This window comes from Dasypus novemcinctus, chromosome 4 (genome assembly GCF_030445035.2).
Source record: "Dasypus novemcinctus isolate mDasNov1 chromosome 4, mDasNov1.1.hap2, whole genome shotgun sequence".
Taxonomy (NCBI): Eukaryota; Metazoa; Chordata; class Mammalia; order Cingulata; family Dasypodidae; genus Dasypus; species Dasypus novemcinctus.
Window position 1 is genome coordinate 159,012,857 of NC_080676.1, and position 144,179 is coordinate 159,157,035.

Below are 144,179 nucleotides of genomic sequence, written 5' to 3' on the forward strand. Positions count from 1 at the left end.
TCTTCAAAAAAATACAATAAAAAATGCTAAAAAAGAGCCTGGCATTATGGACTGCCTTCCTTCATTAGCCACTGCCCTTGTACTCGGGGGATTCTTATCACTCTATTAGAGAATGTCCCAAGGATGGGAATTCAATATTCTTTTGGTTATTGTGTGGGTCTCCACCCACCAAGACAACACCCCATGAACACTTGAACATATTAATACGCCTTAGGGGCATGCTCCAGGTACACACACCCCTTCCTATACATCTCCCCATACTTGACACACCATACTAGTAGTGATCCTCCCCTGCCACACTTGTGGCCCTTCTGTGATCCAAAACCTCTCCAAAAAAGAAGTCAACAAAGTAACCAAATAAAATTAATAATAAAATAAAATAACAGTTTTATAAATAACATAAAACACAAAAAATTTTTTAGGCATTGTGTCTTTCATCACTGTAAGATCTGTATGTTCAGTAACAATTTCTTCCGTATATTTCCCCAGTATCTTATTTTTCCCATTTTATCTTCAAAGAAGCTTTAGGTTACAGAAATGTCACATAGAAAATATAGAGGATTCCCATATACCCCACGTCCTTCCCCTTTTCCACTATCACCTATTAATAACATTTTTCATGCAGATGGTACATTTTTTACAACTGATGTATAAATATTGAAGTGTTGCCACTAACCATGGTTGATTGTATACATGATGATTTACATTTTGGACCATACATTTTTATTGGTCTTAATGAAATTTAAAATGGCCTATATCTGTTATTGTAAGATCATGCAGAACAATTCTAATGCCCTGAAGTATTCTATGTTCCATCTACTCTATTCTTCCCTCCCCTTCCCCTTGGAACCTCTGGTAACCACTATATTTCAGTTTTCGAAGAATAAGATTCATACCTACTTGCAATAATATTGAGGGTTTTACATATTGATCTATTTTCTTTTATCAGGTACTGCCTATGTTCTGCAAAGATTCTTGTTCCTCTAATTGAGAATATTGCAGGACTCCCCAAGATGGGAGTTTAATATTTTCTGGTTTATTGTGTGGGTCTCCACCCACTGAGATAATGCGCTATGACATTCATTTCTAAGAGTTTTCCATTATGACCTCTTCTATGATCCATGCTTATTTAGACTAGTTTTTAAATCTCCAAATGCTTTTAAATATATACATGTTTTAATTAACTTAAAATTATTATGCATATATAAATTAGTATTGCACACAAAAAAAAACATAACCCCAGGATTTCTGACATTTTAAACATTTGCTTTGTAGTTTATTAAGAGGTCAATTTTATAAATGTTCCATGGGTTCCTAAAAACAATATATATACTCTGAGTATGAGATAAGGGTTCCATACATGTTAATTAGGTGAAATTTAATTCAATAAAGTATTTTAATGTTTCACTTAAAATTTCTAAATACATAGATTTCCTGCCTAATCTATTAATTTCTTAGATAGATGTTTTAATTTCCTGGCTGTTAAAACAAATACCATGCAATGGGTTGGCTAAACAGCAGGAAGTGATTGGCTCATAGTTTTGAGGCTAGAAAAAAACAAAATCCAGATGTCAGCCGGGCAATGCTTTCTCCCTGAAGCCTGGTGCTCTGGACCTGGCTGCTGATGGTTCCTGGTCTTTGGCTTTTTTGTCACATAGCAATACATATGGCACTATCTTTTCTCTTGTAGGTTCTATCGACTTCTAGCTTCTGGCTGCTCTGCATGGCTTCTCTCCTGCCTCCAATTTCCTTTGCTTATATGGACCTTAGTCATATTGGATCAAGACCCACCCTCATTTAGGACATCTTCAAATGTCCTATTTACAAACATGCTCACACCCACAGCACCAGGGGTTGGGACAGGTTTGTAAAAATTTTCAATTCTTATTGTAAACTTGTCAGTTTCACCTGGTAATTCTCTCATCTTCTGCTGCATATGCTTTCTTTTTTTCAGGAGATACCAAGGATTGATGGGAGGTAAGTGGGAGGCAGATGCTCAACCACTGAGCTACATCTGCTCCTTGCATATACTTTTAACCTACATCATTAGAAACAAACAATTTCAGAATTGTTAGTTCTTTTGAATTATTCCAAATAATGTGGTTTTTTGTGTAGTTGTTGTTGTTAATTAAAGCCTATTTTGTCTGATACTAATAATAGATGAGTCCCTAAATCAACTGTAGTTATTTTATATAATCTGTGCTTGTTAGATTTACTCAGGTGTTTGTCAGTTATTTACTTACTACTCTTTCTTGTGATTTTTTTTTCCCTCTTGGTTTAATTTAATTTTTTTTTAAATACAACTATAAAAATTTTGTGGTTCTTGTGCTTGCTTCAGCAGCACACATGCCTCTCTATTGGCATGGAAAACACAGGCTCCTACATTTCCGAAATAAAAGTCCATTCCCTTCCCAACTGCCCTCAAGACATACATCTCCATTAAAAATTCAGCAGCACATTTTTAAAAATGCGGCCCAGTATTTCTAAATATTAGCAGCATGAGGCTTTTCTTGTTATCCAAGCTACTATGATGTTAGTCGCATGCACTATTTCAAGAGCAATATTTGAATCTGACCTCGGCAATTACCGAGGCTGATCTCAGAAGATGTTTCCTTAGATTCAACATCAAGGAGAGCCGAGAACACATCTCTCCTGAAAAAATACTTCTGAGAACCAGAATTAACATAATGTGTGTCTACCTTGACTTCTGAACAATGAGTTATATGTTTGTGTTTCTTCAATTCATCCTTCAGTGTTGAGGTCTCTATTTTCTTGGAGTCCCCGGCGCAGAACAATGGGACTGTGACTTACAGCGGCAAACGCAGTTTCACCAGTACCCAGCAGATGGCGCGCATCTGACCAGGCTCCAGGGAAGGACCTCAGATCAGCAGTAAGAGCAGACGAGAGGGGTCGCTGCGCCTTAACACGGGATTTTCATGGAAGGCTGGAGTTGTGCGCAGTTTGAGGATGTCAGGGAAGCTGATGTATTTTAATCTGTCCCAAACAACACGTGAAAAGATCTCCTACCAACCTCTTTTTAATTTTATTCAGTTTTCTCCAAAGGGAAAAAGAAGGGGTTCTCCCACCTAACAGAGCAGGAAGACAAAAGGGGAAAAATGTCCAGAGAACAAAAAGAGTGTGTATTTTATTAAACGTCACCGGGTGATTCCCTCTGTGATGGTAAAGCAACAATTCATTTGTTTAACCACTTTGACTAAAAACGACACCTCCACCGCCACGCCCAAAAATACACACAAAACAAACAGAATAACCGGTGCTCAGCCAGCTTTGCCACAGTACGGGGTTACCACGGACTCCCAGTCCCTTCTGAACAGGCAACCCCAATTTGGAGGGAGTGAGGGCCCCACCCCTAAAGTGCCCAGTCTGCTGAGTTGTGGTGAGACAAAGGCTTGTATAGTTTCTGTTGACTCGAAGGAGGTGGAAGAAGTTCTTAGTAAGGCAAGGAAGTCTGGGGAGAAGAGCAGACTCTAAAACCCATGTTTGGGGAAGCGGACTTGGCCCAGTGGTTAGGGCGTCCGCCTACCACATGGGAGGTCTGCGGTTCAAACCCCGGGCCTCCTTGACCCGTGTGGAGCTGGCCCATGCGCAGCGCTGATGCGCACAAAGAGTGCTGTGCCACGTAGGGGTGTCCCCCGCATAGGGGAGCCCCACATGCAAGGAGTGCACCCCATAAGGAGAGCCGCCCAGTGCGAAAGAAAGTGCAGCCTGCCCAGGAATGGCACCGCACACACGGAGAGTTGACGCAACAAGATGACGCAACAAAAAGAAACACAGATTCCCGTGCCACTGATAACAACAGAAGCAGACAAAGAAGACTCAGCAAATATACACAGAGAACAGACAACCAGGGAGGGAGAAAATAAATAAATCTTGAAAAAAACAACAATCCATATTTGGTGCCTTAATATAGATAAACTGAGGGTCTTGTACTACCTTACACTCTGCAGGTACCAACAGTGACACACACAGTTGTGTGACCTCACATGCGTGCAGGCAACCACACACGCTGCCCCTCCCCAACACTGGAGTCTCAGGATTTCCCAGAGGAATGAAACACAAACCAAATCCGAGCGGTAAGTGTTAAAGCAAAGGCGGCTCAAGAAGGGTTCGGCACAACAGACAGCTGGGCGAATTGGGACCTCCCTGCTCTTTCGCTCACGGCCAAGGTCATCTGAGCTTTTGGAAGGAGAGGCTTTGCAATGCGAGATATGGCAGAACTTCACAATGGAAAAAGTCCTGTGTAGAATTTAGTCACAAGCAGAGAGAGAGGAGAGGGGAAAAATCCTGATAAATAATATTCAGAAACAGTCCTTCTCTCTGGATTGGCTATATCAGGAAAAGAGACAAAGCATTGGATAAAGCAAGAAAGCACCATGAAACAAAACACCTCTTTAAAATGTTGACTGTAGCGTAGGCTGATCTCAGGCAATGTGGGAACTCAGAATGGCAAAACCTGAACCCACCCCTAGCCCGTAGCTGAATGTCCTTTGCGGATGTTTCTGGGAACACGGTGGGGGTATTTCATTAACATAAAATCTCAGCAAATGGACAGGCTATATTATTTTGTTGCAGAAGGAAACTGAGTCAACGTGAGACATCCAAGGATCAGGACTCGAAAGGAGCATATGCCATTGGGTATTACTAGTCAGTGATGAGTAATGTGTGTTTGTGAGTATATGTGTATAACCTGAGTTGTTTTTCCATTACATTAGATCGTAGTTTTCCCTATTTTTTTTTTCCTATTGTTGCAACTCTTTGAGAGAGAAAACGATACTTCTCTTTTTTTCATTGACTGACAAAATACCCTCTTAGATTTCTCACATTTTTCTCATTTCACTCCCAGGATCAGAGTCCTGATTCGGGTTTAGGGTTTCAATGTGTTGATCTTTTCTCTCTTACTGCTTTTTTTACTTTTGTGTTAAGTAGCAGTAGGATAAATCATACGTCCCCTCACTTCATTTGGAAATCAGCTTTCACATTTTTCAATCAATGGAAGTCTTGTTGAACACGTCTTGAATACATATTGAGAAGGTACCAAAACAACTAAAATCAGGTGAGGCATTTTCATTTCAATTTTCATGGAATTCTGCTGGTTTCTTTCTTAACTTTGCATTAGTTTTAATATTATTTATTCTATTATGGGAACCCTACATTGGTAAGAGACAAACATATTTTCACTTTTCTAAATACAGAATATTAAATGTTTTTTGAACACTTGCTAAAGTTACAACAATGAGTATGATAGTTGAAGAGAGATGTAGCTTTATGTGCAAAGAACATTATCCTGAGTTCCTACAGAACTCCAAGATATGATATGAAAACAACAGTAGCTATCTATTCTTTTAAGAAAAATAACAGGCAAATATTTAAGCCTCTAGAAGTAAAAAGTCTTGATAAAAGCTGAAGCCTTCTATTTAATCCAATTACTGCTATTAAGCATTGTGTACAGACGTGGCAAATTTCTAGAGATAGTTTCAGTTGTCACATCTGGGGGAGGGGATGCTAATGGAATCTAGTGGGTAGAGGCCAGGGGTGCAGGTAAATATCCTACAAGGCACAGGGCAGCTGCCACAACAAAGAATGGCTCTGCCCAAAATATCATTAGTGACTACTTTTATAAAAATCATTTACAATTGCAGAATTTCCCAAAGTACTGAGAGCAAAGGTACTACATGACTAATTTACATGGGATAGATTTTAAAAACTCTATTGAGATATAATTCACCCACTTAAAGTATATAATTAACTGGTTTTTAGTGTGTGTCAGAGTTGTGCCACCATCATCACAATCAATTTTAGAAAATTTTCATTATCCCAAAAGAAACCACACACCCTTTACTTATCTATCTTCTCACCCCCAACACCCAGCTAAATCATCTTGAAGATAGTTTCCTGCATTTTCTTCTAGAAGCTTTATGGTTCTTGCTTTAATATTTAGGTCTTTGACACATTTTGAGTTAATTTTTGTATAAGGTATGAGATAAGGGTCCTCTTTCCTTATTTTGTCTAGGGATATCCAGTTGTTAAATAGACTATTCTTCCCGAGCTGGGTGGGTTTGACAGGCTTGTCAAAAATCACTTGACCCTAGATGTGAGGGTCGGTTCTAAACCATCATTTTGGGTCCATTGGTCTATGTTTCTGACTTTATGTCAGTACCATGCTGTTTTACCACTGTAGCTAGGTAATATGATTTAAAGTCTGGAAGTAAGAGTCCTCCAACTTTGCTTATCCTTTTTAAGATGTTTGTGGCTATTGGGGACCCCTTACCCTTCCAAATAAATTTGATAATTGTGTTTTTCATCTGTTTAAAAAATGCTGGTGGAATTTTTATTGGAATTGCATTGAATTTGTATATCAATTTGGGTATATTTAGTCTTCTAATCCATGAGCATGGAATTCTCTTCCAATTATGTAGGTCTTTTAAAAAATTTCTTTTAATAATGCATTGTAGTTTACTGAATACATGTGTTTTACTTGTATTCAGTAAAATAAATAAACTTGGTTAAGTTTATTCCTAAATATTTGATTCTTTTAGTCAATATTGTAAATGGAAATTTTTTCCTGACTTCCTCCTCAGATTTCTCATTACTAGTGTCATTTAAAGTCTATTTCTGATGTAAGTATAGCTAATCTGGTTTTTTTGTTTACTTGTTTTTGTTTGTTTGTTTTGGTTGCTCCATGTGTAGAATATATCTTTTTCCACATCTGTCATTGTCAATCTATTGGTATCCTTGGGCCTAAGGTTAGTCTCTTGCAGACAGCATATAGAAGGCTCGTTTTTTTAAAATATAGTTTATTTTTTTAAAAATCATACTTAGATTACATAAACGCCACATAAAAAATATAGAGATTCCCATATGCCCTGCTCCCAACCCCTCCCACATTTTCCCACATTAACACCATCCATCATTAGTGTGGTACATTTGTTACAGTTACTGAACACATTTTGGAGAATTGTCACTAAGTGTGGATTATAGTTTACATTGTAGTTTACTCTCTCTCCCACACAATTTTGTAAGTTATGACCAGATATACAATGGCTTGTATCTGTCATTGCATTATCATTCAGGACAATTCCCAAGTCCTGAAAATGTTCCCATATTACACCTGTTTTTCCCTCTCCCTGCCCTCAGAACCTCCAGTGGCCACTGCCTTCACATCAGTGGTAGAAGTTGTTCCATTGCTAGAATTATAATAAGTCTGTACTTGAATACCAGTAAGTCTATTCTAGTCCATCATTCATTCCCCAATCCTGAGGATTCTGGGATGGTGAAGTCCGCTCTAATTGAGAGGTGGCTTAGATCCCATGGGGCAGATGGATAGGAGTATCTTGCTTGCAGTTGCAGATTCTCTCTGTTCCTTGGAATGGTTGTTTTCTATCACATCTCTTTGTTAGTTGTCCTGGGTGAGTCCGATGAACTGTAGAGTAGGTGTTGAAACTCTCTTTAGAATCAAGGCTTAGCTGGCACCTGGACAGCTCAAAGATTTGTCTCTTGGACATACACCTATCAATCCTGGCATGAGCTATAGGTTCAAATAGAAGGAGCAGAAGAGCCATATGTAGGGAAACCACACGTGAGTCCAACTGGGGAGCATAAGTCCTCAGGAGGGCCCACTTGCAGGGCACCAAACTCCTGAGCTGTGTGCCCTGCCTGTAATGTCTGGATGTCTCTGCTGTTTGAGGTAATATTTACTTTGGCACTCAATAAGATCCTGCTGAGATGTACATGAGTGTAACCTCTGGAATGACCTCCTGACTCACTTTGAGTCTCTTAGCCATATAAACTCATTTGTCTTTACTCTTTCCCTCTTTTGGTCAACATCTTTTTCCAGTTGCTTTGTAGTTGCTGCTTGGTAGCAATCCCTCATTGTCAAGGAGGCTCATCCCCAGGAGTCATGTCACATGCTGGAGGAAAGGTAATGCATTTACACACTGAGTTTGCCTTAGAGAGAGGCCACATGTGAGCGATAAGGAGGCTCTCAGGAGGTGATTCTTAGGAACCCTAAAATACTAGGCTAAGTTTCAATTTCCAAAGTTCCCCAGGATGGAAATTTTATATTCTTTCAGTTATAGTATGAATCTCCACCCACTGTAACAATGCCCCAGTTCATATTTTCTTATCCATTCCACCAGTCTGTTTATTGACTGGGGAGTTTAATCCGTTAACATTCAATGTTATTACTGTAAAGACACTTCTTATTTCACCCATTTTGACCTTTGGGTTTTATCTGTCATATTTATGTTCACCACTCTTTTGAGACTTTTAGTTACTTTTACTGATATACTCTACATTTCTAGACCCTCTTCCAAGTCTCTCTTTCTTGTCTTTTCTTTTCAGACTGTAGCACACTCTTTGGTATTTCTTGCAAGGCTGGTTTCTTTGTTATAAACTCTCTCATTTTCTGTTTATTTGTAAATAATCTAAACTTGCCCTCATTTTTGAAAGCCAGTCTTGCTGGATATAATAGTCTTGGCTGGGAGTTTTTCTCTTGCAGTATCTTAAATATATCATATCATTGCCTTCTTCCCTCCATGGTTTCTGATGAGAAATTGGCACTTAATCATATTGAGTATCCCTTATATGTTATGCATCTTTTTTCTCTTGCTGCTCTCAGAATTCTCTCTTTGCCTTTGGCATTTGACATTCTGATTAGTATGTTTCTCAGAGTTGGTCTATTCAGGTTTATTTGGATGGGAGTACATTGTGCTTCTTGGACATGGATATCTATGCCCTTCAATAGAGCTGGGAAATTTTCTATTATTATTTCTTCAAATATTCCTTCTTCCCCTTTTCCCTTCTCTTTGCCTTCTGGGACACACATGACATGTATGTTTGCATGTCTCTTGCTCTCATTTAGTTCCCTGAACTATTCAATTTTTTCCATTCTCTTCTTCATCTGTTCTTTTGTATGATCACTTTCCAAGGCCATGTTTTCAAGCTCACCAATCCTTTCTTCTGCTTCCTTAAATCTGCTGTTATATGACTCCAGTGTATTTTTAATTTCATTTATTGCACCTTTCATTTCCATAAGATATGCCATTTTTCTGTATATACTTTCAAATTCTTCTTTGTGCTCATCCAGTCTCTTCTTCATATTCTCAATCTCTTTATCCATCTCATTGAATTTATTAAGGAGATTTGTTTGAATATTTATGATTAGTTGTCTCAACTCCTTTATATTATCTGGAGACTTATCTTGTTCCTTTAACTGGGCCATACCTTCTTGTTTCTTGGTATGGATTATAATTTTTTGTTGGTATTTTGGCATGTGGCTTACTAGGTGTCTTTATTTTGGGCTCTGTTTCTCTTCATAGTTAGAACTTTCTTGCCCTTTCTCCCTTGTTGGTCATGTAGTAGGAGCCAAGGATGTAGTTGGTGCTATAAGCTGTGGAGGATGAAGCTGCCCACATTGCCCCAGGGACCAATGAAGTTTCTCCCACCTTTCTCCTTTGCTAATGGTAGGGACAGATCCACAGCCATCTATAATAAAGCAAGCCATACAGGTCAAGACCATCTGTAGTTGCCCAAAGAGACTGATGAATCTTCATGCCCCTTCCTCCCGTTCCTGGGAAGGAGAGGGATCTATAGGTGTGGGCAGCAATCTATGCCCTGAGGGTCCAAAATTATCACAGTTGCCCAGGTAGACTTCTGACTATTCAGTCTGTGCCAGCTGAATATACCTGCAGTTACCTGAAGAGGCTGGTGCAGGTCCCACCAGCTTCCTCCCTGCCAGAGAGAGGGCTGAAGTCTAGGTTAGGGCTGCAGTTCCATTTGGGTACTGCCAATCCCTACTGTCACTGTGATTTTCAATCAGTCCTGTTTCCCTTCATGCTTGATGCAGAGTCAAAATTGTGGCTACCGGCCTCTTTCCAACTTAGACAGGTTCAAAATTTAGCTGTTCTTAGGATTATACTTTAGCCAGCTGAATTTACTAATCAGTAGCTAAAGTTGGTAGCCAACTATCTCTTCTTCCTAGGATATGGAGCTTCCAATTCCAGCCATGAAATAACACCTGAGGCGGCTTGCTCTACCAGTGAAGTATGGGCACTGGCTTCTGCAGTGTAGAGTGCTTTACTCATGAGTCTTCTCTGTAGATGGGCAGTCTTCTCCTTCCATTCTTTCAAGGATGGTTGTAAGATGTTCTTCTGGTCTTCTGGAGCCTCCAAGCTGGTGCTTTATATAGCTCTGGGTAATTATCTACTGCTCTGTGGCATGAGCTGACTGTTGGAGCTCCTTACTCTGCCACCATCTTCCTGGTTGTCTCTCTAGTTTCCCTTATTTTTAACATTTGTTACAATTGATGAACCAATATTGAAACATTGCTAATAACCAAAGTCTATCATTTACATTATGCTTTATACTCTATAATGTACAGTTTCATAGGTTTTCACAAATATATAATGTCATGTGTCCATCATTGCAGTATCATACAAAACAGTTTCACTGCCCTATAAATGGAGTGTTTCACCTCTTCATCCTTCACCCTCCCTTCTAAATGCCTCGCAACTACTCTCTTTATATTAATGCCACAGTTTTTTCCATTAGCACAAGATAACTATAATAACAATAAATCTCTTTTGGTCTGTGGTTATACTACATCCTTATGTTTGTTCATTCCTCAATCTTGAGGGATTTGGGAAGATGTCTGTTCTGACTGCTTCAAGCTGAGAGGGAACTTGGATATTATGGGACAGATGCAAAGAATTATTTTGCTTGCAGTTGTAGATACTTCTTGTTTTTTGGGGGGTGGAACTTGTCTATCATCATCATTTTGTCAGTTGTCAAAAAAACTGGAGAGTAGGAAAAGCCCAAAAAACTGGAGAGTAGGAGTTGGCCACAATGTGACTGGGATTCAGCGCTTAACCAGTACATGGACAGAACAAAGATAGAGATCTGTAGATCAATTTGAGAAGCACTGCTCTCTTTAAAAAATTACGTCAGCTGATTCATGGACATGAAATATCTTTCCATTTATTTCAATCTTTATTTTCTTACAAAAATGTTTAGTATTTTTCTGTACAAGTCAAGAAGTGCAGTACAAGTCTTGCACTTCTTTTGTTGAAATTATTCCTAAATATTTTTATTCTTTTTGGATGTTACTATAAATGGAATTGTACCCTTGGTTTCATTTTTGGATTGTTCATTGGTAGTGTACAGCAATATAGTTGGTTTTTGTATATTAATCTTATATCCTGTAACTTGCTGAACTCATTTATTCTAATAGGTTTTTAGTGGATTCTTGGAGATTTTCTTTATACATGATCAGATCATCTGTAAATAGAGGTAATTTTACTACTTCCTTTCTAATCTGTATGCTTTTTATTTCTTTTACTTGCCTAATTTTCCTGGTTAGAATCTTTAGTATAATGCTGAATAGAAGTGGCAAGTATTGATAAATTTGTATTGTTTCTGATCTTAGAGGGAAAGGATTCAGTCTTTTTTTTTTAAAGATTTATTTTTATTTATTTCTCTCCCCTTCCCCCCCAACCCAGTTGTCTGTTCTCTGTGTCCATTCGCTGTGTGTTCTTCTGTGACTGCTTCTATCCTTGTCAGAGACATCGGGAATCTGTGTCTCTTTTTGTTGTGTCATCTTGCTGCGTCAGCTCCCCGTGTGTGCAGCCCTACTCCTGAACTTCCTTTCACGCTGGGCAGCTCTCCTTATGGGGTGCTCTCCTTGCATGTGGGGCTCCCCTATGCAGGGGACACCCCTGTGAGGCACGGCACTCCTTGCACACATCAGCACTGCGCATGGGCCAGCTCCACACAGGTCAAGGAGGCCTGGGGTTTGAACCGTGGACCTCCCATGTGGTAGGCGGACGCCCTATTCATTGGGCCAAGTCCGATTACCGATTCAGTCTTTCACCAATAAATATGGTGGGTTTTCTGTAGATGGGCTCTATCAAATTTAATATGCTTCCTTCTATGCCAAGTTTCTTGAGTATTTGTATCACAGAAGAGTATTAAAATTTGTCAAATGCTTTTTCTGAACTACTGGGATCATTATGTGTGCTTAGTCCTTTATTTTGTTGATATGATATATTATATTTGATTTGGTGACATTGAACAAACTTTGCATTATTGGGATAAATTCCACTTGTTCACAATGTATAATTTTTTAAATATATTTCTGGGTTCAGTTTGCTAGTATATTGTTGAAGATCATTGTGCCTTTATATATAAAAGATAGTGGTCTATAGTTTTCCTGTGATGTTTTAGTCAGGTTTTGGAGTCCAGGTACTACTGACCTCTTAGCATGAGTTGGAAATTATTTCCCCCTTCTATTTTTTTGAAGAATTTCTCAATAATTGCTATTAATTGTTTGGTAGAATGTTTAGTAGAATGCATTGGCGAAGCATTCCGGGTCTGGCCTTTTCTTTGTGATGAATTTTTAAATTATTAATTCAATCTTTTCACTTATTCACATTTTCTCTTTCTTCTTGAGTTAATCAATAGTTTGGATAATTCTAGGAATTATTCTATTTCATCTATGTCCATGACATACAGGTAGTCAGAGTGTTCCTTTATAAACTATTTTTATTTCTGTAATTAGGTTGTGACAGCTCCTCAGTCATTCTTGCTTCTAGTAATCTGTGTCTACTCTCTTTTTTTCTTAGCCAATATTTCTAAAGTTTTGTAGTTTTTATGTTTCATGAACCAACTTTTGAGTTATTTTCTCTAGTGTTTTTTTATCTATATATCTTTAATTTCTGCTTTTAGCTCTATTATTTCCTTCCTTGTGCTTATTTTAGGCTTAGTTTTCCCTTCTTTTTCTAGTAACTTAGTATGGAAGGTCAGGTTATTGATTTAAGATTTTTCTTCTTTTGTAATATAGGTGATTACAGCCATAAATTTCCCCTGAAGCATTGCTTTAGCTGTATTCCATAAATTTTGGTGTGTTGTGGTTTTGATTTCATTCATCTCAAATATTTCTAATTTCCCTTATGATTTCTTCTTTTGACCCATTGGTTATTTAGAAGTGTGTTGTTTAATTTCCACATATTTGTGAATTTCACAAATCTCATTCCACTGTGGTCAGAAAACTACTTTGTATGATTTTAAGCCTTTAATATATACTGCATCTTGGTTTATGGCCAGGCATATGGTCTAGCCTGGAGAATGTTCCATGTGCAATTGTGAAGAATGTATACTCTGCTGTTCTTGGGTAGTGTGGTTTATAGAGGGCTGTTAGTTCTAGTTGGTTTATAGTGTTCAACTCTTTTATATCCTTTTTGAACATCTGCCTTGTTCTAGGCATGATTGAAAGTGGGGTATTGAAGACTTCAACTACTATTGTTGAATTGTTTATCTCTTCCTTTAATCCTGTCAGTTTTTGCTTCATGTAATCTTATTTTCCCGGATGGGTTCTCTGCTTTTGTTCCACCACACCAGAGAGCCAAGAGTGTCTACAACTGAAAGCAGGAGAATTGCATCCAGCATCCATGTGGAATCTAAGCCCCCTCTTGATATGGATGTGGAGTAGACACGGCCATTCTAGGGTCCACAGGATAGGGGAATAGAGAATGGATTAGAGTGGACTTACTGATATTCTATTCGTGAACTATTGTGATTAGTCATCGAAGAAAATGTGGCATTGGTGTGGAGAAAGTGGCCATGGTGGCTGCTGCGGGTAGGGAGTGAGAGGAAGAGATGTGATGTGGAGGCATTTTCGGGGCTTGGAGTTGTCCTGGGTGGTACTGCAGGGACAGTTACCAGACTTTGTATGTCCTCCCATGGCCCACTGGGTGGACTGTGGGAGAGTGTAGGCTATGGTGTGGACCATTGACCATGAGGTGCAGCAGTGCTCAGAGATGTATTCATCAAGTGCAATCAATGTCTCATGATGATGAAGGAGGTTGTTGTTAAGGGCAGAGGAGTGGGGTGAGGGGGTGGGGGAGTATATGGGGACCTCATATTTTTTTAATGTAACATTAAAAAAATAAAGAGAAAAAAATTTTTAATTAAAAAGTTAAAATAATTAAAAAATATATAAATAAAAAAGTTATGATATGGTGTCATCTTTTTAGTCCTGCATTGTTTTGCTCCCTCTTACTTCCTTTGTGCTATATTGTCAAAATATATTGCATTTTTATATGTTTTAAGCCCTGGTTAGATTTTTAATAAAAGTGCTACACAATATAGTAAAGTGATTCATTACTGCAGCCCTGGATTCTTAGTAGACCAAAGAGAAGCACCCAAATAAAACAACTGCTTTCTAGCAATTGACAATGTTATTTAAGTGACCTTGCAACACTCTGAACTGTTCAAAGGGCCACCCAAAGTTGGTTATAAATAATTGCCATAGTTTGTTCAGTCTGTTACTTTCCAAGTCATTAAAGAGAGCCTCACACTTGGGAACCCTTTGTGAAAAGGCCACTGAAACTAAAACAACTGCTTCAGTGTCTGATATTTCTGTGCTTGGAGAGTGCCAGCTTCAGTGCCATTATTAGCATTATTAGAGAATTCCTTTTTTGCCCATATAAACCTTCCAATAGAAATCAATGTATGCATAAAGACATCTACTATTTTGGGAAACTGAATAGCAAGTCAATGCTTTTGTAAATAGCTTACATTTCTGAATTCTAAAATTTGTTCAGCATCCCGAGTAAGACAAGTCTAAGAATGAAATCAAATGCAAAACTGGCAACAGAGGTGTTTTCAGACACATGAATACACCAGTCAGGTAGCGGTAATACCTGTCAAGCATGTTAGGTGTGTTACTGGATCACTTTCCCCAGGCTCAAACACAGAGTTTGATGTCCATATGCCCACAAAATGTAGTCTCCTGCTAAAATCAAGAAATGCTGGGAATTCAGCTGAGACCTTAACTCTCACACACACACACAAATCAATATACTTGATGAACGGTTTCAGTAAATTTAAACTGACATGGAAACATTCCACTCAATTCGGGGTCCTTTCTTGAAATGGTATAGGTAGTTTTCTCCCTTTTCTTATTGCTGTTGCTTATTAAATATTTCAACAAAGTGCTTCAGCTCTTGACTAAGCTCTCTTCTTTTACCCAAAAAAGTCAAGCTAGAAGTTGGATTTATTTGTAACTCCTGGGAAAAAGAAGGTGTAGACATACCCACTGCCACCACTTTCTCAGGGAGTGCTGTGGTGAGAGATCAGTGAAGGGAATTCATTCTTACGTTGTCATTGATTATATATTTACTCTATCAGTAATATGTGTTTAACATTCGTCTTTGAAATAATGTAGACTATAAAAATATTAAGCTATTGAGTAATTTTATAAATTCCCCTAAAGATGTAATTTTCTCTTGGTCTGTGAAGCACTCTGGAAGATATTGGCTAACTTCTATTGACAACTCAGTGAAATATGAAAGTAAAATACTTGGATTTTTTAAATACACTTTTTATTATTAAAGTTAATGGATCACAAAGAACATTACATTAAACAGCATTAAAAAAAACATAAAAAACATGAGGTTCCCATATACCCCACTCCACACCCCCCACTCCATCATTTGTAAATTATATTTTTTTAAAGATATATACATCACAAAAAAAAGTTACATTAAAAAATATAAGATGTTCCCCTATACCCCCCATATCCCCACCCCACTCCTTCCACACCAACAACCTCTCCCATCATTGTATCACACTCATCACACTCAGTGAGCACATTTTGGAGCACTACTGCACCACATAGATAATAGTTTACCTTGTAATTCACACTCTCCCCCACTTGGATTTTTGATGAGCTCCAATCAAAGATGATCTTCTCTAGAATGAGTATGTGGTTTTTTTCCCTAAATATAGATTATTAAGATGCATACTATTTCTACTCCACAATTGTATTGTTATTTCTGAGCACTTTCTAATTCATTCTATGAGGCATTCTATGAGCATCACCCTGGCATCGAAGCCTAGTAAAACTATCACAAGAAAAGAAAATTGCAGGTTAATTTTCCTTATGAATGTAGATGCAAAAATCCTTAACAAAATACTAGCAAATCAAACCCAATTAGCATATTTAAAATATCATTTACTATGACAAAGTAGAATTTATCCCAGTGCCCAAGGGTGGTTTGACGCATAAAATTAATCAATTTAATATGCCATATAAATAGAACAAATGGGGGAAAAAACCACTTGATATTAACAATATATACAGAAAAGCAGAAAAAGTATTTGACATACTCCACCAACCTTTCCTGACAAACACCCCTCAGAAAACTAGACATTGAAGGGAACTTTCTTAACATGACAAGGGTCATTAATGAAAAACCCACAGCTAATATCATATTCAACAGAAGAAGACTTAAAGCCTTCCCCTTAAGTTCAGAAAAAAGACAAGAATGTCCACTTTCACCACTGTTATTCATTTTTGTACTAAAATTTCTAACCAGAGCAATTAGTCAGGAAAAAGAAGTAAAAGGTGCCCAAATTTGAGAGGAAGAAGCAAAACTATTTTTATTTTCAGACAACATGATCTTATATATAAAAAATCCAAAGACATCCATAAGAAAACTACTAGAGCTAATGTTATTAGTGTCAGAGGGGTGCTGAGGCAAAGTACCAGAAATCTGTTGGTTTTATAAAGGGTATTTATTCAGGGTAAAAGCTTACAGTTACAAGGCCCTAAAGAGTGCAACTCAAGGTACTGTAAGAGGGACTTTCTCACCCAAGTCAATTGCCACATGCTGAAGCAAGATGGTGACCAGCTTGATCTCTGCAAGGGTCAGCCTTCCTCTTCCTCTTAAGGCTCCATGGGCCGAGCTTCTTCCCATCTCAACTGTAGGCTGGAGGGTTCGTTTCTTTCCTGCCTTCTTAGCTGCTCAGGTCTCTGGTCTCTTCAGCTGAAAACTGTCAGGCTAATGGCTTGGCTCCCCCCAAGGCTTTAGCTGTTTGAGCCTTCTTCTTTCAGTCACATGACAGGACCAACATGACCAAGTTCTCTCCTCTTCCATGTCTTCTTCTGTGTGTCTTCTTGAGTTAGCATCTGTTTATATCAGCCCACCAAGGGGCAGGGACTCAACCTTGAGTCATTCCCTACCGACATGGTGGAATCAAAGCCCTAATCTTGATTATATTAAATTAGGGCTTTGATTAAATCTTTGATTTAATATAATCAAATGGTATCATGCCCAGAGGAGCAGACCAGTTTACAAATATGATCAATATCTTTTTTGGAATTCATAAATAATCTCAAACTGCTATAGCTAATAAACAGTTTCAGCAAAGTGGTAGAGTACAATGTCAACACACGAAAATCGATTGTTTCTAAACAGTGGCAAAGAACAATCTGAAGAAGAAATTAAGAAAACAATTCATTTTACAATAGCATCAAAAAGAATAACATATCTAGGAATAAATTTAACCAAGGATATACAAGTTTTATATACTGAAAACAATAGCACACTGCTGAAAGAAATTAAAGAAGACCTAAATAAAGGGCAAGGTATCCCATGTTAATGGTTTGGAAAACTTAATATTGTAAATATTAAGGATATTAAATATCCTTAATATCCAAAAATGATCTAAAATTTCAATGCATTACTTATCAAAATTCCAGCAGCGTTTTTTTATCCTCAAATTTATATGAAACTAAAGGGGTCCTGAATGGCCAAAGCAATTTCAAAAAAAAGAACAAAGTTGAAGGACTCACACTTCCTGATTTTGAATTGTACTGCAAAACTATAATAATCAAAACAATGTGGGTACCCTGTCAATGGACCTTACCTTGGAATATATAATAAACTATGCACCCAGTGTATCAGGGTTGGACTCATTTATACTTTTCCTATACATGGTTCTTATGATCCTTTTATTTGAATCTATAATTAGCACTATACCATTAAATATGTGTCCCAGAGACTTAAATCTTCTGGTTGTTCATCTGCCAGTTCAGCCTGAATCTCAGCAGAGTTGCAGCCAACACCTACCCTCCAATTCATCAGACTCACCCAGGACAACTAAGAAAAGGATGATGATGGAAATGCCCATCCCCAAAATCAGAGTATCTGCAACTGCAAGCAAGACAGTTCCACCCACATGCCCCACGAGATCTAAGACCTCCCAACTGGAAACAGAGTGGGCATCACCACCCCCAAATCCTCAAGACTGAGGAATGCATAAACATAAGGGGGAATGCAACTATGGACTAATGTAGATTTATTATTATTCTAGTGATGGAAGAACTTGTAACATTGATTTTAAAAAGGCAGTGGTTACCAGAGGTTCTGAGGGGAGGGAGAGGAAAGAATAAGTGTAACATGATGCGTTTTTGGGACATTGGAATTGTTCTGTATGACATTGCAATGATGGATACAAGTCATTACACATTTTGTCAAAACCTATAAAATTGTGTGGTACAAAGTGTAAACCATAATGGAAACTATAGACCTTGGTTAGTAGTAATGCTTCAAGATGTGTTCATCAATTGCAACAAATGTACCACATTAATGAAAGATGTTGTTAAAAGGGGATATTGGGCGTGTATATAAGAATCCCCTAAATATATATATATATTTTTTTTTTTGAGAGAGAGAGAGAAGCAAGACTTTAATAAAGAATGCTGCAAGTTGTGGATGAGAATTAGTTCTCATATTTAAAAAAATATTATAGAAAACACTTTACTGAAACTTTTTGGTAAAAAGATAGTCTTGAGAATCCCTTATTTTTCTGATAAAACATTTATATAACCTAAAGCTTCTTTAAAAATAAAAGTAAAAAAAAGGAAACAAACAGTGTGGTACTGGCATAAAGATAGAGATATAGACTAATGGAACATAATTGAAAGTCCAGAAATAGATCTACACATCCATGGCTAAATGAATTTCAACAAGGGTTCTAGATGCATCCAATGGGGAAAGAATAGTCTCTTCAAAAAATCGTGTTGGGAAAACTGTATATCCACATGCAAAAGAATGATATTATACCTCTACCTCATACCATATACAAACATTAACTCAAAATGAACCAAGGACTTACATATAAGTGCCAAAATTGGGAAGAGGATTTGACTCAACTGATAGAGCATCCACCTACCACATGAGAGGTCCAGGGTTCAAACCCAGGGCCTCCTAACCCATGTGGTGAGCTTGCCCACATGCAGTACTGTTGTGCACAAGGAGTGCTGTGCACGCAGGGTGTCCCTGCATAGGGGAGCCCCACACACAAGGAGTACACCCAGTAAGGAGAGCCACTCTGCACAAAATAAGTGCAGCCTACCCAGGAGTGGTGCCGCACACACGGAGAGCTGACACAGCAAGATGACACAACAAAAAGAGACACAGATTCCCTGTGCCACTGACAAGAATACAAGCAGACACAGAAGAACACACAATGAATGGACACAGACAGCAGACAACAGAAATAAATTACAAAAATAAATAAATCTTAAAAAAAATAGTGCCAAAATTATAAAACTCTTATAAAACAGCATAAGGGCAAGTTTTCATTACCTGGAGTTCAGTAATGAATACTTAGATATGACACTGAAAGCATAAGTAACAAAAGAAACAAGATGTAAACTCAGCTTCATCAAAATTAAAAATTTGTTTATCAGAGGCCATTATCAAGAAAGAGAAAAGACATCCTACAGGATGGGAGAACATAGTTGCAAATGATATCTTGGATAATGGCTTAATATCCTGAATAAACAAAGCAATGACATAAAAGGCAAACAACCCAAGAAATGGGCAAATGACTTGAATAGACAATTTTCCAATGGCCAAGAAACATATGAAAAGATGTTCAACATTATTAGCTATTAGGGAATGGCAATTCAAAACCACAATGAGATATCACTTCACACCCACAATGTGAGATGCTATTATTAAAAAAAAAAAAAAGGAAAGTAAACATTGGAGAAGCTATGGGGAAATTGGAACTCTAGTGCATTGTTGATGGGAATGTAAAATGATGCAATCTCTGTAGAAAGCAATATGGTGGTTCCTCAGAAAGTACAAAATTATCATATGACCTAGCAATTACATTTCTAGGTATATACTTAAAGAAAGTAAAAGCAGGGTCTTAAACAGATACTTGTCCTTCAGTGTATATAGCAGCATTATTCCCAATAGCCAAAAGATGGAAACATCCCAATTGTCCATCAACAAATGAATGGATAAAAATACATGGTGCATACACTCAATGGAATGAATGTTATTCAGTCATTAAAAAAAGAATAAAGTTACAAGACATGCTGCAACATGGAAGACCCTTGAAAATATTATGCATGGTGAAATAAGCAAGACACATAAGAACAAATATTGTATGATGTCATTTATAAGAGATGACAAGAAATAGCAAATCTGCAGAGACGGAAAGTCTTTCTTTTCTATGCACCCATCCTCAGCACAGACTTGTTGCTCAATATTACACGAGGGCTGTCTGGTCCACCACCAGCAAGAAGGTAGAAAACAATGGGCAAAAATGACATGTCCAAATTAGTAAAGTATTTTAAAGAGATTTTCTAGAAACGGGCTGGGTTACACCAAATTTGGCTTAGTGCCTGAGACCGATATCGTAGACACACCTGCCAAAAGGGTATGAAAAGGTTTATTACTCACATAATGAGGCTTTCTGGAGAAAACAGGGAGGCTCCCAAGCAGGTCTGAAAATAGCTTGAGAGGTCTGGGAAAGGAGATTGGTTTAGTCTTTATTGTGGTTAAGGGATAGGTCTGGGACAAGGGTTCCTGCACATGATCAAGGTCTTAGAGCTGGCACCAAAAAAAGGGAGCACCCAGGTTTTCTTATCAACTTGACCATATGTGGGGCAGAAGGGGAAGATGGAGCAGTGAGGCTTAAAAGCCATCGGCATTCAGACATCAAAAAAATGGAGTCAGACTTTTCATTACACTGTCTCATTTACTCTTCTGGCTATATCCATAGATACAAGGTTCTCTCACCAATATAGTGTTTGAGCTGCCAAAATGGATGATTGTTGATGCAAAAATAGTAGAGAATGGAAGTTAGTGAGGCAAGCATCAGTTTCTGCCATGCTAGCCATCAAGACCCTCCTGCTCTCTCATCTTCATGCGGAGATGAAAGGCAACCTTAGCTGTTTCTCATGATCAGTGGAATCAGGTGTGTTGCTCATTTTTGGTGGACAATCAGGTCCTGTGAACTATAGTAATGTGACTTATTGTAAAGCAAAAGGAGCAGCAATGAAACTGTGAGAATGAAGCCAAGAGCCTCCCTTTGGGCTATAGCAGCACCCAGAGCATGTTCAGTTACAAACACTGATATAGAAATTTGGGGATCCTAAAGCTCCATCACAGTGATATGTCCTGTTTGCAATTGCAAAGACAAAACCAACACACATGCACTGTTAAAAACTAGACTATCATGCAAAGGAATTATTTAGTGATTTACAAAAGAGATCTCTCTTTGGAAGCAGATATAGCTCAAGTGGTTGAGTGCCTGCTTCCCATGTATGAGGTCTTAGGTTCAATTCAGGGTACCTCTGGAAAAAAAAAGGTTTCGAGTCACGAGAAGACATGGAGGAATCTTAGATCCATTTTGCTAAGTGAAAGAAGCCAGTCTGAAAAGGCTTCCTGATGCATAAGTCCAACTGTATGACATTCTGGAAAAGGCAATAAAGACAGTACAAAAGATCAGGGGTTGCCAAGAGTGCAGGGGCAGTGGAAGATGGAAGGTGGAGCTCAGGGCATTTTTAGGGCAGTGAAACTGTTCTGTATGATACTGTACTGGTGGATACAAGACATGCATTTGTCAAAACCCATAGAAATGTATACACAAGGAGTGAACTCTAATCTTCACCAGGAACTTTAATACCAATGTATCAATATTGGCTTATCAATTGTAGCAAATGTGCCACAGTAATGCAAGATGTTAATAATAGGGAAACTAAGTGGGCAGGAGGGGGAATATGGGAAGTCTATGTACTTTCCATGTAATATTTCTGTAAACCTAAAACTGCTCTCACAAATAAATTCTACTGAAACACACACACACAAATACAGCTTAATCCTGACTTCCAGGCTAGAAGCTACAATGTTTTAAATCCTAGGAAGAAAGTCTTCTGAAGGACTATTCATAAAAGGAAGAATTTTTTCTCAGTAGCATGACAAAGAAAGGAACTAGAATGACTGTAGGGCTTTCCAACACATTAGTATCTGGAACATTCTGTGGAAAAACAAGAGTGTAGCAGTTTGATATTATTGATGAATTCCAAAAAGAAATATTGGATTATGTTTGTAAACTGATCTTTTCCTCTGGGCATATTAGATTATATTGGATTCATAGATTTACTTGATTAAGTAATTATGTAAACCTCTTGTGCCAGTAGGGTGTTGAGTCCCCACCCTTTGGTGGGTGGGGACTCACTGATAAAAGGCTTGGTAAAGGACAGAGTTAAGGGTTTTTTGATGTTGGAGTTTTGATGTTGGAGTTTGATGCTGAAGCCTTAAGCTGGAGCCCCAGGAAGCAAGCTCACAGAAGAAACAGAAGCAAGCCCCAGGAGGAGAGGAAACCTGAGCCCAGAGAGAAACAAGACCCTGGAAGGGAGGAACTCAGGAAGCCTGAACCCTCACAGACATCAGCAGCCATCTTTCTCCAACACATGAAAATAGACTTTGGGCGTAACTTATGCTTTATGGCCTGGTATCTGTAAGCTCCTACCCCAAATAATATCCTTTATAAAAACCAACCAAGTTCTGGCATTTTGTTTCAGCACCCCTTTGGCTGACTAATACAAAGAGTATAGGAAAAAAAAAAAGTCCTCCTTTTTGGTTCTTTACATCTCTTTACCTTTCTTTAGCTCACAGACATTTTCTTTTTTTACCCAGATGTTGTTACTGATTATAAATGATCCTGTGACTAGGAGACAAGTCACTATGGAAGTTCCACAAGTTAAAGCCTTCCAAGTAGGCTTCAAATGAGAAATGTGACCTTGAATGTTTCCAGATGTTTGTAGGTAAAAGTAAACTGCAGAAACAAGTCACTTTCCATGGACACCTAGAAGCTGTGGCCATTGCCTCTATGTTATAGGACAAAGAAAAGACCTATCTACATAGAGTTGATGGAGAAGAATTCTCAATTGTTTTTGCTTTAGTTTTGTTTACCACTATTTCAGTTAGCCAGATGTTCTTGGAGGCATGGTCACACTTACCAGACAAAAATTCAGCCACTTGGGTTTGACATGCACTTTACAATTTCTATATTTGTAGCTGTTTCTCAGTTCACACAAGGTGACTCTCCGACCAGCCCAAAGTTAACCAGAAAAGGATTAGAGTTGAAGGACTGCTTAGGGCACCTGGCTAAAAGTGTCCTGCCTCCCTGGAGCACCCACCAGGGACCCAGAGGATTCCCTTGACAGAGAATCTGAGCATATGAGTTCTGAAAAGTCAATGTCGGGTTCTGATTTATTTTTATTTTTCCCCTTTTTCCTCATTGTCTTTTTTTAAAGATTTATTTTTTACTTATTTCTCTCCCCTTCCCCACCCCCCCAGTTGTCTGCTCTCTGTGTCCATTCACTGTGTTCTTCTGTGACCGCTTCTATCCTTATCAGCAGCACTGGGAATCTGTGTTTCTTTTTTTGTTGTGTCATCTTGTTGTGTCACCTCTCCATGTGTGCAGAGCCATTCTTGGGTAAGCTGCACTTTCTTTCATGCTGGGCAGCTCTCCTTATGGGGTGCACTCCTTTCGCATGGGGCTCCCCTAAGCAGGGGACACCCCTGTGTGGCACAGCACTCCTTGTGCGCATCAGCACTGAGCATGGGCCAACTCCACACAGGTCAAGGAGATTTGAACCACAAACCTCCCCTGTGGTAGGCAGACGCCCTATCCATTTGGCAAGACTGCTTCCCTCGTTTTCTTTTGAAGAACTTCAAATACAATAATTTCTTTTGGGAGCTGGGAAGGTAGAGAAAGTCCCAACTTCAACCATGTTCTTGGTACTCTATAAAAACTAAATAAAAAAGGGAGTAGCAAGATGGTGGCAGAGTAAGGAGCTCCTAGAGTAAGCTTTCTACAGAGCATTTAGTTATCACCCATAGCTATTGAAAGTACCTGTTTGGGGGGCCCAGGAGACCAAAAGAGCATCCTGCAACATTCTTGAAAAAAACTCAAAGAGGAAATTGCCCCTCTGCAGTGATAATATGTGAGTTGCCCCTCTGCAGTGATTATACATTAGTAGAGCACTTCATGCTGCAGAGGCCAGTGCCCATCCTCCACTGGAGGCACAAGCCACCTCAGGAGCTATCCCATGGCTGGAGTTGGAAGCTCCATTTCCCCAAAATGGGGGAGTCAGTGGGGCACTGACTTTAGCTGCTGATTAGTAAGTTCAGCTGGCTAAAGTATAATCCCAAGAACAGCTGAAGTTTGAAGCTGTCCAAGTCGGAAAGAGGCTGGTAGCAGTCAATTTAACTCCACCCCTGGCTTGACTGTAAGTGGGGCTGATCGATAATCACAGTGAAGTAGTGGCTGCTTTCCACCCAGATCAGATTGCATCCCTAGCCTAGTCCCCCACCTCTGGCAGGGAGGAAGCTGAGGGGAACTGCACCAGGCTCTCTGGGCAACTGCAGGCTCTTTGACCAGGACAGATAGGATAGCTGGACACCTGAGGCTCCCTCCCCATCCCCCAATAGGATAGGTGGGGAGCTGGGTTTTCTTGACCTCCCTGGGCAGCTGAAAGTGTTTTCAGCATGCAAGGACTTGTTTATTGAGCAACTTTAATTCCATCCTCCCCTTCTCCATTCCCTCTCCAACCCCCCCCCCCCCAGCATAGGGTAGGAGGGGGGCTGGTGCTTCTTCAGTCTCTCTAGGCAATTGCAGGTGCTTTTCGCCCACATGGGCTAGTGTGTTGGGCACCTGTGGTTGCATTCCAACCCCATAAAGAGCAGAAGGTTCAGTATTCACTCAGCTTCTCAGGACAACTGCAGACACTTCCAGCCCACATGGATTAGATTATTGGGCACTCCAGAAGGTCCTTCCCCACCCCAGGCAGTGGAGGAAGGAGCTGGAGAACATTTATCTACTTGGTCAACTCAGGTCAGTTTTGACTCACATGTTTAGTTTGTTGCCCACCCTGTCAGGTCCATCCCCATCCAGGCATGGGAGGAAGGGGCCTTAAACTTCCTGAGTATCCCTGGACAACTACGGATGGTCCTAGCCTGAATGGCTTGGATTACTACACACAGCTTCAGCTTCGACCCTATGCCTGGCAGAAGAGAAATGTGGAAGAAGTTTTATCGGTTTCTGGGGCAAAGTGAGCAGCTTCAGACTCTACAGTTTACAATACCAAATACCAATTATACCCTCAGCTTCTATTATACCACCAGCAAGGGAGAAAGGGCAAGAAAGCCCTAAACTAAAGAAAAACTGCACTCAGAATAAAAACATCTAATGAGCAAGATGCCAAGACATCAACCAAAAATAACAATACATACCAAGAAACAGAAAGATATGACACAGTCAAAGGAATAAGAAAAGCCTCCAGGTGACATAAAGGAGGTGAGACAACTAATCATAAATATTCAAACAAATCTCCTTAATAAATTCAAAGAGATAACTAAAGAGATTGAGGATTTTAAGAAGACACTGGGTGACCACAAGAAAGAATTTGAAAGCATACATAGAAAAATAGCAGATCTTATGGGAATGAAAGGTACAATAAATGAAATAAAAAATACATTGGAGGCAAATAATAGCAGATTTAAGGAGGCAAAAGAAAGGATCTGTAAGCTTATAGACAAGGCTTCTAAAATCAAACATACAAAAGAAAAGAACAGAAAAAATTGAACAAGTCTCAGGGAAATAAATCACAGCAAAAGACACACAAACATACATGTCACAGGTGTCTCAAAAGGAGGAGAGAGTTGAAAATGGGTAAAAGGAATAAATGAAGAAATACGGGTAGAAAATTTACCAACTCTATTGAAGGACTAGATATCTGTGTCGAAGTAGCACAACATACTCCCATCTGAATACATTTAAATAAACCTACACTTAGACACATACTAATCAGAATGTCAAATGCCAAAGATAAAGAGAGAAATCCTGAGAGCAGCAAGAGAAGAGATACATCACAAACAAGAGATGTCTAGTATGTTGATACTATGGGTAAATGAGGGCAGTGTGGGAAATGGGGCATATGGGAATCCCCTATATTTTTTATGTAACATTTATGTAATTTAAACATCTTTTTAAAATTTTAAAAATTTTAAAAATTAAGAAAAGGGGGAAAAAAGGGGGATACCTAATAAAAAAGTACTGATTTTGAATCAGAAGCCATGGAGGCAAGAAGGCAGTGGTATGATACACTTAATATATTGCAAAAGAAAAAACTTCCAGCCAAGAATTTTATATCCAGCAAAATTATCTTTCAAAAATGAGGTCGAGTTTAGAATATTCACAGACAAACAGAAACTGAGAGAGTTTGTAATGAAGAAATTGGCTTTGCAGGAAATACTGAAGGGGGTGATACAGCCTGAAGGGAAAAGACAGAAGAGAGGTTTGGAAGGAGTCTAGAAATGAAGACTGTATCAGTAAAAGTACCTAAAAGTACCTAAAAGTGTAAAAAGAATGTTGAAAATAAAATATGACAGATAAAAGCCAAAGGTCTAAATAGGTGAAATATTATAAGAATTGCCTTTACAGTAATAACATTGAATGTTAAAGGATTAAATTCCCCAGTCAAAAGACACAGACTGGTGAAATGGATAAGAAATTATGAGTCATCTGTATGTTGTCTACAAGACTCACTTTAGACCCAAGAATATAAATAGATTGAAAGTGAAAGGCTAGAAAAAGAGAAAAAGATATTCCACACATGCAGTAAGCAAAAAAAAAAAAAAAAAAAAAAAGCTGGCGTAGTTATATTGGATGAAGTAGACTTTAAAAGAAAAACTCTCATTAGAGACAAGGAAGTATATTATATATTAAAAGGGGCAACTCACTAGCTCACTAGGAAGAAATAAAAATCGTAAATGTATATGCACCTAACCAGGATGCCCAAATAACATGAAGCAAACACTGGCAAAAGGGAAAAATAGATGACTCTCCAATAATACTTGGAGACTTCAATACACCACTCCCAGCATTGGATAGAACATCTGGGCAGAGGATCAATAAAGAAACAGGGAGTTTGGATAATATGATAAATGGACTAAACCTAGACATATACAGAACTTTGCACTCCAAAAGAGCAGGATATACATTCTTCTCAAGTGTTTATAAATCTTTTTCCAGGATAGACTATATGTTGCTTACAATGTAGATCTCAATAAATCTAAAAAGATTGAAAATATGCAAAGCACTTTCTCTGATCATAATGGACTATAGTTGGAAATCAGCAACAGGCAGAAAAAGGGAAATTAAACAACACATTCTGAAATGTGAGCTGGCCTGCACCATGAGCTGACACAACAAGATGACACAACAAAAAAGAGACACTGAGGAAAGACAATGAGAGACACAACAAATTAGGGAGCTGAGGTGGCTCAAGTGATTGAATGCCTCTCTCCCATGCTGGAGCTCCCAGGATTGGTTCCTGATGCCTTCTAACAGAAGACAAGAAGAGAAGACAGGCAGACGCAGAAGAACATGCAGTGAATGGATACAGAGAACAGAGAGCTCTAGCACAGGTGGTGGTGAGGGGGATAAATAAAATAAAATAAAAGGATACTATGAACAACGGTATGCCAGCAAACTACACAATGTAGATGAAATGGAAAAATTCCTAGGAACATATGAACAATCAACACTGATGCTAGAAGAAACAGAAGACCTTAACAACCCAATCACAAGAGATTGAAACAGTCATCAAACCACTCTCAAAAATGAAAAGCCCATCACCAGATGTTTTCACTGGTGAGTTCTACCAAGCATTCAAAGAAGATTTAATGACAATTTTACCCAAACTCTTCCAAAATATTGAACAAGATGAAACACAACCAAATTCATTCTATGAAGTCAATATCACCCTAATACCAAAGCCAGATAAAGAAAATTACAGACCCTTTACCCTAATGAATATGGATGCAAAAATCCTCAACAAAATACTTGCTAATTGCATCCAACAACACAAAAGAATTACTAAACATGACCAAGTGGGTTTTATACCAAATGTGCAAGGGCAGTTCAACACAAGAAAATCAATCAGTGTAATACATTACATTAGTAAATCAAAGAAAAATCACATGATCCTACTGATTATATAGGAAAGGCATTTAACAAAATATAGTATACTTTCTTGATAAAAATACTACAAAAGATAGGAATTGAAGGAAATTTTCTCAGCATGATAAAAGCCCTGTATGAAAAACCCACAGCTAACATTGTACTCAATGGTGAAAGACCGAAGCTTTCCTGTTGAGATTGGCAAAAAGACAAGGATGCACACTGTCATCACTGTTGTTCAGTATAGTGCTAGACATTCTAACTAGAACAATCAGGCAAGAAAAAGAAATAAAAGTCATTCAATCAGAGAGGAAGAAGTAAAACTTATGCTATTTGCAGATATGATCCTAGACCTAGAAAGTCCCCCCAAATTTGCAACAAAGTTCTTAGAGCTAATAAACGATTTCAGCGGAGTGGCAGGACACAAGATTAATATGCAAAAATCAGTAGTATTTCTATACACTAGTAATGCACAATCTGAGGATGAAGACAAGAAAAAAAAATCCATTTACAATAAAGACTAATAGAATCAAATATTTAGTAATAGATCTAATCAAGAATATTAAAAAAAACTACAATGCATTGCTAAAAGAAGTAAAAAAGAACTAAATAAATGGAAGAACATTCCATGGTCATGAATTGGAGGACTAAATATTGTTAAGATATGCATTCTACCCAAACTGATATACAGATAAATGCAATCCAAAAAAAAATTCCACCAGCATTTTTTAAACTAATGGAAAACACAACTATCAAATTTATTTGGAAGGGTAAGTGGCCCCGAATAGCCAGAAACTTCTTAAGAAAGAAGAGTAAAGTTGGAGGACATTTACTTCTATACTTTAAATCATATTACCTACCTACAGTAGTGAAAACAGCATGGTACTGGCATAAAGATAGATACATTGATCAATGGAACTGAATTGATGGTTCAGAAATAGACTCTTACATCTGTGATCAAGTGATTTTTGACAAGGCTGTCAAACCCACCCAGCTGAGAGAGAATAGTCTAGTCAACAAATGGTACTGGGAGAACTGGATATCCACATCCAAAAGAAAGAAAGAGGACCCCTATATCATACCTTACCCAAAAATTAACTCAAAATTGATCAAAGACCTAAATATAAAAGTTAGAACAGTAAAGTTCCTAGAAGAAAATACAGGCAAACATCTTCAAAACCTGGTGGTAGCTGATAGATTCTTAAACCTTACACCAAGAGCACAAGCAATGAAAGAAAACATAGATAAATGGGATCTCCTCAAGCTTAAACACTTGTGATTCAAAGGACTTCACCAAGAAGGTAAAAAGGCAGCCCACTCGATGGGAGAAAATATTTGAAAATCATATATCTGATAGGGGTTTTATTTCCATTCTATATACAGAGATCATACAAGTCGACAATAAAAGAGCAAGCAATCCAATTAAAAATTGGGGAAAAGACTTAAATAGACATATCTCCAAAGAGGAAATACAAATCGCCAAAAAGCACATGAAATAATGCTTCATATCACTAGCTATTAGGGAATTTCAAACCAAATGACAATGAGATATCATCTCACACTGCATAGAATGGCCATTATTAAAAAAAAACAAAACAGAAAACAATAAGTGCTGGAGAGGATTGTAGAAATAACACTCCTTCACTGTTGGTGGGGATGTAAAATGGTGCAGCCTTTGAGGAAAACAGATTGGCAGTTCCTCAAGAAGCTAAACATAGAACTGCCATATGATCCAGCAAATCCTCTACTAAGAATATATCCAGAAAACTGAAAACTGTTACATGAACAGACACTTGCACACTGATGTTCATAGGGATATTATTCACAATTGCCAAAAGGTGGAAATAACCCAAGTGTCCATCAACTGATGAATGGATAAACAAAATATGATATATACAGACAATGGAATACTATGCTGTTATAAGAAGAAAATGAAACAGGGACACATATGATAACATGGATGAACCTTAAAGACATTATGCTAAGTGAAATAAGCCATACACAAAGGACAAATATTTCATGGTCTCACTAATATGAACGAATTATGAAAAATAAGTGCCTGGAGTTGAAAACTAGAGTATAGGTTATTAGGAGATAAGAGGAGGGCTGAGAAAGAATACTGATGCTTAATGTATGTAGAAGTTTTAATTAACTTGACTGTAAATGTGTGGAAATGGACAGAGTTAATGCTAACAGTAGAACCAACACAACAGGTCCATAAATGGGATTGTGGCTGAAAAGCATACTCTAAAGAGGCAAATGTCAATTTAAAGAAAGCTAGAGAATAATGTAGTGACTGAATAACAGTGAAATCAGAGTTGGATGAGAATTGTAGTTAACAGTACAAATACAAGAATGCCCTTCTGTGAACTATTACAAATGTACATCACTATTGCAATGAATGATGAGAAGCACTGGAAAAATAAAATTAATGTAACCCATGGACTATATTTAACAGCAATACTGTAATATTCTTTCATCAATGCCAAAGATGTACTAAGTTAATAGTGGGGGGTATGGAAAAAATATACCTAATATACACTGTAGACCATAGTCAGTGGTAATAGTCTGATGATATTCTCTCATAATTTGTAACAAATGCTCTACAACAAAGTAGTGTGTTGATGGAGGGGTGTTGTGTGGGAATTCCACAGACGTGCATGATTGGTTTTCAAGTTCACCCCTTCTCTAATAAAAATATACATTTTTTAAAAAACTAAATAAAAAGCAATAGTTAAGGAACTAGGCAGGGTACACATGTGTGAGCTCTTTGCAGGAGCCTGAGCAGACCAAAGCTATGAGAGAGAGCAGCATCTCCAACCTTATCTTAAAATACAAATTCTGGGTTACAAAGGAAATGCAAGTGCTACTGCTCACAGGGCTGCATGGATTCTCATCAGAGCTTTAAATGAAAGCAGAAAATGTTTCTTGTGTCTCTGCCTCGCTGTGACTGCCCTACAGTGGAAAAAGGACATTTTTTGCCATGGATTTATCATTTGATGCAGATGTTTGGCTCAAATTTCCTGATCTTGTCAGCAAAGTTGATGTTAAAAAATTGGAAAAAGAATCCTGGTTTATTTATGTTTTCTTATGAGGTGTAAATTTGTATCTATGTACATATTTTTACTGCAGCCTTGTAAAGTTTTGAAATGTGTTCCCTATTCTTTCTCCTTCATATCAGTGGTTGAACTTTTAATTTAAACTTATTGGTCTTTTCCTCCTCCCCATTCCTTTAATTTCTCCAAGTGCTGGCATACTTCAGTACAGTTTGCCTTTCCATTGTTTTTCCAAATGGCCATCAAAAAACAAAGACTCTCACCAAAGCATTGTGAATGGCTACCCTCTCTTGACCTCCAGATTCTTCAAAGTCTGAAAAGCATGAAAACAACAGGGAATTTGCAAAGTTCATCAAATCTAGACCTTCCCTTCCAGGGCTAAACGACTGGACTTGATGCACTCTGTCCAGTTTTCCTGATTGAAAATGGTTAAAAAGTAGCTAGGAAGTTCTGAAAAAGCAAAAGTGGTTATGATAACAAGTTAAGCATTAGCAAGGAAGTTTTTCTTGAGCAAGAGTATTAATTCATGGTCTGGATTTTAGGTGTAATCTTACACCGCTTGTCTGTTTTCCGTTTAAAGGTGGATGGAAAGTTGTTCTCAAAATGCATCTGAGTGGTAGAATAGCCATTGTGTTATAGGGAGGCCATTCCATCTTCCAAAATAATTTGAATTTTATGGAGTCTAAGTTAAAACAGGAACATTTATTTTCTTATGGGTAAAATCCTGGAATGTGTTACATATATTTAATATGCTTCCTGACCAAATTATCCTCAACCAGACATTGCTTTCAAGATTGTCTTCTCTTACAGAAGATTTTAAAAATGCAGTTTCTTTTGCTAGTGAGTGTCATGTTTGGCTTTTGTCTGAAAGATTCTGTTTTCCTGTGGCTCCCATTCTTGAAACGCCCATCTCCTGTGAAAGGCTTCCATAGTTGACAGGTGATACCAGACATCGGTGTTCTGCTTATAAGAGAAATTACACATATGTTTTGTTATTGTTGTTGAATTGAACAAACACACCCAAACCTGGCTAATTTGTTCAAATTATAGACAGATTGTCCGTGATTCCCTGGGAATAATGGATACACAAGTACAATAATAAAAAAAAAAAGGCCCGGGATAGAGAACATCATGGAACATATTGTACCTTATTGTAAAATAAAAATAGCCTTGGACAGCCCGTGGAATGTGTTCTAACAGCATAATCAGTTCTTTACTGTGGTTTTCCTGCCAGTCGGGAGCTCTGCGTCACAGGAGGTGGGTGCCAAGTGTCTGGTTTGCGCTTGGGTAAGACATGTTTTTCTTGCTGAGAACGTTCAGGTCTTCAGTTTCCCCCAGCACGAGGGGCAAGAGCACCATCCTCTGCAGTGGGATATTGCTTTTGTTCCAGATGTCTCATCAATGTTTGAGAGATTGGAGTTTTGAATGCACGTGGGCAGGGTGAGCCCACAGCTGTGGCCGTGTGGCTTGCTGGACACCTCCTGTTGGTAAACAGTGGAGGTGAAGTTCATCTTGTACAGCTGACCTTGCTCTCCCAGGTCCAGGCCATCAGCTACAAACAGCACATTCGTTCCGGTGTGAAAAGTTGATGCAACTACAGAAATAAATTGGGTCAAATTATTCTCTTCTTGCCAGGTGGGATTTCCAGCCTTCATGGATCACACCGCTTTTTAGTTGTTTCAAGAATGACTTGCTCTCTAATTTCCCATTTTCCACGTACGTTTCTTGGTCCAGGGAGGAGGCTTCTTAACAGACTGAAGAATACCTGGTGTCCCTGGACACCTCTAGTTCACACTGTGCTCAGTGGTCATTTTGTTTTGTGTGGGCAAGGCTTGGAATGCTATTCTCCTTGCTCTTTCTTGGTTATTTACCCAAACAGAAAATGTAATCTGGGAGCCAGCAATACAACGGTTTTGTGCTACCCAAGTCAGCACAAAAGCCTGTCATTCTTAAACGCACCATCCATCCCATTTGAACGATTTTAAATGCCCTGAGGAGCTTCATTTCAAATTCTTACAATGGCCCATGAAGCCCCCCAAGATCTCCACCCACGGCCTCGCCCCCCCACCCCTCACCAACCATATGGCTTCCTTGTTCTCCTTATACACACCGCAGCCCCTGCTCAAAGGCCTCCCCTAAAAGCTCTTTCTGTACTGTACTGTGTACATTGCTTGGCTCACTTCTCCATCCTCCCAGTCCTCTGTTCAGAAGAAGTCTAATCAGGGACACGCTCCCTGCCTCCCAGCCCATCCCATTACTTCCCACCACCTTCACCTGCTTTGTTTCTGTCTGTTGCCCTTATCCCCATCTGACATGCCAAGTATATATATATATGGGCTTAGTCATAAGCACTAAGCAAAGAGAGAGTAAAGCCTACTGGGTAGGAGCTTTGCTGGCTGTGGTCTCCACAGCATCTACAAGAGCGCCTGGCCCTAGTAGATGCTTAAGAAAAGCTTCAGGAATGTTGAAGAAACAAAGTCACAAAGGCACATGGTGCAGTGTGCAAGAGGAGACGAATGACGGGGGCTGCAAGTCGCAGCTCCTCTCCCTGGCTGTGTAACATCAGCCCTGTCCTTGAACCTCGTTGGCCGGTGTTGGTCTATCGTACAATCGTTGAGATTTGGGATAAATATTTAGAAAGTTTAGATTTTGAATGGTTTTGCAAGTTAAAACCCTTAAAGTGGCTTATCTTCTTTTCTGATTCTTTCTACTGGACTGTATTTTTCTTAAGGGTGGGATGATAAAATGCACATGTTTTATTCCCTGAAATTCCCAGCACAAACCTTACACATAGTAGGTGCTCAATAATCGCTTCTTGGAAATAACCACTTTTTTTTTCTGGTGCCCTCCTCGCTCGTTAGGAGACCTGGATCAAATGGTATATTTTATTATACTGTTCTGCTCTGCTAGATCAAGAGCAGGTAAACTTTTCCTGCAAAGGGCCAGATTGTAAATATTTTCAGCTTTCGGGCCATACTTCCCTGTGACAACTCTTCAAGTCTGTAATGCTGTTGTTTTCATGCAAAAGCAGCCATAGGCCATTTGCAAACTATTGGTGTAGTTGTGTTCCAATAAAACTTTATTTGCTAAAGCAGGTATTGGGGGAAGCGGATTTGGCTCACCTGATAGAGCATCCACCTACCACATGGGAGGTCCAGGGTTCAAACCTAGGGCCTCCTGACCCGTGTGGAGCTGGCCCATGGACAGTGCTGATGTGCGCAAGGAGTGCCCTGCCATGCAGGGGTGTCCCCCGTGTAGGGGAGCCCCATGCTCAAGGAGTGCACCCTGCAAGGAGAGCCACCCAGCGCGAAAAAAGTGCAGCCTGCCCAGGAGTGGCACCATACACATGGAGAACTGACACAGCAAGATGACGCAATGAAAAAGAGACACAGTTTCCCAGCGCCACCGACAAGAGTACAAGTGGACACAGAAGAACACACAGCGAATGGACACACTGAGCAGACAACTGGCAGGGGTGGGGAGAAGAGGTGAGAAATAAATAAAATTTTAAAAAATAAAAAGTAAAAACAGGTATTGGACTGCATTTGGCCTATAGTCTGTAGCTTCGGAGAGGAACCAGGGTGGTCCTCGGCTGGGTTCGTTCTCTGGGCACCGCAGAATAGACAGATAAGCCAAAGTGGGCTAGGAAGGAAAAGAGGATTTATTCACAGCAGAAGCCTGGAGATGTACAATCTCAAATCAGCCTCTCTGAACTGCAGAAATGCTAATATTTTAATACCATCGGGATGCTGATGGATACTTAGAGCAGAGATGAACACAGGTTCCTTCATTAATAAACATTACGGGGTTGGGCATGGTGGGGTGAGTACCAAGCCAGGGTGAGTGACAAGGTCATAATCATTATCAGAGATCAAGGTTCTGGGAGAGGAAAGTCCATAGAGGGCAGTAGACGATTTTCCATAGTGATATCAAACAGGAGGGTGGAGTGGTTGCCATAACCCAAGGTAAGTTCCCTCTAGAATTACCATCACAATGGAAAGTGGACACAAGGGTGAGGCTAAGTCTTGTATAACCATAAACAGGGGTGAAACTTGTTGAGAATGACCGTCCTGATAGCAGGCCTAGGCTATCTCCAGCTAGTTTCGGCAATTCCAGATATTACCTTCTGTTAGGTTTTATAACATAACCCTTGGTTATGAAGGTTCAGTACAATACCTCAGTATTTAAGCTACACTGGGTTTTCTGGTACTCCAGCCGGCTGACCCCTATGCTTTTGACGGCCATCACTATAAAGAAACCATTTCCTAAGTAGGAGCTGCTTGGTTTCCGTGCGTGCTTCTGAATTAGACATGTTAGCAGAATGCTCTGGGTTTCTAGGTTCTTGGCTATGCTGCAGAGGGCAGGCACGGGCGTAAAGAGTTTACTAAGAAACAAGTGAAGAGACAGTAGGCACCCGAGACAGGGCACAGGCATGCTCCAGGGGGAGCAGCACGCGTGGGCCCTGGGTGGCCTTCTAAGGCTTTTCCTCCTCCCCCTTTGCCGTGTTAAGGAGGGCTCTCAGCTCCTTGCTGTCCCGACTGCCTTTCCGCCTTCACCTGTCAGCTTTCTGGGAACTAATGGGGGGGGGGGGGGACTTTCGTTTGTAGTTATCCGGGGCTTCAAAGGGGCCCCAGGGTCTGCTGGCTTTGGGGCTGCAGTGGCAACAGCTTTGTTCTCAGTCAGCTGCCTTCCCTCAGGGGGTTTCTGGGCGGGGTCTCACACTGCGTTCTGACCAGGGGGTCCCAGCAGTTTGGGCTTCTTTCTGACCAGCCCCCTTCCCTGTTCCCTGTACTAAACTACCTCCCTCCACCAGCTGTGCGAGACCATTTTAGCTACGCGACTCTTGAAGGTCATTGGCTACATGAATAAAGGCTATTAAGTGTGAGCCCTAAAATTATTTTATTTCATTTTTAGACTTCCTAAAGATCGATTCACTTAAATGTACTGGGGAATTTGCACTTTTTTGAAATTTAATTTAAAAAAAAAAAGAGTGACCATCTTATTTACACAAACTAAACCTGAGACAAAAGTTCTAGGGCTGGTTCATTAAGCTCTTTGTGGTTAAACTGGTTTCTCACCCAGTGGATTCTGGAGGAGGAAAGATCTGTACCAGATTAGATGTGTTTTGAAGAGGGATCAATATGTCACATAAACCAGACTGTCTCGCCTTTGTTCTCCCAGGCCTTCTAACAAGCAATCCTTTTATACAAGGTAAGACAAAAGGGTGGACATTGTCCCTTGTCCAGGTCCTAAAAATATCAGGGGAGCAGAGATGAGTCCACGTTTCGGGCTCGCTCTAGCACAGAAACCAGCCTGAACTGGACTGTGAGAACTAGATTGCCTTTCGATGTCTGGTTTTTCCAAAGCCAACTTCCGCATAGGTGTGCCCCACATTTCACCCAAATACTGCCTTTATCTGATTTGGAGCGGGGCTGGGAGATTGTCCCTAGGAGAATGTTGACTCACCTGGTGGGAGGAGACACCCAGAGTCCCTCTGGTCTCCAACTCCCCCCTCGGGGCAGAACTGAGTAAATCCCAAACACTCTGGAAAGATCTTTACCTCTGGCTCCACCCGGGGCTCTGCACATCCCAGAGCTGAAAACGTCTCAGGTCAGTGGGGAAAGAAGAGTACCTGAAGTTTGTCCTGCTGCATCGTGGTCCCTGGGGGCAGTTGCACCGGTGGCAGCTTAAAGCAGCAGACATTTACTGTCTCAGTTCTGGAGGCTGGAAGTCAGAAATCAAGGCGTGGAAGGGCGGCTCGCCTTCTGAACGTGGCATTGGCTTGTCGACATATCGCTCCAGTGTCTGCTTCCATCTTCCTGGGTCTGTCTCTGTGTCCATACTTCCTCTTCTTATAAGGACACCAGTTATTGGAACAGGGCCCTCCCTGCTTCAGTTTGACCTCATCTAACCATATCATCAAAACCCTATTTCCAAATTCGGTCGCAGCCACAGGACCAGGGGTGAGGACTTCGACAAGTCTTTTGCAGGCACAGTTCAATCCATAGATAGCAGTGGCGAATGAGACAGTGGTAGTCAGGCTCGGGAAATGTTTAAAGTATTTATTCTGTGGAACTAATAGGTACCAGTAGGCACTCTCAATTAAAATACCCTCCTTTCTTATTCATAAGAGGTCATCAAAGTAGTCCAAGTTAAAGACTAAGAGACCAGAGGGTCAGTTAATGGAATCAGAGCCACCCTGAGCTAAATGGCCACGTTGGCACTGTTGGTCTAAGATGGTCTTTCCTGGGTGGGAGACACACCCTTGAAGCACAGCAAAAAGCCAAGGCACCTCCAAGACCTCGGAAGGATTCTGTGGGATCCTCATCACAGGGTCTCTCTGTCAGGAAGAAAGGCTCAGTGGGAAGAGATGACCACCTGGAGTCCTAGATTCTAAATCCTGGTTCTATTCCCAGCATCTCCTCTGTGTGTCTACCACCTTGGTTTTTAACCCTGGTTACATCTGAATCAATGGAGAATCTTAAATATAATATTGATGCTTAGACCCCAATCCAGGCCAATTAAATCAGAATCTTTTTTTACAATGGTGAAATCTTTTTAAAAAAATTTTTTTTAAATTTAATTGTCTTTTTTTTTTAAAGATACAGAGATCACAAAAAATATTACATAAAAAAAATGAGGTTCCCTTATACCCCACACCCTACCCCACCCCACTTCTCCAACATCAACAACCTCTTTCACATTGTGGCACATTCATTGCATTGGGTGAATACATTTTGGAACACTGTAACACCACATGGATTATAGTTTATGTTGTAGTTTACACTCTCTCCCAGTACATTCAATGGGTTATGGCAGGATATATAATGTCCAGCATCTGCCCCTGCAAGACAACTCAAAGACCCGAAAATGCCCCCACATCACATCTCTTCTTCCCTCTCCCTGCCCTCAGCAACTTCAGCAGCCACTGTCTCCACATCAATGAAACTATTTTTTCCATTGCTAGAGTCACAATAGTTCTAGAGTAGAATACCAATAAGTCCACTCTAATCTATAATTTATTCCTCCATCCTGTGGACTCTGGGATGGTGGTGTCCATCTCTAAATTGAGAGGGGACTTAGATCCCACATGGCTGATGGGTGGGATTCTCCTGCTTGCAGTTGTAGACACTCTCAGATCCCTGCATGGTGGTTGACCATCTTCACCTCCCTGTTAGCTGACCTGGGTAAGTCCAACGAACAAAAGAGTAGGTGTTGCAACTCAGCTGAGGCTCAGGGCCCAGCTGGCACATGGCCAGTCCAGAGATTCAAGTCTCCTGAGTATATACCAACCCCAGTGACAACCACAGGTTCAGTAAAAGTGACAGAAGAAGCATGTGTAGAAAGGTCACATCTGTGTCCAACTCCATCAAACTTAGGAGCACAAATTCCAAAGGAGGCCCACTGACAAGGCACTGAACTCCAGCCTATCTGCCATGACCTTAGAACCTATGTGTCTCTGTAGCCCTCAGGAGCAACAGTACCTGGGACTGTATTTACTTTGGCTGTCTCTAGGATCCTGCACAACCTCTCTGATGAACTCCCAACTCATTTTAAAGTCTTTTAGCCATATAAACTCATTTGTCTTTACCATTTCCACCTTTTATTCAAGGTCTTTTTCTAGCTGTATCACCGGCTGGTGATAGGTAGTAATTCCTCGGCGCCAGGGAGGCTTATACTCAGGAGTCATGGCCCACACCAGGAGGAAGGTAATGCATTTACATGCTGAGTTTGGCTTAGAGAGTGGCCACATTTGAGCAACATGGAGGTTCTCAGGAGGTAAACTCTTAGGTACCCTGCAGCTCTAGGCCTAGTTGAAATTACAAGCACACAGGCTTGTAAGTATAGTCATCAGTATCAAGGGCCCATCATTGGACCATCCTTCTTCAGTGGTTTTTGCCCTTGTACTTGGGGAATTGTTGCTGTTTCACTGGGGAATGTGACAGAGCTCCCCCAGCTAGGAACTCAGCACTCCTTCAGTTGTTGTGTATAACTCTGCCTACTATGACAATACCCAACAAATACTACATACATGCCCTGGAGAACTCTGTCCCAACCATGTGCTCCCCATCAATGACACCCCACACCAGTGCTCATCCCCTGCCAAAGTTGAACCCCTCTGTGATCCAAAACTTCTCCAAAAATGAAGCCTAACATATTGCCAAATTCAATTATAGGAAAATTAAATAGTAATGATAGGTTTAACAATTAGAAATAAAATACTAGTTTATAAAAGCTAAAATAAAGTAAAAAATAAACTGGGGTATTAAAAAATGAAAAATATCATAAAAATTTGTTTTTGAAATTTTGCCTTTCATGACTGTAATAGATGTGGCCCTGTATGTACAGTGGCAAGGCAATCTCTTCCATTCCTTCCTCAGTGTCTACATCCTTTTTTTTAAATTTTTTTTTATTATTTTATTATTTTGAAACTTTGCCTTCGAAAAAGTTTTACATCACAGTAAAGTCACCTATACAGTATAGGGGACTCCCATATACCCAACATCAAACCCTTTTCCCCCTTCTCCAGCAATGATCTTTTTACATGTGGATGTTATATTTGCTACAGCTGATGTACTGATATTAAAAGACCCCTCTGATATGAATTAAGCAAATCAAACTGTTTCAGAGAGCTAGAGACTGGATGATAGGCTTACAGGAAATTGGTGGGGAGAGGAAGGTTGTGAGCTGACGCCTACATGGGCAAAAATCTATGATAAAGTGGAGGTAAGTAGTTGTGCAGGGAAGGGATAATATGGGGGCCCAAGTATACTATTGGGTGGGGCTTTGCAGGCTTGAGGGGGGCTAGGGTTGGGAAGGTCAGTCAGATGGTCCATGGAATTGGGGGGTGGGCTTTGGGGGGAGCAGGTGAACATGGGAGATATGTGGTTGAAACTATAATGTTGAGAAAACGCTTTAGAAAATATAATAAGGAAGGGTTACTTGTTTAAATTGTTTGATGGGCCTATCTGGCACAGTGTGCACCTGGAGCAGGCTTCTAAGGGGTGTGTGAGTGCTCATCTTGTCATAGTGTGTTATATCAGTGGGTGGAGACCCATACAATGAGTGGGGAGATGTTGTACCCCCATCCTGGGGAGGCCTGATATTCTCAAACAGAGTGAAGGGAGTCTCTCAAGAGCATTGGTGCCTCCCAGATGGGGAGGACAGTCTAGGGTGTCAAGACCTCATCATTGTTACAAGTATCTATGAATCTGATCCTTCAAGCAGTGAAGCTTAGTTGTCACTGTGGGCGCTAAGGGGAGGAGGAGAGAGGAATCAGAATCTTTTGGTCATTGAAAAAAATCTCTGCATGTGATTCTAATGGTCATCTCTTCTAATGCTTTACTTAATTATCATTATGATGTGAAAAATAATATTGGACGGAAATAAGGAAGAGGAGATCACCGACTGCCTGCATCTCCACACCTTGGCTCTCTCTTGTGAGAAAGTAGCTGATTTCAGGCTGGGAGATCAACTTATAAGTAATTCCATTTGTACTTAAAAAAATTTTTTTTTCTTTATATTTAAAGGAACTTTAGATTACATAAATACTACATCCATAATATAGGGGATTCTCATATACCTCATCCCCTCCCCCTCCCATAATTTTCCCCATTAACAACATCTTTCATTAGGGTGGTACATTTTTTACATTGATGACCACTTATTGAAGCATTGCTACTAACCATGGTCTATAGTTTACATTATGGTTTAACTTTGCATCCTAAAATTTTTAGGTTTTGACAAAATGTATAATGGTCTGTATCCATCATTGCGATGCCATGCAGAACAATTCCAATGTCCCCAAAATGCCTCACGTTTCATCTATTCGTTCCTCTCCCTCCCCTCAGAACCTTTGGTGACCACTGCCTTTATATCAATGTTATAAGTTCTTCCATTACTAGAATAATAATAAGTCTACTATAATCTATAGTTGCATTTCTCCCTTATGTTTGTTCATTCCTCAGTCTTGAGGTCTTTGGGATGGTGATGCACACCCCATGGAGCAGATGGGTAGAACTGCCTTGCTTGCAGTTATAGAAACTCTCTGTTTTTAGGGATTGGCATTGTCCATCATCATCATCCTTTTGTCAGTTGTCCTGGGTAAGTCTGAGAAACTGGAGAGTAGGCATTGCCCGTTTGTACTTAAAAAGAGTCATGAAAGGTGTCTACAGCAGGAAATCCAGCAGGCCTCTGGGCTGACCTTTGTGCTCATGTTTGGCCATTTTAGACTTCTTGGTGGTCTGAGTCATTACTGCAGCTCAGTTAACTCTGAGGTGACCCACACAGATTGGTGAATTCATGGGGTGCCTCATGATACAGTGATTCAGTGCCTGGGCTTAGAAGCAAGATCGAGGCTTGAATTTCTGCACTTAGATTCACTACGTATTTGACCCTAGACAAGTGGCTTAATCTAAGACTTAATTTTCCTCATCTGTAAAGGACAATAATAATACCTACATCACAGATTCTGATTTATTAATAGGGTAGTAAATAGACTATTAAATAAGTTAATAAATTAATAATTAGCAATAATTAAATGAGGTGGTGGGCATAAAATACTTGTCAAATTCCTGATACGTGATAAGCATGCAACAAATAGTTGTTACTATTAGGGCTGAAATGAAGTGAGTATCTGGGTCCAGGGTCTGGTTTCTTTGTTGGATGGATTAATGGCTCAAAAATAAGAATCCAGCCTGCTAATGAAGTCTTGTTTTGTCTTGAAGCTCTGAGCTCATTTAGAGTTTTCTTGTGTTCTCAGCACAAGTTCAATCAGATGTACGGGATATCAGTACCTGTTGGCATATGATGAAGACAAACTTTTGGAGACAACTTTCTGTATAATGCAGGGATTAGCAATCTGGGGTGGCTGATTTCCTTTGGGTTCAGTGGAACTCATGTGAGGGATGAAGATATTTCCAATTCCCTCTTACCTCTAGGTGTCCGGAGATGAGTTTCAGTGACCCAGATGGAGGATTTTGAAAACCAAGTTAAAATCAGAATTAAGCATATAGTAAGAACCTCTCCAATGCTTCAAATCAGTGAAAAGAAAAAAATTAAAATTGAAAAATGAAAAACTATATTACAAAGCAAACAGAAACTTCAACATAATTTTAGAAGGTAAATTAAAGCTAACTTTATGTTGCCCTATGTTACAATCACAATACTTGCTAACTCTGGCCAGTGAAGAGTAGTCAGAAGTTGCTGGATTTCGCTAGGCTCTTGGCTATGCCACATTAAAGAATTTAAGAACCTGTCAGTTTAATTAGGCCCGTAAAGAGGGGGTTCTCAAGGCCATGTTCTCTCCAGTCCCAGCTGTGACTTGTCGCCCCTCTTTCTCTATACTAACCTGCCTCAATAGTGTGTGTAAATATATGTGTGTGTATGTGAGGTGTGAGTTGTGTGTGTGCACATGTGCGTGTGCTAAGGATCATGTATTTACCTGCGTATCTATCAGATTGGTAATACCAGTTGCACTCTGCAAATTTACTTGAATTTAGCCCTTCCAACAGGAGATTTCAAGTTGAAAGTTATCCTGAGCTTCGCTTTTCTTTAAAAAGGCAAAAAACAAGGTCACATAATCAAACAAGGAAATGAAGGATAGAAGGCTGGATGGAGACAGAGAGAGAAAGATGGATGATTTAATGAAACAGTGCAGTTAAAAGAAACCTCTGCTACTCTGTATCCCTATCTGTTCTTCATGGTCATTTGCAAAATCTGCCTTCTAGCTGCAGCGTATTTTCAGCATGCGCCTGGGTCCCCTGTTTCCCATGCTTCACATAAACACACAGATGGTACAGCAAGTACAACCAGGGAAAGCAGCTTTCCATTACCTGGTCCCCTCCCCCCGCCCCTGCCTCATTCACTGCAGCCTGAGGAAGAAACCTAACACCTAGCAAACACTAAAAAGTGCCTGGCTGACGCAGGCTTCCCTCTTAACTGAAATTCCATCTCTCGGACTCAAAGGACTCAATGAACTGACCAGTGTCATTGCTTCCAAATTCGACTCACGTTGACTCTACACAAGTAAATTTCTCCAGTTCAGGTGGAAGTTTTCATCACCTTCCATGCATTGCTAGTTAGAGCATATTACACCAGAAGGACCAGCAAGCAGCCCCTCCTTTATCTTCACTCCTCTACACTTGCACACATCTGCAAGTTAGTTATCTCTGGTACTAGATTAAGTGTCGAGTGGTGGAAGCACTGGCGAATGTTACTTGAGATTCTATAACCAAGATTGGAGATAGACTCTAAGGCTTGATTGCTGGAAGCACAAACGCCCTGTAAAAGTCAAGAAGCAATACTTAACTAAGGGCCATAAACCGTATAGCTTATCGCTACAATGCAAGGCACTTCAGGAAAACTGGCATGATAAAACTCTGTTCAGGAGCCAGCTAATTCATTTCTGTTTATTCACATAATCGAAACTATTTGACAACTCAAGTGGTTTGACTATAAAAGAAATGGAGTAAGCCTGAGAGAGCAAGGTAGGACACTGCTCTCCTTGGGAGAGGCAGCAGTGCTTTCAGGGAATGCAGATCAGTTAAGGGACTTTCCATGGTTTCGGGGTCTCGCATAAGGACTGGTAAAACACAGCAGAGAGGAGGGAGGGGCACCCAGCCTATCTGCCCCCAAATTCAAGCAAGTGGACGGAACAAGAAGCCAGGTAATAGGACAGAGAATTGCATGTGGTCATCTCCCCAAGATCAGGCAGAACCAGGCGAGCTGCCTCTCCCAGGGCCAAGCACAGCAGGCGGAAGAGTCTTGACTGGTCACCTGCTTCATGGAATTCAGTTGGGCAGTGGCCTCTCCTAAGACCCAAGTCCTCCCAGGCACTTCTCATGCTCCCCTAACTCACTCCTTTAATTCGCTTAAGAACCCTCGAGGAGAATAATAAAATACAACTAACTGTATTTCCCACCAAAAAAAACAAAAACAAAAAACCCTCGAGGTAGTTGTTTTCTTCAGTTCACTTATACAAGGCCTGTCTCAGAGAAATCAGTGAACTTGCCCCGGAGCACACAGCTTATAAATAGCAGTTCTAGAATCTGAATCCACAGCAGAAATTAAACTTTTTTCCCCCACTACACTGTACTCTTTGCCAGAAAGAAATAATTTAACAATTCAGTGTTCTGAGGAAAAGATGATGTTTTTGTTTGATTTCTCCATTGGTCTCCATGGTAAAAAGTTGAGAATTGATTAGTATGATAAGATATACCATTAATAGCAATTTGAAGAACAAAACAAAACATAATGACGTTTTCCCAGGAGACTACAAGATGTCTAAGGTGGTAATCCAATTCTTTTCCTTGGTGTGCATTCTTTGCTGGGTGATAAATATCATTTACTGATAAGCCCTGCGGCTGAGCTTTTGAAGTTGCTGCTGCCTATTAAGTAAACTCAGAGGTCAGAAGAGAAGTGACCTGAGGCAATTTTGAGTGATTTGGAGAAGTTCTACAATGGATTAGAGTGGACTTACTGGTATTCCACATAGAATTATTGTGACTCTAGCAATGGAAGAAATTATATCTTTGATATGGAGACAATGGCCATGAGAGTTGCTGAAGGCAGGGAGAGGGAAAAGGAGGTGTGATATGCGGCATTTTCGGGACTTGGAGTTGGACTGAGAGAGAGTGTAAGCTACAATGTAAACTATAATCCATGCTGTGCAGCAGTGCTCCAAAATGTATTTATCAAATGCAATGAATGTGCCACACTAAGGAAAAAAGTTGTTGATGTGAGAAAAGTAGGGGGTGTGGGGAGTGCGGCATATGGGAACCTCCTATATTTTTTAAAGTAATATTTTGTACGATCTATGTATCTTTAAAAAAAGAAATTTAAGTTACTTTGAAGAAGAGCAAGCTGTTAACTCAACTTCCATTTAGGGGTAGGAAGACCACAAAGGCAAACCCAAGCTAGTGGAGCAGAATGAAGATCTGAGATGGAAACTTTCCCAGGAGGTGCTCAAGAATAAACACATGATGGTGAAGTAACCCCAGGGATAGTTCTTAAAAGGGAAGTTAAGAAAATCCAGTAACTGCAAAGAAGGAAAAACACTCCACTTCCAGCCGGTCAGGGTATCAAATGTCAAGGACCTCGAAGGCCATCTGTCTTTGGTTTCAGGGACCTGACCTTGGGTCATAATTTTTCAGTTTCCTGTCTTGGGGTTGAGCCATCACAAGGAGAACAATCAGGAAAGAAATTCCCCTTTTTATCGAGCAGTTCTTTATCATGGCTTTGTTCTGCTGGTGACTCAAAGGTCTCTACAAGTGTTCTTGATAAGGTGAAGTGCCATGATAAAACAAAAATGACCTTAGCTCTCTTCTGAATTTTGTTTGTGTTTAATAAAGTGGCTGTGGCTTTAGGTAATGCTGGGACTTCTCTAAGCCATGTTTGCTTAATTAGCATCTACCCTTTGCTACGGTGGATAACAAGTGGGTGGGGTTTCTATTTGAGGCTCTCAGAGTGCCTGACACCCTTTTTCTGTATTCCTACCATTTCCTTCACTGTGAGGTCCTTCACAGTTTTGGACAACTCGGCTGGGATCTTGTACTTCATAGAATTTAGCCAATTTGCATTGCTCAGTTTTTCCACAATAACTGGAATAATTGGCAAAAGAAAGGTACAGTTTTACAGTGGGAAGGCGCCCAAAGTAAAAACCAAGTTGTTAGTCCAGATATCCTGCTAATAATAAATACCTAGAATGAGCCCTGAATCTGCTCTCCTGCACTGGTGCCGTGCTGAAATAAGGTTGTTTTTGCAGAATCAGGCTTTCAAAGACAATCCTAAAGGTCTTTATACAGGTAATCAGAATTAGAAATTGAATGGATTCCTGGTGATTCAGGATGCCACACTGAGGGACTGACAGCATGGTAATATCACTAAATTAAATAAAGGGCCTGAAAACCTCCAGTGTTCATGTGATGGGCTATGGCAGAGCTGAGGATTAAACTTGGGAAAGGGGAGAAAAGGTCCGATCTATGGGCAGGAACTGAAGTGACAGGCAAGAAATCTCAGAGCAGTTGAAACCTGGAGAGGTGCTTGGGTAGTTTGATGGGACTTGGCAACGAAGGCCAGTGCCCTCTCCAGCAGGTAGAATCAAATGCATTTCCTGTCCGTTGATGTCACCAGCCCAGGAAGAGAGCTACACCATTCACTCCATGATTTGTTTTTAAACTTAAATATGAAGTTTATCGCCAGTCAAGGACCAACTGCTGAAATATAAAAATGGGGATGAATGTAGAAAGATTTGCTATTTTTGTCTTCTCTAAGAGAGCATGGAAATTATTCATTTTCGGTAATACCCCATTGCAAGTATTCTGCACATTGACTCCTGAGATTGGGACTCAGAATCAACCTGCTCAGTGTAAAATACTATGTTAGACCATCTCCTGGAGATGGGCTGCATGCCCTCAGCTATCTAACAGTCTGGCCTGGGAGAGCATCCATCTGGTTGACTCAGAATTCAACAAGACAGCAATAGAAGAGGTGAGTTAATGCCAGCCAGCACTTTAACACATTGCCAAACAAGCAATCCAGTTAGGCTTTCCAAGGAAGGTGGGATCACTGGTTGCAGTGGCCTGGACACACGTCTACCCTGGAGACATTGCTGCACTGTTCAGTGGCCCTGGCTGTGATCAGAGATCATGGTCATTATCGGGTACCCTTCGTGGAGGGCAATTGCCACAGAGCCTTCCCTGTGTAAAAGTGAACCTTGTGTATTTAACATGTGGTGTAAGGTTGCACCAGCCACAGGGAAAGCAGTGGAGCCCAATTGGAATAAGGTAAGAGGAAACCCTGTCCTATTCAACCACCTGGTTCATCCCTAGTGCTTTGTAACTCACCAACTTCAAAGTCACTCTGCAGGTGGGGACCTAGAATCACCAGCTAACTCGAAGGAGGTTTAAAGGAAGGTGGTCCGGTCCGCATCAACACAGACAGAGCTACAGCATTTACAGCAGTTTGTTTTTTAACAAATCAATTTTATTGTTGCATATTAATAAAGCATGTAATTCATCCACAGTATGTAATCAGTGGTATCTGGTATAATCACAAAGTTGTGCATTCATCACTTCAATAATTAGAGCATTTTCATTCTTTCAATAATAATAATAAACAAAAAATAGTCAGACGAAAAAGAAAATTCCTCACCTCTCAATCTCTCTATGCTTCCCCTGCTGTATATAGCTGCTATTTCTGGCTGGTCTTGAACATTTTTTTTAAGGCAGTTTAATGAGATATAGTCATATACCATATGATCTATCCAAACTGTATAATCAGTGGCTTTTAGTAAAATCATAATGTTGTTCTTTTATAACCACAAAACATTTTAGAATAATTTCATTACTCCAAAAAGAAAAACTCTACCTCCATTAGGATTCACCTCTCAATCCTGCTATCCTTCCAGAGCCTTACATAACCATTAATCTAATTTCATCCTTATAAATTGATGTATATTTACATTTTATGTAAATGGAATCATAAAATATGTAGTACTTTGTGTCTGGTTTCTTTCACTTAGCATAGTGTTTTTTCGTCTGATGTTGACATCTTGTAGTATTAACATATATTAGTTCAGTTTCAAAGACAAAAGGTCTTATATATGCAGTTTTATACATATTCATATTTCACATGCAATTTTACTGTGCTATACAGTCTGGGTGTTCTATTTTTTAGCTTTCCTTTTAGTAATATACATGAACTTAGACTTTCCCTTTCAATCTCGGTCATCCCCCCATAATGGTACTGCTAGTTACAAACATTATGTTGTGCTTTCACTTTTTCTATTCATTTCCAAAGATTAAAACACTTCCTTTTTAGCAATTCTTTTTTTTTTTTTTAAGATTTATTTTATTTATTTATTTCTCCCTACCCCCTTGTGGTTTTTTACTTGCTGTGTGTGTTTGTCTTCCTTGTTTCTTTAGGCACCAGGAGTCAAACCCAGGATGTGGAAGGGATGTGGAAGGGAGGTGCTTAATCTCTTGAGTCACCTCTGTTCCCTGCTTTCTTGTGACTTTCATTATGTTTTTTCTTCTTGTGTCTCTTGTCGCATTAGCTTGCCACACCTGCCTGTCACGCCAGCTCACTGTCTTCTTTAGGAGGCACCAGGATAGCAACCAGTGACCTCCCATGTGATAGGCAGGAGCCCAGTCACCTGAGCCACATTTGTTTCCCATTTAGCAATTTTGTACAAGTTAATCCCCAGCTTTCCATTCTCTAACTTCATTCTATTTTCTGGTAACCCACATTCAAGTTACTAACTCCATGAGATTACACAATATATTTAGTCCACAATAGTGCAATCATATAGTGTTTGCCCTTTTATGTCTGGCTTGTGTCATTCAATATAATGTCCTCCAGGTCCATCCATGTTGTCATATGCTTCATGACTTCATTTCTTCCTACAACTGAATAATATTTCATCGTGTATATAACACAGTTTGTTTATTCATTCTTCGTTTGATGGACACTGGGTTGTTTTCATCTTTTGACAATTGTGAATAACTCCACTATGAACACCTGTGGGATGATGTCTCTTCATTTCACTGCTATTAGTTCTTCTGAGTATATACCCAGTAGTAGTATTACCAGATCACATGACAAATCTATATTCAACTTCTTCAGGAACTGCCAAACAGTCCTCCACAGTAGCTATACCAATCTGCATTCTCTCCAAAAGTGAGTAAGTGTTCCTATCCATATCCTCTCCAACACTTGTAGTTCTTTTTAATAGTGGCCATTCTAATAGATGTTAAATGATATCTCATTGTAGCTTTGATTTGCATTTTCCTAATCACTAGTGATGTTGAACATTTTTCATGTGTTTTTTGCTATTTATATTTCTTCTTTGGACAAATGTCTACTCAAGTCTTTCACTCATTTTTTAATCAGGCCATTTGTCTTTTTATTGTTGAGTTGTAGCATCTCTTTATATATCATGGATATTAAATCCTTATAGGGTATGTAATTTCCAAAGGTTTTCTCCCATTGAGTTGGCTGCCTTTTCACCCTTTTGACAAAGCATTGAATTTTGAGGAGATCCCATTTATCTATTTTTTCTTTAGTCACTTGTGCTTCGGGTGTAATGTCCAAGAAACCACCACCTATCACAAGGTCTCTAAAGATGTTTCCCTACGTTTTCTTAAAGTAGTTTCATGGTCCTGGCTTTTATATTTAGGTCTTTAATCCATTTTGAATTCATTCTCATATAGGGAGGGAGGGAAATTAGTGGTCCTCTTTCCTTCTTTTGGTTAAGAATATCAGTTTTCCCAGTACAATTTTCTGAAGAAACTGTTTTGTCCCATTAACATGGCTTTGGTAGGTTTGTTGAAAACCAGCTGGCCAAAGAGGTGAGGGTTTCTTTCTGGATTCTCAATTCTATTCCATGTTCAATGTGTCTATATTTATGCCAGTACCATGCTGTCTTGACCACTATAGCTTTGCAATATGTTTCAAGGTTAGTCAGTGAAATTCCTACCATGCCACTCTTCTTTTTAAGAATGCTTTTGGCTATTTGGGTGCACTTTCCCTTTCAAATGAATTTGGTAATTGCCTTTTCTAATTCTGTAAAGTAGGCTGTTGGAATTTTGAGTGGTATTGCATTGAATCTATAAATCAGTTTTGGTAGGATTGACATCCTTATGATATTCAGTATTCCAATGTATGAACACAAAATGTCTTTCCATTTGTTTAGGTCTTCATTGATTTCTTTTAGCATTGTTTTGTAGTTTTCTTCATGTAGGTCCTGTACTTCTTTGGTTAAGCTGATTCCTAGGTATTTGAGTTTTTTGTTGCTTTGTAAACAGAATTTTTTCTCTAATTTCCTACTCAGATTGTTCAATACTAGTGTACAAAAATATTACTGATTTTTGCATGTTGATCTTGTATCCTGCCAGTTGTTGAACTCATTTATTAGCTCAAGTAGCTTTGTTGTAGACAGTTCAGAATTTTCTAAATACAGGATCATGATATCTGTAAATAGTGAGATTTTACTTTCTCTTTTCCTATTTGGATACTCTTTTTTTTTTCTTGTCTAATTGCTCTAGCTAGAACTTCTAGCACAATGATGAATAACAATGCTGATAGTGGGCATTCTTGTCTTGTTCTCAATCTTAGTGGGAAAGCCTTCACCCTTCCCCATAGAGTATGATGTTGGCCTTGGTTTTTCATATATACCCTTTATGATATTAAGGAATTGTCCTTCTATTCCTATCTCACAAAATGTTTTTATCTAGAAAAAATGATGGATTTTGCCAAATGTCTTTTCTGCATCAATTGAGATGACTATGTGTTTTTTTGCTTCAATTCGTTAATGCGGTATATTATGTTCATTGATTTTCTTATGTTGAAACACCCTTGCATACCAGGAATAAATCCCACTTGGTCTTGGTGTATAAATCTTTTGATATGCTGTTGGATTCTATTTGAAAGTATTTTGTTGAGACTTTTTGCATCTATGTTCATTAAAGAGATTGGACTGTAATTTTCTTTTATTAGAGTGTCTTTACCTGGCACTGGTATTGGGTGATTTGGGATTCATAAAACAATTTGGGTAATTTTCCCTCTTCTTCAACTTTTTGGAAGACTTTAGACAAGATTGGAGTTCATTCCTTTCAAAATGTTTGATAGAATTCACCTGTGAAGCTATCTGGTTCTGGACTTTTCTTTGTTGGGAGATTTTGATTACTGATTCAATATCTTTAAATGTGATTGGTTTGTTAAGTTATTGTATTTCTTTAACATGAGTGTAGGTTGTTTGTGCATTTCTAGGAATTTGTCCATTTCATCTAGGTTGTCTAGTTTGTTGGCATATAGATTCTCAAAATATCCTCATATAATCCTTTTAATTTCTGGGAGGCCAGTCATAACTCCCCCCCCCCCTCCTTCATTTCTGATTTTATTTATTTGTATCTTCTCTCTCTTTTTCTTTGTTAGTCTAGCTAATGGTCTATTTTATTGATCTTCTCAAAGAACCAACTTTTGGTTTTGTTGATTTTCTCTTTTATCTGTTGTTCTCAATTTCATTTATTTCTGCTCTAAACTTTATTATTTCATTCCTTCTGCTTGCTTTAGGAATGTTTTGATGTTCTTTTTCTAGTTTCTCTAGTTGTTCAGTTAGATCTTTGTGGGGTTTTTTTCTCCTTTCCTTTATTAATATAAGCTTTTAGGACTATAAATTTCCCTCTCAGCATTGTTTTTGCTGTATCCCATAGGTTTTGATAAGTTGTGTTCTCATTTTCATTCATGTCAATATATTTCCTAATTTCACTTACAATTTTTTCTTTGACCCAGGAAATAAATTTCTTCTTTATTTAGAAGGGTGTTGTCCATCCTGTGCACATTTGTGATTTTACCTCTTTCCATTCTATTGTTGATTTCCAGTTTCATTCCATTATGATATAAGAAGGTGCTCTGCAAAATTTCCATCTTTTTATTTTTATTGAGACCTGCCTTGTGTGCAGTCTGTCCTCAAAAAAAGTCGTGAACACTTCAGCAGAATGTATAACCCAACGTTCCATATATGTCTATTAGGTCTAGCTCATTTATCATGTTGTTCAAGTTCTCTGTTTCCTGGTTGATTTTCTGTCTAGTTGTTCTACCTAATGATGTGACTGGTGTGTTGAAATCTCCCACTATTATTGTAGAGAGGTCTATTTCTCCCTTCAATCTTGCCAGTTTGCCTCATGATTTTGGAGCACCCTGGGTAGGTGCACAGATATTTATGATTATTATTTCTTCCGTGGATTGTCCCTTTTCTTAATATATAATGGTCTTTTGTATCTCATAACTTATTTGCATTTAACGTCTGTTTTGTCTAATATTACTATAGTTACCCCTGCTCTTTTTGGTTACTGTTTGCATGGAGACTCTTCTAACCTTTCACTTTCAGCTGCTTTGTATCCCTGGGTCTAAGTGAACCTCTTGTAGACAACATATTGATGGCTCATGTTTTTTAATCCATTCTGTCACCCTATATATTTTGATTGGGGAGTTTAATTCTTTCACATTCAATGATATTACTGTAAATGCTTTATTTACTTCCACCATTTTATTATTTCATTTTCACATGTCATATCTTATTTTTGTCTGTCTTTTACTCTTTTGGTTATCCTTTCTGCTATACTTGTCTTCTATACTCTCTTCCAAGCCTCTCTCTTCTGTCTTTTTCTTTCAGGTTGTAAGGCTCCCTTTAATATTTCCTGCAATGGTGGATTCTTTTTACAAATGCTCTTAGTTTATATTTGTTTGTGAATGTTTTAAACTCACCTTATATTTGAAGGACCATTCTGCTGGATAAAGAATTCTCAGCTGGCAGTTTTTCTCTTTCTGTGTCCTAATTTTATCATGCCACTGTCTTCTCCCCTTCATGGTTTCTGGTGAGAAATCCACACTAAATCTTACTGGGCTTCCCTGCTATGCAATGGTTGGCTTCTCCCTTGCTGCTCTAAGAATTTTCTTTTTAGTTTTGACATCTGACACTCTGAGTAGTATGTGTCTTAGAGCAGGTCTATTCACATTTATTCTGATTGGGGTACACTGTGCTTCCTGGACATGTAAATTCATTTCTTTCATGAAATTAGTAAATTTTAAGCCATTATTTCCTCAAATACTCTTTCTGCTCCCTTTCCCTTCTCTTCTCCTTCTGGAATGCCCCTGACATGTATGTTTTTGTGTTTGTGTAATCATTCAACTCCCAGAACCCCTGCTCAATTTTTTCCATTGTTTTCTCTCCTTTTCTCTCTTCAATCGCAGCTGTTCTGTCTTCTCTATCACGTATTCTTCGAGTATGCTGTTGCATGCCTCTAACATGTTTTTGATCTCACCTATCAAATCTTTCATTACCATGAGCTCTGTTACTTTACTATTCAGGTTTTCAAATTCTTCTTTGTGCTCACCCAGTGTCTTCTTGATATCCTTTATCTCCTTAGCCATATTGTCTTTCAACTCATTAACCTGATTTTGGAAATTTGCATGAATCTCATTGATTAGTTGTCTCAAATCCTGTGTCTCTTCTTGGGCTTTGATATATTCCTTTGCTTGGGTCATTTCTTTCATTTTCTTAGCATGCCTTGTAATTTTTTGCTGATGTCTAAGCATCTGATTAGGATAGTGAGTTTACTTAAATTCTCGATTTCTCTCTCTTTCATAGGAATTTAGTGGTGGGAGGCTGTGTGTTATTGTTGTTCTCTGATTCTTGGTTCAACCTTGTCTGGGTCTTTAGGATTGTCCCTGTGAGTTTCTCAAATCTGGGCCCTGGACACAGTAACGGATTGCAGACCCATCTTCCAAGGGCCCTGGGGAGGGAGGCTATAAGGCCATAAAATCCTGTTACTTATTTACTGATAATTTCCTCACATACACTTCCTTGGTCTGCCAGCAGAGAGCACTCTTTGGCAACCCTCTCAGTTCAATGCCTGGTCACAATGTGTTTGCTGAAACAGGGACTGGATCATTTTGATAGAGGACAGGAGGCTAAGAGCCTCATAATTCAAACCTTCTCAGAGGCAGTTCTCCAACCTTTGCTGGCAATGACCTCCCTTTCCTCAGGTAGGAAATAATTCCATTCCTCTCTGCATCCTCAACAACCAGTCCTAGTCAGTAGAGAGGGAGATTGAGAAAGCTGGATCTCTTTAGTCTTTGCCTGCTCCCAACACGAACAAGGCATAGCTCCACCTAGCCAGGAAGGGCTAGTGGAACACTGCAGAACAAATTTGTGGGTCAAAAGCTGAGTCAGCCATAGACTTGGTCCTCTCTCTCCCCTTTCCTGGGGAGGTGGACCCCTATGACCCCCTCTGTTTGTAGTCACCAGCTCCAAGGCCTGAGAATTCAAGTGTCTATAGGGTAGGGAAGGATGCCGGCAGTTGCAGCTGCAGCTTTTAACTCACACTTTTGTCACTGCGATTCTTTTCCTTTGCGCCTCTCTCTTCTGGGCAGTATCCAGCCTTCACCTGGTGTTCTAAGCCCTAGAAGATTGTTTCCAGGCTGTTTCTGCCTGTCTTCTAGCTGTTTTCCTGGGAGAGAAGAGAATCCTGTGTTTTTCTAGCCCACCATCTTCCTGGAAGTCAACTTTTTTTTTAAGAACACTTTTTCCCATCTGACAAATTAATTTTTACATATACCTTAGCAAATTGTCCTTGGAACACTAGCATATGAGGATACAATACCCACATTTATACTTTTATTTTCAAATTACATATTTATTGTTTTACATTTTACTGCTGAACCCAAAATGGCCTACATGGGAGAAAAGGGTGTGGAAAGATTCCAGTTTTCCTGGCACTGAGGGATTTCCCAGGACAGGAGACTTTGGTTTCTAAAACCAGGACAGTAACAGGAAAACAGGGACAGTCAACCTGTAGAGGAATAATTTAGAGGTGACATTTCTAGGAAATAACTTTTGCATTTTAAAATAATTTTTGTACTTTTGGATAAAAGAAGAATGTGATCAGGCCTAAAATAGCCTCCAAGTTTTTCTGAGGAAGGCACTCTTTTTGTTGGGGCTAGTAATGGGGAGAGATGCCTCTGATGGGAGGTTGCTATGAGTCCCATTTGCTTTTCACCTTGGAATCCAAGGAACGAGAATGGACAGGCATGGCCCCAAGAGTCCACTTGTAGGTGTACTAAAAGAGCCCACAGGGCAGGTGGATCAGCTAGCTAGAAGTTATCCAATGGGAGCTGGTTTAAAAACTGGGGGATAAAGACAGCTCCAAGAACATATGCAATTAATTAATTCAGGAAAGACTTTTAACCTTTTTTTGTAGCTGTCCTCCTTCTGTCAAATAAGGGTAATTGCCTTTGTTACAAAGATGAGAAAAATTTTAAGAGCCAGCGAATCCACAAGACCAACATTTCTATTAGGTTCCTGGGAAGACCTTTTCTTGGCCTATCAAAAATATCTTTGGTTTTATTTGATATGTGCTGTCCCCTATACTTTGAGATACTGACTTCTTAAGCTTTTCAGGATTTTTATTTATTGATCATTTCAAAATCTCTCAAATCTTTCATGGAATATAAAACAATCATGTTGCTCACCAAAATAATGCCCTACAACTTGGCATGTATGGTCACTATTCTGTATTTGAGAGAAGAGAACCACACACTTATTTATCTACGTCTTTACCTGCCTGAAACTTCAGTTAGTAAAGACAAAAATTAAGTGGCTATGAATTCTGGGTTGAGGGAAACCAAAAATAGGAAGGATTAATGTGACATGATGTCACACAAATCCTTGTTTTGTTCTTATAGCATGCTATGGGAAGAGGGGCAAAGAAAGAAATGCTAGAACTTGCCACCATCCCCCAGAATGCAAAATGAAATGATTCTGGCACTGAGTTCTTGTCTTCATAGAAGCATCAATTATCTTCAATAATCAGCCATGTCACCAAGAGCAAATGGTGGGCTCTAGCAATAACAGTTGGCTCCTGCTTCCTTCCTCCTTGAGTGGAACTCTTCTTTTCCCAGCCTAACCTCATATACTATCCACTAGAAGAGCCTCTCATGCCTGCATCTTTGGAATAATTATTGTTATCATTCTAATAAAACTTCATCAACTTGAGACTCCAAGACCACCAACCAGATGTGTGGGAGAGAATACATTAAGCTGCTTGTTGCCACATTCTGACAGCCACAAACTTGATGTCAGTGGTCTTTCTGACAGCAATGTAAATTTAACTTAGGTATCTGTAACTTGAGCAAAATATATGGCCACACATGCATATAAATATTTGACCCATGATAGCAGAGTGCATAGGGGTCTTCAGTGGGGAGCTGGTGTAGATCGTGGGCCCCACACACTGGGGACTTGGCAAAAGTTACCCTTCTAGACTTTATTGTCTTAATGGCAAAATCAACCAACTGGGCCGGATGATCTCTAATTCCTTCAAACTCTGACTAAGCCTCTGTGATCACCCTCTTTGCTTCTTTTCTGGAACATAACCATTAGTGAAAGTTCTCCTGTCCTCAAAGAGACATAGAATGGAGCTAAGCTGGTGGGTGGAAGAGGCAAGAGGCTGGACTGCCAAAGGGAGACAAGAATCATTTAAATTTTATGAGAATAGCATGGAGAGCTGGTGGGTTTCCTAGGTAAAATGGGGTTTGTAAGATCAACTTGGTGATTTAAAAGTCTGAATGGAAGCTAGAAATGGCACAGAAACTAATCTAAACTCTGATTTACTTCTTCATCTAAAAAATCAATATTAATAAAATGTTAATTTTAAATAAAATGTGGCTTTATAGTCTTCTCTTGCTAGTGAAGAAAACTGTAACTTTCCACCTCATGAGGTCCTCTGAAGGCAAATTGACCTATATTCTTTCATTCTTAATGAAACACACTCAGTGATTCTATGACCAAAGCCTTTTCTTTTGTGATTCTTGCTAATAGGCTAAGGTTAGGACTACATTGTTAAACTGTCCCAGAGGTCAGATCACTTGGTCCTTTTTATCTTTATCACTATTTGTTCAGTTTCTTTTCCTGGAATGTCTACAATCCTTCCTTGTCTACAACTATGAAAATCTCGCAGGTTGAACTCAATGGTCCCCTCTTCTGGAAAACTTCCTTCAAACTCCCATGCAGCGCTGGTTGTCCTTCCTGTGTTCTTTCAGAATATTTTAATTATATGGCACTTATCATACTGTGTTATGGTTAGCTAATTATCCATCCTTCTGCCAACCTCTAATTTCTTGGAATGCAGGGACTGCAGGGTCTTTATAACCCAGGAAAAAAGAGAAAGCACCCAATTTGCTTACTAATCTAAGTAAATTGTTGTGATGTCAATCACAAAGGATTCTGTGAGCAGTAGAAGGCTCCTTTGCGTTCTGCCTGGCATTTAGAGTAACTGATCCTGCGCACGATAAAAAACATGTGCGCGTGATATCGAATTCCAAATTTTAGTTCTGGCATTCCCAATTTTATTTTGGTGGGAAAATTGATGGAGTGGAGGAGGAGGGGTAGGATGCTGAGGAAATAAAGGGGCCACAATAAAGGGAAAGGAAGGAAGATCATTGAAACAAATGACAGGATTAGCAGCTGTAGCTGATGATCTCGGTGGTCTGTCCAGATTCTACAGATTCCTATTCCTGCGCTGCTGCGCTGATGCGCTGATGCGCGTTACTTCTAATGGCTCGCAGCTCCTACAACCATCCTCGCAAGCTGACCTTTGGTCTATGGAAGCCACTTCTGTTGCAGACACAGGGAGCCGGAGGGCCTGGGAGATCGCATGTCCCCACCAGCCTTCCAGCCTTACTGACATCTGATTGGGGCAGGAGCAGGAAAGCCCAGCTCCCTTCCATAAGTTGCTATTTTCACTCCAGAGCTCCCAGCAGCACCAGGCTTGAAATCACATCCTTGCTTGGCTTCTCCTACCTCTGATCTGACTCCCTCCCCCTCCTCGCCTTTTCCTACAGGTCCTTCCCAGGAGCATTTCCTTAATAAATTACATATGCATGCTTGTCGCAAAATCTGCTTCTGGAGAACCCACCCTAAGAGAAGATTTAAACTTTGTGGCTTCCTAAGACAAATTTCCTACCAGGCAGACCAAAGCAGAGTCTTGAAAGCATTGAAATGGGCATCTTCATTCTTTATGACTCACCTGTATTTCAAGGGTGCGTTTTAAATGCCCCTGGGATAGGGATGGTGGGAGCACGCTGGAGGCGATTGGCCAAACCATGCCCAACCTGTGGAGGACTATTTAAGCTGGCAGGGTCGTGAGCAGCTCGGATGAAGTTTTTAGTACTGACATAACCCTCCATAAATAGTTCCATATCTAACCCAGCTTAAATAGAATCTATTCAAAGGTACAAATGTATTTTTTCCCTCTCATCACACTTCAAGGTTTTTTTATGTCTCAGTTCAAGCCAAGATGAGAATTGGAAGCACTACAGCATTTTTTTTTTCTTCTTTGGAAATTATTCTTGGGAAATGGTTCTCTTGAAAAAGCCAACTCTTATGAACTTTGCTGCCCAGCTTTTCAGAACTTTGGATAAAAATCCAGACTTTAGGAGTATATTCTTTTCGTATTTGACACATGCAATGCTCTTGCTTTCAATTAACTGAGAGGAAATTTAAACACACACACAATTTACTTAATAGTCATCCATGTTTGATTTTTTTTAAGATAAAAGATTAATAACATTGACCAACTTCAATTGAAAAATCCTTAGCTGTGTTATTTTATGTAATCTTGTATAATAGATAAGCCCTGCCCCTTAGCCCCAGGTTGCAAAGCAGATTTCACTCACTATATGGGAGGGAAAATTGGGTGATTCAAAATGTTTTTGCCCACATTAATAGTTTTCTTTACTAACTTTGCTTAATCTCAGAAGTTTCCAGAAATACTTAAACAAATCATTCAAGTTTTAAAACATGTGAAACAAAGTCTGACCCCTGTGACAGAATTCTTAGATGCATAATCTAGAGTTTTCATGCATACTTCTCAAATCATGCATTTATAATGCCTCATCTCTGTTGGTGAATTATGTCAGATCTGCAACCTCAAGACCTGACTGTTAATATATTTTAAAAAATGAAAAAGAACAAAAGCAAATAAATACCACCAAAGTGAAGAATATGGTCTTAAGAGTCAAATTTTTAATATATTCAGATATCCTTGACTCATTTTATTCTTTGATCATACCAAAGACTGTTATGAATGAATATGAGCTCATCTATGTATGGTCCTACAAGAACTTGCCAGAGTATTAAACTATGATTATAATTCATGTAGTGTATTACTTGATACTCAAAGGAATCTATGCATGCATATGTATGCTCACAATAGACTAATTTGAAAAAAATGTAGCATAATGAAAAATGCATGGACTGAGAGTGAGAAGAATTGCTTTGAACCTCAATCCATCACTTACTAGCTCTGTGACTTTGTCCAAATCGCATCTCATCTCTGGCTTCAGTTTCCTCATCCTAAAATGCAATTAATCATGCCTATATTTTGGTCTGAGCATCAAATTTATAATGTTTCTGAGACAGCTGTATACACTGAGAAATTGTAGTCAAATGTTAGTTTATTAGTTAAAACTGAGGCTGGAAATATTCATTCAAAAATAAGAGGATATGAATTCAAGTTCAATTGTAACAAATCATAATGTCCATTGATATTCTTTCATTAATCTACTTGACAAATATTTTTGAGGAACTGCAATGCTCCAGGGAAAGTCCGTGAAGAGGCAAGGGCCACCTCGAAAGGACAAGGAGATAAAGAAATAGGACGATTTCAACAGAGTTGAATGGCATACAGAATAAAAGGCAGTATTGAAATACAGAACAGAGGTGGAGCCCTTTCAGTTAAGATCTGGCCAGAAAATCTTCAGGATAGTTGAATGAAGAGAAGAGGGCGAGCATGGGAGACAGAGGAAAACATCTGGGTGGAATATGATCAGATCTTTAAACCTTGGTTTTTCTTTAGGTTTTTCTTCACCTCTGTGTTTACCCATTTCATATTGGACTTTTCCAGTACCCTTATGGGAGCTGTATTAGTCAGGGTTCTTTAGGGAAACAACAGGAGATATCTGTAAATAGTAAGAGATTTGTAAGAGTCTCTCACGTAACCGTGGGGATGCTCAAGTCCAGATTCTGCAGGCTAGGCTGCAAACCAGGGGCTCCAACGGAAGTCCAGTGAAGGTCCTTGATGAGTTTCCAGGAGATGCGGGCTGTCCAAAGACCAGCTGGGAAATTCTCCCTGAATACTGCAATCAATTCCCCTTTTAAGGTATTCAACTGATTGGATAAAGCATCACTCATTGCTGACGGCAATCTCCCCGGTGGATGTAGATGTAATCAGCCATCTATGCAGTAAACTCATTGGTGATTAACGTCCATAAATGTCCTTGTATTACAATCAGCCCAGTGCTTGCTTGACCAAAACCTGGGCACAAGTACCTGGCCAAGTTGACACATTAGCCTAACTATCACAGAGGCCTATCCCATTCTGAAGTTTGGACAGCTCTAAGAAATCCAAACCCTGTGTGGTTGCTTCATTCTCCTTAGTCCCAAGCCCTTGGAAGCCCAAGTGCCCTGTCCCAGAGGACATCACTAACATGCCCAGGTTGAAGAGGAATCCCTCACTTCCAGGGAAAGAAATGGACAAGAGAAAATGGAGTCAGGTTCATCATCTCCACCGGGGAAACGTGGCAGTGGAATGATTTATGCCAGGGCTTTGAGTCAGGGGAGGGGGGAGAGGAAAAAATGAGGTCTCAGGCCCTCCCCTAAAGAAGCAGAATGACCCCAACCCCTTCCTTTCCCATGCAGTTCAAGTCTCTGGAAGAGCAGCTGCTGCTCACAGAGCGAAGTGGAGGGGAGGCCCAGGAGGGTGGAGCCCAGGATTCAGGGGAGAGGAAGGATCATTAGTTTCCAACAAAAACAAGTCACTCCTCTCTCCGTCCCCTCCAATTTAAACCAGACACAGTGCCCAGCCCATGCAGAGGATGTGTGAGTTTGCCATCCTCTCCTTTGCAACAAAGTGAGCCTTGCTTCATTTGGCATTGGCTTTGTACCATTGTGGGGGGTCTTGTTAGCAAGAGCCCCTGTGGGAAGCTCATCCCATCTCTGAGGACTTACCAGGGTCTTCATGAACTCTGGCCATGAGAAGGCCAGTCAACCTGATGAGCTTCAGACTGAAAGAAACAGCTCAGGCTTGGGGAGGACACTCGACTGCTGTCCAGAAAGAAACTTGAGTTCCATTTCCCAAGACCCACTTTGATATCTCCTTCAAGGACGAATTTTGACCATTTCTCAGAGAAGTCCCAGCCTCTTTGCAAGAAAGTTAGAAACCAGATTCCAACATACGTCCCTAATCCCAATTTTCCTGATCTAAAAGAACCCATTTTCATCCCTATCTATCCAACTTCTACACTTTTCTTTTTTAAATCAGGGAAAACAGATGCTGTAGGAAAATTCACCTTTGAGCTAAAAACATACTAGTCTCCCTCTTGATGTTTTGCTATGATCATATATATATATATATATCATATATCATATCAATTGATCTGAGTATCACAGGAGCCTGGGATTTTTGTTAATATTCATTTGGAATGGAGAGAGGCAAGAGGAGGAGGAAACACGGGGTAAAGGAGAGTTTCTTAGAAAAGATAATATGGTTATTTCTTTATAGCTTATTTAGGCAAAGGGACCTTAAAAAAGCATTGATAAGAGTGGCCAAAGTTTCTTCAAAGATTGACCGGCATTCTTGAAAAGAGCATCAGTTTCCTTTTTCTACAGGTGATTGCGGGGCACAGGACTGGTGTCATTAGAACGCTTTGCTGGTCTGGAGATTTCCTTAAGACGCACTGCTGACATCATGAACTCCTTTCTCAGATTCCTTTTTTTTTTTTCCTCTCTCCCTTTCCCTCCTTCCCTCCCTCCTTCTCTTTCCCTTCCTCCGCCCAATCCCTCCCAATCTCTTTCTTTCTCTCTTCAGTTCCTTCAGGTAATTCCTACTCAAACTTGTACCAACTTGTTTTTGACTGACAGTGAGCAGCAGGAGAGTGCTGTCTTCGTTTTGAGAAAGCCTATCTCTCCAAGGCAACCTGCATCGACAGATGATTATTTTTTTGTCTTGTCATAACTTCACATCTTGTCTGGACGCTGCATTCATCGGTCTTTGCAGGTAAAAGGTATGTGCTTATCTCAACGCTGGAGCAGACAGCACGCGAGAGAGATTTTGGAAAAGAACACTTTATAATTCCAAAGGTAATGAAAGAGTTATGATTCTTTTAAAACTTACTTAAATCATTCAAGACGTCTAAGCTTATCTGGGGGAATTTACAAGTGCTGTTTGCATGTGGAAAACGGGTTTTTACTTAATGATGGGGCACAAAAAAAGTGCTTTATTCTTGCCTGAGAAACAATATCCAGATGTTGTCTTGTTTGCTGTGGGTGCAAGTGATCGAGATTGCGAGAGAAGAATTATTCCCACTTCACTTTGCAAGTGTTTTTCTCTCATAGTCTCGGTCAGAGCAAGTTTGTTATCGATTTTCAGCCATAATATAGTTCTTTGGGTAATTCTCTGTCAGTTATTTTCCTTTGTCAGTGGAGAAATCAGTTGAGGTTGCCGTAAGGCGAAACCTCATGGGGATATTTTAAAATCTGTTACCTATCCCCCTGAGGAAAAAAAAGTTATGTAAGTTTTCTGTCGTAGGTATGAGGAATGTAAACATTCTGACTCTGGAAACGTTATGAACTTTGCTCACGACCCTTGGATAATGCTTTTGATAACCTGTGTAATTTTATGGGAGTTCAGGCTCTTCTCAGCAAATACATTTCATACTGGGTGAAACTTCCACACTGCTACAAAGCGAGCCTGAACTGCTCTCTGCACTTCCGCATCAGTTGCCAGAAGGAAATAAGAATTTGTGTTCACCTCACAATTTGTTTGTTGACCTCACGGTTTCTTTAAGTCCCTGGTTCTGAAACTTAAAAAACAAAGGCACAGTGTAACTTTGGAAAATTAAAGACTCAACGTTTTCCTACTGAATCCGTATTTTTAGATTTATCTGAAAATATCTTAATCCTTTTATCTGAAAGTATCTTAATCTTTTTTTTTTTATCTACTGGAAGAATTTCTTTTTAAAAATTAGAAATGTTTCTTATAGTTTTTTTTAAAACCTCAAAATCATATAGTCACACATGCCCAATATCAACTGTTACCTCCCTTTTTGTCCTATTCCAACTCTGACCTCTTGCGTAAATGTTTAAACAGTTATGTAACAATTGGTAATAGCCTCAGGTGATATAGTCTCCCCAATTTAATATTTTCCTAAGCATCAAAAGAAAAGAGTAGAATAGAAATTCACGGCATTTTTAAAGACCATCGTTTTGTGAAAAATACCAGGGCAACTTCCAGCTGCACAATTAATCACTTACCTCACCTGCAGTTTCCACCAGGTTTGCTCTTTCCATACTTTCCCCAAGTCTTGTTTTTTTAGCAGTTTCCTCCCTTCCTAGCTGTAAATATAATAAATGACCAGCTTGGGGATGACCCAGAGGTCAGGGGACGAGGCTTCCCAATGGCTTATGAAATGCTGGAAGAGTTTAACCGAATCTCCAATCGCTGCATCTCCAAAGTGCTCATCAAATGACAGAGCTGGCATTTCTGCACTGAATTAAATAAACACATAAGGGGTCCGGGGGATCAATAGAAAGGGACGTAGCTGAATTTTGTGATTCTGGTTGCTTAAGGAAAACACATTTTTAAAAAGACCTCCCTCCCTCTCACCACTCCTTCCTCCCACCAACCGTTGTGGTCATTTTACAGAAAGTGCTATTTCCCCAATTTCCTCTCCTCACACTTACAACCGACACAGACAGCCTATATTTGGGGGGAACAGGGAGGGAGAAAGACCCCACACTTCACACTCCAGCAGCCCTGGGAAGCCAAGAAAAGCAGGTTTGCTGGCCCGTTCACACAAGGCTGGGCACACACACCCTCACTCTGCCTTTGCACTGAGGACATTTTGGAAGGGCTGCACTTTCATGTTGTGGCTGTGTGTCATTATATACCTGAACGGCAGTAACAAACCTGGTGCACCGAATAGAGAGTCAGACTTTTTAGGACTTAATCCGTAAGTGTCAAGTGCTTGAAATATCCTTTCCTGCTGACCCCTCCCATCTGTCAGAGATGTGGAGCAGTCACTGGCTTCCTTGCAGGCATTGCTTCAGGGGCCAGCGTTGCAGCGTATTGGCATGGTGGATGCAACCAGAGAAAGAGCTGTAGGCACGGCAGAGCTGCAAATGACGAGGCTCTGGGAAGGCTTAACTTAAGGCATGTAAACCTCACTGATCACTTCCATCCGTCTTTTAATATATACATGATACAGCTACTGGTTTTTTCCACTGGAACAATTTAAGCACTTCACACTGGACTAAAACAGGTATCTCCAAATGTGTAGCCTGATTCTTCTTGCAAATAAAAATACCTCTGCTCCAAAAATAGAAAACTCTTGGAAGAGTTAAAGTCCGCTTTTATATTTGCAAAGAAGAGTTTGCCACTTTTTAATGTGCAGATGCAAGAGGAAGGGCACAGGTTATTGTTCATGCTTTTCTTGTCCTTGATCCCATAGGAGTTCCCTTGGGAGCGGAGCTTGTGGTGCAATTGGAGGGAGGGGTATGGCTGGGAAAGGGCTGGGGACTTGGAAAACAGGGAGACAAAGTGACCAAGGGTGGGCAAATTGTTCCATGCCTTGGGAGGAGGCAGCTCTGCCCCACACACCTGCTCTCCACGCCAGGCAGGCAGCTTTCTGGTGCCAGTTTCATAAAGAAGCTGCAAGGCTGGGTGGTGCCTTCCAAGGTAAGCAGTCCGGAAGTGCCCAAGCTTCCATCCAGCCACACTCTAAACTGTTTAAAGGAAGAAAGATGAGACTGCTTCCCCATATTTAAAGGGAGAGTTGAGGGCAGTAAGGGGGAGAAATATATATATAATCTAAAAATAAACGTTCTGCAAAAAAAGTTTTATTTGTTAAATTTCACTTCGTTGAGATGAAAAGCGAAAAAAATAGGCATTCTTCATAGAAGATGAGGTAAAAAAGTTTAATCTGACCAATATTGCTGCCTCTACAAATTGCTCTATGGCACGGTTCAGATAACCGTACAGGGATCTCCATTTAATGTAATGGTGTTGGAATTCACACGAATTCTATCACGTTGCCAGAGCGTTTTAGCCAATAATATTTCTGCTCTTCTACAAAAAATAAGGTCAAAGCTGTATCAGGTATGTACCTGCATCTGTTTCCATGGGCTTCATACCCTTGCAGTAGATAGATCAATAAGCCAATAGTCACCACAATCTGCCTTAGTTCTAGAATATGTTCTGTGCTTCTAGGCCTAAAATTTTCTAAAGCAAAATCTGAAATATTTTAGTTATTATATGAAGATGCATCAGGTTACCTATTGATGCTCACCACATCAGAAGCTATACAAGAAGGAAGATGAGCTTTTGATTCTGGATACAGAAACACACAGATGCCAACAATCTGATTCATTTTCCGTAGGAGGCAACTGGGGGGAAGCATGTCAATGCTACCTTGAGACTGAAGACATAAAGAGGAAACATTTGTTTCAAAAGATTAGCAATAGAATGGGCAAACTTTTGTTTTGCTTTGTTTTCCATGCTCCTGTAGCTTTAATTCAGAGTGATCTAGATATTAAATGAGGCACATTAAACAAAGCAAGCACTCCCTTCCACAGTGGGGTGGGCAGATGCCACAGTGGCTGCACTGGTTTCCCATATCCTGGGTGATGGAGTTGGAGTAAAATAAATTCTGAGTGTGGCCATGACCCTGGGGTTACTGATCACCTTAAAAGTCAGTGTCCCCACTGAGCTATTTGAGAATCAAGTGGGCAAAGCAGATTTGGAACCCTGCAGCAGTGAACCAGTCTCAGGTATTCTGGGGATGCAGGAGGTCCTGGTTTGTGTTTCTAATCCACATCCTATTTCAGTCGGATGTACCCTGATGTTGGGCTGGTGGCTATGAAACTTGACTGTTTTCTCTAGAGCTGATGAAGGTGTTACAGACCCTGAAGATTATATAGTTCAGAGGCCTTTTTTGAAGAAAAAAATACAAAATTATGAATACAAAATAAGGTACAAGACTTTGGAAAGAGTCAGTGAAAGTGAGGAGCCCTGAAGCTCGAATTTTGATGGCTATTAACTTTGTGGTAAATCTACTCTATGTATACATAACAAAAGCCAATACTTATTTCTCGAATGAATGCTTGGATTCATTTATGTAAATTTTTGCGGCTTGCTGTCCTCTAAGTAAATTTGAGAAATGATAAGCAAAATTATCAGATACATTGCTAACAATCAGTGATAAATGGGAAAAACATCGGGATGATATATAGACTGCTATTCATTTTGTTGGCCTGTGGCCCTGATGTGTAGACTTGTGCACTGTGATGGAACTTGGGGTCGTATTTAAACCCAAGGGTCATATGCTATCAAAGCTCTGTTTTTATAAACAGGCAGAGTACGTGGATACTGTGTATGCTGAAATTAATGATGCCATTTTTCCACTTAAAAAGCCCCCAACTTAAAACAAAACAGAAAGAACTTCATGCTAGCCATAAACTTAAGAATGTAGAATTACCTTGAATGCGTCAAAAATATGCTTCTCATTTAAAGAACTTGAGGGTCTCCAATGAAATACCTGTGCCTGGTAAAGGATTACCTCTTCTTCACTCTGTCCATTAAAACTGTTTCAGTCTTTGATAGTTACCGTTTCATTTCTCAGTATGAGTGTTTGCTAAACCCATGCTTACCAGGACAAACAATGCTCCCACTCAAAGATATTCACATTTTCAAATATTTGCAGATTGATACCTTGCTCCGTCTTAGTCCTCTTTGTCAAAGAAGGCAAGCTCAACTCCCTGAATCTTGCTTTCTTATTTCCTTTGTTGTCCTTTGTGTCTATTCCTATCTTTCAAGAACAAATTTGAAAAGTTTACCATCTGCTTTGAAATGCCATGAAATTTGAACTCTTCCTCAAAACTCCATCCCCACATACCTACTAGGAGTTAAAGAAAATATGCAAGCACCAAAGACCTTGCAGCTGTGTCTAGCATTCTCTAAATACTAAAGAATGGGAAACTCCCCCTGTCTTCTTTGTATCTTCAGAAGTCCATAAAAAAGAATTTATAAGAAGTGTGCTGCATCACATGCATATTTTACATATATATATATATACACACATATATACACACACACACGGGAAAAAATTGAGTGGGTGTGTATTTATCTATAACATTAACAATGAAACTGAATATATAAGTATAGAGAGACTATTCCAATGGAAACAAAGTTGAAACACGATAGTACTTTATTTCAAACATCTTGTTTAATTTCATAAATTCCAAATTCATATTGTCCATGTAAGGTGAAGATTCAAGATTTAAGTATCCAAAAAAGAAAAAAAAAAAAAGCCCCCTAAAAAGCATAAAAAAGTTTTGCCACAGTGATGTTGATAGTCACTACTTAACAAAGGAATTGGCTATTACATCACATGACTCTATTCTTATCACAGGAATTCTGTGATAATCCAGTCAGGGCTCCAGCTCCTGTCACTACAACAGACTTGGCCATCACAGGCTTGGAGAGGTTAGCAGCCCAGGGGCTGGAGTGAGAGAGCAGAAAGTGGACTGGCACTTCCCAGGGCCAGGCATGCCTTGGGGAAGGGAGGAGAGGAGAAGGCTCCACTCCATGCCTTCCTGATTCAGTTTCTTGGGAGCTGGGGAGAGACCATGTATGCTTCCTGTCCTTAGGTTTTGGGCAGGAGCTACTCCCATAGCCAGAAGGCAGGAAAGAGTGTCCCCAAGCACAATTAAATTTGACACCAAAACATCTTCTACCCTGGAAGATTCTGCTGGTGAGGTGCAAGTTCTGAAGAGGGTTCTGTATAACCCTAGCTCCATAAGAAATAAAAAGTTCTGCTCTCAGAGAGATTTGGAGAATATTTTGACTTCTATAATTCCCTCTTGGAACTTTACAATGATCACTGATACATTAAAAATGCTAATAAGTCCTGCAGCAAGGACATTCTTTAACTTTGAATCTCAAATTATACCACCGTGTTAGAACTCTCTCATCTCCCCCAACCCCCTTAAACTGTTTCTCACTTCTCTGACTAATCATGTGACCCCACTGGGGACACTCACATAGACCATACTTGGTGTGGGAGGAGATGTAGCATGTGCACCAGTAAAGAATGTGTTGACAATGTTCATGCTGCTACTGAGCTTTAAGTTAGACCTCTGGGAGCTGACCTACTCCTGCAGGTCACAGGAAGGCCTTTGGGATTGCAAAGTGGTAGCTTGCAGGTAGCTCCAAATAATTTATTGACATTTTCTCCCCTTTATTTCTTCCCTTCCCTTTAGAGCTATCGTTTTCCCCCAAAAAATTAAATATGCAAAGACACTCTCATGGACCCACACAAAAATATAGCATGAATTAAAAGTAAATAGAGGGGCAAGATATCAGCTAAGTAAGGTGTTCCAAGAGTCAGCATGTCCTACAGGGACCTGTTTGGGGGCCCAAGAGACCAGAAGCACATTGTACAACAGCCTTGAAAGAACCAAAGGAGGAGACTGCCCAGCTGCAGTGAAGATTCATGAAAAGAGCACTCCATTCTGTGGAGGTCAGTGCCCATCCTCCACTGGCAGCGCAAGCCACATTGGGAGCTATTCTTTGGCTGGAGTTTGAAGCTCCATTTCCCAGAAATGGGGGAGGAAGAGGTAGTCAGGCACTGATTTCAGCTATGGATTAGTAAATTTGGCTGGCTAAAATACAATGCTAAGAATGGCTAAAGTTTTACCCTGTCCAAGCTGGGAAGATCCCAGTAGCTGCTATTAAACTATGGATAAGGGGAAGCGGGTTGATTGAAAATCACAGCAATGGTAGGGACTGGCTTTTTTCTGCCCATATCAGATTGCAGCACTAGCCTAGGTTCCAGACCCACCTCTGGCAGGGAGGAAACTGGTGGGACCTGCACCAAGCTCTCTGGGCAACTGCAGGTGCTTTCAGCCAGCACAGAATAGTTTGTTGGGCACCTGTGGTTTCACCCATATCCTATAAATGGCAGAAGGGACTACTCCCCCAGCCTTTCAGGGCAGCTGCGGGCACTTTTGACCCATGCGGATTTGATTATTTGGCACTCTGGAGGGTCCATCTCCTCCCCTGGGAAGTTGGGGGGGGGGGATTGGATATACATTAATCTACTTGGTCCACTGCAGTCAATTTTGATCCATGTGGCTTAGTTTTCTACCTACACATGCAGCTCCATCCCTGCCCAGGCAGAGGAAGATGGGTCATAAAGCTTCATCAGTCACCCCAGGCAACTCCAGGAGGTCTTGACTTGCACAGCTTGGATTACTACACATGACTGCAACACCATCCCTATCCCTGGCAGAGGAGAAAGTTGGAGAAGAGTCATTGTTTCCTGGAGCAACATTGGCAGCTTCAGTCTCCACAGCTTACAGTACCATCTACGTCCTCGGCTCCTACTACACAACCAACAAGGGAGAAAGGGCAAGAAACATCTAAACTGAAGAAAGAAACTGGACCCAGAAAAAATTCCAGTTGCCAAGACACCAACAAAAAAATTACAATCCATACCAACAAATAGGAAGATATGCCCCAGTCAAAGAAACAAGGTAAGCCTTCAGATTTTATAAAAGATGTGGGTCAACCAATCACAGATGTCCAAACAAATCTCCTTAATAAATTCAATGTGATGGCTAAAGAGATTGAGTATGTTAAGAAGGCACTGGGTGAACACAAAGAATTTGAAAGCATGTATAGAAAAATAGCAGATCTTATGGGAATGAAGGGCAAAATAAATGAAATTAAAAATACACTGGAAGCACATAACAGCAGATTTGAGGAAGCAGAAGACAGGAGCTTGAAAACATGGTCTCCAAAATCAAACATATAAAAGAACAGATAAAGAAAAGAATGGAAAAAATTGAACTGGGTCTCAGGAAACTGAGTGATGGCAAGAAAAGTGGAAACATACTTGTCATGGGTGCCCCAGAAGAAAAAGAAAAAGGGATAGAAGTAATATTTGAAGAAATAATGGTAAAAAATTTCCCAACCCTATTGAAGGACAAAGATATCCATGTCCAACAAACACAATATATTCCCATCTAAATAAATTAGAATAGACCAACTCCAAGACACATTCTAATCAGAATGTCAAATGCCAAAGACAAAGGCAGAATTCTGAAAGCAGCAAGAAAAAAGTGATGAATCACATATAAGGAACACACAGTAAGATTAAGTGCTAATTTCTCATCAGAAACCAGGGAGGCAATAGGCACTGGTAGGATATATTAAAGATAATGCAAGAGAAAAACTGCCAGCCAAGAATCTTATATATGGCAAAATTGTCTTCCAAGCTTGAGGGCAAGTTTAGAATATTCACAGATAAACAGAAACAGAGAGTTTGCAACAAAGAAACTAGCTTTGCAGGAAATGCTAAAGAGAGTACTACAGTCTGATAAGAAAAGACAAGAGAGAAAGGCTTGGAAGAGAGTCTAGAAACAAAGATTATATCAGTAAAAGTAACTTAAAGTATAAAAACAGTGGTGCAAATAAAATATGACAGATAAAAGTGAAAAGTTAAAAAGGTAAAGTAAGAACTGCTTTTACAGTAATAACATTGAATGTTAATGGATTAAACTTCTCAATAAAAGACACAGATTGGTGGAATGGATAAGAAATTATGAGCCATTTATATGTTGTCTACAAGAGCTTCACCTTAGACCCCAGGATACCAATAGATTGAAAGTGAAAGAATGGGAAAAAATATTCTATGAACACAGTAACAACAACAACAAAAAAGCTAGAGTAACTATAGTTATATCAGATGCAATAGACTTTAAAAGCAAAACTATTATTAGAGACAAGGAGGACATTATATATTAATAAATGGGGCGACTCACTAGGAAGAAATAACAATCATAAATATACATGCACCTAACCAGGATGCCCCAAATTACATAAGACAAACACTAGCAAAACTGAAATGAGATATAGATGTCTCTACAATAACGGTTGGAGATTTCAATACACCACTCAGCATTGGACTGAACATCTGGACAGAGGATCAATAAAGAAACATCATATTATCATGAATAATGTGATAAATGAACTAAACTTAATAGACATATATAGAACATTACACCCCCAAACAGCAGGATATCCATTCTTCTCAAGTGCTCATGCATCTTTCTCCAAGATAGATGATGTTTTGGGTCATAAAGCAGATCTCAATAAATTCAACAAGACTTAAATTATACAAAGCACTTTCTTGATTATAATGTACTAAAGCTTGAAATCAACAACAGGTGGAAAAAGGGAAAATTCACAAATATATTGAGATTAAACAGCACTCTCCAAAATAATAAGTGGGTCAAAGAAGAAACTGAGGAAATAGATAAATAAATATCTTGAGATGAATGAAAACAAGAACACAACATATCAGAACCTATGGGATACAGCAAAGGAAGTGCTGAGAGGGGAAAAAAATAGCCTTCAATGCTTACATTTAAAAAAAAAGAGCTAAATCCATGAAATAACTACATGGCTAACTATTCTCAAAGGAAGTGGAAGGAATGAAATGACAAAGATCAGGGCAGAAATAATTTGAGAACAACAACAAGAAAAAACAGTAGAAAGAACTAACAAAAGCAAAAGATGGTTCTTTGAGAAGATTAACAAAATGAAAATCCCTTAGCTAGACTGACAGAGAAAGACAGAGAAAATGCAAATAAGAAAGAAAAAAATGAAAATGGTGACATTATTCCTGACCCCACAGAAATAAAAGAGATTATAAAAGGACACTGTGGACAAATGTATGCCAACAGACTAGACAGTGTAGATGAAATGGAAATTTTCCTAGGAATCTATGAACAACCTACACTGACCCTAGAAAAAATAGAAAACCTTATCATACCAATCACAAGTAAAGAAATTGAAACTGTCATCAAACAACTCTCCAAAATGAACAGATTGTTTCACTGGTGAGTTCTATAAAGCATTAAAAAAGATTTAACACCAATCTTACTCAAATTTTTCCAAAAGTTGAATAAGAAGGAACATTATCAATTCATTTTATGAAGCTTGTATCCCCCAATACCAAAGCCAGATAAAGATATTATGAAAAAAGGAAATTACAGACTCATTTCCCTAATGAATATGGATGCAAAAATCCTCAACAAAATACTTTCTATTCGAATCCAACAACACATTAAAAGAATTATTCATCATGATCAAGTGGGTTTTATACCAAATGTTCAAGAGCGGTGCAACACAAAAAAATCAATCAGCATAATACACCACATTAATAAATCAAAGAAGAAAAATCACATGATCTTACTGATCGATGCAGAAAAGGCATTTGGCAAATACAGCATTCTTTCTTCATAAAAATACTACAAAAGATAGGAATTGAAGGAAATTTTCTCAACATGATTAAGACCATATATGAAAAACTCACAGCTAACATTGTACTCTATGGTGAAAGATTGAAAGCTTTCTGTTGAGATTGGGAACAAGACAAGCATGCCCCACTGTCACCATTGTTGTTTAATATAGTGCTAGAGGTTCTAGCTAGAGTAATCTGGCAAGAAAAAGAAATAAAGGGGGGAAGTGGATGTGGTTCAACTGATGGAGCATCTGCCTACCATATAGGAGGTCCAGGGTTCAAACCCAGGGCCTCCTGGCCCATGTGGTGAGCTGGCCCATGGGTGGCGCTGCCGCACACAAGAAGTGCTGTGCCATGCAAGGGTGTCCGCCATGTATGGGAGCCCCACACGCAAGTAGTGCACCCCACATTGAGCTGCCCCACATAAAAACAGCACAGCTTGCTTAGGAGTGGTGCCACACACGCGGAGAGCTGATGCAGCAAGACGACAGAATCAAAAGAGACACAGAATCCTGATGCTGCTGAGAATGCAAGCAGGCATAGAAGAACACACAGTGAATGGACACAGAGAGCAGATGCGGGTAGGGGGAGGGGAAAGAAATAAATAATAAAATCTTTTTAAAAAGGGAATTAAAGGGCATCCAAATCAGAAAGGAAGAAGTAAAACTTTTGCTATTTTGCAGATAATATGATCCTATACCTAGAAAGTCCTGAAAAATCTACAACAAAGTTGCTAGAGCTAATAAACAATTTGAGCAGAATGACAGAATACAAGATTAATATGCAAAAATCAGTAATGTTTCTATACACAAATAATGTGAAATCTGAGAAGGAAGTCAGGGAGAAAATTCTATTTATAATAGCAACCAAAATAATCAAATATTTAGGAATAAACCTAACCAAGGATGTTAAGAACTTGTATTCAGAAAACTATAATGCATTGCTAAAAGAAAAAAAAAAGAACTAAATAAATGGAAGAACTTTCTGCGCTCATGGATTGGAAGACTAAATATCATTAAGATGTCAATTCTACCCAAACTGATATACAGATTCAAGGCAATCCAAAAAAAATTTCACCAGCATTTTTCAAAGAAATGGAAACACAATTATCAAATTTATTTGGAAGGGTAAGGGGTCCTGAGTAGCCAGAAACAGCTTAAAAAGGAAAAGCAAAAACGGAGGGCTCTCATATCCAGATTTTAAATCATATTACCTAGCTACATTGGTAAAAACAGCATGGTACTGGCATGATGATAGACAAATTGACAAATGGAACTGAATTGATGGTTCAGAAACAGACCCTCATTTCCATGGTCAAGTGATTTTTGACAAGGCTGTCAAACCCACTCAGCTGAGGCAGAACTGTCTATTCAATAAATGGTACTAGGAGAACTAGATATTCAAATCCAAAAGAAAGAAAAAGGACCCCTATTTCATACTTTACCTAAAAATTAACTCAAAGTGGATCAAAGATCTAAATATAAAAGCTAGATCCATAAAGTTCCTAGAAAAAAATATAGGGGAATGTCTTCAAGAACTGGTGGTAAGTGGTGGATTCTTAAACCTTATACCAAAAGCAGAGGCAAAGAAAGAAAACATGAATAAACGGGATCTCCTCAAACTTAAACACTTTTTGTGATTCAAAGGACTTCATCAAGAAGGTAAAAAGGCAGCCCACTCAATGGGAGAAAATATTTAGAAATCAGATATCCAATAAGGGTTTTATTTCCATTCTATACACAGAAATCATACAACTCAACAGTAAAAAAGCAAGCAATCCAATTGAAAGATGGGGGAAAGATTTATATATTTCTCCAAAGAGGAAATACAAATGACCAAGAAGTACATGAACGAATGTTCAATATCACTAGCTATTAGGGGAATGCTAATCAAAACGATAGTGAGATATCATCTCACACCACCTATGCCATTATTTAAAAAAAACAAAAAACAGAAAACAAAAAGTGCTAGAGAGGATGTAGAAAATAGCAACACTCCCTCACTGTTGGTGGGAATGTAAACTGCTAAGTCCTATGAGGAAGACAGTTTGGTGGTTCTTCAGAAAGCTAAATATAGAACTGCCATATGATTCAGCAATCCCTCTACTAGGAAACTATCCTGACAAACTAAAAACTGATTCGAACAGACTTTTGCACATCATTGTTCATAGTGTCATTATTCACAATTGCCAAAGATGGAAACAATCCAGGTATCCATCAACTGATGAATGAATAAACATAATGTGCTATATACATACGATGGAATACTATGCTGCTGTAAGAAGAATTGAAACTGGAACACATGATAACATGGATGAACCTTGAAGACATTATGCTAAGTGAAATAAGCCATGCACAAAAGGACAAAGATTGCATGGTCTCACTAATATGAACTAAATACGAAGAATAAAAGCATGGAGTTAAAACCTAGGGCATAGGTTATTAGAAGATAAAAGGAAGGCTGAGAAGGGGTAGTGATGCTTAATGTATGTAGAAGTTTTAATAAATTTGACTGTAAAAGTGTAGAAATAGAGTTGATGGTAACACATTATAGTGGAATAGAACTAATGCAGCTGTTTTATAAATGGGATTGTGGCTGAAAATAGTAGTCTAGGGATATAAATGCCAATTGAAAGAAAGCTAGAGAATAATCTAGGGACTAAATAACATAGTGCACCCAAATATGGATGAGAATTGTGGTTAATAGTACAAATACAAGAATGTTCTTCTATGAACTAGAACAAATATACATCACTATTACAAGGTACTAAGCACAGGAAGAAGCATGGGAAAAAAATACAATGAATGTATCCTATGGACTATTGCCAACAACAATACTATAATAGTCTTGCATCAATGCCAAAGATGTACTGTGTTAATAACAGAGAGTTATGGAAAAAACATACCAAATATACCCTATGGATCATAGTTTGTGGTAGTAGTCTAAAGATATTATCTCATAATTTGTAACAAATGTTCCACAACAATGGAGTGTGTCGGTGGAGGTGTGTTATATGAGAATTCCAGACATGAGCATGATTGCTTTGTAAGTTGACAACTTCTCTAATAAAAAAAAAGTATTTTTTAAAAAGTAGATGAAAAGAAAAATAAGGGTATCTCTCAAAGGAAGAATTTGATTAATTCACTTACTTATGTAATTTTTATCTTGAAAAACATGACTAAATGTACACAGGTACACAGTGACAGAATCTTACTTGTGACTCCAATCTAAATACAGATTTTAAATAAGCTTTGTGTTTGAACCTGGGAATCACTTCGATAATAAGTTGCTTGTAGTGCTCTGTGCAATATGTTTTGTAATTCTTTTGAAAGACTGTCCAACTGCTTCTGCTTCTCAGGGTTTATTTTTGTTTTTGTTTTTAACATCACTACAGCTCTAATTCAATTGTCTGTAACTGAAGTGATAAACTTTCCCCATGGGCTTACACTGAGGTCCAGGATTGGCATCAGGGAATGATCTTGGCCACAACCCCTGGGCCAGGAGTCACCCTCTTTAGAATTCCCTCAACTTTTGGGACATAACCAGTTCATCCCACTGCGACCTACTTTATAATGGCCTCTTTACATATCTGTCTCCCCTACTGGGATGCAAGTTCCTTGACAATATCAACTCTACCTGATTCTTCTTCCCTGGTCCCAGTGCCAGACCCAAGTAATTTCCTCAGGCAGTATTTGTTGAAATAACATGCATTGACACGAAGACATAATTTTTGCTATCATTACATCTTCAACTACACCTTGAACCTACATCTATCCTTTCCTGTGAACACACAACCCAGAGCTTTTTATCTGAAGTGCTTTGAAAATACATGTATAAGAAAACTATTTGCTGGTGTACTTTCTCCCTTGGAGAACATGACAAAGTGATAGGCTGACTGCTGTGATTGTTTAAATAGAGTTATTAAGGAGGGAGGCAGATTTTATGAGTGAGATGAAACAGGGAACCATATAGTTGTGTATAATAGTGGTGTGAACCCAATAAGGGAAAAATAGGGAACACGTAGAGCATTTTGGAGAAAAGAAAATGAAGAAAATAGAAGTAAAACAAAAAAGTAAATACAGACCCGGCAGGGTTCAGTGTGGGACGTGGGCTGGCAGTTGGAATGATGGGGAAGCAAACAAGGAGAGGAAGAATTTACTGCAATCCTGGGGTAGAAGAGAGTCATTTGATCCATGGCACGGCAAATCCAGGAGACAACAAAATTAGCACCGTTTCTGTTGCTCTCAAATGCTCTATTTAGATATGGCCTGTGTTAGCATACCCGTGGCAGTAAAGGTATTTGGCTCTCATAATGTGTTTTAAATTTTAAGTTAAAGAGAATGTCCTAAGTTTGCCCATTTTAAAGATGAAATATTACAGGAATCAAATGTATAAGAGCCACTTTCTATAATTATAATCAAATGCATTTCATTCCAACTGGGAGCAGCATATGGCAATAAATGGTGTTTCAGAGTCTAAGTCTGCAAGAGGATTTGTATATTTAAATGTAAATTTTATAATTATGGATATTAACTTGTCTACTCCAATATCCTGGAATGTTCCCTAAACTATCCTTTCTATACAGCGCTTTGTTTAGTTTTCAATATACGAAGAAATGGTTTCTGGCTTATAAACCGTATAGTTGGTAGGAGTATAAATTGAATGGGGACTTTAGATAGCAAGGCCCTAACTCTTAGACATCGCGCACATGCCTGCTGACCACTTGCTCTAGACGGTGGTGCTTCCAAAGGTGGAAGTGGAGAAGACTTAGTTTTGATCTCAAAGAACATACAGTCCGCAGCTGGGAGGAAGTTTGGTGGGAATGGAGGTGGGAAACAGTAAAAAATACACAAATCACAGAACAGATATGGTGCATAAGAGACTTGATGAAAATTATTTGAGGGGCCCTAACAAAGGGCTGTGGGAAATCCAAGAGGGAAAGGAAATATATTTTCGTGTCATTCAGAAACAGCTTTGGGGTATCAGTGATGAGCCTTGAAGGATAAATAGAATGGGGAGCTCAAGCCATCAGAGGCCGAGAACACAACTTGCGCAAATGTGCAAGGGACGAAGAAAAGAATGTAGAAGCCCACAGAGAGGGAAGATATGAGTTACTGTAAGGAACGAATATGGAGAGTGGTAATGATAAATGAAGATATGGACAATACTGCCAGTGATCTCTGGCTGGGCACAGTTCTAAATACTTCTTCATCCTCACAACAGCTGATGACATAGTCTTTATTATTATTAATAATAATAATAAACTTTATTTTTAGAAAAGTTTTAGCTGTCCACAAAAAATATACTGTAAGTATAGGATGCTCCCATATAACCTCCCACAAAGACACAGTTTCCCCTATTATTAACATCTTACATTGGTGTGGTATATTTGTTACCATTGATAAACCAATAATATTATCACTGTTATAGAGATGAGGTAATCTGGAGTCAGAGGTCAAGGGACTCAGTTGCAGGCTTCAAGCTGAGCTTTGAAAGGAGGTTGGTGGGTCCCTCAAAGCTGCTAAGTGCCCCGCTGCGGGAGACAAGATTCAGGGTGCAAAGACCTGGTTTGAGCTCAGTTTGGTAGACAATGGGGAATCATGGAGGGTTTTGTGTTTTTTTAACCAGCAAGCTAATGGATTCTGAGCTGCACTTTACAAATACCAGTTGGGCAGTGTAGCAGTTTGATATTATTCATGAATTCCAAAAAAATATTGGATTATGTTGTAAACTGATTTTTTCCTCTGGGCATATAGATTATATTGGATTCAGAGGTTTACTTGTTTTGTAATTTTGTAAACCTCTTGTGCCAATAGGGTGCTGAGTCCCCACCCACCAAAGGGTGGGGACTCACAGATAAAAGGTATGGCAAAGGACAGAGTTAAGGGTTTTAATGTTGAAGTTTTGATATTGGAGTTTGATGCTGAAGTCTTAAGCTGGCACCCCGGGAAGTCAGCATGCAGAGGAAAGAGAAACTAGCCCCAGGAAGAAAGGAACCTTGAATCCAGAGAGAAGCAAGACCCTGGAAGGGAGGAACCCAGGAAACCTGAACCCTTGCAGATGTTGGCAGCCATCTTGCTCCAACACTTGAAAATAGACTTTGGTGAGGGAAGTAACTTATGCTTTTTGGCCTGGTATCTGTAAGCTCCTACCCCAAATAAATACCCTTTATAAAAACGAACCAATTCCTGGCATTTTGCATCAGCACCACTTTGGCTGACTAATACAGGTAGCAGTATGGGAAGAGAAGGAAGTCCAAATAACTTGTCAGAAGGCATCTTGAGAGTCTAAGTAAGAAGTAATGAAGACCTGGCCCAGGACTGTGACAACAGAAAAGGGAAAGGAAGGCACATGTGTGAGATGCATTAAGAAGGGAGACACTGTGGTTTCATGCAGGGTTGGATACAGAGAGTGAAAGAATATAAAGATAGTTGGGGGCAGGGGGTGGGGCATAAAGAGGATCCCATTGTTAGGAAACAAAAATCAGGAGACATAACTGGATTGAGGGAGAATAATACATGTTCAGTTTGGGAAAGGTAGGTTCTGAGACCTGAGCAGTTTTTCTAGGAGACATACCCTGGAAGATGTAGTAAATACAGATTGTATCTCAGAGGAGATGGTGTTGGTGAGCCGGGAGTGGTTGGTCAATAGGATAAGGTGGACAATGCCAAGAGAGAGTAAAGAGAAAATAAAAGAGTGGATGTGTGCAAGAGATTGGGAAACATAATATGGGAGTTGGAGAAGAAGAATGTCTGTGAAGCTGAGAAGGAATGAATCATTGGAGAAGCAGTAGCAATAGTAGGGATTTTTTTGAAAAAGACACAGTTGATTGTACCACCCTGGACCCATTTAACAGAGAAGCAGAGAAGGAGGGAGTCTTAAGTGTGGTTGGGATTAAAAAGAAAAAAGCAGAAGAGAGAGACGCACAAAGAAGCAGAAGAAGTAGAGAAGTGCCATCAGAAAAGATGGAGGTGGAAGGTTTGGCAGCCTCCCTCCCAACACACACCCCAGGCTAAAGTCAGAGAATTTGAGAGATTATCCATTGTTTGGCAAACCAGAATCTTCAGAGGCCTGGAAGAGGCTGCTTCTAAGCCAGTTGGTAATGAAAGTTTCTTGTTCTCCTTTTACAGTTGGATGTGTGGCTAACCAATTCCAAAGTCAATCAAGTTACCCAACAAATTAACATGTAGAATGATTTTTTAAATACATGCTTAGCTTGGAGGGGTGGTTTCATATTCTCCTGTAGCCTGATAATTTATATGATAATCACCCGAGACTAGAAGATTCAAATGACTCAGGTTGAGCTGGCTGCATACCTGGCTTTTTTGAGTTAAGTGCTTTCAGTTATTCAGAAACTCTGAATAAACTACAAGCCCATTCTTGAATGTGTTTCCAATAAAAAGGGGAAGATAATACGGTATCCAAATTTGCTAATTACTGCAATGATTAAAGCAAGACTTTTCAAGTTTATTCTTTTATAAGATTGGCAGCCTTTTGAACACAAACAGGATCTGACGAAGATAGTAATAGCGATGGAGAGAGAGTAGGTAAGCTCTGCCAGCTCCCTTCAGAACAATTACTTGCTGGCTTTGAACCTACGTACAGTTGAAAGTTTGTTTAGCTGGGACTACCTTCTGGTTTTTTAGAGCTGCACTGAGATTAAGCAAAACTTTAGTGAAATATACAGTACCATATTAGAGCAGTTTAGAAAAACAAGTAGATTTTAAAAATCACAGTCTTAATTTTCTTACCAAAAACCAATTAAACCACACAGGAACTTTTGGATAAGAGTATAAAAGTATCTGATAAGAATGCCTGAATTATCTGATAAGAATACCTGAAACCCTGTAAACAAGCAGTTGAGAAAAAGCCCCTGGCAGGTAATCTGGAACAGGACTTCTGATAAGAGAAGCATTTCTACCTGGAGGAACAAAGGCTTTGGAATCAGAAATACCTGGATGAAAATCCCAGGTGTGCAATCTCCCAGCACCCCTGAACCCCAGTTCCTTAGCACACTGCAGGCCTTATGGGAAGACACGAACAATTGAACAATTGCTGGTTCCTACTCTCCCCACTTTGCGTCCCCAGCCTCCCCACTGCTTCCCACCGTCCTCCTTCTCCACCCTAAGGGCAATGTCAGTCTCGGCGGAAGGCAGCTGGGAAAAAGGTTAAACTTGGAGATGGGAGCCCAGGATTGGAGTCCCTAAAGGGCCTTGTGATCTCCTGCAAGTGAGTAAAGTTGTAAAGTTGGGAGAAATATCTCCTCCCATTATGGAGGCTAGGAGAGAAAAATGAGATGACTTTTGCGAATGTGTTAGGAAAACCACTTCTGCCTTCTGTTTTATGAATTACTAGGGAACAAGAATCCTCAAAATGACCAAAAATGATTCCTATTTTTCTGCCGGAGGACCTGATTTCCTTTGATACACTTCTGATTTTTGATCCCTGATTCCAGAGTCTAGTTCACCACTCTCCCACACAACCCTCAAGCAGCTTTTCCTTTGCCCCTTACTGAGGGACTAAAGCCCATAGCCTCTCAAAACCTGATCGAGGCTTCTGATCACAGAACTAGTGTACTGGAGTCCCTCTAGAAACAACTATTGCTCTCGCTGTAAATTGAATCAGAAATTAGCATTCCAATGATTATTAATCTTAATTTCTTGAGGTCCGTGCTTTTCTGTTAAAAATAACTTGAAACGTTAAAAAGGTAGCTTTCTCCTAGGTTTTGTAAAGAGAGGAGAGCAACAAAGAAAGAATAGGAACTTGGCTCACAAGTGAACCATGCTCTGGAATTCGGGCGGGTCTAGGAAAAAGTACAGACCTCAGTGGAAAACATATACGGGTGTGTGAGAAATCGCTGTAAACTATAAATTGACTACACGCTGCAGGAGCCGGTATGGGGAGAAACCGCAAGGCTCTCAGAAATCAGAGATGGGGCAGAGTAAGTTTTGTGCTAAGGGAGCGCCAGGTGTGCCTGGGAGTTGGGGATGGTTGTAATTATCAGCAGTCTTAATGGAGCTCTGGGAGGTGACCTCCTCCTCCTCAAAGTTCTCTGTCACCTGATCTCCAGTGTACCCAAACTCCTTTCCCACCTGCCCCTACCAAGCCCCTGGTCAGTTCAGCTGCCGGACTCATTCGTGATTCCCCTTTCCTGGGAAGCATAATTCCTCTCATTCTTCCTCAGGATCTCATTCGCCATCCTTGCATGCCCCTCGTGCTCAGCTTTTCCTTCCCCGTGGAACCTGACCGCTTCGGCACTTCCTGACTTTCTTTTCCTCTAAGCGGAACAAACTCCAGAATCGGTCTATGCTGAGCAGACCCTAATCATAGACTGTGTTCCAAATGGGGCATTCGCTTCGGGTAGGTGCTTCCTGTTTCCCCAATCAGATGACTGGTGCCCCGAAGGCCAAGAGCACCTGAGCTAGACCTGATGCCTTTTGCTAAGTCCTGCTTTGCATCCTGGACTGGGGACAGCTGGCTCGCTTTTGATAAACCTGGCCCAATGCTAGGTGAGGCTCATTGCCTCCCTTTTGCAAAATGAGGAGACTGAAAATCAGGAAGAGGAAGCCACTGGTCCAAAGTGGCCTGGTCCATTCCAAGACATCTCACCTACCTTCTGTAGCCTTGTCCCCATTTACAGATGCTGCTGCATGTGGCCAGACTTCAGTGACACGCCCCTCAAGGCTGTAACTAGAAGACCTGGGGTTTTAGCCCTAGTCATCCTGGCTGGCTCCACCCCCATACCTCTCTCACTCTTTTCACCCTGCTTCCTTCTTGCCAGAATGCCGGGCACAGGTTTGAGCGTGGAGTAGTATAAGTGAATATATGATGACTGATCCCTTTCTGTCAAAACCAAGGGAAGATTGAAAAAATCTGCAAGCTGACCAGAGCAGTATTCTCCTCATGTCTTTAGGGCAAGGCCAAGACAAAACGTTTTGCCTCATTCTTTGCTTTATGGCAACCCACTAAAAAGAATTATCAGCAAGCATGTTAAATTTTCAGGTAGTGTGTAACTTCTTGGCAAAAAGAAAAGAAAAAGACCCATATATGCCACCTGAACCATTAAGGAAATTTCAGTGGAGCAGCTATGTTGTTTAGTGCCCCGTTTCTCCAATGTCTGTAGCCAAAAACATCAGAGCTGAGTGGCAGGAGAGTTCCGCTCCCACATTGCCAAGACTGTCTGCACACCAGGAAGTCCCCAAAGGAGTGGGGTTCTTTCCTGAATGAACCCTCATCTTTCCAAATCCTCTCAGTACTGAAACCCAGGTCAGCACCTTCCAAAAAAGATGTTCTTATAAATTGTTGCACCTGCTTAAATAAGCCCAGATTTGAAGTGAAATCTCTCTCGGCTTTTTCTTACATTTTGCTTCATAGACAATTAAAGCTTAATGGAGCTTCAGAGAAGTTACAATTGAGGAAACAGAGGGCCATAGGAGATGTGTGACTTGCCCAAGATTTTGCAGCTCTTAGAAGAGCTGCCACCAGAATCTGGGTCTTCCAACTGTGCTTGAGAATCCTCACTCTGCTTCTTCCTACCCACGTGGTACCTACAGACTAAAAGATGAACCCAAACTCAGGTGGAAGCAAACTAAATAAACAGTCTTACAGTTTGAAGACAGAGTTAAGACGAGTGAGGGGAAATAAAGAAAAATGTGTTAAACCTGTGCAAGTTTTAAAAAAGCTATATAATTCTACTTTTCCTAAACTGCCGAAATCCATTGATAATTCCTTCCTTGAATGCTCTCATTCCTAAAGTTAGTCCTATAAGGAAAATTCCTGGAGGCTGAGCTGAATGGCATGCTAGTATTTTTCTAATTGGAAAGTTGTGAGCCTGTGTGCTCTACAGCTTCCAGCATCTTCCAGCTGAGTCCTGGTTGCTGGGCTTGGTCATTATTATTCCATGCAGATCTTCCATATCTTGTCCAGAAGTTCATTACAGGAACAGATTGCACAGAAGAAGTTGTCTGTAGAAAAGCATGTGGAGGTAATCTAAAATGAATGTGCATGAGATTAATCCAAAAGCATTATGAGCTGCTAATATGTTCCTGTTTGTTTATAGTAATTGTCTATAACACGTGACTGCTTATTAGCCTGATGTTTTAAAAACAAACTGCAAAACCGGTGGCCTAGCCCCTCAATTGGGCCTGTGACAGAAAGCCTGAGGCCCATGACAATTTTGAAAGATACTAATATATGAAGGTTGACCAGATAACTTTCCAAGATTCCAGAGCATTTTGGAAAGAAGTCAAGACAGAGAAAGAATTTCTGGTGTCTCCCAGCACTTCTGAAAAATAAGAAAAACACTTGGGCTGCCTCCTAAGCCTGTGTGGTCATTCTGCTTGGCAGGTTTTTGCTGTCAGGTAGCTTAAAAAAGACCCAGAGCTCTGTCACCTACAAATACCTTACGATGGAAGGGGCCCGACTTTCACCCATAAAAACTGAAGTCCTGTGTGGGAGACCCAGCTGGCCCAGGGAAGTAGCTGTGCCCTTGGGGGAGGGTACAGGCTGCTTGGTGGAGGCGGCTGGAGGTCCCTGCTCAAATGACAGCTTCCACTTCCCCTAGATGGAGGGGTAGTACCTCCTCCATGCTCAATCAGCCCAGTGTTTGGCCTGCTGCTCTCAGTGCACATAGACACTCCCAGTGGCCAAGGCTTTCTTGCTGCCGGGCCAGGCCCCTGAAGTGCTTCCCCAAGTCTCTGGGGTTTTCCGCTGAGCTCAGGCCCAGCATCAGGACTTAAGGTGAGGCCTCCAGGGTGCTTCCAGCTGCTCAACCTGGGTGGGACAGAAGGAAGCAAGAAAGAGACGCCCAAACCTCACATGACCAGGGAATTGCGGGAAGATGCAACCAAAGTGATTCTTCTTTTTAAAAAATTCTTATTTCTTTTATTATCTTTTTTTTTTAAAGATACATAGATCACACAAAATGTTACATTAAAAAATATAGGAGGTTCCCATCTACCCCCCACCCCCCACTCCTCCCACATTGACAAATTCTTTCATTGATGTGGTACATTCATTGCAATTGATGACACCTTTTGGAGCACTGCTGCACCGCATGGATTATAGTTTACATTGTAGTTTACGCTCTCCCCCAGTCCATTCAGTGGGTTATGGCAGGATATATAATGTCCTGCATCTGTCCCTGCAGTATCATTCAGGACAACTCCAAGTCCCAGAAATGCCCAAGTATCACATTTCTTTTTCCCTCTCCCTGCCCACAGCCACTCCCATGGCCACTGTCTCCGCATTAATGATATAATTTCTTCCATTGCTAGAGTCACACCCAAACCTCACATGACCAGGGAATTGCTGGAAGATGCAACCGAAGTGAGTCTTCTTGACTTCAGGCATGGTTTTTTCCCACTATCTGCTTTTCCTTTTAAATTTCAACTAGTATATACCTTACAGACTTGAAGAAAAATCCCCCCTTTGAACCTCCCAGTACTTAAAAAATGCTTAAGCAATACTCTATGAGATTGCAAATTTAAAACATAGCAATAACTTTGTCAGGAAAACAACTGGTTAATATTATTCCCTTGACATAAAAACTAAAACCTCAGTATATCTGAATAAACAAATACTTTGGGTATAACACTGAAATGAAGTTAGTTAAACAAAAGACTCCTTTGAATAGTAATGCATCAAATATACTTTTAAAAAGAGCTAGTGGCTTTTAATTCAGACTAAATTTTCAAATACATAACTTGGAGAATTAGTGCTGTTTCCCTTGAGCCTTGAAGAACTTGATTTCAATTACAAGACGTACATCAAATGTAGCTGTTGGAAACAGCATGCACACTTAGCTTCCTTTATTTAAAGACTATGTACTTAGTTTTATTCAAAAATCATATTGCATTTGAAAAAAATGATAAGAATTTTAAAATATCAAATAAAGTCTCTAGCATGTACCCCATATTGTAGTTACCCTTACTGCAGTTGATAACATTTTAGCTTAGGCTTTCTTGATCTAGCCCATGCCTGGCTAACTTGTTTTCACAATTTATGAGAGGGATATTAGAGATCCCACATTTATTGATCTGACTTAATCTTATCTCTGAGAGATGAGACACATTTGCATAACTTTATTTAGTACCTCCAGCTCCTCCAGCTCTGGACCAGCCTAATATTTGAAGCTTCTTTACTGCTAATATTCGCAAATCAGTTTTACAAGCTTGGAAATCTCAGAACCTATTCATCTCTGATAATTTTCTAGTAGGTCTGTTTCAATGTCCTATTAACTACCCTCTCCAATCACCTATGGCACTGGAGATTTCTCCCACCACATTTTAGGTTTGTATATTTTCACAGTTAAAAACCAAAACGGTCACTAAAACTAAGGGCCTTTGTGTGCACAGACCTTCTGTTCCAGTAGCTCAGAGGCTGCATTTTTGAGCATCAATAGTTAAACATTGAATACAAATGTCAAAGAAGCAAATCAGCTTTCAGAATTTCACGTGTGCTCTAGCATTCATCACTGACCGTGCAGGAGGAGAATGTTGAGATCAATTAGTCCGACTCTCTCATTTTACAGATGAAGAAAACAAGACTAATTGATGGCTAGCAATACTAAATTACAGCTCTCCTCAAACTAGATAGCAGAGTTGGGAGGCTTCTTAATGTGCTCAATTACTGCATAGATTCCATGAGTTGAAAAGCGTGCTGTGACCCTGGATACTTACATTCTGTGGTTTTCTGATGTTTATGTTTCTAATGTGGTGCTCGTAATCCCAAGCCCTGCTAACCTTCTACCGCCGAGAATTCGCCAACCCCCTACTCTGAGCAGCCCACCTCTTCCCGTTCTCAGCCAGGTCTCCCGGGCTGCTCAGCATCGCTGGAGCCTGGTGTATGTAACCTCAGACACCAGTTCATAGTTGGGAACCTCACAGGGCCCTCGCTCCTGGCCGAAATCCTTTATTTCTCTTGTGTTGCCTCTCCTACATGTTACTCAGGAACTTGTCCAGGTTTGTTCCACATTCTTCATCCCTGTTCCTTGTGCACCCAAAGGATCATACCATCATTCCCTTTATTTTCATCTTCTACTCCTCAAAATTATACTGTAACTTTGCTTGTCTTTCTTTCCTTCCCCACAGCAAGACCATAAGCTTCATGAGAGCCAACGTCTTGTTTCGGCTGTTCACTATTGTATCCCCAATGCCTAGAACAGTCTAAAAGATAGTAGATGCTCAGCAAATAATTTTAGAATGAATGTATCCTTCTTCTTTCTCTCCTATCTTAGGGAAGACCTGTCCTTTCCAACACTTAGTCCCCACTGAGACTACTAGTGCCTCTTTGCCCACCCTCAAAATTTGCTCTCCGGATCTTGTCCCCTCTCTTGGTGTCTTGCCTCCCTCGTTGTCCACTCTGATGAATTTACATACCTGCTGATCTTTCTTAAGCCCTTTCACTGGAAAATCTCCTCTCCTACTCTTAAAAATAGCCAGTCCCCAAGGTTCTGCTCTCAGCTGTCTTCTCTTGGTATTCTTTCTTGCTCGTAGATACTGACAGAGGTGTTGTAGTTAACTTTCACTTCTACGTGCAGTGGTTCCCAAATCTCCATCTCCAGCCCCAGATTTATTTCCAACCTCATCCCGTTGCCTTTAACACTCTCTGTTTCTCTTCCAAAGGCTTCTCTTCTTTCAGGCACCAAACCCCAGAGTTCTCTTCAGTTCTGTTCTCCCATTACTTCAATCTACTACATATGTGACTTTTACCTGATGGTAAATCAAGATGATCCACCCAGTTCATGTTTTGTTTAGACCAATTCAATAGCCCCCTAAATAATGTCTCCATTGCTATTTTCACCCTCTTAATCTATCTTGCTAGATGAGACTGGCTTCTTTTTGCTTTGAAGGAAGAAGAAACTTGCTAGTTTTACCTCCATGGGCTTTTAAAATGTATGGCCAGACTAACTTCCCAATCAGACCTCATATTAACTCTCTTTATGGACCCCAATGGTTCTCAACCATGGATACACATTAGAAACAAGTAAGGAGCTTTTTAAAAGTATCAAAGCCGCTCCAGTTTAATTGGCCTGGGGTGGGGCCAAGCCATTAGCACCTTTTAAAATGACTTGGTGCATTTTAAAAGCTCCCCAAGTGATTCCAGTTTGCAGCCATGGCTGAGAATCATTGATGTAGCCAAGCAGATGAGAGTACTCAGGAAATGGACTTTACCACCCCATGCTTTTGCCTGGAAATTCCCCTTGCCAGCAATCCCTTTTCTCCTATTTCCCCTTCTTACTCCTATTTCCAGTTGGAAGGAAATCAGTGCTTCTTCCGGACGTCCTTCGTCCTGCATTACACCTGGACAACCTACGAGGAATATGGCAAGGTCCCTGCCTTTAAGTAGCTTATTTTGTGGTGTGAAGTACATGAACAAATGAACATTTTAAGATTTGTGATAGGAGAATCCAGGGATACTGTTTGGGTGTGAAGGAGGATTCCATTCTTCACAGTGAAATGACTATGTATACATCCTCTTCTCTGTTTGACGGTACACTTTTGAGGGCAGGGATCATGCATCATTCATCATTATGTATTTAAGGACCACATCTTACTTATAACAATGCTAGATGTTTTTCACCACTGGGGAATGATAACTCCAAAGTTGAAAGGAAATAGCACCATAGTTCAGCACTTAGGATGCCTCACTGGATTTTTTTTTTAATTTATTGAAATATATCACTCATACATAAACATACATAAACAATAAATGTATGATAGTTGTGAACTTACAAAACAAACATATATAACATCAAACAAACATATATAACATCTCACCCTACCACCAATAACTTGCATCGTTTTTTAACCTTTTTTAGCTAATGATTGAAGAGCATTGTCAAAATATCACTACTAAACAAAGTAGTTTTCCCCTAACCAATCCAATTATTATTATCTTTGTATCATTTATATGAACATACATAAACAATTAAGTGCATACTAAAAGATGTGAACTTACAAAGCAAACATGCATAACATCATACAGGGGTGCCATACATCCCCTCCACCGACACCTTGCATTGTCATGAGACATTTGTTACAAACTATGAAAGAACACTGTCAAAATCTTACTACTAATCATAGTTCTTTTCTTACATTTGGTGTGTTTTCCCCCCAACCCACCCAATTATTATTTTTTAAATGTATTTTTTATGACAGAATTTGAAAACTTATAAAACAACCTTGCACATGTGCAGAATTCCCAGACAACACCCCTCCATCAACACACCACAATGTGGTATGTCATTTGCTACAGATAAAATAATATTATCTGATTATTGCCACATCCATAGTGTACATTTGGCTCACATTTTCCATACTGCCTCAGTATCAACAAGTACATCTTTTGCATAGATACAAGAATATTCTATTATTACTGCTAACCATAGTCCATGGGTCACTCCAGCTGTATTTTTCTCATGCTTCTCCACATTCCCAACACCCTGCAGTAGTGATATACATTTGTTCTAGCTAAAAGAGGACACTCTTGCATCTACCATCAACCACAATTCTCACCCACCTCTTGGTTTACTGTGCTATCCAGTTCCTAGATTATTCTCAAGCATTCTGTCAATTGGCATTTACATAACTAGACTACCATTTTCAGTCACATCCCCATTTATAAACTAGCTGCTACTCACTGTGTATTACCATCCACTCTATACATTTCCACAATTTTATAGTAAAGCTAATTAAAACTTCTGCATACATTAAATATCAGTGGTTCACTCTTACCTCCTTTAAGAATCCACCACCTGCCACCAGGTCTTGAAGATATTTTCCAATCATTTCTTCTAGAAGTTTTATGGTTTTTGCTTTTATTTTGAGTTAGTTTTTTGATAAGGTGTGAGATAGGGATCCTCTTTCCTTCTTTCGGCTATGGATGTCCAATTCTTTCAGCACCATTTTTTGAATTGTTCTGCCTGACCTGTGTGAGTTTGACAGGCTAGTCAAAAATCACTTGACCATACTTGTGAGGGTCAGTTTCTGAACCAAAAATTTGGTTCCATTGGTCTATTGTGTCTGTCTTTTGGCCAGTACCATGTTGTTTTTGCCACTATAGGTAGGTATTATGATTTAAAGTCTGGAGATGAGGGTTCACTTTTCCTTTTCTGATGTTTGTGGTTATTCAGGACTCCTTACCCTTCCAAATAAATTTAATGATTGTGTTTTCAATTTTTTCTTTAATGCTGGTGGAATTTTTATTGGGATTGCATTAAATCTGTATATCAATTTGAGTAGAATTGACATCTTAATGATATTTAGTCTTCCAGTCCATGAATGTGGAATGTTTTCCCAGTTATTTAGGGCTTTTTTGATTTGTTTTAACACTGAGTTGCAGTTTTCTGAATACAAGTGCTTTACATCTTTGGCTAAGTTTATTCCTGACATTTGAGTTTTATCTGTCATATTTTACTTTCACCACTCTTTTGACACTTCTAGTTACTTTTATTGATATAATTGTCATTTCTAGACTCTCTTCCAGGCCCCTCTCTCTTGTCTTTTCTTTTCAGGCTCTAGCACACCCTTCAGTATTTCCTGAAAATCTGGTCTCTTGCTTAGAAATTCTCTCAGTTTCTGTTTATCTGTGAATATTCTAATTTTACCCTCATTTTTGGAAGACAGTATTGCTGGATATAAGATTCTTGGCTGGAAGTTTTTCTCTTGTAGTATCTTAAATAAATCAGACCACTGTCTTCTTGCCTCCATGGTTTCTGGTGAGAAATCAGCACTCAGTCTTTTTGGATATCCCTTATATGTTATGCATTGCTTTTCTCTTACTGCTCTCAGAATTCTCTCTTTGTCTTTGGCCTTTGACATTCTGATGAGTACGTGTCTTGGAGTTGGTCTATTTGGATTTTTTCAGATGGGAGTATGTTGTTGCTTTTTGGACAGGGAATATCTATGTCCTTCAATAGGGTTGGGGAATTTTCCACCATTATTTCTTTACATATTCCTTCTGCCCCTTTTCCCTTCTCTTCTCCTTCTGGGGCACCATGACATGTCTGTTTGCATGCCTTTTGTTGTCATTTAGTTCCCTGAGGCCTTGTTCAATTTTTTCCATTCTTTTCCTCATCTCTTCTTTTGTATGCTCACTTTCAAAGACCATTTCTTCAAGCGCACCAATCCTTTCTTCTGCTTCCTCAAATCTGCTATTATATGATTCCAGTGTTTTTTTAAAATTTCATTGATTGCACTTTTCATTCCCATAAGATCTGCTATTTTTCTATGTATGCTTTCAAATACTTCTTTGTACTCATCCAGTGTCTTCTTAATATTCTTAATCTCTTTAGCCATCTCATTGAACTTATTAAGGAGATTTGTTTGAACATCTATAATTAGGCGTCTCAACTCCTTTATGTCATCTAGAGGCTTATCTTGTTCCTTTAACTGGGTCATAGCTTCCTGTTTCTTGGTGTGGATTGTAATTTTTTGCTGGTGTCTTCCCATCTGGCTTACTAGACTATTTTTTCTGGGTGCAGTTTTTCTCTCTAGTTTAGGGCTTCCTATTGTTTCTCCCTTGCTGGTTATACAGTAGGAGCCAAGCATGTAGCTTGTGCTATAAGCTGTGGAGGCTCAAGCTGCCCTCATTGCACCAGAGACCAGTGAAGCTTCTTCCAACTTGCTCCTTTGCCAGACGTAAGGACAGAGTCACAGCTATGGGGAATAATCCATGTGCAGGCCTAGACTGTAGTTGCCCATAAAGACTGATGAAGCTTCACATCCCTTTCTTCCCTACCTGGGGCAGGGATGGAGCTGCAGGTGTGGGCAGCAATCTGTGCAGACTTCTGATTTTCAGTCTATGCCAGCCAAAGTTCCCTGCATTTACCTGTGTAGGCTGCTGCAGGGCTCCTCAGCCTCCTCCCTGCCAGAGGCAGGGCTGAAGCCTAGGGGGCTGCAGGCTGATCTTCAGGAAAGAAACTGTCAGCCCCGCTTCCCCTCAGGCTGGGGGCGGAGTCAGAATGGCGGCTCCTGGCCTCTTTCTGACTTGGGTTGGTTCTCATCCCAGCTGTTATCTCTTAGCCAGCCAAGTCTCTCTATCAGTAGGTGAAATCGACACCAACCTTCTCCTCCTCCCCTGTTTCTGGGAAATGGAGCTTCCAATTCCCGTCACAGAGCAGCTCCTGGGGTGGCTGGTGTTGCCAGAGTAGGTGATCACCTGCCTCGCAGCTCAGCCAGTAATTTTCCGGAGAGGCTGGCGCAGGTCCCTGCAGCTTCTTCCTTGCTGGAGGTGGCCCTGAACCTAAGCTAGAGCTGCCATCTGACCTGGATAGAAAGAAGCCCATCCCCACAAGCACTGGGATCCTCAGTCTGCCCCGCTTCCCCTTGTGCCAGGCACGAAGTTCAGATGGTGGCTCCCGGCCTCCTTCTGACATGGACAGGCTCAAACCTTAGCTGTACTCAGGATCATACTGTAGCCCACTGGATTTCCTCATCAGTAGCTGAAATTGGTGCCCAACCGTCTCTTCCTCCCCCATTTTGGGGAAGTGAAGAGCTTCCAATTCCAGCCTTGGAACAGCTCCTGAGGCGGCTTGTGCCTCCAGTGGAGGATGGGCACCGGCCTCCGTGGTGTGGAGCCTCTACTTGCAAGTCCTCTGCAGACGGGCAGTCTCCTCCTTCCATTCCTTCAAGGACATTGCAGGGTGCTCTTCTGGCCTCCTGGAGCCCCCAAACAGGTGCTTCAGCTAGCTCCAGAGAGCTCTGGGTGATCACTAACTGCCCTGTAGCAGGAGCTGACTCTAGGAGCTCCTTACTCCACCGCCATCTTGCTGGTTCTCTACCTCACTGGATTGTAAGGACCCATGACATCATTTTCAAACCCAAGTGACATGTGAATTTAAAATGATAATAGGAATAACATATAAGAAACTAGGCTCATTTCCATGACTGAGAATGTGCTCATGGTCTGTCCAAAATATACTCAGCCCCTTAGATTTTAATAAGCAAATCCTGGAGATCAAATGTGATGGCGTTCTCTTTCCACTACTGCGGGCAGGTGGGAAGGGGAAGGGAGCTGATGAGGAGAAATCCCTGTCCACCCAACAAATCCATGAGCCTTTTTTCCTTCCTCCTGGGCCTTGCTGTGATCTTCAGGTTAAACCCTTGGGCTTCTTAAACATGTTGAGGACAGCTGCAAAAATGTTCATTAAATGACTGTAGACCAATTGAAGGCTGAACTACTTCAGTGCTAATTTGATATATGTGTGTGTGGGGTGTGGTGGGATTAAATGAATGATTAACTGATGTAAATGTGAAAGTAATTGTATTTCTTGAGACAAAACCTCTAACCCTTCAAGTAACTAAAGGTATGATTCATCATGCTCCAAGATGTAAACTGCTCTCCGGGAGGAAGGACATATCTGAACTTTCATGTGCTCTTCGAGAACACTGATGAGTCACAGCACAAGTCAGCTACATGAGCTCAAAGGGTTAGTCCAGCTTCTAAGAGTGTCTGACTCAAGGTAGAAGAAAGGACGTGCTTATTAACCCAGAGGATTTCAACATTATGGAAACTCATTTCTCATAGAAATAGAACAATACATAAATATAAATCACTTCAAAAAAGCAGTTTGGAAAATTCTGATGTGATGATGAATGCATAAAAATTATTCACCTGATTTGGTTTATGTCTTTTTTTTTTTAAGATTTATTGTTATTCATTTCTCTCCCCTTTCTCCACCCCCCTCCCCACCACCAGTTGTCTGCTCTCTGTGTCCATTCACTGTGTGTTCTTCTGTGACCGTTTCTATCCTTATCAGCGGCACCGGGAATCTGTGTTTCTTTTTGTTACGTCATCTTGTTGTGTCAGCTCTCCGTGTGTGCAGCGCCATTCTTGGGCAGGCTGTGCTTCTTTTGTGCTGGGCAACTCTCCTTATGGGATGCACTCCTTGTGCATGAGGCTCCCCTACATGGGGGACACCATTGCGTGGCAGGGCACTCCTTGCACGCATCGGCACTTGCACGTGGGCCAGCTCCACACGGGTCAAGGAGGCCCAGGTTTGAACTGCAGACCTCCCATGAGGTAGGCAAACACCCTATTCACTGAGCCAAGTCCGCTTCCCTGGTTTGTGTCTTTGAGATTTATTCATTCCTTAATTTATGGATTGATTATTAATTCATTTATGTATTCATTCACTGACTCATATATAGAGGTATTAGAAGGTTTTTGAGCACCTGCTCTGTGCCAGGCACTGTGTTACTCTGGGTACAAAGATTAATATGGCCCACTCTCTACCCTTGAAGAACTCACCATTTGGATAGGGATACAGATCCATAATGAGAAAGTTGTGATGCTCTGAGCTAAGTTTAGTGATAAGTACAGAATATTTTAATGAAGAAGAGGTTCACTGAAGTGAACCTGTGTGGGGAGGAGTTAGGCGGGTAGAGTACTTCTGGGGCAGAGGGAGGCATCCAGTACTAGGATGGATTTCCATGAAGGTTCTGAACCAGGGTAAGCATGAAAGCTGAGAGGATAAGGAGATGGAAACAAGGACTATTTAGGAGGTAGAAGTGATGGTAATGCTGTAAATCGTAGGGGAGAGGGAAATTGTGGCAGAAATTAGTGAGGGTGTGCCTGGGGTAACTGGTGAGGCCACACACAAAATTAGTTAACACAGAAAAAGGAGAAAATTTAGGGTGAAAATTGGAGACATAACCTTTGCAATGACTGAAAGATAGGACACCATCTCTGCTTTAGACAATATGGCGCTCCCATCAATAAGCTTATAAATCATCCAGTTTGTGGGGACATTCTTGTTAATGTCCAAGGCTGCTTTTCCAAGCTCCATTTGCTTCCATTCATTCATTCAACTAACATTAAGTCCCTGTTAAAACCTAGACTTCGGTATATACAAGGTAAGATTTGGTAGTTTACATTCCAGTGAGAAGCAATGGGGTGTGATGAATTAAGTCCTGAATTTTGAGTCAGATAGACCAGCATCTAAATACTGTTGCTACCAGTACCAAAACTCTGTTGGCTTCTACAAAGGGTATTTATTTGAGATAAAAGCTTACAGTCACAAGGCCCTAAAGAGCCCAACTTAAGGTACCATAAGAGGTACTTTCTCACCCAAAGTCATTGGCCACATTTTGGAACAAGATGGTAGGCAATGTCTGTGAGAATTCAACCTTCCTTCTTCCTCTTAAGGCTCCATGGTCTCAGCTTCTTCCAAACTCAGCGATAGGCAGATATAATGTTCCTTTCCTCTCTCTCATGGGCTTATTTCTCTCTGGGCTTAGTTGCAACTGTAGGTTATTAGGCTCATCTTTCTCCTGTGTCTATGGAGCTGTCTTGATTCCTCTGTGTTCTGCTGTGTATTTACTTCCTGGGGCTCCAGCATCAAAAACTCCAACTCTCTCTTCTGCCATGTTGCTTTCAGGGGGCAGGGATTCAATGGCCTACTGATGTGACCCAATCAAAGCCCTAATCATAATTTAACCAAGTAAAAGTGAAAGCGTTGAAGTTAATACAGTCTAATACACCCAGAGGAAAAGACCAGTTTACAAACATAATCCAATATCTATTTTTGGAATTCATAAACAATATCAAACTGTTATACCACCACTGACTAATTGTGGGACCTTAAGCAAGCTCTTTAACTTATCTGAGCCTCAGTTTCCTTGTTTTTACCAGCGTTTTACTGGAGTTCTCCTGGAATTTGGAGTTAAAATATATGAATGCCAACACAATGCTGGTCACCATGTATGTTTTCTTTTTTTTTTTTTTTTTTTAATTAAAATTATTTATTTTTACGAATTACTGTATGTTTTCAATTAGTGACAGTTATTAGTTTGATTATTATTATTGTAACTAGATATACACAAGTATGCACACAATTCCACTAAACTGAGAAAAAATATTGTGGGAGGTAGAAGCCCAGAAGAACACATAGAGAAAGCACCTAACCAAGGATAACAGGTACAGAAGACATGTTCCTAGAATAAGTAAGATCTCAAAAGATAGATGGAGACAGCAGGTGAAGAAAGGGGGAGAGGTTTCCAATAGGTGGGATGATATTTACATATATATATGATATTGATGTGTGTGTGTGTGTGTGTTTTAAGGAGGTACAGGGAATTGAACCTGGGACCTCGTACATGGGAAGCAGGCACTCAACCACATCTGCTCCCTGCCCCCCTTTTTTTTGGCATAGTATTTTTTAAAGACATCAAATCCATAAGTGGAGGATGAACACATTTGGGCAACTGTGAGTCATGCAGCATGACTGAGCAGGTAGCAGACTGAGGAGTGGTAGCAATTGAGGCTGGACAGTAGACAGTAGACAGGGCCAGTTTTTGAAGGGTCTTAGGTATCCCCTTCATATAGTGAAAGCCAAGGAGCTGACCAGCTGAGGAGTGCCTTAGGGGATCACTGGGGCTACATCTGGAGAATGCTTTAGAGGGAGGATCACTTGAGACAGGGATCCCATCATGAGCTTGCTGTAGTCACCATAGAAAGAAAGTATGTAGATGTGAACCCAAGCAGTGGCAATGGGATAGGACATGGAGAGAGTATCAAGGAATATTGTGGTAAAAATCTATAGAACCTACTAATTGATTATGGGAGCAATAAAAGAGGTTTCTGATTGGGGATCGAGGAGTTTTCAGTAAATACCATTGCCTGAAGGTCTAAAGAGGAGGGCAAACAGAACTGGGGGATTGGGTAATGAAGGTAGGCAGGGTTTTATTTGGCATGCCCAAGGACAATCACATGGAGAAGCCATAGATAATTGGTTGACTGTTGGTCTGACAATGATGAGAAAGAGCTGTGATGTAGAAACCAGTCCAGGTCTGATGATTGGTAAAGGTGGCATCTGAGGCTGTGCAAGTGGAAGTAATAGTATACCTCAAGTGAGAAGAAAATGGTTTGGAGCATGGGCATTCTGGAAAACACCATTTAAAGCATGAGCAAAAGCAGAGGAGCCTATGAATGCAACTGAGAAGGTTCCAGAAAAGTAGGGGGGACATCAGGAGAAGATGTGGAAACGTTCTAAAGTGTGTTACAGAAGTGTCAAGTAAGACATGGAATAAATGTGTCCATTAGCTGAGCTGTTAGTGTTTCTGACCAAGGGAAGTAGTGGGAAGAGGATTTATTGCCAGGGGTTGAAGAGTGATGACCTGGCCGTGGTGGAAATAGAGACAAAGGGCTATTTTCTTTCCTCTTTAAAGCTCTTCTCCACATCCTTTGGTTCTGCTCCTCAAAACTAGGCTCTATGATGTGGGACATTCTCCTTAGCTAAAATCCTCATTGCTCAGCACAACCCCATGGCAAGCACTCTGGCTCTTTTCATCCCATGAGTTTTATTACCAATGACCTGGAGGAAGTGGATCAGCAGTGGTACTCATCAGTGAAGACAATGCCAAGGTCTTTCAGCCAGAGCCCCATTGCTGAGTTCACCCCCTGAGAGTTGGGGCTCTTGGTTCAAATTAGGCCTAAAGATAGAGCCAAGGAAGAACATTAGGAATTGAGCAACTAGGTTGAATTTAGGGGCAAACTCACTTCTACTGGCAAATTTAATGGTCCATTGGTGTTCCCTCTCCCATCCTCCACATTGTCTCTAGCCAGTCTTGCACATATACTTTTACATGTCCAGGTGAGTTAGAGGGTTTAGTCCTGTCATGCTGTACTTTGTTTCTTTGGGCGGTAGACCTAGTTTCAGAATAAGGATGTTGATAATTCAACTATGCATCATACTCTATTGACATTGACACCAACTACACAATATAGAAGATGCAGATATTTGAAAACTCACTTGAAATGACTTACTGCATAGTACATAGTGCAACCACTATTACAGAGTGTAAACTGACTCAGAAATTAAACTAAGGTACATAGTTCAAATTTGATTATAGTAGTCTTTTGAAAGTTTTAATAGGACACACAAACACAAATTGCTGGGTAGATCCAGTGAAAATCAAGGGAATAATGTTTTCAGTCAACAATATGTGTGTGTACTCAGTTCAACAAATATTTATTGAGGACTGCGTGTGTGTGATTGTTTCCCCTCTTTGGATAGAGAGCATTTGTAACCCATTCACTCCTAGCACAAGGGTCCCATCAGTGTAATATGGAATTAGCTGTTATTAATCAGAATGGAAGAGACTCCTGATTTAACACTCTTGCATTTGCTGTTTGCAACATGGGAGCTTTAATGACTAGGAGTGGTCAAAACCTTGGTTTCCAACTATGCTTCCCATAAAGAATGTTTCCAGATATAAACACTGGTAAAGAATTCCTGACAACAGGAAGAGTCCCTGACTATGACTATTTTGTAATGCTTTATGGTGATTTGTAAACAGTGTTTTTTTTTTAAGGGCTCAACTAGTGACCTTGAGCTTTCTTCCAGAGGTAAATCCATGTGCCCCACAAGTTCCTCCTAGGCCCCTTTCTCAACAATGTTCTCTGAGAGAAGTCAGCTTTAATGCTTCCACAGCATCCATTTTATGGAATGAATGCCCCTCTTCTATCCATCTAGCATTGTGCTAGCTGTGGCCACACAAGGGAGAAATGAGAAAATAGGCACTCAAACAGTTTGTTTCCGGTTCTGTGGCTCAGATAAGAATCCATGATTTTGAAAGGCTGATTGCTCCTCAAAGTATGGTCCTTGGACCCTCAGCCTCAGTATCACCTCAGAACTTGTAAGAAATGCAAATTTCAAACCATGCCCAATCCCAGACCTAATGAATCTGAATCTGCATCTTTACAGGATCCCTAGGAGATTTGTATTCACATTTTAGTTTAAGAAACCCTGGTATAAGGAATGAATTCATGGCGGCGAACTTGGCCCGGTGGTTAGGGCGTCCGTCTACCAAATGGGAGGTCCACGGTTCAAACCCCGGGCCTCCTCCACCCGTGTGGAGCTGGCCCATGCGCAGTGCTGATGCAAGGAGTGCCCTGCCACGCAAGGGTGACCCCCGTGTAGGGGTGTCCCCCGTGTAGGGGAGCCCCACGTGCAAGGTGCAAGGAGTGCGCCCCGTAAGGAGAACCGCCCAGCACGAAACAAAGCGCAGTCTGCGCAGGAATGGCCCGCTCACACGGAGAGCTGATACAAGATGACGCAGTGAAAAGAAACATAGATTCCCCTCTGGACTGACAATGTGATAGCCAGATCCTGAGCCTCAACAGACTCCAGCACCTACAATCTGACTTATTGGACTTACCACACTCAGCTAAGATGGAGTTGAAGAAGGACAACCACCACACCATGGAGCCTAGAGTGATTACAACTGAAAATGGGAGGATTGCATCCAGCATCCAGGTGGAATCTGACCCTCCTCTTGACATAGAGGTGCAATGGACACAACCAATCCAATGTCCACATAGAAGAGGTGGCATTGGATTGGGAAAAGTGGACATAATGGACAAAGGGTATGGGGAAAGGCAGGAAGAGATGAGAGGTGGAGGCGTCTTTGGGACATGGAGCTGCCCTGGATGGTGCTTCAGAGGTAATCACCGGACATTGTAAATCCTCACAGGGCCCACTTGATGGAATAGAGGAGAGTATGGGCCATGATGTGAACCAATGTATATGAGGTGCAGAGGTGCCCAAAGATGTACTTACCAAATCCAATGGATGTGTCATGATGATGGGAACGAGTGTTGTTGGGGGGGGGGGGAGAGGGGGGGGTGGGGGAGTGGGGTTGAATGGGACCTCACATATATATTTTTAATGTAATATTATTACAAAGTCAATAAAAAATAAAAAAATTAAAAAAAAGAAAAAAGAAACATAGATTCCCGTGCCGCGGACAAAGAACATGCAGCAATAGACACAGAGAACAGACAGCTGGGGTGAGGGGGAAGGGAAGAGAAAGAAATACATACATAAATAAATAAATCTAAAAAAAAAAAGGAATGAATTCAGAACTTCATAATCACATTTTAGGTTTCTGTTAAGAAACCCTGGTATAAGGAATGGATTCAAAACTTCATAATCACTTCCCTCCACTACCACCCCCCCACACGTATATAAGAACATTTGGGGGAATACACATATAATATAGAAGGTTTTGTTCTGTACTAATATATCATGTTCGTTTTTAACTATTCACAAGCAACAAAATTTGAAAAAAGACAAAGTTAAATCTAAATATGAACAGTTCTATTATTTTATTGCTGTACCCAGATGGATTGCTGGTATACCTCCACATTAGCAACCCTTGGACCAAAGAGACAGAAAGAGAACTGAAGGGACTTTTGGAATATTTTATATACAATGTACAGTGGACTTAAGTCCTCAGAGAACACAAAACACAAATGGGAAGTAATTTAGGGGACTTATTGAATATATTTATATCCACAGTATTTATTATTTTCATAACTTTGTGAAAAGCACAATCCATTTTCTCTTCAAGGTAAGAATTGTAGGCTTCCCTGTGTGCTAGGAATCAACATTGGAAGTCTAAATCTATTTCCAGCTCCATCATTCAAGTCCATCATTTGCTGTCCTGTCCACGAGCCTAGTTTTGGACTCGCTTCCTCTATGTACATCATCTTCACATGAGATAAACCAGTACTGAGTCTGGGTGACTCCAAGTCCATTTGAACACATTGTTCCTTCTTCAAACATTAAGTCCATACCATGTGCCAGGTATTGTGTTTAATACTAAGGATAAAAGGATGAGTTTAAACACCCACCCCCTGAATCTGTTCCAGAGGGAAAGACAGGTTCAAAACCAGATCATTAGAGCAAGACAGTGTTATCATAAGGTGTGGCCAACTTGCAAGAGACAGAAGAGAGAAGCAAGATGAACTGTGCCTGGAAATGGAGGAGGTGACATTTGATCTGGGTCTTGAGAGATGAGTAGGAGTTTTCCAGGCACGCAGCAGAGAAGGAATTTGAAGTAAAGGGACTTGCCCGAGCAAAGGCTTAGGGCAAGAAACATGCTTTATCAGCACTCCCTTTGGTGAAGTGCTAACTCCTCTAATCCACTCAATTAAATGAAGCATTAACTTGACATGAAATGATAACCCTGAATACTTACAGAACACTAGGTTCTTGGATTTTCACAATCAAAAAGTCTGAGAATAAATTATTTCATAAGGTTTGGCCATGACAGTAGGTGGAAAGTTTCTCAGTAGAACACAGTAAGTACTGCTCATTTACAGTAAAATCTGTAATGCTTGGGAAAGGTCTGTGCTAAGGAAATTGAATTTTCAGATTAACTGCATAAAAATGGAAAGTCTGCTTTAAAAATCTTTAACTTTTGTTTTCCTTTAAAAAGATAACTGCTGCTAAAATGTTAGAGCCTTTTTATCTTAATCTTACCTAGAGAGAGAAAAATAGAGGGATTACACTGTTTATTGAGCTATTGGACTGTTTTTTGGTTATTCAACATATTATCAACATTTTGCCATGATTTTTAAAAAATGACATACTATTTCAGGTTATAAATATTTTATAATTTTAAAATCATTTATGTATTATTGCATATTCAGGTTATTTTGAATGCTTTAACATTCCAATTAATGTAGCAAACACTCTTGAACTTAATCCTGATGTACATTTCTTATGCATTTTTAGAAGCAAATTTACTTGCTTAAAGGTATAAATAAATAGTTTAAAACTTAAAAAAAAAAAACTATACTAAATCAATCAGAAGTCCGGTACAAACCTGTTCATCTCTGCATACTTGTCATTATGGAATGTTTTTTTAAGGTAAACTTTAACTTTATTTTGGAATGTTGACATGTATTTATAATCTTGGGTAATCTGATAAGTGAAAATTGGGTCTCTTGTGGTTTTGTGTTTCTTGGCCTGGTGGCTCCCCTTAGTCCTCTTTGCGGGGGCCACCTCCTCGGTCTACCCTGAGCCTGCTTAGGACTTAGCCTGGCATCACTTTGCCCATGCTCTGCTGTCTCTTAGAGAAGCACATCCTCAGACTTGGTTCACTTTCCATTTGTAGACCTAACAGCCAAAGACGTCCCTCCTGCCAGCCTCTTTTGAATGCCTGGCACATAAGCACTGTCCCCAGACTTTCTCTGTTTGGGTCACTCCCAGGCAGATTTAACCTCATCCTCAAACCCAAACCCAGGATCTCACCCCAAGAATATATACATGAGTGCACTCCATGCTAATATAATATCAAAACACTCAAACAACCTGGATACCAATTAAGATATGAACAATTAAAAAATCATGGGAGAGGACCTAGTATCCTCTGAATCAGTAAAATATCCCCAACCATCTAAATTTCATGCCAGGAAGCCAGAAGTCATCTTTGATACCTCCTGTCCCTCACCACCATCTCCAATATGGCACCTCTGAGAGATTCCCGTTGACTCTATCTAGAAGATGTAACTTGGACCTCCTCACTTCTGTCAACCCACTGATATTATTCTCGTCCAAGCATCAGTATTTTTAGCTTGGATTACTGAAAAGTCCTCTTAACAGGACTCTCAGCCTCTGTGCTTGCCTCTCTCCAAGCTATTCTCCATGTTATGTCAAAAATGATTTTACAAGGCAAGTCCAATCCTGTCTCCTCCCTGATTAAAACCTGGAGTCTCTCGCCATGCTCCCAGGATGAAGGCCCTCGATGGTGTGGCTGCCCTCTGCTCCTGCCTGAACTTGTTCTCTTCCCCCCTGACTCCATGCCCTCTCTCACCTCCTGGAAGTGACCAGGCTCTGTGCCACCTCCCCACCTCGGGCCTTTGCAAATGCTATTGTGTCTCTCTGCCCAGAACCCTCCCCTCTCTCCTCACTTATTGCCTTGCCTGCCTCCTGACATGGCTCCCAACCTACCCAAATGCTCCTCATTCTTCATGTCCCAACCTGCATACCGCCTCCTCCAGGAAGCCTTAGGGCAGCCTAGACAGGACATGTGACGTGCTCCACGTTCCATATTCCCATCTGTTGTTGATTTTTTCTCCTTGGTCCTTCCCACCGATGTCTTTAGCTAACTTGTCTAATGATTGATGTATTGCCTATCTCCCCAGCTCCATTGCAAATTATATGAGAGCAAGAACCAAATCTGTCTTCTCCACTGCTGGATATGCAGCACTCTGCAAAGACCTCAGCACCCAGTAGGTGCTCAGTAAATTTGGGTATATAAATGAAAGAATAAATGTAGTTCAAGGGCCTTCATGTTTATATACCTTTTAAATTGTTTTGAATAATATATCTATAAACGTTGACTGTTTTTGGGGGGAGGGTTGTTATTAATTTACCAGGACTTTCTATAGTAAGAATTTTAACCCTCTGCTGTTCATGTGTATAAATACGATTTCCTTTCAGTAAGTCCTACTTTGTGTGTTTTGCTTATATGTAAGCATACATTGATAAAAGCCAACCCTTATATATCCAGTCACATGAGCAGACAGTTTTATGGTGCTTCCTATAATTTTAATCTCATACAATTCTGTGAGGTATGGGAATTATTATTATTGCCTTTCTGCAGATGAAGAAGCTGAAGCTCAGAGGAATTAAGAAACTTGTCCAATATCACATAGCTAGTACACCCCAAAAGCAGGATCCACTGCCCCTAACCTTTATACTCTTCTGCCTCTAAAGAAGTGCTTAATTTTATTTCTAAGTACGGAAGAGGCAATGTTCAACGTGACTCTTGAAAGACAGGAGGGAGTTAACCTAGAAGGGGAGAGAATAAAGGAGCTTCATGAAGGAATTGCCTGTTCACAGATGTGGAGCTATGAGGGGTTGGACTGTTCAGGAAAGGGCAAGTACAGACCAAGACCAAATACTGAAGGGAACACAGTGGAAGAAGGGAGCAAAGTCCATGCTTAGGAGATTCTCTTTTTGATTGCAAAGGCGTTCAGGATTTATCCTGCCACAACGGAAGCCACCAAGGAAATGTGTGAAGGGAAGTATTGCCTGGATTAGTACTCTGTGGATGAGTAAACGCTCTTGTTTTTCCTGGTAAGAGTTATGATGAAATCATAGTAATGTAACATTGCATGTAACTGAATGGTATATTCACTGGAAAAATCCAGTTGACATAATTCTGAGAAATGCTCCATGTGAGGCAGTAAAGTGCAAGCTTTTCCTCTCTGTCTCTGCTGTTTTCTTCCATTTCCTCCTCTGTATCAGTACAGAAAGAAATTGTGCCATTTCTTTCAGAGTAGAGGGTGTTGGAATATCTCCCCATTGACATTGTTGTTCCAGTTCCGTGAGCACCAGCTTAACATGTTCTCTACCAACCACGGTGCATAGAGTAAGGTCCTGTTGGAAAGGGAATTGACTGTGATTCCAATTGTTAAGCATTTAGGCCATTTGTATATAAAAGAAACAGTATCTGCAAAGACGAATTGTTTAAAATTAGAAAGCGTCTGTGGGGAGATAGATAAAGAGAATTCTTTGGATGGTCCTGGTTTTGGTGGCACCCCCACTCCAACAATGTTCAACTTGTTTTCAGAGTTGATGGTACTAGGAAAATCTGGTTTTCTCTTCTTCAGAGGATGTTGTCTGAACATTAAACATTGTCTTTAAATTCTTTGGCCTTCTGAATCGTTCTTGAGCATAAATCTGCTCAATCTGTAGGGTTGCCAGATTTAGCACATATAAATATTAGGTGTTCAGTTAAATCTGAACTTCAGATAAAGAACAAATAGTTTTTAATAGCAATTAAAAATAAAGATTTAATTATTAATCCTGTATGGGACATGCTTATACTAGAACATTATCCATTGTTCATCTGAAATTCAAATTTAACTGCACATCTTGTATTTTACCTGGCAATCCTAAAACACCAAAATGGAGCCAATAGTCCTTCGCTAATTACCTACAGATGGTTAGACTGTATTTTCTTACAGTGTTTACCAAAGGAGATTAGTAGATCTCAGACTTTGATTGAACGTGAAGGCATTTTGAGGTTTGAAATTTTCTTATCATCACTCGAATATCACAAGCGTCTGTTTTCAACTTTGGGACAAGCAGGCAACTCAGAAATATAACCGGTCCTTAAAGTAAATTGACCACAATCCAAGAATTTTAGTATTAACCATGTTCCCCTGGGATCTGGTGGGATCCAGTTTCTTTATCAGCAAAATGTGGTCAAAGTTTAGAATGGCAGTGAGATTAACCCTTTTGACATTTATCCCATTGTTAAATAACTTGCTCCCAAATCTGGGATATGATTTCAATCGTGATAATAATCAGCATGGAAATCAACAAAAAAAATTCTAATTGAGTATCCAGGTGATTCACACCAACATCCATTAATCACCAATGTGTATAGATAACAATTTCAAATTTATTTTAAGCAAAAGAAAACGTAATCAGTATGAAGCCAGAAACACAAGCCAGTCTTAAATCTGTACATATATTTATAACACACTTTCTGTATTTCTATGCCTTCATCATAGCAAACATAGTATACAGGTGAGGCAAAGAAAGATGAATGTGAGTGGTTAAAGGTGGTAGACTCAATGTCTTAGTAAGTGAAAGATTTCTTTAGGAAAAATCTGTTTGGAAAGTTGCAGAATTATTCACTGCTACACCATAAAAAAATGCAGTGGTCCTGTGTGGAGCAGCTTCTCCAGTCACACGGTGATAGGGGTTAGAGAAGATGATCACCACTCTTGCTTGCTTCTGTTTTCTTCGTCTTTTAGTGTGCTAAATGTCTCAGCTACGCCCAGTTTGAAGTTTCATGAAATAAAAACAAGAGAAACAAGTACTGTCCACAAATACATTCCTTCTGTCACATTCCAGGTGACATCCTCAGACAAACCCAACCACTCGATTTTTCCTGTTCCTTAACTAAATGGTATTGTTTTGAACCATCTTCTCCTCTGCGTTACATCTAAACTAATCCAGGCAAGAATAGTAAGTGAGATTCCATGAGCTAGTTGAAGAAATATCTTCCCTAAAGAGAAATTTTGGGCAGTGCATTAAGGAGGCTAATGCAATACAATTTGCCTTGCCAGACATAAATGTTCCTGTTTTTCCAGTCATCTCACAACAATGCATGTCTAAGCCATGCTGTGATTAGAGGGGAGAATATGCCAATTACCCGAGTTCTTCACATGTTGGAGCAGGGAGAGAAACCAAGGGTGGTAAACCAAAGGAAATTTCCATTTGCTCTTAGCTGTTGCACATTCTTACTCTATAGGAAAGTTAGCTGTTATTAAGTAATAATGTTCAGCTGAAGTTGGTCACTTGTAACAACAGACAGATGTATAATGTTTTATTTGGGTTAGCCAGCCCTCTTACAAATAAAGGGCCTGAAATTAAACTGTCTTTACAAAAATACTCAGCAAATGATACCTCTTACTTATTCCAGTGCTTGGATTCTTTGCCATGGAAAACGAGTCTCCTGTCGAACCCAGGATCTGTTTAAACTTGTCTCTGCTGAGTAGAGAAAGGTTGATGTTCTATGGAATGAAAAAAAAAAAATCCCCCTGAGGAGCAAAGGGTATAACTATGCAAACCGCATTTAGAAATGGAAAAGGAATTTATTTTAGTACTTATGGAATTCGAAACAATAATAATGGACTGGAAACATAGGGAAAATGCTAAATATTTGCCCATAGAGGCAAATTGGACCTTTGGAGGTTCACATGCAATGCAAAGTGTGGAACTTGTCTTTAAAGGAGTTCTTGTTGCACTGTCAAGGCATTAAAGGGCAAAGGGAGACCTCTGCAATTCACCTCACTAACAGGTTCTAGCTGCACAGTCCTTTGGGAAATTGAGTTTGCAATAGTAGTTCTCAAATGTTAGTGAATCTGTCAGAGAGCTTTTTAAAAACACAGATTCTTGGGAGGCTTCTGCAGAGATCTAGTATCTCATGGGTGCAACCCAAGAATTTGCATTCCTTCTGAGCTCCCAAGTGATGTGGGCGCTGCCACCTTCAGTACAGTGAGATGGACAGTTCATCTCAAGATAGTCCATGGCAACATGGAGAGAGATTTGCCCATAAAGTGGATTAAGAGTCACAAAAGCTTGCTCCCAGACCTAACTCTGTCACTGGCTCAGGGCCCTGAAAAAATTTCTCAATCTTTTTGATCCTCTTTTTCCCCAGATTTCAAGGGAGAGGTTCAGAATGGATCAGCAGTCCTCAAATTGTCCCCAAATGTCAGATAAATGCCAAACAACGTCCTTTGCTCAGCACCTCTAATGTACAAATGTGCAGTGAGCATCTCCAAAAGGTGGGGGCAGGGCCAATGTGTGGGTGTTCAGTAGGAAAAGCTCTCCAAAATTATTTGACCATGAATCCCTCTAATCCTGGAACACCTGTGCACATACCTAGGGAAGGTCGCGTGAGAGAACTGCCAAGGTCCATCACCCCAGCTTTAGCCCTTGAGCCCCAGAATCTCAGCGCTCACTGCCATGCTCCGTTACTCCCAGCCAGCACGACATTGAAAGCTACTCTATGACGAGTCCCATCATCCAAGAAAGAAACTGCAGAGCGATTTGTGTTCAGTTTCTTTCCTCTTCCAGAAATTCTCATATTATCCCCCAAAAGGACACAGCGCAGTGACAGAGAGAAGCCTCTAGAAGTTGAAATCAATAAACCCAAGAGAGAAAAGCCCTAGACAGAGCAGCCTGAAGCAGAACTAGCAACAGGGACAGGGGAGAGACAGGCAGACCCTGCCGTGTGCCTGGTCGCCCACAGCTCAACTCGAGGAGACAGAGAGCCTGGAGGAGAAGGCAGAGACCAGCAGAGCTGCCATTGTGCCATGCCACGTGGCAGGAGTCCATGATCGCCAGCAGCTAAGCTTTGGGGAGAGAGCTTTGCTTGATGCCTTAATTTGGACATTTTTCCCAGTCTCAGAACAGTAAGCTTTTAACCTAATAAATTCCCATTATAAAAGCAACCCATTTCTGGTATATTGCTCCCAGCAGCTTGCAGCAAAATAAAACAACTCATCACGTGGTGAAAACTGTGTATCAGTGGTCCTCAAAGTGTGGTCCCCACCGCAGCGGAATCAGCATTATCTGGGAACGTGTTAGAAATGCAGATTCTCCTTCCAGACCTACTGGATTGGAAACTCTGGGGTAGGCCCAGCCGTTTGTGTTTTAGAAAGTCTCCCAGGTCATTCTGACATTCTCTGAGGAACTCCTGTTACAGAGATAGATGCTTAGATTGTATGTTCAAACAGTACTTGCCTGTATCAGTTTCCTCATCTGAAAAATGAGATGAGTAGTTGTTCCTATTTCAGAGTCTGTGTGAGAATTAAATGAGTAGCTAGCACCATATATAAGGCCTGGCACCAGGCAAGCAATCGGTCAAGTGTAGCTATTAATTCTGTGAGTGCCTGCTATTTCAAATGAAGGCCAAGGGCTTGGTGAGAGGAGCTTATTTTAGCCCGGATGGCACATGCAAGAGTGGTCCCCTGTGAGCAAATTTTGATGGTAGAGTATCACAGTGGTTAGGTAGGAGCACAGCCATGGGACAGGCAGATCTGGTTTGCTAATTGGGTCCTACATACATGTGCGTTTATGAACATGGGTAAACTGATCTCTCTAAGTTTAGTTTCCTCACTTAGCAAATGGAGAGATGAATCCATTCTTCACAAGGTAAAGAGAATGATTAAATAAAATAATGTTGTAATTACTTCAAAAAGTATCTGTTCCCTTTCAAGTACCTCTTTCCCCATGAAAGTTATAAACAATATTATGATAACGGCCTCTGGGCAGCTCAGTGTACCTATAGCATCACAGATCATGAGGCGCCAAATCCTTAAACTGGGATTTCTTTCTTTTTTTTTATTTATTTCTCTCCCCTTCCTCTTCCCCTCTACCCCCCCCCCCCCCCCCCAGTTGTCCACTCTCTGTGTCCATTCGCTGTGTGTTCTTCTGTGACCGCTTCGATCCTTATCAGCAGGACTGGGAATCTGTGTTTCTTTTTGTTGCATCATCTTGTTGTGTCAGCTCTCCATGTGTGTGGCGCCATTCCTGGGCAGGCTGCACTTTCTTTCGCACTGGGCGGCTCTCCTTATGGGACGCACTCCTTGCACGTGGGGCTCCCCTACGTGGGGGACACCCCTGCGTGGCAGGGCACTCCTTGCGCGCATCAGCATTGTGTATGGGCCAGCTCCACACGAGTCAAGGAGGCCCGGAGTTTGAACCGTGGACACCCTATCCATTGGGCCAAGTCCACTTCCCAAACTGGGATTTCTTGCTGGACAGAAGTTGAGAGTGATAGGGTATGATGTCCTTATAACTTGCTTTGAAAAGTTGTCTCTTCATGATCAATTTAAATCTTTTCACAATTTTGGAGTAATTTAATGGGAGGAATCACTCACTCTCTCTCTATTGTCCTTAAGAATCAGGAAAATCTCTCTTCTTGCTGGAATCTTCTTTGGTTTGGGTTTCCTTCTCCTGTTCAGCATGTAGTCGCAGACCAACAGTTGGAGTTGGCATTGGGATATTTCAGGACTTTTGTGGGCTTTCCTTCAAATGCAGTCACTTTTAGGTCAGACATTTAATCCTAAAATACAGAAACCTGTTGTAGTACCTCCCAGTTGCCAGGCTTCCGCTAGGTTTGACTATCAAACAGCTGCAAGAGTGCAGCGGCTTGCAGGGAGGGAGTTACCAGGTAGCTGTGGTGGAGCTGGAGCCCTGCTCCAAGTGACGGAGTGCCCCGCCCCCCCAAGAAGCACCCCCAGCAATGGCGCAACTGTGCGGTGGGTCTCGGGCTCCTGCTCAGCTGTGCTGTGAGCCGGCCAGGGTAGAGCACCTGGTCTACCCTGCCACAAAGTGGTAGGAAACGAAATGCGTCTTCCCACAGGGGCGGCCCAGTGCAGGGTCCTTTAGGGACGAGGCCTGCTGTGAGTAACCAGGAGCAACGTACAACCCACCACAACAACCAAAATTTACCACGGCTCTACCTAAAGGCTCCCGGCTCATGTCTTCAACAGAGGCCATTTTGAGGGAGGAAACCAAGGCACAAATTTGCTATAACCCCAACGTATACCTCCCTGAGATGCTTAGGATTTTCATGGAGAATAAATGACCTCTTCCGTAGCTCCAAGAAGCTGTCGTTCCTGCCAGCCATCCTCATTCCTCAATGGCTTAGAGGCAGGGGGGTTAAAAAAAAATGGGTCTCAGAAGGAAAGGAAAATTTACCCAGCAGATAAGAACCGAAGGAGTGGCCTTTGGAATCAGCTGGCAAACAGCCTTGTTGTTTGTCAGTGAACCCGGCCATTTCTGAGGCCACCTGGGCAAAACTATCTGTGCCCTCAACTGGCATTAAGAAGTGAAAAAAAAACTAGATTCGCATCAGTGGGACCCGCAGTGAAGTGAATCCAAGGCTGCTTTGAAGGACAAGGGGAATATGGCCCAAAGCCAAAAGCAGGTTCCCAGTGCATCTGTTGGAGTGGCCAAACGCACAGGATCCAAAGAAAGGCTAGCTAAGCCTGACTGGTTTTATTTTCAATTATTTTAAGTCTTTTGAGTTCAGTGAACCCCAAATGTATTCTTGTCAAGCACTTTTTTCTACTTAATATTTAAACCTGGGTATGCTTAAACTGAAATTTAATCCAGATTTCTGATACTTAGCCAAAGAGGTCATCAAAAATGGTTTTGTTAGAAATGTTTGACACCCAAGAAACCTTTTAAAACAACTTTTCTTACCAACAGGAAGTCATGTTTTGTCAAAGTAGAAAAGCCAGATCCCCCAAATTCTGGAAATCCGAAGTTGTGATTTGAGCCAGATTTCATTCGTCCACACACCACCATCCCTTCGGGTGGTACTTGGAAATGGTTCAGTTGAGGGTTGGACGAGAAGCCCCAGGTTTGAGAAACTGTTGCTCTCCCATTTTTTGTGTAAGCTCTTTTTTAGCAGATGCATGTATTCTTTTGTCCCCTATCCCGCCACACAGGCTGAAGTTTTTCCCAGGATGGGCAGATTGAAAGCGTCCAAAGTTTGACTCAACAGAGCTCTAAGTTTTTTGACGTGCTCAATTTGTACTAACTAGAAGGAAAAAAATATTCTCAAGCTGATTTTTCCCCTAACAAAGCATCCACTTGAAGTTAAAAGTAGGAACCATTTTGGAGAGTTAGAAAATGGGGTATCATGGGATGACAGGTTAGCAGCAGAAGTGGTGGGCGGAAGTCTATTGTGGAAATTAATGATTTCTCTGTAGTTAATTCTGGCTAAATATTTTTAACTAAAAGTATTTAAATTTTTATTAGATTCATCATATCCTTGTTTTCAGGAAATTGATACTCAGTCTTGGGCCTTTGGGTAGCTGGGTATTCATGGACAAGTGTGGTAGAAATGAGAAATTCCTGAAAATTAATAAATATGTGTTCTCAATGTGTTTGTGTGACAGTGTTATTTTAGAATGCTCAGGGAAAGTGGGGGATATGGATCTTCTGCAAGGGGAGAAAGCTTTTGGTCCTGTTCGACCTATGTATCATAGCGTGGTGGTTCACAAAGTGTGCTCCCCGATGATTAGTATAAACATCACCGAGGAATGTGTTAGAAATGCAAATTCTTAAGCTCTACCCCAGATCTACTGAATCAGAAACTTGTAGCCTTGTAGGTGATTCTGATACAGCTAATGTTTGTGCTCCTTTGTCTTGGTGGTTAACAGCCTGGCTGTGTAGGTGAATTCCTTGTCACCAGCTGCTGGGAACTTGGGCAAGTCCTAACCTCTCTCTGCCTCAGTTTCCTCATATGGGAATAAGGATGGTACTTACTGCACAGGGTTAGTATGAGGGTTAATTGAGTTCATATTTGGAAAGCACTTAGAACCGTCCCAAGCACATGGCACTTTGATAGTGTTATCTATTTTTTAATTATTACTGTTGTTATTTATCCAAATATTTCCTACTTTGGACCCTTCTGGCTTTATTGTTGCTTATTATTTGCGTGTGTATTTCTTCATATATATAATACATTTATGAGTCATTTTCTCTCTGCCAGAATAGTCTGTTCCAGCTTACCATGGTGGGTTTCTTTGGTCATTCTCTCTTACAAGAGTCATTTTCTTTCCTCTCTGAGGATGGTGACAGGAACTTCCTTTCCCTTCTCCCCATCTTCATTGTTTTGTCCATGACACTGGAGGTATAGTTGTTCATGTAGCTAAGTTCCTTTTAAAATGTTTCTACTGGTTAGTTCTGTTTCAAAATTGTGTTTCTTTCTTTTGTCTCCAGAAAACAAATGCTGTGCAGCATAAACTCTAGGTGACTTCATGTTGTGTATCTTTTATTAGCTGGACTTAGGAGAGGGTAAGATTGGCCTCTCTATTCCATATTTGTAAGGACTTCACTCAGGGAGATATCTCCATTTAAGGATTACAATCTCCACCTAGAAGTTTAAGCACTATAATGAAAACTGGAGAAACAAATAGTCTTTCTAGAGACTATAGAAAACTACTAATGGTCTGTCTGGAATGGAGATAGGAAAAAGTGGGGGGGGGGGCATTAGAAGAAAATATCCTTTTGACATTCTTTTCATTGTCAGCTTTTGTGAAAATGTTAATGTCCCATATCATTTTAGAAGTTAAACCAAGTGGGATGCCGAATCACTAAGAAAAAAATCCAAGGCAGTAACTAAAAATTATATGAAATATGTGTGTGAACCAACAATGAAGTAAATCTCATGAATGAAGAATAAAATACTAGGAATGTTGTATTTACACAATAAAGCATCAAGAGTATTGCAAATGGGTAAGGCTGATGGGTGCCAAGAAGGAGAAGCTGGTTTAACAGCAGTAAGGAGCGGGTCGAGGGCCAAATGAGCAGTGAACGCCCTGGGAGAAACCAGCCCAGAAGAGGCTATGTAGTTTGACACTTGGAGCCCTTTAGCTATAAAAGTATTTATTAGAAATAACTGGCAGATCAGGAAAGAAGTGTGAAGTGGGTGTATGTGTAAGAGAGAAATTAAAAATGTGTGTGTGTACCTCCAACTCGGGGAGAAGTATTGCAGAAAATAAGATGCAGAAGAAACTCTCCAAGGGATGGCAGTTTTCACGACCCTTTGGAGGTTTCAGGGGGATTTGGTGACGTACTGACAAGAGCACTGGCATAGCTTTCAAAGCCTTCAGACCTCATTCTCTCTGCCATGACGCAGCTGGGTGACCAAGACAGCTCACGCCAGACAGTGGTAAAGCGCGTGTCCCAGGAGATCGCTCTGACCGGCCCTTCCACTCTAACACTCTATGACTCAACACCAGGAATGCATTTCCACAGGCGGTAAAAATACTCTCGACTGTCCCCTTCCAGGCCCCGCTGTTTACTTCCTCTGCGCTTCCCCTTCCTGCCTCCCTGTTTGTGGCTCCATTCACAGCCTCCGGCCTCAACGGGGGTGGGGGCCCTACCCTTCCCAGCGTGTTTTGCCAGGGAGCTGCCTCCAGGGTGGGGATTCTCCAGTGAGGGCCGCGGGCAGCGCTTCAGCTGGAGTCTGAAGGCACTCCTTGGGCCTTTGCCCTCCTCTTGGCACCACCCAGCTTCTCAGGGATGGGAAGGTGAAGGCCTCGTCCTGGCCCCAGGGGACCACTGAGGGTCCTGTGGCCCTGGATGGGCTGGTAGTAAACACCTGTGAACACCCCGCACCCTCTCTCTTTCAGGCAGGAGCTGAACCCCATGGTAGCCAGGTGGGTGAAGGCAGCGCGGACGTTGCACCTGCCTCGAGGAAGACAGCCAAGCTTTGGAGCTGCTGAGTGCTGACCAGGTAGTGAATGGTCCTGAGGGCGTAGGGCATCGCGAGGGCGGGAGAAGGACAGAGCAGGGTAGCGGCGCCCCTGGAGCCTCGTCCACCACAGACAGCATGGGACTCAGACCCCAGAGGCCCTTCGGCTGGTTCCCCCATTTATGAGTACCAACCCCTCACAGAAGGCGTCATTCAAGTGAAGCGCTCCAAAGCCAGGCAGGCAGAAATGCAGCCAAAGAGCTTTCAGCAGAGAGAGAAAAGGAGCCGTTCGTCCCCAGCCTGGCCTGTGCCCCCGTGGAAGGAGAGGTTAAAGCAGAAGTTTCATGGCGCTGCCTTCCTCTCACAGGGCCAAGTTTCCAGTCCCTGGTGGAGGGCTGAGTTGGGAGCTCTGCTGGTGCCCAGAGAGGATCACTCACCCTCGAAAACTTCAGCCGCTGTTTTTATTTCAGTGGATTAAATGGCATGCACTTTCCCCTAGAAGTTTCCTCTTTTAAAAAAAAAATAATAAGTGCATGCAGTCACTCGTGTCTTAGCTGAGTGTGTCTCTGGCAGGGTGAGTGTCCTGGGCTTGTTGATGCAGCTGGGTGTGCCAGCGTGGCGTTTGGTTTCCAAACGCCCATTGCGGTCACTTTTCTCTGGTTACTGAGGGGTGCTGCGGAGGACAGGCTGACCCATGTTCATCACTTAGAGCCTGTATTTTTCTTCTGCATTTCCTACCAGTGTGAGTGGAATTAGGCTTCTCTGAGGAAAAGCAATTCTCAATAACTTATGGGCCCTCTCTGCAACGAAAGCAAAAAAAAAATGACTTTCCTTTCCAAGAAAAAAAAAAGTATTTCAAGGGGGCATTTGGTAAATGACAGGCTCTTAAGGATATAGCAGGACAAATAAAATGCCCAACAGCTCACTACATCCTGAGCAGGTGTTCTCCAATGGAGGCACTGTGTTTCCTCTGTACCTTGAAGGCATTTGCTCAGGGGATTACGTTCAAAACTTCTGTTGAGCTGCTGCTGCTCAAACAGCAGAGATTATTCCCTGAATCACAGGCCACTGTATACCAGTCCCTTTAGGAAATGGGAATTTTTTTCAACCCTTAAAAAGCCACGGAGGTGGGGGAAGAAAAAGCCAACCAGATAGAGTTATCCCATATTCAGTCACATTAGCTTTTTCAAGGACTGTAGGGGAATTTACCAGACAGGTGCTCATAGATGCTGTGTAGCCGCTTGTTCCCCTCTGCTAATGTTACAGAAGGTTCCCAGAGGCTGAGCACATCTCCTAGGTAGGTCTTTGCTACTACAACTTCTATGTCTTGGTTTTTCATTTGTTCATTCAAATAGATTTTCTAATGCTGGTTATCCTAGTTCTAAAGAAGTAAGACTGAAATTTGTACATGAAATGTCATACTGAAAATGATATATTGGTGGCAGTTTTCTAAGAATAACGTAACTATCGAGTAATTAATAAAGCTTAATTACTCCCTATAAACATGGGTGCTTTTTTTTGCTTGTTTGTTTATTTGATAACTTAGTTTTATTTCCAATGTCATGGAGAACTAAGAGAGGCCATGGATTCTAAATTATTCATTGGGCTAGGGGGAGGAGGAAGAATGCATTATTATTCTAGAGAATGTGATATAAAAATCTGCTTTAAAAAAGCTTATTAATATTACCTGAGTTTTCAAAGTATCATTGTATTAATATTGTCCATTGTTATATCAAGAATTATCTTATGGATGGTAGACTTTGATTATATCAGTACTGATCCCATACTCTGTTAAATTCCTTTTTTACTTTTCTATAATTGGAAATCCAAGATAGGTCCTTGAATATGAGTAAATACTCATAATATTATAGTGTAGCATATACGTAATATAGAGAGCATGTTATCACAAAGAGATAGATAGTATTGTTTGAGTATAAAACATTATTTTGATACTTTATATCCATTATTTCATTTAATCATAAAAAAAAAAAAACAACCCTGAGAAGTCATGTGTGTTCCCATTTTACAGATTAGAGAGCTGAGGTTCAGAGCAATGAAATAGCTTACCCCACATCACACAGCTAATAAATTTCAGAGTCAGCATTTGAGCCCCATCCTAAACTGCCTTCCTCAAGTACAAACCAATTAACCTCGCATTCAGAGTTCTGTGACTTAAGTCTCTTCTTTCACCTAGAATATTCTATCACCCCTTTCTGGACGGTTCACCAACACATGGCCATAATGAAGCCTCTTTTTTTGTCATCTCCTTAGGTGGTTCCAAGAGCATGGCGATGGATGCCATCCATATCAACATGGCCAGTGCCCCCCTGGTGAAGCACACTGCTGGGGCTGAGCTCAAGGCCAGCAGACCCCGGGTCATGTCCAAAAGTGGACACAGCAATGTGAGAATCGACAAAGTGGACGGCATCTACTTACTCTATCTGCAAGACTTGTGGACGACGGTTATCGACATGAAGTGGAGATACAAACTCACCCTGTTTGCTGCCACTTTTGTGATGACCTGGTTCCTTTTTGGAGTGATCTACTATGCCATCGCCTTTATTCATGGGGATTTAGAACCAAGTGGGCACACTTCAAATCACACTCCCTGCATCATGAAGGTGGACTCTCTAACGGGGGCCTTTCTCTTTTCCCTGGAGTCCCAGACCACCATTGGCTATGGAGTCCGCTCCATCACCGAGGAATGCCCCCATGCCATCTTCTTGTTGGTTGCTCAGCTGGTTATCACGACCTTGATTGAAATCTTCATCACAGGCACCTTTCTGGCCAAAATCGCAAGACCTAAAAAGCGTGCGGAGACCATCAAGTTCAGCCACTGTGCGGTCATCACCAAGCAGAATGGGAAGCTGTGCTTGGTGATCCAGGTGGCCAACATGCGGAAGAGTCTTCTGATTCAGTGCCAGCTCTCGGGCAAGCTCCTGCAGACCCACGTCACCAAGGAGGGGGAGCGCATCCTCCTCAACCAAGCCACTGTCAAGTTCCACGTGGACTCGTCTTCGGAGAGCCCCTTCCTCATTCTGCCCATGACGTTCTACCACGTGCTGGATGAGACAAGCCCCCTGAGAGATCTCACGCCCCAGAACCTGAAGGAGAAGGAGTTCGAGCTGGTGGTCCTCCTCAATGCCACCGTCGAGTCCACCAGCGCTGTGTGCCAGAGCCGAACATCTTATATCCCAGAGGAGATCTACTGGGGCTTTGAGTTTGTGCCTGTGGTTTCTCTCTCCAAAAATGGAAAGTATGTGGCTGATTTCAGTCAGTTTGAACAGATCCGGAAGAGTCCAGACTGCACCTTTTACTGTGCAGATTCTGAGAAGCAGAAACTCGAGGAGAAGTACAGGCAAGAGGACCAGAGAGAAAGAGAGCTGAGGACACTCCTGTTACAACAGAGCAACGTCTGACCACAGTGGGCTGACTCTGGGAGCAGCTTCTGCACCAGTTCCACAAACCCACAGGCTGCTGTGTGGCTGTACTCTGAGACAGAGACCTGCAGAGTCAATCTTTTCCTTTGACCTGGTGGCTAACCAAGCATTTCTGTGTTTGAGGGGGTTCCTTTAAAATGCTCCATCTGAAGTGAACCCTCAAAATTCAGTTTTTCTAAAATGGGGGTACATTTAGAAGAACTGTGTCCAATGAGATGGACAGACATTCAGCACAGCCGATACAGAAAGGAAATTCATTTCTGTACAAGACTAACAACTATAATAGAAGGTATTTATTTAATCCAAGACTCAAAGACATTATGACCAAGGGTTGAAATGTGATTCAGTATTCACTTATATCATTACAGGAATCATAATTTTTTTTCTTTTTTCAAGCAGAGAAAATGTTATGTATAATGATGGCTACCTGGTAATACCTAAAAAGGGGCAGGGAGACTCTATACTCACAAAAATGAATAATTCCACGTTACTCCATGCTCACACAAAAAATAATTCTTCACTGGACTGAATCGCACAGTTGATCAAATCAGGAATTGACAGCTGTGGAAACATATATCCATGACGCTGATGCTATTCCTCACACTATTTTTTTTCTTTAGGAATGTTCTAGCCCCTTTCTATTCAAAATGTGGTTCATAGATCACCAACATCACCATCATCTTGGAACATCAAATGCAGAATCTCCAGCTCCACCCAGACCTACCAATTCAGAGTCTGCATTTTAACAAGAACCTCAGTGATTCACATGCCCATCAAACTTGGAGAAGCTCTGCTGTGGACAGTGTTTTCAAATGTACTTTCTGAGGCCATGCGGAAGCCTGACTTCCAGCGGTCCTTTCTCTTCAGGTCTTTACTATGGGCCAATATTCCATTCAGCCATTTCATTCCCAGTCTATTATAACATCATGTCCAGAAAGGAGCTTCGTGGAATTATTCACTGAAGTCCCGAAGGTCAACTAAATCTCTCGAGAGTAATGGGCGTCTCAGGCATGATAAATACGTGGCTCATTGATTATAGTTAGTACAAACGAAATCATAAATCAACTAACAAAAGTAAGCTGTGTAACCAAAAAGAAATTTGCTCAGACGTTGAAGTCAAGGTTGGCGTGAACCAACGAGGTAGACGAGGAACTGAGGGCAATGAATACATAAGAAAGATGATTCCTTGAAACAGGATCAAAATGTGATCATGTGATAGGGCGTAAGGAACATTCTGAACATTTCCGGACATCTCATGCACCTCAGTGTTACAGAGGTAACACTTTGCAGCTAGCTGAATTTGGGTGTTTGGAACCTTGTATGGGGTGGGAGGGGAGAGAATAAATGTGCTGGTATTGACTGAATGTGCAAAAAGTGAATCTCCTTTCATTCGAACCAGGGCAACCTGCATGTTCACTCAAGGAGTGTGTGCCTGAGACTGCAGTTGTCACATACACACACACACACACACATGCATATATGTGAGCCCCCGCCCCCCACAGATACGCATACCCTGCCTTTTCAAGCTGAATTGTGGGAGTTACCCATGAAAGACATTTGCAATTAAAGAGCAAGACCTTGAAAAATGTGCTCATGTATACTTGGTTCTATAAGAGTATGAGTGTGGGAAGCTTAGACAATGGGGAAAGTAAACTGGATTCAGATTATCAGTGAAATGATGAATTAGAGTATAGCAAATCTGGTCATATTTGCTATAAATGTCACCATATTTCCAAATGTCCTTCCATTAAACAGAAAAAGTGGTTAAAATCTCCGGCCCAGAACTAAACTGACTGAATGCAGATGTAAGAATAATGGGGGGTAAAGTTTGTAAAGGTTTAAAGAATTATCTCAATGCATGAGAGTAGGATTTTGTCTTTAATTATTCAGGAGTTTTTTTTTTTTTCCTTTTTCTGTTGATAGTTTAATGACAGTTTGCTTTACATCTTCATCCTTTAAAAAATATGTCTATGTAGTTAGTTACTAGTCCTTTTAGGTTATTTTACTTGTTTTTTTGTTTTATCATGTATTATGGTATAATTGACAGGAAAATAATACCACAGGCAGGTTTACAGCTCTTCTGTTGCACTATTAAATTATTTTCACAGCATTTAAATTGATGCTAATTTTAATGTGATGAAGATTACACATCTTACTTACTTATATCATCTATGGTACAATGATGTTGCAAAATGTTCATAATTTTTTTGTATGTTCATTTGGTATATTACAGTTTCAGCCAAATTTAGAAAACTTGATTATCTGATCTTTTGCACTACACAAAAAACAAATGTGTAGAATGTCTTTAAAACTAATATGTATACAATTTAATAAACCATATTATAATGTAATATTCAATAAATAGCTCCAAAGTTGTGTCTGGTTTAAATTTTACCATTTTCCAGGCAGGCTTAATTAGTATTACTTTGCACAAAATACTCTGTTAATATGCTAACGAAGGATTCAGGAAGCAAACTTCTATCTGGCCAGTCTTCTGATTTAAATAGATTCCTTCTCAATAACCAACTCCACACTCAACCAAGGCGTAGCCAAACTAATGAAGTATTTTGACCTAAAAGGTCTTTTGTATTTTGAAACATTGCCAGTGCATTAGGCCTTCTCAGCGAGACCATTCAAAAATGCTGTGTTCCATTTGAAAACCCACAAAGTAAATAGAAGCAAATCAGTGTAATCTACAAGTCCCATCCTATTTCGGTAAAAAAAAGAGACTGTACTTATATGGTGCCTTGTTGTGAAGGGTCCCAGCCAGCTTTACTAAGATTCACTCATTGATACATTGTATCGAGGGTATACCTTGGCTCCTTTTTCAATCCTGAGGAACTTACAGCATGGAATTGAGTCTCCCAAAATCTAAAATAACTGGTTAAAAGTAAAAGTAAATAAATACATAAATAAATAAATAAAAAGTCATGCAATAGTGGCTCATATATTTAATGATTTTATTTGATTTTTCTTTGAGTTAAAGGTTCAATTTTAATTGGCTGTGATTTTGGTATCAAGGAAATGTAAGGAAGATATATAAAAAGGTGGCACTTCTGTTATTCTTTTCCCCTTGCTGGGATCCTTAGTTCACACGAATCATCTAGGAGGAGAAAAAAAGGAAAAGAAAATATGGCACCAGTCCTTTGCATTGGTAACCCAATAGAAGACCAACGTAGGGCTTGGCTCCAAATTCATCAGTTCAGCCAAGGGGTCAGACATTTGACCACTTGGGGTGATGAAATCTCCCAGTCCCTCAACTTAAGCTTTTGTTCTTGCAAGACTTTTCTTTGCCTGTTAAACTTTTGAAAATAACTGATTTTGAGTAGAATTTATACATAGATATACATGATTTTCTGTGATGGGATTTCATTTTCATTTTTGGTGAAAGATATTAGCATTGCAAGCCTTCATTTCCAAGGTCTGTGGTGTCCATTCCAAATCTGGCATTTGACTATTCGACTCTGGATAAGTCCAAGATGTGTTTCATTTTCTTCCTGTGGCAAGGCTTACATTTGAGGGTCTAAAGCTTAACTTTTCACTTTGGTTCACTACATATGTTTCACCCTTCAAGCACATCAGTTTATCTTTAATCAGAATGACCTGCCAACGGGTCTTTCAACCCATGGAAAATATTGAGTGGTTTTCCGCTTTCAGAGTGAGCATGCCTTCTAAGCACTGTTGGAGTCTCCAGAATTTGACTTTGCAATGAAATGGTGTGATTATAACTTAGCTGGTATTTTAAAGAGTAAAGGAGTTGCCTAACTTGTTGAGGCATTAGTGCTTATCAGTAAACTCAGATCGTTGTTGTTAATGTCATTGTTTTGTGCACATTTTTCAGAAAGGAATCTGAAACAAATCTCTTTTTCCAGAGGAAGGAAGGCAGTGAGTAGGGTTTTGTTTTGTTTAGTTTTGTTGTTGTTGTTGTTGTTGTTGTTTAAAGCTGGCTAATATTTAATCTCCTAGGTTCTTGTGTAAAAGGACTTCTACCAGTGAAAAAGAACTTCTTTGTAGTGGAACAATTGGTTATTTGGTCGTCTGTTACAACAGACTGTAACATTATATCCTTCAAGTTTCCCAGGAGAAACAACTTTCCTAGCCTTTTAAGAAAGATGGACTGGTTAACTTCAACTTTTTCCCAAAGTTTTCCTACCAAATACTTAAATAAAACAGAAATATGAGGCAGAAACAAACCTTCAGCCACTCCATGTCAGCTTCATCCTCAGTTTTTCTGTTGCCTTCAGTATGTGCTTGGCTGCCTGTTTCTTCATATTTGCTAAACGTTCTATCAAGTCAAATAATTTAGTGGGTTAAGAATCAAATAATTTAGTGGGTTAAGAATTAATCAGCCCAAATGAGTGATTTATGAACACTGATTCTCAAAAAATGATGGTAGTAATTTTCATCTTTCAACTGGCATTTTGGTAGTGTTATAAATAAACGAAGAAGAATAAGAGAAGAGAGTTGATAGTTATTTTTTATTTTTTATTTTTCAGGAGGTAGCAGGAATAGAACCTCAGACCTTGTAGATGGGAAGCAGGAGCTCAACCACTGAGCTATACCTGCTCCCCTGATACTTAATTTTTAATAAAATTCTGGGAAGAGATTGTGGAAGTCAAATGACATAATTGATATAAGATTATCAAAGTCCAAAACGTCACATATGTAAGTCAAAGCCAGGTAACTCTGAGTACCAGAGAATAGAGGTTGACAGGGATTCTGTGTAAGCGGGACCCATCCTGAATTTGATTTTGTCCTGCATCCTGAGTGGACTTTGTTAGGACACCTTAAACGTCCTGTATTCTTTTTGTTTTCCAAAAACCTACAAAATTAGATCGGCAATTAGAAATAATTCCAATTTAACGGGGTTTCCTAAACCTGTTAAATTTGACAGATAGCTAAATTTGCTCAATCTGACAACTCTACAAGAGCATATTCAGATCATCTCAAACCAACTGTGACTGTCTCTAGTGGAAAAACCAACAAATGCCCTTTCATTTGGAAGTTAGTGTATTCCTGTATCTAGTAGAAGAAAAGGGGGTATTCCAGAAAGTTATTTCCCTGGCTTTCCCAGTGAGCAGAAGTCAGTTTCAGCTACAGGGTCCCAGTCTTTGAAACCCTCCGTGCAGCACAGGGCAGCATGCTCCCTGACCCCAATTCAGGAAGAAGGTCCTTCCTGAGGCATCACCCTACCGTGAGAAGGCTCAGCGTTACCCGCCTCCCTTCATGGATGTGCGGGAGTCCAGCCTCCTGCTCCTGGGTTGGAGAATTTGGCCAATGGTTGTATTCTTCACCCCCGGGGGAGGGGCAAAATCAAAGTTGAAAGAGTCATGTGAAAACTCTATCACCAAGGTTTCTTTGTTCAGCATCTCCTACCACATGATCTAGTATTCAACTAAAATTTACCTTTATTCAAGTACAAATCTTATCTAATTGCCATGCTATTCTACCCCCCAGAAAATAGCCAATTTCACCACTCAAAAACATTTAAGTAAAAATAAAAGACAGAACCCGCTCAAAATTAGACTGCTATAATTGATTACTGAACACCCATTTCTTAAATAATAATCTTCAGAAGTTGTTGACTCTGAGCGAAGAAATGAAACCTCTTAGGTTATTGTTTTTGTTATTGTATGTAGTATTGCAAATGGGCTTAAACGACGGAAAAAGTAAAGTGCTTCCAAGAAGGTGAATGGAGGGGAGTTCAAAGGGAAGGTGTTTTTCATTCACCGTAGCGCAGCTATACTCTTTCATCTGCAATCAAGCCTCATGATGAAGGATGTTGTATTAAATCAAATCAGTACAGGAAACATGACTGTATGAGGGACTTTTTACAAAAACAAACTTTCAGATCACAAGAGGAAACTGTGTTGGTGTGCTGACACGGAGCATTCAACAGCAGTCAGGAGAGAGAGGCAGGATAACAGCCAACTTGGATCTGATTTTGAGGAATTATTTCTGCGGGGTGTCATGGAATTGAAAGTTATGAAAAGAATGTTTTGGTAAACAGTCACATCTATTCCAAAAGGAACCACTCCAAAGTACCACCTAATGAAATCCATGGAAATGACATGCAGATTTCACCAGCAAACAGTCACACTGTTTGTAAAGCCTGGCAGTGTGCCCTTAAAACAAAATCTCCATCATGTCGTAGGCTCTTACTGTATACAGCACTACCTCTGAGCTCTTACTTTCCAATGATTTTTAAACTAGATTTCAGCCTTGACTCAGCTTCACAGAATAGACTCTGAGTTCCTCAATGTTGAGCTGCTATTTGGTGCATTTAGACATCTCACACTAACTGGCTGAAGATATGGATATCCTCTGTTAGCCCTGTGCCTAATCATATGCTATGAGCACTCAGCTTTAAATACTGACTTTAAAGTTATATGATGACATATCCCTATTTGTCAAACCAATTCTTATTTTTCAACTGTATCTCCATCATCTTTTCTCTTTTTATATATGGAATCACTGTAACCCATGAAACAATAGCATAGACAATAAAGCTAATTTTATGATCTTTAGTTTCTTTTCATTTCGTTGGAAATGTAATGATGTTAGAGAGGAACCTGATGGAGAGGGACCCAATATTTCCCTAGAAAGCTCAGAGATAAACTTTTTAAGTGACCTTTCCTTGTGATGGAAAATTAGGGAGTAACTATGTCCTAAAAACATGTTAAGCTATTACTTTATGTCAGTAAGTGAATGCAATGAATTTTTCTTCCTTTCTAATTACAGAATAGTAAATGAAAGTGCAGCCTCAACCCTTTCTTTTGCCTGGAGGCTCTCCTGCTTCCAAAGTCACCATTTCATTTTAGTGAGGTCAAAGATCCATAACTATTTAACAACATCCTTCCAGCACCTCATCCCTCATCAAAAGCCTCCTACATTCCATTGCTCTTTTACTTTGATGAATGAAAAGGAAGAAAACACTTTCTTATATAAATAACAGAGGCTTAGGGGGTGTGACTGTCATGCAGCACACCTTTTGAAGCCCATGTTTCCAAGGGAAAGCTGTTGTACTGGAAGCTATTTCCTAGGGAGACCATACACACATACAACAAGGTGGAGCCGCGGCTCAAAACACTCTCCAAGTTGACTCTCGGAAACTTCTCTTTGAGTCTTGGCCCATTTGCTTCAATACTCTTTGCAGGGGCATGGCTCTGTCCTCTGAGTGAGAACATGACCACTGGAATCGCTGGAATTAAACAAGGCATATAACAGAAGATTAAATTGGAGGATGCTGTGTCTGGGCAAAATTCAAAATGTTTTCTGGAGCAACATAATGATGTTAGTCAGTAGGGCACCGTTTATTAATTTTGATTTGCTCAGAATTTCTCCGACATATTATTTCTACCCCATTATCTAAAGTGTCTGCTTGCCCTTTTGGGGTGAACTTGATTGGAAATAGAGCTCTCCAAGTCCAAGGTATCATAAGACAGTGTTGCCTTTACCATGCCATGTCCCCAAGGTGGTGGGTATGTGAATTGGCCACTGTAGTAGATTGACCCTGGTTGGAAACATAGCATCCTGGCAGCCATGTTTCCTCCAAAATCCTTGAGTTGGTTTACCTATCCTGGAAAACATCGACAAAAACTTTATGCAAAAGTCCATATTCTTCCCAGAAACTCTTACCATGGTCCAGTTCTTTTTCACAACTCAGACTATTCCTATATTTGATATATATTCCTATATATATCCTCATAAGTCTTAGCTATATTTGATATATATTCCGATATATATCCTCATAAGTCTTAGCTTGTAGTAATTTAAGTGATCCCAATGTGTTTTTGTCAGGCCCAAAGGCCCCTTTCCACATCTTTCTTGGTTAGCCTATTCTGAGTCTGCCAAAATATCTTGCTCTCACAGTTCACTTCCCTTTAACTGTGTTTAACATGCCCGGTATGTGATTTAAAGATCTGTTTTTTTCTTGCAATGTGGTACTCACTCTTTGCCACCAACAGCCAACTCACAGTTTTCTACTACTACAAAATGTGCTCATCTCTTTATTCCCATCCCCGGGATGTGCCTGGCTGAACTGCTAGATGTTGAAAGGCATCACAGCATGTTCTATTGCCAGCATGCCGCTTCTGCTCACACACGTGCACACACACTTGGGCACACACATGCATATACATGCATGCACACCCACGCTTACCAGTCTCAAAACATCTGGCCACACCTTAGATTTGCAGAAAGCATAATGACACCCACACTTGTAGAGTTCTGAATGCTTCAAACAACTGCCGATTTTCAATAGTGCGTTTTATACCCAGTGAAGGAGGTAGGGTGAATCTACTTATGTTCACTTTACAGAAGACCCTGTAGCTCCCTGCAGTCTAGTGCTTCTCCGGTGTGGCTCAGAAGGCCAATCAGAGCCTTCGGGTCTTTCTCTTCTGGTCTAGTGTTGTCTTCCCTACATTTGTAAAACAGGGATCTTATTGTAGGGCAGATTTTCATGTGAGATGGATCAAATCCAGGGCTAATGTGTTGGTAGAATGGATCATCCAGGGAAAGCAGGAGGCTGGGAGTCTGAATGAATTTCAGGAAGACCTAGCATGTGGCAAGGGGCTTGTTATTCAGGGCCTGAGCACATGGTTTCCAGTAGAGACGATATAAAGTGATCAGTCTAGAAAGGACTTCACCAAGTCAGAAACAGAGTCCACAACCAACCCTGCTGTCTATCTACGTAGGGGCCAATGGCTGGCAAAGGCTAGACACAAAGGTGACTATGATTGAGAAAAACCAGAGGAAAGTCAGGGTGACAAAACTTAAGTGTTTGTGATTGCCTCACATCACAAATAGATAGGCAACATTAGGATCTTGATTTTACAGATATGAAACTGTGACATAGTGAAGTTAAGCAACTTGTCCATAGCTAGTAAGTGACAGAGCCAAGAATAAAGTCCAGAATTGACAGAAATCCCATCCTCTTCCCCAGGGTTCTTTCTTGCCAACCAAATGAACCATTACAGAGTACATCCAAAGAAGCCTAAGAGATTTTGTGGCTGGTTTTCTTGGAACAAATGAGCATTAGCTTGGCATTCAACTCTACTTATCAAATAAAAACAAAACCATGGTTGAGTTGCTATGTCACCACAGACCTGACCTATGGGTACTGAATTCATAGTAAAGAGCAGGAATGCAAATAATAAAGTGTTTTGCTAAAGGGCTGCCATCCTCTGATGGAGCAGTTAAGTTTCCAGGTGATTGCTCTACTGAGTTCTAAATGCCTGATTCATAAGGAATAATGCTAGGCTCTTCAAAGAAACTCTCCAAGTCCTGTCCCAAGGAGCAATTAGCAAAGACAAGAAACAAAGCAAAAACTCTCTCTAGGGCAAAAAAAAATGTGTAAGACTGGAACCTAAGTGCGAAGAGGCTGGCCAAGAAAAGAATGAAGCTGGGTGAAATATTGGGGCATCACTGAAAAGAAGGACTTGAGGTGAGCAGGACCTGGAACAAGGTGAGGAGGACCTGGGAAAAGGTGGACTTGGTGAAGATGGCCCAGGACAAGGTGGACTTGGTGAGGGAGACCCGGGAAAAGGTGAACTTGCTGAGGAGGTCCTGGGAAAAGGTGGATTTGGTGAGAAGAACCTGGGAAAATGTGGACTTGATGAGAAGGCAATGACCCATAGCATCCTCATTTACCCAGTGCAAAGATCAGAGTCCAAGACACAAGCACATCATTACAGACATGGGCATGTAGCCCTCCATTGTCCAGTAAAGCATTTAGTTGCTTCACTTAATATTTAACCAGGCACACAAGATACTTTCACAATCACCTGATTATAAAGACAAGTTCACATTAATATTGATCTGGATCATGGATTTTACTAAGGAGGTAAAAGCAGATTCCTGAAAAAGCCATGCTATTCTTTCTTATCCAGTTTGTCATCAGCTTGTCTATATTCAAACTTACCCCTAAGTAGACTCATATGAGGAAACCAGCAGAAGAGTCTTCTCTTTGGATAATATGAAGTCTTTCAGTTACTGTAACTGACATGGGTTTCCTAATCCTGCAGAATGGACAAAGCAGACTGCTATCAGGTGTTCCATCATGGATGGTTGAGATGCACAGAAGTCAGTAGAAGAAGACTCTTAGACACTCTTTTTTGTGATTGTTTCTGATTCCCAGTATGGAAAACAAAGAGTTCTTTCCCTTGGAAATAGTCTCCACTGTTTCTTAAACTAGAAGATTCCTTAAACAGAGTTTTAGAATTGTCAGAGGTTAGTTGTCCTCTCTATAAGGTAAACATATACTAGGCTTCCTCTCCCAACTGCTATTGCAGAGAGCTTGATGACTTCCCAATAGCATTGGAAGACTTGGAAGTAGTTGACTTCTAGATGTAAATGTACTACATAAGTCTGCCTTTTTTGTTGTTGTTGTTGTTGCAGTTTGTATCTCCTTATAAATCTTAGAAGAAAGCTCTTTCTTTGGCATGTCAACAAGTAAAATATGCTTCATCCAGGAGGAGACTGCATTTGTCACCATTCCTAAAGTAAAACTGGTGTGTCCTTGCACTTCATCATTTTGCTGAATCAAGTAGCCCCACATTGCTCCTGAGGACAATGCCCTTATACCTTGTTTTACTCCCCAAACCATCTCACCCTCCAGTGCATCCCTTCCCAGCTGAAAACCTGAGAGCCTTGTCTTCTCCTAGCCCTCACCCCAGTATCTAATCGATCACCAGCCCCTGTTCATATTATCACTGAAATTGTTCTGAGGTCTAATTTCTCCTCTTCCATCCCAATTTCCCCTTCTTTTCCTCAGGCCAGTCTATTTCTCACCTGCTTTCCTGGGAAAGCATTTAAGTCAGTGGCTTTTAAACCAGCTCCCTTACTCCTAGTGTTTCTCCCCTCAAGTCCATCCAATCCACTCTCCACAGACACCCAGAGTGGTGGATCTTAAAGTTGAAATCTGAACATATCATTCCCTCACTCAAAACCTGCCACTTTCATAAGAAGGCCAAGTGTCCTACATGGAATGAACAAGTCTCCTTAATCTCTTGCCATCCCTTTCACTCCTACTTTATTTTTAAACACTCTGACCTCCTTGCAATTTTATGCAGTTTCCCTCTGCTCTCCAGGCTTTGGGCCCTTGTTTCATGTTTTTCCCTTTGTCAGGGATGCCTTCACCCCACCCTGGCCAAACCCAGCTTGGTCTGCTGCCTGCTTTGTGTGAAAGGATCTTCTGACTAGTCTACCTCCCCTCTGGTGGCAGGATACTGGCCATGCCGTTGACTCCCTTGGGTGCTCAGCACCCACCTCTGGGAAGACTGCCCTGACCGCTGCCACTCATCAGTACACAGCTCACCACGCCTCTGCATGACATGCTCTGGAGCCCACCCTGCAATTGGGCTGCTCCCCAGCTCTGGTCCACCTTGTAAGTGACACCTGGACTCTTACGAGAAGACTAAGATGAGGTGAGACAGTGAGATACTCACCTAAGTGCTAAACGCAAGGGGAGACCAAAAATTCCAGTCACTGAGATAACATCTTAATGCAATACTTTTAAAAATAAAAATTAATTTTACAAAGTCCATCAAAATTTTAAATAGACAGGATCAGTAACAATGCTTAAAGGGAAATGTATAATCTCAGATATTTATTTTAGAGAAGAAAGGTCTAAAGACAATGATCTATGCTCCTACCTTAAGAAGTTAGAAAAAGAAGAGTAAGTTGAACCCAAAATGAATAGAATGAAGGAAATATTAAAAATAAGGCAGAAACCAATGAAATAGAAAGCACATGAATAATAGTTCCACTATGGAACCTCCCACAGATAACTATAAATACAGGGAAAAAATACTAAAAACAAAAAATGAAAAAAAAAAAACCTGTCCAAAGAATCTAGAAAGTGAAAAAAAGCAAGTAAACTTTGGAGGGGAGTTAAAACTCAGAGTTAGCAACCAGCATTGGGGGATTTCCCATTTTTTTCAGCTTCCCTCCCCGCTCACACCCTCCCCATCGCAAGGACAGTTATAGTTTTGGTGCATCACAGGTCAAATGAAAGTCCAATAAAAGCCCATTATTTTCTAGTCAAGGAAGAAAGGGAAGACACCAAGGACAAGCAGATGTACTAGAGAGTGGGAAGAATCCAGAAAAGGAAAGAGCTGCCAGGGGAATCCCCAAAGTTCTACGCACAAACTGTACAATTCTGTGAGTGAACACTGAGCAACACACATATGGGGCGGATCGCAGGAGTCCAAACTGAGACCGTGAGTGCCGCAGCAGGTGAGAAAAAGTTTGAAGTTTCACTTTAACCAGGTTAATTGCCTGTTAAAAGAAAGACATCAGCATACTTTCTAAGTAAATAAAAAATGTAAAGTCTCTACAACATATGTTTGGCAACGTCCAGGATAAAATTCAAAATTAAATGACCTATGAAGAACCAGGAAAATGTGACTCAAGCCTAAGAGCAAAGACAATGAACAGAGCAAAATGCTTGGAAAACGCAGATGTTGGAATTATTAGACAAAGATTTTAAAGCAACTATTAAAACTCTGCTCAATGAGCTAAAGACATTACAATGATAATAAATGAAAAATAATACTTCTCATTGAAGAGAATATATTAAAAAGAAACAAATCTAAGTTTTAGAACTGAAAAATAAAATATCTGATAAAAATGTTACTGGATGGATTGAATGGCAGAGAAGTGAAAGAGGAAAGTTGAGTATAAATCAGTACAATTTTCCAAATTGAAGAGAGAGAAGAAAGATTGAAAAACAATTAGCAAAGTCTTGGGACCTGTGGGATAATGTCACATCATAGGTAAGTGTAGTCCCAGAAATAGAGGAGACAGAGAAAAATAATGGAATATTAAAAAATATAAAAACAATGCAGAAAACACTTCTTGTTTAGAGAAAGGTATAAACTACAGATGCCAAAAGCTCAGAGAGTCCCAAAAATGAGTGTATGGAGAAAACCATGCTTAGAAATATTCAAGTCAAACTGCTAAAAAAAACAAAAAACAAAAAGAAAACTGTGAAAGGAGTCAGAGAAAACTATGGTAGATATACTGAACGGTGATTCTAATGACTGCAGACTTCTGCTCAGAAATCATGGAGTTCAGAAAACTGAAACAATATCACAAAGTGTTTAAAGGAAAACAAACAAACAAACATGTCAACCCAGGATTCTACTTTCAGTGAAAATATCCTTCAAGAATGAAGACAAAATAAGGACACTTCCAAAAACGGAACACTGAGAGAATTTGCCTCCACCAGTCCCAGAGTTCAAAGAATATTGAAGGAAGTTTTTCAGGCTAAAGAGAAATGACATCAGGTAGAAACTCAGGACTTCAGGAAGGAATGAAGGTACCATGAATGGTAAATAACTGGGGATATAGTCTTTCATCTTAATTTCTTTTAAATATGTTTGGCTATATTTATAATTATAAAAGGGTCTTAAGAGGGTTGTAATGGATATGGATGCTACGTGCATGCACACCCACATTATAGCACAGAGGATGTTGAGGTAGTAAATAGTACAATCTTAACTCTAGGTAGACTATAAAAATTTAAGGATGGAAATTAAATTCCTAGAACAAACTACTAGAGTGAATAAATTTAATTTAATAAGGCTACATGACATAAGAAAATATACAAAATCAATTGTATTTCTAAACAGCAGCAAAAATTCGGAAAATAATACTTAAATATTTATCTACAATAGCTTCAAAAAAATAAAATAGTTATTTGTAAAAGCTTCAAATATACTTATGATACATAACAAAATATGTGTAAGACCCATAATGGAAAACCACAAAATATTGCAGAGAGAAATTAAAGAACTAAATATATGGAGAGATTCACCAGGTCATAGCATGAAACATTCAATATGGTTAAGAAGTCAATTTCCCCTAATTGATGATACCTTTATTACAATGCCAATAAAAAGTCCAGCAGACTGTCTTGGAGAAATTTTCAAGTAGATTCTAATACTGACATGGAAGTGCAAAAGACCAAAAATAGCCAAATCTTTTTTAAAAAGAACAAACTTGGAGGATTTACATTATCTGATTTCAGTACTTACTATAAAGGTAGAATAATCAAGATAGTGTGATAATTGAAAAGTTTCCGTCAGTAGATAATTAATTGCTAAGTCTTATCCTATTGTATGGATAAAGCATGCTCCATTTACCTTTTCATCTGTTGATGAACATTTAAACTGTTTCCAAATTTGGGGGTTATTAGAAATATATATTATATGAGCAATCATGTACAAGTCTTTGAATGAACACATGTTTTTGTTTCACTTGGGATTATGTTTAAGAGTAGAAAGCATGAGTTTAATGATAAGTGTATGTTTAACTTTTCGAGAAAGTGCCAAATAGTTTTTCATGGTGATCGTACCATTTTATATTTCCTCTGCTAGTATATACTAGCAGAGTTCCATTTGCTCCACATAATCACAAACAATTGATGTAGTGTGTTGTTTTAATTTTAATCACTCTATTGGGTTTGTAGTGGTATCGTATTGTGGCTTCAATTTTTCATTTCTCCAATGAATAGTGATGTTGATCAGATCTTCATATATTTGTTTGCCTTTCATATATATTTTTTTGTGAAGGGTTTGTTCAAGTCTTCTGCTTATATTTTAAAAGGGTTTTTGTCTTATTATTGAGTTGGAGGGGTTCTTTATATAATCTGGATCCAAGTGTTTTCTGAGATATTTTCTCCAGGTCTGTGGTATGCATTTTCATTTATTTTTATTATTATTTATTTTTTTTTTTTTTAAATTGTATTTACTTATCTGGGTAAGTCCAATGAACCAGAGAGTAGGATTTGCAGCTCTGCTGTTTTGATCAATACTTAGTGCTCATTCCCCAAATTCTACAAATTTTGCTGCTAGATGCTACCACCTGGGGCCCCTAGAGACTCAACCTTGGGCCCCAGAGCTGTCATATGTTCAGAAAGGAATCAGAGGTCTTCCTGAAGGATGGATGATGAGCCCAGGGTTTTGGCTTTCTTTGTGAAGACCAACTGGATGGAAATGTCTGACAGGCCTGCAAGAAGGAACACCAGAGGGATCTTCTCATACCTTATGTAGATCCATGTGCCTTAGTTTAAATTAATTTTCTCAAGTTGCAGGGAGATTTGAATGATCTTCCATTCCCCTGATAGCCAGAGATCAAACAGCAATCCAAGTTTCCAGAAGCCCATAGCATGGCTCTTTCATAGCCGTGGATTCTCTGATAAGAGGAGACATTAGGGTAAAACATGGGGCTAGTTCTGCTCAAACATGTCACCACTAGTAAGAGAAGGGAGGGGAATGGAAAGATAGCCAATGTTCTTGGCAAACAGCTCAAAGAGTAGACACTGCTGATGCTTGGTCAGTTGGCAAAGGGTAGCATGTTTTCAGGGAAGTGTACAAATAGCCAGACACCAATTCCTGGATAAAGCCTAGCACATGGCAAAGACTCAGTCAATATTTCATGCTGAAACAATAAAGTTCTCCATAAAGCATGGCAAAGTGCGTGATTTTTAGCATCAATAGGTCTGAGTTTTGTGCCTGGATCTCTCAGGTGGTAATAATCCCTCTGAGGGACAGCCATAGAGCACAGTGGTTAAGAGTGTGGGATACATTATCAGTCTGTCATCTCCTATATGTTATGGTGTAATATTATATGTTTTATATCCATCCTTGTGTACTCTCAAGAAACTCCTCTCTTACCCCCCATTTACTTTGGTTCCACACATTTAACGTCCATTTTCCCTTCCACCTTGGTGCCCACAGTGACAGTCAACCTCCGTTTCCCGAGGAGCCACTTCCAGAGATAGATGGAATAGTGTTCAGGGCCTAACTTGCTCAACTGCCCCAATGCCCTGGGAGCCACCCTTTCTCTCGAGGGATACAGTTCCCTCTATTTGATGGCATTAGTCCTCCCCAGGATGTGGGTCACCCCCACTCTCACTACTTGGGTTTCTACCCCATGGTGTCACCCACTCTGGCAGAATGAGCACAGATGTCACCTTGTTTGAAAGCTATTGTCTCAGACTCTGTACATCACGTTAAGTGAATATGATGTGAATAGGGTGTAAGAGTATCGCTGTGGAAGGGAAAAGGTTTTGTGGTGGATGTATGGGAGTGCTGTATATTATATATATGCATTGCTGTGGTCTAGGGCTCCTGTGAAGAGAAGTTCAATAATTAGGGGAAAAAAAAAAAAAAAGAAAAAGATAGGATGTAGAATTTTTTCCAAGTCAACACGTATTCTTTATCTAACCTTTAAACCCATCGCTATATGCCATTTCCTAGTAAGGGACCCTGACATTATATTGGGCTTCAAATTTCAGGGAGTTCTGGATCACAGAGTGGTTCAACAATGGCAATGGAGGAATACTGGTATAGGATACCATTGACAGGTGATATATGGCTGACAGGGAGCTGTACAGAACATATGTCCAGGGTGCATGGTAATGTTTGGATATACTCATGGTGGCAACAATTAAAAACCACAGCAGGGGGGGTACTGGGTTCCTGGCCAGTGGTGCTCTGTCGTGGTCCCTAGGGGAGCAGTGACAGTCTCCCAGGTGCAGCGGCGGGGACCGGGAGGGAGTGAGGGTTCAACAGTGAGCCCCTGACGCTAATGACTATGCTTGTGAGCTCATAAGCCTAAAATAAGAACAAGGCCTAGAGCAGCATTGTGCCTGGGAATTTCCTCCTGTCAGCCTTCATGTTACTCAAATGTGGCCAGTCTCGAAGCCAAACTCAGCATGTAAATGCAATGCCTTCCCCCCAGCGTGGGACATGACACCCAGGGATGAGCCGCCCTGGCACCGGGGGACCACTATCAACTACCAACTGATGATGCAACTGGAAAATGACCCTATATGGAAGGTTCAATGTGGATCAGCAGAATATCCCTGTCTACATAAAATAACATGACTTTAAAATGCGGTTTGACCTAATGTAAGGGGGAAATGGAAAGGAGAAATGAGTTTATATGGCTACGAGTCTCTAAAAAAGAGTCTGGAGGCTGTCAGAAGGATTGCCCTTATGCACAACTGAGCAGAGTCTGAGAGACAGATAAAGCAGATACAATCCCCAGGTATTGGTTCCTTTGAGGGCTAAAGAGACCCATGGGAGTTATGGTTATGGCAGATGGGGTTAACTACCAGGTCAGATGGCCCCTCTTTGGAACTGGTGTTTATGTGTGATGAATCTGGACTCAGATGGGATCTCTCTTCATAAGACTTTCATGCTAATGTGCTGGAATTGCAGTTAGTGTTGGGGTTTAAGATATATTTAGGGGATTTGAATCTCTGGACTGACAATGTGATAGCCAGGTCCTGAGCCTCAACAGACTCCAGCACCTACAATCTGATTTATTGGACTCACCACACTCAGCTAAGATGGAGTTGAAGAAGGACAACCACCACACCATGGAGCCTAGAGGGATTACAACTGAAAGTGGGAGGATTGCATCCAGCATCCATGTGGAATCTGAGCCTCCTCTTTACATAGAGGTGCAATGGACACAACCAATCCAATGTCCACATAGAAAAGGTGGCATTGGATTGGGACAAGTGGACATGGTGGCTGATGGGTATGGGGAAAGGCAGGAAGAGATGAGAGGTGGAGGCCTCTTTGGGAATGGAGCTGCCCTGGATGGTGCTTCAGGGGCAATCACCGGACATTGTAAATCCTCACAGGGCCCACTGGATGGAATGGGGGAGAGTATGGGCCATGATGTGGACCATTGACCATGAGGTGCAGAGGTGCCCAAAGATGTACTTACCGAATGCAATGGATGTGTCATGATGATGGGAATGAGTGTTGCTGGGGGGGGAGAGGTGAGGTGGGGGTGGTGGGGTTGAATGGGACCTCATATATATATATATATTTTAATGTAATATTATTACAAAGTCAATAAAAAAAAAAGAGTGTGGGATACTTAAATTTGAATCCACCCTTTCTGATTATCAGCTGGGCAATCTTGGGCAACTCCCTTAAACTTTCTGTGAAAAAACTTAAAAATTTGCTCTTAAAAAGAAACGATTAAGAAAATGACGTACAATGAAAATGCATACATTGGTAAAGGCATACAATGGTAAAGACAAATGAGTTTATAAGGCTAGGAGTCTTCAAAATGAGTCGGGAGGTCATCAGAGGGGTCACACTTACACACGCCTCAGCAGGATCCCAGAGACAGCCAAAGCAGATACAACCCCAGGTACTGGAGCTCCTGAGGGCTATGGAGACACACAGGTTCTACAATCATGGTGGTTGGCTCTGGAGTTCAGTGCCCTGTCAGTGGGCCCTACTTTGGAATTTGTGTTCCTGATGGAGTTGGACTCAGATGTGACCTTTCTACACATGCCTCTTCTGTCATTTTTACTGAACCTGTGGTTGGCACTGGGGTTTGTGTATGCTCCCGAGACTTGAATCTCTGGACTGGCCATGTGCAAGCTGGGCCCTGAGCCTCAGCAGAGTTGCAATTCTTACTCTCTGGTTTCTTAGTCTTACCCAGACTAACTAATAGGGAGGTCAGCTAACAGGGAGGTGAAGATGGTCAACCACCACAGCAGGGGACCAAGAGTGCCGACAACTGCAAGCAGGAGAATCCCATCCATCAGTCATGTGGGATCTAAGCCCCCTCTCGATTTAGAGGTGGTGTGGACATCAGCATCCCATGGTCCACAGGATGGAGGAATAAAATATGGATTAAAGTGGACTTACTGGTAATTCTACTAAAAAATTATTATGACTCTAGCAATGGAAGAAATTTTATCAATGATGTGAAGAAAGTGGCCATGGTACTTGCTGAGGGCAGGGAGAGGGAAGAAGAGATGTGATGTGGGGGCATTTTCAGGACTTGGAGTTGTCCTAAATGATATTGCAGGGTCAGATGCTGGACATTATATATCCTGCCATAACCCACTGAGTGGATTGAGGGAGAGTGTAAACTATAATGCAAACTATAATCTATGCGGAGCAGCAGTGCTCCAAAATAGATTCACCAAATGCAATGAATGTGCCACGATGATGAAAGAGGCTGTTGATGTGGAAGGAATGGGGTGGGATGGGGTGTGGGATATGTGGGAACCTTTTATATTTTTTAATGTAACATTTTTTGCGATCTATGTATCCTTAAAAAAAAAAGACAATTAAAAAATAAATTAAAAACAAACAAAACACAATCCCAGGAGAACTGAGTAATGTTTTAACAGTGTCCATTAGAATACATGAGCCTTTCAGGTAGCAATGAGGAAGAATTTCCTGAAGGGATGGGTTGTTTATCATAAGATCAGAGCTGCAATAAAGACAGAAATAAATTGTAGTAACAAGGAATCTAAATATGATTTTGCCCTGAGGCAGACGACTGGACCGATTGACCTCTGAAAGCCCTCACATATCTACAAGTCTACCTCAGCAAGTTGAGAATCTATTAGGACTTTGTGGGTTGATCCAAGAGCACGTTGACCAAGCCTACTTCCCAGCTGAGAACAACATGGCTTAAAAAACAGCCTGTGTAACTTCCTGGACGTCCCATTGCTCTTTCAGAATAACATTTTGGTGAGCAGAGTGTAAATGAATGAGAAACAGATGTATTTAATTTCCCTTGAAATTAGGGATGGAGAGCCCAGCCACAGTTTGAAATGGCTGAATGTCTCAAACTATTTTTTTTCCAAGTGCTTTTGATTCAGAAAAACCAAAACCATGGTTTTGCAAAGCATGTTTCCCCTCATTTGTATGAGGCTTCTTTTGTTTTCAAGGAAATTTGATCCGCATATCTCAACTTCTTTACACTTTGTTTATCAAAATGTTTGATAAAATTTCCTGGAATTATTAGAAATATCATAAATTTTTTCAAACTTTTTATTTAGGAAAAGGAAACAATGTGGAAGTTTGGAAAATGTGTATCCTGGAATGTGGGTTATGTGTATCCAGAATGTGGGTTCAGATGAAAGTTCACACTTTTGGGGAGTTGTATGCCCCAGAAGTCAACACAGCTTTAGTGCACAGTTACATTGAGCTAAATGAATGCATTTGAAAATCTCTTGAAAATTGAGTGAAAACGTGGGTAAGTGAAATAAGGATAGGCTCAGGGAAGGCTGGAAAAATCCAAAATACTGTTAAAAGTTTCCAGGTTTTCTCATCTCTAATCATTAGTCAGTGTATTCTTAGAGTGGTATCAATAAATAGAGTGTAGCAGAACTATAGCATCCTTGTACCATCTACCACCATTTTCCATGTATCTCTTTTCCTAATAAGACATAATAAAGGAGATGCTTCTAGAATGCTAGGAGGGGATGCAAGACCAAAGAGAAAGAAACTGAGGAGAAGGTGGAAAGAAATGTACCATGGGTGGGGGTGGGGAGGTAGGGGAGGAGAGAAAGAGAGAGGGGCATCCAGGGCTCTCTTTGTCTCAGACAACGAAGGCTCATACCACAGATTCATGCATGAGTCTTAAAAACTCAACTCTAGGTTCCAGGGGACCAAGAAAGCCACAAAGAAGATAAAGGAGTCCTCTCCCCGCCTCATGCAACAAAGTGTTTTTCATTGTGCTGTAAACACAGTATCTGCTAAGCACCTAACAGGTTGTCTTCTGCTTATAATGGCATTGATGAAGAGTGGAGTAGTGGATTCTGCCCAGCAGGAGAATAGAAGGAAGTGGAACTCTTTTGTCATATCTGATAAAGTTTGTCTCAGGTTCCTTTGAGACCTTCCCTGGGGGTTCCCAGAAAAATAATTTGTGGTGGGCACTTTCTACAGAGTTCGATAGCAGTTATGGATGAAATCCAGAGAAAGAAAGATTATTATAGTTACTATATCCCCATTTTAATATCCAGGCCAGTGTAGGAAGAATAAACACAGATTGCATATCTCTTTAAAACCGTGTATATTCTGGCTTTGAGATTAGAAACAGCCCACATATGGTTGTATGGTGGTGACAGTAGCATCATCACCTATCCCTTGGACCTCCCTGCATTTCCCAGCCTCCTTTGTAGCTTCTTTCATGACAATTGGTTGGTTCTGGCCAAAGGACTGTGAGCAAAAGTGATGAGTGCCACCTTCCAACCAAGTCAGATGCTTCTTCCATTCCTTCCCTTCCCTCAGTGATCTTGGATACTACTCTGTTCAGATGGCTCACCTACATTGCACTCCTCACACAGGAGAACCTTTGTTCTATTTAGACACTGAGATTTGGGGCAGGGGGAGTGTCTGTTAGAGTAGCTGGTGCTAATTAGCCTGACTAACACAAGTTCTTCACTTTGAGTTGCTGACTTAGCGCCTGCCGCTATGATGCCCAGGCAGTGATAAAACATGTTTTTAGATAAGCTTCTTAGAAGTTTTTGAGAATATAATGGTGCCTTGTATTAGTTATCTATTTCAGTGCTGTGTAAGAAATTACCCCCAAGGGTAGATTAAAAATAGTGAGCATTTATTAACTCACAGATTTTAGGGCCAGGAATTTGGAAGAGGCTTAGGTAGGAATTTCTGACTCAGCATATCTCATGAATTGCAATCAAGGGTTTGGCTGGGGCTGCGTTATCTGAAGGCTGGACAGAGGCTGGAAGATATCCTGCAGATAAGAGGCCTCAATTTCTCACTGGCTGATGGCCCAAGAACTCATTTCCTCACTGTGGAGCCCTCTCCTCAAGACTGCCCACAGGATGGCATCTAGTATCTTCCAGAGAGAGCAATCCAAAAAAGAAACCAAATAGGAAGCCATGGTGCCTTTTATTACCTAGTCTCTGATGTCATATTCTGTCACTTCTGCATTTTTTCCCTATTCATAGCAATAAGTCACCAAGTCTAGCCCACACTCAAGGGAGGGGAATAGGTTCCACCTTTTCAAGTAAGTGTCAAAGAATGTGTGGGCAACTTTTAAACCACAAATACCCCATCACAGCAGACCAGATCCAGAGGTGGCTGAGAGTGGTGGGTTGCACCTAGGGTGCAGTGAGTGGAGTTTTCAATGATCCATCATAGATCAGGCTAGTGGGGTTTAATGGAGGGACTCCTTTCTTACAAGATTCTCTTATCTCATGAACAGATGAAGGGAGCCCAACTCAGACTGTTCAAATGAAGCAGACAGGGATCCTGACATGAAATTGTACATTCAGATGCCAAGATGAACATAGTAGACTTCTTGATCACTTGCCCCTGTAAACTATCAGTTATGTTTGACAGGATGTGAAGGAAATAAACTCTCATGAAATAGGGCATTGTGACTGAATCAGGCTGGACCTGGTATTGGAGACAGGTAGAGCTGCAACATTATCCTTTGGTATGACCACCACCAGCCAACCTTTTGGCTTGCCCAGTGGCACACAATATGCAGATTGCTGGCATGAGCCTGGAGAATTTTCATTGAAGCATAGAGACCTCCTAGAAGGAGATCCTCTGGACTAGGACCCCTCCCTTTGCAGAAAACATATCACATAAATGAAGCTTGTACTAATTTAAGCCTAATGCAGGAATTGGCAATAATGGCCCCATGAGAGCTGGGAATTTTCTTCTTTCCTTCTATATCCCTAGTACCTAGAAAAGTATGAGCTGTGTACCACATAATAAGCACCCAATAAATTAATTAATCAACCAATATATACTTGCTGAGTAGATTTATTTATTTTTTATTCAATGAGATGACAGTTATCATAGAAGAGGAGGAGGTAGGACTAGAAGATGGCAGGAATTCTAGGTCTGCTGTTCTGATGCCAGGAGCTTTTTATAGACTTGCACCTGGAGAAGTGGGTGCATAAATGTCCATAAATTTTAGTTTTGGGATCCAACCCATATCTGGTGTAATTCACCCTTGGCTGAGCTTACACTGTTGAAAAGAGTTTCCCACTGTAGGAATCTGCACCAAGGTCAGAAGCCTGCAGGCTCAGTGCAAGCCACAGGCTGATGGGCCTTCAGCACACAGGCACAGTGTACTTGGCTTCAGCAGCCCTAGAGAGTAGCTCCTGGAGACGGCTGGAGACTGTGGTCAAGTTGGACATGTCACACCAGCCTGCCAGGCCCAGGAGGTGTTGGAGCATCTCTTTGTACCTCCCCCCCCTTCCCAGATTTTGGCAGCAACATCCAGTTCTGGAGCCACATCAGCAGAGCAACAGAACTCCTTCTGAAGACCCAGAATCCAGGGTGTGATGACCTCCAGCTTCAAGGGAATGTAGCTGAGTTCTGGCTCCAACTACTAGAGAGACAGCTATGGAGAGGTAGAATTCAGTGAGGTGAAGAGTGGACCTCTCATCTTGGCATGCATGGCTCTGGTTGCTGAAGTTTGAGATGCTTGGTTAGATGATTTATTATAATCGAACAGACAGAGCAGGAGACAAGTGTATAAAGCACTTCCAATGTTTCTTCTGAGATAGGTTTGACAAGGAGGGGTTTCATTGGCCCCTGCAAAACATGGCTGGGCTCCCGCTGATGCTTACCTACCCTTCCCCTGCAAAGGTTTAAAGTGAAGCAGAGCCAAGAGGACCACAGTCTCCATCTCAATGGCATCTTGGAGCTTTTGACAATTAAATCATTCATGCTGCCCTGGTTTTCTTGTGCAGCCAACTCATAGTTTAGACATAGATTTGTCCAGGCATGCTTGTCTTTTCTGCAGTTACTTCTATGATGATGTTTCCCCTGATAAGCCTTGATGGGAGTGGTGCTGGAAAAGATGGTTTAATCAGGAGGCCTGAGTTCTGGATTCTGATACTCAACAGGCTGTGTGACTCTGGTCAAGTCATTTGGCCCATCCAAACCTGGACTTCCTTGTTTCATGTCCCTTTATGATCAAACAGTCCAGGGTTCCATGACTTTGATTTTTAGCATAGCCCTCAAACAAGTAGCTCTCATTAACTCCATGGTCATACATTAGCGTTTCCATACATTCACTAAAGAGGGAAAGAAAATTTCCCTAAAAGAACCTAAGACTAACACTGTAAGCTAACCACATGACCACTGAAACTTAATTTGAAAGAAAAGCAAACTATTTGCCATCTTCCTCCAAAATAATGACAATGGCAATAGCTAACATTTTCTGGGTTCTAAATATGTATCTAATAGGTTGAAAAACTTCCCTGTAATCAAAACACTCCTGTGACATATTATTGCACCATTTTACAGATGATGAAATTGAGACTTAATAAGGCTAAGTGACATGCCTGGGGTGGCCAGCTAGTGAGTGAGTGAGCTGGTACCCAAACCCAGGTTTGTCAACCCCTGAATTGTGACCCCTAAGTGACACTCCAGATCTCCAAAATAAAAAGACATACAACCCATTTAAAAAATGGGCAAGAGATTTGAACAGATACTTCTCCAAAGAAGAAATACAAATGGCTAAAAAGCACATGAAAAAATGCTCAAAATCACTAGCTAATAAGGAAATGCAAGTCAAAACTACAATGAGATACCATCTTACTCCCATAAGACTTGCGACTATCAAAAAAATAGAAGATTGCAAGTGTTGGAGAGGATATGGAGGAATGAGACCACTCATCCACTGCTGGTGGGAATGCAGAAGGATCCAGCCATTCTGGATGATTGTTTGCCATATGACCCAGCAATTCCACTGCTGGGTATATACCCAGAAGAACTGAAAACAGGGACACAAAACGATACATGCATACCAATGTTCATAGCAGCGTTACTCACTATTGCCAAAAGTTGGAATCGACCCAAATGCCCATCAACATATGAATGGATAAATAAAATGTGATATATACATATAATGGAATACTACTCAGCTATACGAAGGAATACAGCACAATCACATGGGATAACATGGATGAAACTTGAGGACTTTATGTTGAGTGAAGCAAGCCAGGCATTGAAGGACAAATACTATATGACCTCCCTGATATGAAATAAGCACATCAAGCTGTCTCAGAGAACTAGAGACAGGATGATAGGCTTACAAGAAGTTGGGCGGGTGGAGTGAAAGGTTGCAAGCTGATGCCTACATGGGTGAAATCTATGATAAGCTGGATGCATTTGTACAGGGAAGGGATAAGATGGGGGCAGAGGGATACCTTTGGGTGGGGCTTTGCAGGCTTGAGGGGGGCTACGGTTGGGATGATGGGTCAGATGGCCCAAGGATTTGGGAGGCGGGTTGGGGAGAACTGTTGAGCACTGGAGATTGTCGTGTATGTGATTGAAACTATAATGTCGAGAAAACTCTTTAGAAAATATTATAAGGAAGGATCACCAGTTTAAGGTGCTTAAGGGGGGGCATCTGGGAGAGGGGCTGGCTTCTAGGGAGTGTGTGAGTGCTCATCTTGTCATAGTGTGTTATATCTTTGGGTAGAGACCCATACAATGAGTAGGAAGGTGTACCCACATTCTGGGGAGGACTGATGCTCTCAAACAGAGGGAATTGTGTCTCTTGAGAGAATTAGTGGCTCCCAATGGGGGAGGGCAGTCTATTATAGCAAGCCCACAACTTTGTTGCAAATATCTGTGAATCTGGTCCTTCAAGTAGTGAAGATTGATTGTCACTGTAGGCCCTGAGGAGAGGGAGAGAGAGGAATAGAATAGATGGAAGCAGGGTAACTGGGGGGCAATGGAAGTGTTCCACAAGATCATGCAATGATGGATATAGGACATGTTAAATTACACCTAAATATATAAAAGTCTACAGGCTAAAATGTAAGCCATAATGTAAAATATAAGGTAGCTAAAATTTAGAAAGTTGTAAGGTCTAAAATATAAACCACAATGTAAAACAAAATGGAACCACGTTTGATAGCTATGTTTCAATATCTGTACATCAGCTGTACAGCAGCAAATATAACATGAACATGTAAAATGATCATTGCTGGGGAAGGGGGAAAATGGTTTGATGTTGGATATATTGGAGTCCCCTATATTGTATATGTGCCTATACTGTGATCTAAAACTTTTTTGAAGACTAAATTAAAAATTACAGAAACAAAAAAAGGGTGTAGACACTGAGGAAGAAATGAAAGAAATTGCCTTGCCACCACACATATAGGGCATCACCTATTACAGTAATGAAAGGCAAAATGTCAAAAACAAAGTTTTGTGATATTTTTCAGTTTTTAATACCCCAATTTATTTTTACTTTATTTTAGATTTTCTAAATTAATATGTATTCTATTTCTAATCTTTAAATCTATCACTACTATTTCATTTTCCTATTTATTGAATTTGGCAATATATTAGGCTTCATTTTTTAAGAAGTTTTGGACTACAGAGGGGTTCACCTATGACAGGGGAGGAATGCTGGTGTGGGGTGTTATTATGGGGGACATATGGTTGTGAGGGTGTTCTCCAGGGTATGTATATAGGGTATATAAAATTGTTGGGATATATGTTGGCTATTTTCATAGTAGTTACAGTTACAAACGACAACTGAGGGAGTGCTAAGTTCCTACCCAGGGGAACTCTGTCACATTCCCCAAGCAACAATCCCCATGTGCAAGGACAAAGACCAGTGAAGAAGGATGGTTCAATGATTGACCCTTGATACTGATGACTATGCTTATGAGTCTGTGTCCCTAAAATTTGAACTAGGCCTAGAGCTGCAGGGTGCCTAAGAGTTACCTCCTGAGAGCCTCTGAGTTGCTCAAAAGTGGCCACTCTCTAAGCCAAACTCAGCATGTAAATACATTACCTTCCTCCCAGCATGGGACATGACTCCTGGGGATGAGCTTCACTGGCACTGAGGGATTACAACCAATCACTAACTGGTGATGCAACTAGAAAGAGACCTTGAATAAAAGGAGGAAATAGTAAAGATAAATAAGTTTATATGCCTAAGAGTCTTCAAAAAAGAGTGAGGAGTTCATCAGAGGGGTCACACTTATGCACACCTCAACAGGATCCCAGAGACTGCCAAAGTAGATACAATTCCAGGGACTGGTGTTCCTGAGGGCTATGGAGACACACAGGTTCTATGATCATGGTGGTTGGCTCTGGAATTCAGTGCCTTGTCATTGGCCCTACCTGGGAATTTGTCTTCCTGAGTATGATGGAGTTGGACTCGGTGTGAACTTTCTACACATGCCTCTTTTATCACTTTTACTGAACCCGTGGTTGGTGCTGGGGTTGGTGGATAACCAGGAGACTTCAATCTCTGGACTGGCCATGTGCCAGCTGGTAATAAGCCTCAGCAGAGTTGCAGTTCCTACTCTCTGGTTTGTTGGACTTCCACAGGTTGGCTAACAGGAAGGTGAAGATGGTCAATCACCACACCAGGGAACTGAAAGTGCCTACAATTCCAAGCAGGAGAATTGCATCCATCAACCATGGATCTAAGCCCCTTCTCAATATAGAGGTGGAGTGGACATCACCAACCCAGGATCCACAGGATGGAGGAATAAAATATGGATTAGAGTGAATTTATTGGTATTCTAATAAAGAACTTCTGCAACTAGTAATGCAAGAAACTGTAGCATTACATTGATCTGGAGAAAGTGGCCAAGGTAGTTGCTGAGGGTAAGGAGAGGGAAGAAGAGATAAGATGTGGGGGCATTTTCAGGACTTGGAGTTGTCCTAAATGATATTGCAGGGACAGATGCTGGACATTATATATCCTGCCATAACCCACTGAATATACGGGAGGAAAGTGTAAACTACAATGTAAGCTATAATCCATGCAGTTCAGCAGTGCCCCAAAATGTATTCACCAAATGCAATGAATGTGCCACAATTTTGAGGGAGGTTGTTGATGATGGAGGAGTGTGGGAGGGTGGTGGGGGGTGGTATGCAGGAACCTCTTATATTTTTTATTGTAATATTTGTTGTGATTTATATATCTTATTTAAAAAAAGACAATTTAATTTTAAAAATTCATTAAAAAAAAAAAGAAGTGGATTGGGGGAAAGGGAACACAGTACACTACTAATAGCCAGAAACCATTTAAACAGTCTGTTTTGTTTTTTGTTTTTTGTTTTTTGTCTCCTACAACATCCCCCAAGGCAGATGGCTTAGTAATGCAGCCCCACGGACCATTAGCAATGGGGCCTCTGCCTCAGCTGGCAACCTTGTACTTTAATCAATGGCCCCTGAACTGCCTACAAGCCCAGCTGCTCCAGACATGCTGAATCCAAGCAGATCAACCAACTCTCAGGTGCTCAAAATCCCAAGGCCAGGGATGGTCCCAAATTAGTCATA

General features: G+C 40.6%; 1 protein-coding gene and 1 long non-coding RNA gene across 7 annotated transcripts; both read left to right on the top strand.

Annotated features, from left to right (window-relative positions):
• The first annotated feature begins 4,441 nt into the window (after positions 1-4,441).
• On the top strand, positions 4,442-18,571 carry LOC131278384 (uncharacterized). Its single transcript, XR_009185700.1, has 3 exons — positions 4,442-4,656; positions 4,948-5,074; positions 17,892-18,571. It is a non-coding gene; the product is annotated as an uncharacterized lncRNA (long non-coding RNA).
• A 42,949-nt stretch (positions 18,572-61,520) lies between these two features.
• Positions 61,521-117,455, top strand: KCNJ15 (potassium inwardly rectifying channel subfamily J member 15). 6 transcript variants are annotated; one of them, XM_004462325.5, is made up of 3 exons: positions 61,521-61,890; positions 112,590-112,693; positions 114,923-117,455. In XM_004462325.5, exon 3 carries the CDS (start codon positions 114,937-114,939, stop codon positions 116,068-116,070), a length of 1,134 nt encoding a protein of 377 aa, XP_004462382.1. In that variant the 5' UTR covers positions 61,521-61,890; positions 112,590-112,693; positions 114,923-114,936; the 3' UTR covers positions 116,071-117,455. The 6 variants fall into 6 exon arrangements, with proteins under 6 accessions (XP_004462382.1, XP_004462384.1, XP_004462381.1 ...); XM_004462327.5 differs by having other exon boundaries at positions 61,521-61,814; XM_004462324.5 differs by lacking the exon at positions 61,521-61,890 and adding an exon at positions 98,752-100,205.
• Positions 117,456-144,179: the final 26,724 nt, after the last annotated feature.

Coding starts and splice junctions, on each gene's coding strand:
- KCNJ15 (XM_004462325.5), top strand. CDS start 114,937: ATGGCGATGGATGCCATCCATATCAACATGGCCAGTGCCCCCCTGGTG.